Source organism: Oncorhynchus mykiss, chromosome 30 (genome assembly GCF_013265735.2).
Source record: "Oncorhynchus mykiss isolate Arlee chromosome 30, USDA_OmykA_1.1, whole genome shotgun sequence".
In the NCBI taxonomy this organism is placed as follows: domain Eukaryota; kingdom Metazoa; phylum Chordata; class Actinopteri; order Salmoniformes; family Salmonidae; genus Oncorhynchus; species Oncorhynchus mykiss.
Genome location: NC_050570.1, coordinates 5,998,057 through 6,115,798, shown reverse-complemented (window position 1 = coordinate 6,115,798; position 117,742 = coordinate 5,998,057). Strand labels below are relative to the sequence as shown.

The window sequence follows — 117,742 nt, the reverse complement described above, 5'->3', positions numbered from 1 at the left end:
CTATGTGCAGTGGTGCTCAATGACACCCTACTTCATAAATAGTGCACTACTTTTGATCAGGGTCCATAGGGCTCTGGTCAAAAGTAGTGCCCTATATAGGGAGTAGGGTGTCATTTGGGACTCCTTCAGTGGCTTGGTTCTCTCTGCCATACTCATATCCTATCCCCTGGGCCTTGGCTCAACTACAGAGGGACCTACTTGGCTGAAGAAATGTAAAGTGACTCAGGAAATTAAAGTCAAACCACTAATTGGGTTTAGATTCAAAGCTCAATGAAAGAAAGACAAAATGTCCTTACGTTGATTACTTTTTGCAAATCTAATCAGTTTTCCACATTGATTCAACGTCATCACATAGATTTTTGGGGGTTGAAATGACGTGGAAACAACATTGATTCAACGTCATCACATAGATTTTTGGGGGTTGAAATGACGTGGAAACAACATTGATTCAACGTCGTCACATTGATTTTTGGGGGTTGAAATGACGTGGAAACAACATTGATTCAACCAGTTTTTGCCTAGTGGGAACTGATTACCCTTAGAAAGTGAACTGAAGCTAATGGTTAAGTTGTTATTGTAATTTGATCCCACTTTTCCTCTTTTCTTTCTGTCTTTTAGATCAAGTTCCTGTTGGATCTACAGAATGTAACAGAACAAAATGAATTGGGTCCAGTTGGATCAACAGAATGTAACAGAACAAAATGAATTGGGTCCAGTTGGATCAACAGAATGTAACAGAACAAACGGAATTGGGTCCAGTTGGATCTACAGTATGTAACAGAACAAAATGAATTGGGTCCAGTTGGATCAACAGAATGTAACAGAACAAAATGAATTGGGTCCTGTTGGATCTACAGAATGTAACAGAACAAAATGAATTGGGTCCAGTTGGATCTACAGAATGTAACAGAACAAAATGAATTGGGTCCTGTTGGATCCACAGAATGTAACAGAACACAATGAATTGGGTCCTGTTGGATCTACAGAATGTAACAGAACAAAAGGATTTGGGTCCAGTTGGATCTACAGAATGTAACAGAACACAATGAATTGGGTCCTGTTGGATCTACAGAATGTAACAGAACAAAAGGATTTGGGTCCAGTTGGATCTACAGAATGTAACAGAACAAAAGTAAGTGGGTCCTGTTGGATCTACAGAATGTAACAGAACAAAAGTTTATTTCTCATTGGACAGTTGGTGTTAAAAAATAAAAATATTCAAATCGCCCCAGAAATATGTTTCCCTATTTTCATCAGATACCTTATCCAACATTTCACAAATTCCATAAAAATATTTAACATCAGCACTAGGTGGCCTATAGCAGAAACCAACTAGTATTGGTTTCGAATGTGGTCAATGCACCTATACCCATAGTGCCTCTAATCCATTAAACATTGAGTCCTTACATTGTTTAGCTGGAGTATGATGCTGGATGTAAACTGCAACTCCACCCCCCATATCTATTTCTGTCCCTCCTGAACAAATTGTATCCATGTATAGAGATCTCGGTATCTTCAAAAGTAGAGTCCAAGCGAGTCTCTGATATTGCCAATACATGAATATTGTTTGACTGCCCTAGACAGCATATGTCTTGTATTTTGTTCCTTAAACTGCATATATTCAAGTGAGTAATGAACACACCTTTCTTTGGTAAATATAAGTATTTATATATCCAAACATGAATCGGCAGTTGTAATCTGAGAGAGACAAACTCAGGCTGTGTGTGTGTGTGTGGGGGGGGGGGGGGGGGGGGGGGCTGGAATGACTTGTGTCTGTCGCTCCTCCTAACTCCTTGGGAGGGACAGTGAACAATCAATTTGTCATATCTCAGATATACAATGTCACCTCGTTCTCTTGTAGCCTTCGTGGCTGGTATTAGTTCCTTTCTTCTTTGACGGACTGAATCAGAGAAATCCTCATTGATGAAGATGAAAGACCCTTTTAAGGCGATTGGATTTTTCAAGGACTGCAAGCTTATCCTTGAACCTGAAGAATTTCACTACAATTGGCCCGGGTCTGGTTCCATTGGCACCACTATTGGCACCACTAGTGCCCCCTGGTTTCCCAGACCGGTGAGAACATTCCAGCTCAACCTGTCGATCCAATTGTAGCTCCTCAGAAAACAGCTTTCGAACTTTGTCCTCTGATTCAGCACGTCTCACTATTGGCTCTCCTGGATACCATCTATTACAAGATAATTTCTCATTGATTCTCCATCCAGGTAATCAGTCTTCCCAGACATGTTCTGTAGGCCCTCCCTGACTGTGGTGACCTAGTTCTGTAGGCCCTCCCTGACTGTGGTGACCTAGTTCTGTAGGCCCTCCCTGACTGTGGTGACCTAATTCTGTAGGCCCTCCCTGACTGTGGTGACCTTGTTCAGTAGGCCCTCCCTGACTGTGGTGACCTTGTTCTAGAGGCCCTCCCTGACTGTGCTGACCTAGTTCTGTAGGCCCTCCCTGACTGTGGTGACCTAGTTCAGTAGGCCCTCCCTGACTGTGGGGACCTAGTTCTGTAGGCCCTCCCTGACTGTGTTGACCTAGTTCTGTAGGCCCTCCCTGACTGTGGGGACCTAGTTCTGTAGGCCCTCCCTGACTGTGGTGACCTAGTTCTGTAGGCCCTCCCTGACTGTGGTGACCTAGTTCTGTAGGCCCTCCCTGACTGTGGCGACCTTGTTCTGTAGGCCCTCCCTAACTGTGGTGACCTTGTTCAGTAGTCCCTCCCTGACTGCCCTTAACCAACACAAAAACATCCTATGGCGTTCTGCATTAGCATCGAACAGCCCCCGTGATATGCAGCTTTTCAGGGAAGCTATAAACCATTATACACAGGCAGTTAGAAAAGCCAAGGCTAGCTTTTTCAAGCAGAAATTTGCTTCCTGCAACACCAACTCAAAAAAGTTCTGGGACACTGTAAAGTCCATGGAGAATAAGAAAACCTCCTCCCAGCTGCCCACTGCACTGAAGAAACACTGTCACCACTGATAAATCATCATTGAGCCAGTCAACGCTGCCCCCTGAATTACAAACTTGGTCATCGCAACCAAAAAGTCTGGTGGAATCCGGACCTGTGTGGATCTCTGTGCCGTGAACAAGGCTGTTGTCCCAGATAAGTCACCCTTGCCTACAGCCGAGGAGCTGACCTCACAATTTCATGGCTCCACAGTCTCCACCAAGCTCGACCTGCGTCAGGGTTATCTTCAGGTGCCCCTCCACCCAGCCAGCAGAGACCTCACAGCCTTTGTCAAACATGCTGGTGTGTTCAGATACACACGCATCCCTTTTGGACTTAGCTCCGCCCCCAGCTGCTTCCAGAAGGTGATGAGCACCATCCTCGCTGGAATACCCGGGGTGGGTATTAAAAATCCTACAATGTGATTTTCTGTCTGTCATAGTTGAAGTGTACCTATGATGAACATTTACAGGCCTCTCTCATCTTTTTAAGTGGGAGAACTTGCACAATTGGTGGCTGACTAAATACTTTTTTGCACCACTGTATATCACTATATCTCCCCTCCCCCCAAAAAATAAAATCTAAATTAAGATTTACCAAAGGTACCTGAAAAGTGTTCAGCCATCCAAATATGGTAATCATTCACCTGGACTGCATCTTGCATCCAAACACCCAAATGTAGTTTCCATTTTAGTTACATTTCTAGAGCATGTTATGTTATGTTACCTTGTTCTGTAGTCCCTCCCTGACTGTGGTGACCTAGTTCTGTAGGCCCTCCCTGACTGTGGTGACCTTGTTCTGTAGGCCCTCCCTGACTGTGGTGACCTTGTTCTAGAGGCCCTCCCTGACTGTGGTGACCTTGTTCAGTAGGCCCTCCCTGACTGTGGTGACCTTGTTCAGTAGGCCCTCCCTGACTGTGGTGACCTAGTTCTGTAGGCCCTCCCTGACTGTGGTGACCTTGTTCAGTAGGCCCTCCCTGACTGTGGTGACCTAGTTCTGTAGGCCCTCCCTGACTGTGGTGACCTTGTTCTAGAGGCCCTCCCTGACTGTGGTGACCTTGTTCAGTAGGCCCTCCCTGACTGTGGTGACCTTGTTCAGTAGGCCATCCCTGACTGTGGTGACCTAGTTCTGTAGGCCCTCCCTGACTGTGGTGACCTTGTTCTAGAGGCCCTCCCTGACTGTGGTGACCTTGTTCAGTAGGCCCTCCCTGACTGTGGTGACCTTGTTCTGTAGGCCCTCCCTGACTGTGGTGACCTTGTTCAGTAGGCCCTCCCTGACTGTGGTGACCTAGTTCTGTAGGCCCTCCCTGACTGTGGTGACCTTGTTCAGTAGGCCCTCCCTGACTGTGGTGACCTAATTCTGTAGGCCCTCCCTGACTGTGGTGACCTTGTTCAGTAGGCCCTCCCTGACTGTGGTGACCTAGTTCAGTAGGCCCTCCCTGACTGTGGTGACCTAGTTCAGTAGGCCCTCCCTGACTGTGGTGACCTAGTTCTGTAGGCCCTCCCTGACTGTGGTGACCTAGTTCTGTAGGCCCTCCTTGACTGTGGTGACCTTGTTCTGACTGTGGTGACCCTGTTCTGTAGGCCCTCCCTGACTGCACTAGTTTGTGTTTACCTTGAAACTTTTGCTCACGAGCACCCCCCCCCCCCCAGCAGAAAATATTGAAGTGTATATTTAAAGGTGTTTCATGCCATTTCAAACATTGCATCTAAATTGTAGTTCTATTCTATCCATATTTTCATTTCATACCCATAGAATGCATTATCAAAAACATAACATGCTCTAGAAATGTAACTAAAATGGAAACTACATTTGGGTGTTTGGATGCAAGATGCAGTCCAGGTGAATGATTACCATATTTGGATGGCTGAACACTTTTCAGGTACCTTTGGTAAATCTTAATTTAGATTTTATTTTTTGGGGGGAGGGGAGATATAGTGATATACAGTGGTGCAAAAAAGTATTTAGTCAGCCACCAATTGTGCAAGTTCTCCCACTTAAAAAGATGAGAGAGGCCTGTAATTTTCATCATAGGTACACTTCAACTATGACAGACAGAAAATCACATTGTAGGATTTTTAATACCCACCCCGGGTATTCCAGCGAGGATGGTGCTCATCACCTTCTGGAAGCAGCTGTGGGCGGAGCTAAGTCCAAAAGGGATGCGTGTGTATCTGAACACACCAGCATGTTTGACAAAGGCTGTGAGGTCTCTGCTGGCTGGGTGGAGGGGCACCTGAAGATAACCCTGACGCAGGTCGAGCTTGGAGCCATGAAATTGTGAGGTCAGCTCCTCGGCTGTAGGCAAGGGTGACTTATCTGGGACAACAGCCTTGTTCACGGCACAGAGATCCACACAGGTCCGGATTCCACCAGACTTTTTGGTTGCGATGACCAAGTTTGTAATTCAGGGGGCAGTGTTGACTGGCTCAATGATGATTTATCAGTGGTGACAGTGTTTCTTCAGTGCAGTGGGCAGCTGGGAGGAGGTTTTCTTATTCTCCATGGACTTTACAGTGTCCCAGAACTTTTTTGACTTAGTGTTGCAGGAAGCAAATTTCTGCTTGAAAAAGCTAGCCTTGGCTTTTCTAACTGTCTGTGTATAATGGTTTCTAGCTTCCCTGAAAAGCTGCATATCACGGGGGCTGTTCGATGCTAATGCAGAACGCCATAGGATGTTTTTGTGTTGGTTAAGGGCAGTCAGGTCTGGGGAGAACCAAGGGCTATATATGTTCCTGGTTCTACATTTCTTGAATGAGGCATGCTTATTTAAGATGGTTAGGAAGGCATTTAAAAAAAATAACCAGGCATCCTCTACTGACGGGATGAGATCAATATCCTTCCAGGATACCCCGGCCAGGTCGATTAGAAAGGCCTGCTCGCTGAAGTGTTTCAGGGAGCGTTTGACAGTGATGAGTGGAGGTCGTTTGACCGCTGACCCATTATGGATGCAAGCAATGAGGCAGTGATCGCTGAGATCTTGGTTGAAGACAGCAGAGGTGTAATGAGAAATGTCACCATAAGCATGTTTCATGCAGACAGAGTACTACAATCCCTTTAGGCTCAGCTGATAGTGTGCACCACAACAGCACAGTAGTCTTCCACATTTATTTCCTCTACAATTCAGAATAGAACGCACTACATACAGTACATTATAGAAGAGAGTAGGCCTAGAATGTGACGGTCCCGTCCTGAAACTGGTTTAGTAAGTTAATAATCACCTTCACGGTAGATGGCAGCAGATGACCCTATGTGACGAAATGACCTCAAACCAATCCAAGGGAATAATCATTTTACACTTCCCCTCGACTTGGATTTATCTGACGCAGACAGACAACAACACTGTTCTGAAATTCGTAATAACACAGGGGGGGGTTGCTGGCCTCGGTCTTGCAATTTGCCTGACCTACTAACATCAAACGTTATATCACACAGGGCCAGTCGTCCAACCTGTATCGGGACGGGGGGTAATATCGGTCCGAGTTGAAGAGGGTTACACATGCTATCTGGACAGTGACATTGGTATGACACCGTTGACCTGCGACCATACACAGTTACAGTGTCAACGGAATTGTACTCCGGAAGAAACTGTCAAGACTTGTTTTGGTTCCATCGTGCTCTTTTACGAGTCGACAGGTAACGTTAGCTGGTTAGCAAATCATATATATTTTTTAAATTGTCAAGACACATTTTTTTGCGTCTTAAACATGTCACATAGTTTGCCAGTTTAACGGTTTAGTTCTCTTTGACCTGCTAACTATACCTCTCTTCCGGAATGCTCACTTGTTTTTCTATCGCTAGCCCGTTTGCTAAGTTGCTAGCTGCCCCACTCCAATCCAAATCAGACATTGCCAGGCCTACCAGCTCTAGGGGGTGTTCATTTTGTTTAAAAAATAGCTAGTTAGCACGTATCTACGTCAGCTACCTGTTGACAGGTGAACTTGAATGGCTAGCTAACTGTATTGTAAGTAAGGAGTTTAGTTTGTCAGATTTGTTTAACTTTGCTAGGTACTGTAGCTGTGGCCTGTGAAATCTAGCAGCTGTCCGAGATGATCCATGCTAGCTAATCCTGCTTCATTGTTTTTATTTGCTAGACCTTGACTAAAGTATGTCTTGCCCATGCACATCGGCCGCGAGGATATTCTTGAATTCAGCACAGAGAGGTAAGAACAGATTGCAATCTTGAGAAATTGTAATAACTACAGCTACTTATTCGCATTACATTTTAAACGCTTCTGCTAGCTAGCTAGCTAACTTGCTAACCAGCAAATTACAGTGCCTTCGCAAAGTATTCACACCACTTGACTTTTTCCACAATCTGTTGTTACAATGTGAGATTAAAATGGATTGAATTGTCCGGTTTTTTTTGTCAACTATCTACACAAAATAGAAAGAACAATTCTAACTTGTTTTATTTAAAAAAAAAAATAAAACACTAACCTTGATTAGATTCAAGTATTCAACCCCCTTAGTCAATACGTGTTAGAATCACCTTTGACAGCGATTACAGCTGTGTCTTTCTGGGTAAGTCTCCAAGAGCTTTTCACACCTGGATTGTACAATATTTGTCCATTATTCTTTAAAAATATATTTAAGCTCTGTCAAGTAGTTTGTTGATTATCTCTAGACAGCCATTTTTATGTCTTGCCATAGATTTTAAAGACCATTTAAGTCTAAACTGTAACTAGGCCCCTCAGAAACATTCAATGTTGTGTTGGTAAGCAACTCCAGTGTATATTTGGCCTTGTGTTTTAGGTTATTGTCCTGCTGAAAGTTGAATTTGTCTCCCAGTGTCTGTTTGCCTGTGCTTAGCTCTATTCTGTTTCTTTTTATCCTAAAAAAAAAACTCCCTAGTCCTTGCCGATGACAAGCATACCCATAACATGATGCAGCTACCACCAGGCTTGAAAATATGAAGAGTGGATGTGTTGTGTTGGATTTGCCCCAAACATGATGCTTTGTATTCAGGACATAAAGTTAATTTCTTTGCTACATGTTTTTGCAGTTTTACCTTAATGTCTTTTTGCAAACATGATGCACTCTTTATTTTCACTCTGTCATTTATGTTAGTATTGTGCAGTAACTACAGTGTTTTTGTTACATCCTCAATTATCTCATATCACAGCCTTAAACTCTAACTGTTTTAAAATCACCATTGGCCTCTTGGTGAAATCCCTGAGTGGTTTCCTTCCTTTCTGGAAACTGTGTTAGGAAGGGCGTCTGTAACTTTGTAGTGACTGGGTATATTGATGCACCATCCAACGTATAGTTAATAACTTCACCATGCTCAAAGGGACATTCAATGTGTGCTATTTTGTTTTTGCGAACCATTGGAAAACCTCCCGGGTCTTTGTGGTTGAATCTGTGCTTGAAATTCACTGCTCGACTGAGGGACCTTACAGATAATTGTATGTGTGGGGTATAGAGATGGGGATGTCATTTAAAAATCACGTTAAACGCTATTATTGCACACAGAGTGGGCCCATGCAACTTATGTTACTTGTTAAGCACATTTTTACGCCTGAACTTATTTAGGTTTATCATAACAAAGGGGTTGAAAAGTACTTATTGACTCAAGACATTTCAGCTTTTCATTTTTTAAATATTTAAAAAAATGTCTAAACTTAATTCCACCCTGACATTGTGGGGTATTGAGTGTATATCAGTGACACAAAATATCAATGTAATCGATTTTTAAATTCATGCTGTAACAACAATGTGGGAAAAAGTTATGGCGTGAAGGCACTGTAGCTAGCTCTATTTCAGTGGATAAGCTAAAGTTATGTGACGTTGACCTCGTGAACTATGCCGTGTTCATGTGATAGTCGGGAACTCGTGAACTGAATTCTCCCGACTTGATAACTGGTTGAATGCGGCACGTTGCATAACTACAACCAGTTAGCAAGTCGGAAATGTCAGACTTTCCTAGTTCCGACTAGCACGTGGACGCAGCACAAGTTTTGAAAACGGGTCACCTGTTGCATCCATTTATGATACATGTGGTGTGAGAAAATGTAGTACGATGTCACAAATGCAGCGTTCATGAGGTGGCAGCTAGCTAGCTATATTTCCATAATACCAATGGTTGATGTTGACATTTTGGGGCGGGTTTGTTTTTTGAAATGTCAAAGTGAATGGATTATAACACTGGCCAAAACATTTGGTTGCCTGGTGTTTTTGTTGTACAGGGCTGTCTTGTTCTCGGGTTCAGCTCTATGCTTTGAGCAGACCTGGTTGGGGTTTTCGTGAAGCTCCTCTACCTCGCATAGTCCGAGTGAGATCCTTCCATGAAACTGCAGTATGTTTTGCCTCTAAAGATGGAACGACTAAGGATGGATCTGGCGATGGGGGAAAGGTAAACCTGATTCCACTGGATTGTGACATGTCTGTTTGACACCTTTTTCTTTCTTTCTGGTGACTAGCTTGGACCCAGATCAGTTTGTGCTGTCTTTCATTGCCAAACATGGCATAACAACGTGGAAGGACGGCATAAACAGATCTGGGAACAAGCTAAGTGATGACAGCCATAATTTTAATGACTGAACTGAAATGGAATTAAACCCTAAACCCTGACGACACAAGAATAGACTTTCTAATAAATCTAAATGTGCCGAATACAACAACTGTAGACTTTACCGTGAAATGCTTATTTCGGAGCCTTTTCCCAACAATGCAGGTTTTAAAAGTAAGAAAATTAGCAAAATAAAAAAGGAAATAGGAACACAACAACAATAACAAGGTAATATACAAGGAGTACCAGTACCGAGTCAATGGGTAGGGACACGACAACAATAACAAGGTAATATACAAGGAGTACCAGTACCGAGTCAATGGGCAGGGACACAACAACAATAACAAGGTAATATACAAGGAGTACCAGTACCGAGTCAATGGGCAGGGACACAAAGTGATTGCAGTAATATGTAAAGTCAGAGTAATGTAGAGTCAGTGTAATACATGCTATAACCCCAGTGGTTTCAATAAGTGATAGCTACTGTCCATAGAAACAAGTTTCCTCTGTGTCTAAATTATGTTTTTCTGCTGTGTTGCATTCATGATACAATCTCTCTCTCCCTCTCTCCCTCTCTCTCTCCCTCCCCCCCCCCCCCCCCCCCCCCCCCCCCCCCCCTTTGTGTCCATCATATATGCAGAAGAGCATCAGTGAAGGAAAGAGATTGGCGGGCTCTTCTGGTGGATCAGGGAAGGGGGGTAACCAGCTGCACTGTCCCAAATGTGGAGACCCATGTACACATGTGGAGACCTTTGTATGTGAGGACCTAAAAAATACTCCATTCACATGGGCTGTGTTTTCTAAAGACTCCAGTTGCAGAAAAAGCAGCCGTATAAAATGATCGACTTGTCACACAGTCACTACTGTTTTTATTAAATCAGAAACGCGATAAAGAAACATTTCAATATTCTCACTTTTGTTTGTTTCTCTTCAGCGTCGACACGTTTTGTGAAGTGTGAGAAATGCCATCACTTCTTCGTGGTTCTCTCTGAGACGGACTCTAAGAAGGGTCTGAATAAAGAAGCAGAGTCGCCCGCCGAGGCTGTCAAAATGGCCTTCGCACAGAAACCTCCCCCGCCACCCAAAAAGGTACGAGCACAGAAACCTCCCCCTGCCACACAGAAACCTCCCCCCGCCACACAGAAACCTCCCCCGCCACCCAAAAAGGTACGAGCACAGAAACCTCCCCCCGCCACACAGAAACCTCCTCCCGCCACACAGAAAACCTCCCCCCGCCACCCAAAAAGGTACGAGCACAGAAACCTCCCCCCGCCACACAGAAAACCTCCCCCCGCCACCCAAAAAGGTACGAGCACAGAAACCTCCCCCCGCCACACAGAAAACCTCCCCCCGCCACCCAAAAAGGTACGAGCACAGAAACCTCCTCCCGCCACACAGAAAACCTCCCCCCACCACCCAAAAAGGTACGAGCACAGAAACCTCCCCCCGCCACACAGAAACCTCCTCCCGCCACACAGAAACCTCCCCGCCACCCAAAAAGGTACGAGCACAGAAACCTCCCCCCGCCACACAGAAAACCTCCCCCCGCCACCCAAAAAGGTACGAGCACAGAAACCTCCCCCCGCCACACAGAAACCTCCCCCCGCCACTCAAAAAGGTACGAGCACCAACGACAACAAACAACAACTGGTTCTAGTTTCTATGATGTAATGATTATCCTTAAACAGAAACTACTATGGTAATGCTGCAGGTATACCTGGTGCTGTCATTAAGCAATAAGTTCCGAGTAGGTGTGGTGTATGGCCAATATACCACGGCTAAGGGCTGTTCTTAGGCACGACAACGCAAAGTGGAGTACATTGGCTATATACCACAAACCCCCGAGGTGCCTTATTGCTTTTATTAACTGGTTACCAACTTAATTAGAGTGGTATACGGTCTGATATACCACAGCAGTCAGCCAATCAGCATTCAGTGCTCGAACCACCCAGTTTATAATGCATTATGATACAGTTCATGTATTGTTAGACTTGTCATGAAGAGCAAGTATGACTACGTAATATTGTCTTATAGTCGATGAACCTGCCTTTCAGATCTATGCCTACCTGGACAAGTACGTAGTGGGACAGTCCTATGCTAAGAAAGTGCTGGCAGTAGCTGTGTATAATCACTACAAGAGAATCTACAACAACATCCCTGCTGGGAGCAGACAGGTGGAGGTGGAGAAACAGGCCTCGCTCACTCCACGAGGTCAGTAGTACAGTCTACTGTTAGTTAGAAACAGGCCTCGTTCACCCCGAGGTCAGTAGTACAGTCTACTGTTAGTTAGAAACAGGCCTCGGTCACCCCGAGGTCAGTAGTACAGTCTACTGTTAGTTAGAAACAGGCCTTGTTCACCCGGAGGTCAGTAGTACAGTCTACTGTTAGTTAGAAACGGGCCTCGTTCACCCCGAGGTCAGTAGTACAGTCTACTGTTAGTTAGAAACGGGCCTTGTTCACCCCGAGGTCAGTAGTACAGTCTACTGTTAGTTAGAAACAGGCCTCGGTCACCCCGAGGTCAGTAGTACAGTCTACTGTTACTTAGAAACAGGCCTCGTTCACCCCGAGGTCAGTAGTACAGTCTACTGTTAGTTAGAAACAGGCCTCGTTCACCCCGAGGTCAGTAGTACAGTCTACTGTTAGTTAGAAACAGGCCTCGTTCACCCCGAGGTCATTAGTACAGTCTACTGTTAGTTAGAAACAGGCCTCGTTCACCCCGAGGTCAGTAGTACAGTCTACTGTTAGTTAGAAACAGGCCTCGTTCACCCCGAGGTCATTAGTACAGTCTACTGTTAGTTAGAAACAGGCCTCGTTCACCCCGAGGTCAGTAGTACAGTCTACTGTTACTTAGAAACAGGCCTCGTTCACCCCGAGGTCAGTAGTACAGTCTACTGTTAGTTAGAAACAGGCCTCGTTCACCCCGAGGTCAGTAGTACAGTCTACTGTTAGTTAGAAACAGGTCTCGTTCACCCCGAGGTCAGTAGTACAGTCTACTGTTAGTTAGAAACAGGCCTCACTCACCCGGAGGTCAGTAGTACAGTCTACTGTTAGTTAGAAACAGGCCTCGTTCACCCCGAGGTCAGTAGTACAGTCTACTGTTAGTTAGAAACAGGCCTCGTTCACCCGGAGGTCAGTAGTACAGTCTACTGTTAGTTAGAAACAGGCCTCGTTCACCCCGAGGTCAGTAGTACAGTCTACTGTTAGTTAGAAACAGGCCTCGTTCACCCCGAGGTCAGTAGTACAGTCTACTGTTAGTTAGAAACAGGCCTCGTTCACCCCGAGGTCAGTAGTACAGTCTACTGTTAGTTAGAAACAGGCCTCGTTCACCCCGAGGTCATTAGTACAGTCTACTGTTAGTTAGAAACAGGCCTCGTTCACCCCGAGGTCAGTAGTACAGTCTACTGTTAGTTAGAAACAGGCCTCGTTCACCCCGAGGTCATTAGTACAGTCTACTGTTAGTTAGAAACAGGCCTCGTTCACCCCGAGGTCAGTAGTACAGTCTACTGTTAGTTAGAAACAGGCCTCGTTCACCCCGAGGTCAGTAGTACAGTCTACTGTTAGTTAGAAACAGGCCTCGTTCACCCCGAGGTCAGTAGTACAGTCTACTGTTAGTTAGAAACAGGCCTCGTTCACCCGGAGGTCATTAGTACAGTCTACTGTTAGTTAGAAACAGGCCTCGTTCACCCCGAGGTCATTAGTACAGTCTACTGTTAGTTAGAAACAGGCCTCGTTCACCCGGAGGTCAGTAGTACAGTCTACTGTTAGTTAGAAACAGGCCTCGTTCACCCCGAGGTCATTAGTACAGTCTACTGTTAGTTAGAAACAGGCCTCGTTCACCCCGAGGTCAGTAGTACAGTCTACTGTTAGTTAGAAACAGGCCTCGTTCACCCCGAGGTCAGTAGTACAGTCTACTGTTAGTTAGAAACAGGCCTCGTTCACCCCGAGGTCAGTAGTACAGTCTACTGTTAGTTAGAAACAGGCCTCGTTCACCCCGAGGTCAGTAGTACAGTCTACTGTTAGTTAGAAACAGGCCTCGTTCACCCCGAGGTCAGTAGTACAGTCTACTGTTAGTTAGAAACAGGCCTCGTTCACCCCGAGGTCAGTAGTACAGTCTACTGTTAGTTAGAAACAGGCCTCGTTCACCCCGAGGTCAGTAGTACAGTCTACTGTTAGTTAGAAACAGGCCTCGTTCACCCCGAGGTCAGTAGTACAGTCTACTGTTAGTTAGAAACAGGCCTCGTTCACCCCGAGGTCAGTAGTACAGTCTACTGTTAGTTAGAAACAGGCCTCGTTCACCCCGAGGTCAGTAGTACAGTCTACTGTTAGTTAGAAACAGGCCTCGTTCACCCCGAGGTCAGTACAGTTAGTCATTTGATTGAACACTTTTTAATTTTTTTTAATTTTTAAAATTTAGCTTACTTCAGAATAGTAGAATTTCATTAGGCAACAGTGTTATACTTTCATTATTATGACCAAAATACTAACCACTGTTTTACTAGAATGTTCTGAAACTCCTGTTCAGATGTCAGTCACCTCCAAGGTGCTCTCGTCTGTATCATTTGGCATTTGCTCAATGATTTACTTTTACCCCCACGGTCAACATCTTAAATGGACGATGATAATGGATTTAAACAAGATGATAATGGATTTCAACAAGATGATAATGACAAGAATCCACAGTGGAATCTGATACTCTCTTACAAGGCTGCAGTGATAATAATAATGATGATGTCATCCTCTCTATAGAACTAGAGACGAGAAGACGGGAGGATGAGTACAGATTCACAAGTAAGTGATTTGATTGGTCCTCCTTGCCTGGCTTTCTCCGTATCATTGGCTATTTTAAACATGTCACTTTTTTTTAGATTTTCAAGAATTTGCTCAAATGCCAAAGTTTACAGACAGAACTCATAGTATCTTGTTGTCAATGACTTCGTCGTTTTGCGGGTGTGTTAGATTAATTATTTTAGAAATAATTTGCCATTTATGATTTTAAGTGTAATAAATAGTGGAGGTGGAAAAAATCGATAGTTACATATCAGGATATTATTTTGATGAAATATTATATCTTATCGTTTTTTTTTTTTTTTTTTACAAAATCACAATATTATTTTTGCACTAGTTGGCTGTACCTGCACCAACACTTCATAATTTGTTCTCCATCTTTTGAAATAGGGAGCCAATTAGATTTCCGCACTGTTATTTCCATGACTGATCAAAACTCGGTCTTCTCATGACTCTCTCTTGTCTCTCTGTAGCAGACATAATATGATGACCAATATGTTTGGAACATCGAATCACAGTATAATCACAGTGTCGAATCGAAATGCATATAGAATGGTGTGGTGATAATATGGTATGGTGATAATATGGTGTGGTGATAATATGGTATGGTGAGGTCCCTCAGTATGGTGATAATATGGTGTGGTGATAATATGGTATGGTGATAATATGGTATGGTGATAATATGGTATGGTGATAATATGGTATGGTGAGGTCCCTCAGTATGGTGATAATATGGTATGGTGATAATATGGTATGGTGATAATATGGTATGGTGAGGTCCCTCAGTATGGTGATACTATGGTATGGTGATAGTATGGTATGGTGATAATATGGTATGGTGAGGTCCCTCAGTATGGTGATAATATGGTATGGTGATAATATGGTATGGTGATAATATGGTATGGTGATAATATGGTATGGTGAGGTCCCTCAGTATGGTGATAATATGGTATGGTGATAATATGGTATGGTGATAATATGGTATGGTGAGGTCCCTCAGTATGGTGATAATATGGTATGGTGATAATATGGTATGGTGATAGTATGGTATGGTTATAATATGGTATGGTGATAGTATGGTATGGTGATAATATGGTATGGTGATAGTATGGTATGGTATGGTTATAATATGGTATGGTGATAATATGGTGTGGTGATAATATGGTATGGTGAGGTCCCTCAGTATGGTGATAATATGGTATGGTGATAATATGGTATGGTGATAATATGGTATGGTGATAATATGGTATGGTGATAATATGGTGTGGTGATAATATGGTATGGTGAGGTCCCTCAGTATGGTGATAATATGGTATGGTGATAATATGGTATGGTGATAGTATGGTATGGTATGGTTATAATATGGTATGGTGATAATATGGTATGGCGAGGTCCCTCAGTATGGTTATAATATGGTATGGTGATAGTATGGTATGGTATGGTATGGTTATAATATGGTATGGTGATAATATGGTATGGTGAGGTCCCTCAGTATGGTGATAATATGGTATGGTGATAATATGGTATGGTGAGGTCCCTAAGTATGGTGATAATATGGTATGGTGATAATATAGTATGGTGATAATATGGTATGGTGAGGTCCCTCAGTATGGTTATAATATGGTATGGTGATAGTATGGTATGGTGATAATATGGTATGGTGATAATATGGTGTGGTGATAATATGGTATGGTGAGGTCCCTCAGTATGGTGAGGTCTCTCAGTATGGTGATAATATGGTATGGTGATAATATGGTATGGTGAGGTCCCTCAGTATGGTGATAATATGGTATGGTGATAATATGGTGTGGTGATAATATGGTATGGTGATAATATAGTATGGTGATAATATGGTATGGTGAGGTCCCTCAGTATGGTGATAATATGGTATGGTGATAATATGGTGTGGTGATAATATGGTATGGTGATAATATGGTATGGTGAGGTCCCTCAGTATGGTGATAATATGGTATGGTGATAATATGGTATGGTGAGGTCCCTCAGTATGGTGATAATATAGTGTTGTGAGGTCCCTGGCAATTCCCAGCCCCAGTAATAAATAATCTGTGTGCACGTTGTGAACTCGATGTAGCTAGTCGCCATGCTGGACAGATAAGGTGTCCCAATGACCCAGAAAATACATTTGTAGTCAAATCAAATCAAATGTATTTATATAGCCCTTCGTACATCAGCTGATATCTCAAAGTGCTGTACAGAAACACAGCCTAAAACCCCAAACAGCAAGCAATGCAGGTGTAGAAGCACGGTGGCTAGTCTTGCTATCTATCCCAGCCTTCGGCCCTGCTCAGTGCAGGGTGCATGTATTTTTAGATTGAACTTGGACCTATTGCTGCAATGGCAGCAGGCAGCACCACAGATACCGATACTTCACATTAGAACTAGAGAGCCTAGATTATGCAATATCATGCCTGGAAAAAAACACACAAAAACCAAGACACAAACTTGTTATAAATATATAACACAATTCATTAATACATTACATACTTTTAATACAACTCAAGTTGCCAGATCACAGAGAGTAAGCCAACATTGCATAGCCTGTTTGGAAAAGTTACCTTTTATTGCCTGGTCATTGCTATGAGGGATGGGAAACATTGACCCAAAATGGATTCCCCTTAGCCTGGGTGCCAGTCTTTTTTTTTCTGCCCTCTCGCCAACTCCTTTATGGAATCGGTCATGTCGAAGAAGCTTGACAAGGATGGCAGTGGAGTTGACATTTGGCAAGGGATCAAACCGATCTGGGACCAGGCTAGAATTCACCACTGTCCTGCTGCCAAATCTGAACCCAAATATACAATACGACTGTTTTTTGTTTACGTTTGTCATCATAGAACTCCTTCAAATAGCAGGGATCAGTCCCCATGGCAACGCCCTGGGAGCCTCCATGCAGCAACAGGCCACTCAGCAGGCTCCTCAGGAGAGGAGGGGCGGAGACGTGTTAGACTCCACACACACCGACATCAAACTGGAGAAGAGCAACATCGTGCTGCTAGGCCCCACCGGATCAGGTTAGTAGACTACTCGTGACGTCATCAAACCGGTTCTGGCATCACTCGTGACGTCATCAAACCGGTTCTGGCATCACTCGTGACGTCATCAAACCGGTTCTGGCATCACTCGTGATGTCATCAAACCAGTTCTGGCATCACTCGTGACGTCATCAAACCGGTTCTGGCATCACTCGTGATGTCATCAAAGCAGTTCTGGCATCACTCGTGACGTCATCAAACCAGTTCTGGCATCACTCGTGACGTCATCAAACCAGTTCTGGCATCACTCGTGACGTCATCAAACCAGTTCTGGCATCAGTGTGAGACGAACTAAATGCGTTGTGGCTCGTACCTTCAATGTCCTGGGACAAAAAGCCAAGGCACTTCTAATTCATTTTTGGTGCCATTTTATTTTAGTTACAAACAGGGTACATTTCTATATACTGTACTCTATACCATCTACTGCATATTGTCTATGCCGTTCGGCTATCGCTCATCCATATATTTATATGTACATATTCTCATTCCCCCCTTTAGATGTGTGTGTATTAGGTAGTTGTTGGGGAATTGTTAGATTACTTGTTAGATATTACTGCACGGTCGGAACTAGAAGCACAAGCATTTCGCTACACTCGCGTTAACATCTGCTAACCATGTGTATGTGACCAATAACATTTGATTTTATTTGGGTAGTGTTCATCATTTTGAGGACCTTAAGCGAGATTTGGTTGGGGGGGGGGGGTCTGTCACAGACAAAGGCAGGACAGTTGAAACTGGATCAGCAGCGCGACCAGGTGAACTGGGGACAGCCATGGTCAGGCCAGGTAGTCCTGAGACATGGTCCTAGGGAGAGAGAAAGAATTAGAGGGAGCATACTTAAATTCACACAGGACACCAGATAAGACAGGAGAATTTCACCAGCTGTATCGGACTGACCTTAGCCCCCCGGCACATAGGCTATTGCAGCATAGATACTGGAGGCTGAGACAGGGGGAGTCAGGGGACAAAGTGGCCACGTCCAAAGATACCCCCGGACAGGGCCAACCAGGCAGGACGTTATATGTGTAATCTGCTTGAAACATTAAAGTGACTTACCTTACAAGGCAGCCATTTTCCACTCCATTCAAATGCAAATCATTTGATTCATGCACTGGGTTGTCTGGCTGTCGTGGTTTTATTTAAACTTGCCCTTCCCTCATCTACACTGATATTATTTCAGTAGAACTCGAGTATGATAAAAAAAATGATCTCCCATAGCTATCTATCTATCTATCTATCTATCTATCTATTTATTTACTAACAAACAAATAAACGGCAGTGAAATACATCCTTACTGTCCTTACACATTCTTTACTGTACTTTCCCAGGCAAGACATTGTTGGCCCAGACCCTGGCCAAGTGTCTAGATGTACCTTTTGCCATCTGTGATTGTACCACCCTGACCCAGGCTGGCTACGTGGGGGAGGATATCGAGTCTGTTATCGCCAAGCTGCTGCAGGATGCAAACTACTCTGTGGATAAAGCACAGCAAGGTGGGTGAATCACAAACTCTGTTTTCTGGGTTATTTTACGACTGTTTAAAGACATGCTCCGGTACTATGGCGACTAAGAAAATATTTGGCTTTTGGGGCTGGATGTGTCAATGTGCAGTTCATGGATAATCTATGAGGAGAATTACTGTTTTACCTCAATTAGCCACCAAATCAGTTAAAGTAACTGTATTCTTGGAGATGTGCCGTGCCATTTTCCCTACATTTCCCCCCCGCATGGGCCAGCCCCCTAACAATTCAAGTTCTAGCCAATGAGCTTCAGCCCTTCGAATTTGAGTGAGCAAGAGGCCTGCGTTATCCAATGACGTTGCACGGCGGGCCCAACAGCTCAGTGGACACAGCAGAGAGCGAGAGAGCGCAATGACGTGGTGCATTTTTCTGTACATGATGTGACGTAGGACACCATTTTGGGGGACCAAAATGTGCTCGTGAGCACTACTTTCAGAACTACTGGCTAAAAACTATACAAAGTACCGGAGAATCTCTTTAATAGTCCTGTTTTACAAGCCCCAGTATTATGAAAATAGAACTGCATTTGGACTGTGTTCTGCAATTTTATTCTGCAACTTCCTAATTACATAAGCCCCTTTGAACAATATATGGTTTTGTCCTTACCCCTCCGAAAGACACCCAGGTTGGAGAGTTTCTGGGTGCCCAGTTTCTGGGTTGGAGCAGTTGTTGTGGTGGGTGCCTTGCTCAATGGACACAATGGCAGGCAATGGCATCTATGAGTTGATACCAGCAACCCTTCGGTTGCCAGCTCACTTCCCGACAGATTTTTCAACTACTTGTTTACTGAGCTAACCTGCTCCAGCGTGCTGTTCCACAGCTGACCCTGTGCTGTTTCCTGCCTCTTGTACTCTCTCTGTGTCTCTGTCTCTGTGTGTCTGTCTCTGTGTGTGATGTATAGAGAGAGGTTGGGAATAACCTAGGACAGAAAAAAAAGACCCATTTCTGATTCCCATTAGACGATAAAGTTGTCATTTTTTTCTGTGGTTTCCCTGTACAATAGGCATAGTGTTTCTGGATGAGGTGGACAAGATCGGCAGTGTTCCTGGGATCCACCAGCTCAGAGATGTAGGAGGAGAGGGTGTACAACAGGTCAGTACTGTTCTACGCTGTCCACAAGTCTAGTAGATGCCTCTAGTGTGTAGAGGGAGGTATTAAACTCTATCTTTAACACTACACTACCTCTAATAATGATACTTTAGTTAATGTTCAAACACTCGCCCTGTCATCTACGTACCTCTAATAATGATCAAGGATGCAAACTAGTCACCTTTAGCAGAAATTTGACATTTTTAATACAAAATAGGTGACCTACCTGATTCGTGTAGAGCCGATGGAGGGGGGGTGCTTTGGATCACTACTGGCTGTAAGTGAACAAGTGATGCGTGTTTACCGCTATACTGTCTGTATCCAAGTCTCAGCCAATCGTCCACATAACAACAGAATGCAGCACGCTACTGAAGAGGGAAGAGACAACCAATTTGATAGTTACAGCATCAGCGTGCACCTTGGGAAGACAGCAGAGAGTAGAAAGGCAGTTTGACAGTTACAGCATCAGCGTGCACCCTGGGAAGACAGCAGAGAGTAGGAAGGCAGTTTGACAGTTACAGCATCAGCGTGCACCCTGGGAAGACAGCAGAGAGTAGGAAGGCAGTTTGACAGTTACAGCATCAGCGTGCACCCTGGGAAGACAGCAGAGAGTAGGAAGGCAGTTTGACAGTTACAGCATCAGCGTGCACCCTGGGAAGACAGCAGAGAGTAGGAAGGCAGTTTGACAGTTACAGCATCAGCGTGCACCCTGGGAAGACAGCAGAGAGTAGAAAGGCAGTTTGACAGTTACAGCATCAGCGTGCACCCTGGGAAGACAGCAGAGAGTAGAAAGGCAGTTTGACAGTTACAGCATCAGCGTGCACCCTGGGAAGACAGCAGAGAGTAGGAAGGCAGTTTGACAGTTACAGCATCAGCGTGCACCCTGGGAAGACAGCAGAGAGTAGAAAGGCAGTTTGACAGTTACAGCAGCGCGTCCCCTGGACGGTAACGAAGAGGTAGGTGAGAAGCCTGACCACGGAGATGGGGGTGAGAAGGTGAGGAAGCGTACTTCATGAGCTGTAACCGAAAAGAAAAGAAAAAAAAAACTGCCATTTGGAAAGTTTGAGGTGAGGGAGAAAGTGTGGTGGGACAAGTATTGTTAGCATTTTTAATTAAGTAACGTTATCTTGTTAGCTGGGTCGAATTCTCCATTAGCTAGCCAGAGAAATGTTGAGCAACATCTGATCAAATAATTTAGTTTATAGTGTGAAAATGAACTGGCTAATAAAGTCACAGCTAGCGTTAGCTAGCTATCGTTACGACACCAGATAAGCTAACATTAATAACCTAACCAATTCACTATAGTATTAACTGGTATACGACTCCTTGCCCTTCCAAGTTATAACGCGTTAGTTGCTTACTGGACCCTGGCAATCTGTGTGAAATGTTGACTAGATAACTAGCTAACAAACTAACTACTATCTATGAACCAGTGTTTTCCCTCTACAGTGTGTGGTTAATTTTCAGAATGAGAGAATTAGGGTGAAAATGAGGCGTTGCTTGTTAAACAAGTGGATTCAGGGATGAAGTGTAGCTGGAGCTGGGCCTGGTTTAAACTGGTTGCCACTGTAGAGGTGAAAAGAACACCACACACTTTCCCTCTTTCTCACTTCTTCAATACAGTGGATACAAATGGGTATGTCAGGTGTTACTCTCTGCCTGAAAGAGATCAATTATGCCACAAAAGGGTATCATGCTCTGCTGGCACGTTGTAGAACAGATGTCCACAGGCAGAAAGTGTACAGTGTAATAATGTGCAGTGTGTAGCCCTATGATATTGCTTTAGTTGTGTTGAACATGACAGTAACACTTGTCTGTGAGTGAGGGGGAACTATTACATTTTTAACTCGGTGAATGTTATTTTTGCACACATGTAGCCTTGTGCACTTGATCGATGTCTACTATAGTGGCCAAATATTTTGAGTTAAAAATAGAATGCCTGTTTGTTTTATTCTATTTCTACTTTAAGATGAGTCGTCTTCGTCCCCCCCCCCCCCCCCCCAGTGCAAAATTTAGATGGGTGTGGCCACAAGCCTTCTATTGTAAAGGCTGTCATGGCTAACTGCAATATTAGTGTATTGTTTGGCTAACTGCAATATGAGTGTATTGTTTGGCTAACTGCAAAATGAGTGTATTGTTTGATTTGAGTGTCGTTTGCAGTAAAGTCTTGGCAACAAATAACATTGGATTGCTTTCTTTAAAAAAGTCCGATCATCATTCTGTGTTGTTTAAATAGTTAAAGCTCACATTTCCCCCTAGCAGGGATTTTTTTTTGCGTGTTTTGATGCAACAAAAACGTTTTTAGGCCCTCACCATTTTGCATCCCTGTATGACACTTTATTTAATGTTCAAACAGACGGCAGGTCTGATACATACCTCAAATGATTTTGGGGCGGCAGGTAGCCTAGTGGTTAGAGGGTAGGGGCGGCAGGTAGCCTAGTGGTTAGAGGGTAGAGGCGGCAGGTAGCCTAGTGGTTAGAGTGTAGAGGTGGCAGGTAGCCTAGTGGTTAGAGGGTAGGGGCGGCAGGTAGCCTAGTGGTTAGAGGGTAGGGGCGGCAGGTAGCCTAGTGGTTAGAGGGTAGAGGCGGCAGGTAGCCTAGTGGTTAGAGTGTAGAGGTGGCAGGTAGCCTAGTGGTTAGAGTGTAGAGGTGGCAGGTAGCCTAGTGGTTAGAGGGTAGGGGCGGCAGGTAGCCTAGTGGTTAGAGTGTAGGGGCGGCAGGTAGCCTAGTGGTTAGAGTGTAGGGGCGGCAGGTAGCCTAGTGGTTAGAGTGTAGAGGTGGCAGGTAGCCTAGTGGTTAGAGTGTAGAGGTGGCAGGTAGCCTAGTGGTTAGAGGGTAGGGGCGGCAGGTAGCCTAGTGGTTAGAGTGTAGGGGCGGCAGGTAGCCTAGTGGTTAGAGGGTAGGGGCGGCAGGTAGCCTAGTGGTTAGAGTGTAGGGGCGGCAGGTAGCCTAGTGGTTAGAGGGTAGGGGCGGCAGGGTAGCCTAGTGGTTAGAGGGTAGGGGCGGCAGGTAGCCTAGTGGTTAGAGGGTAGGGGCGGCAGGTAGCCTAGTGGTTAGAGGGTAGGGACGGCAGGTAGCCTAGTGGTTAGAGGGTAGGGGCGGCAGGTAGCCTAGTGGTTAGAGGGTAGGGGCGGCAGGTAGCCTAGTGGTTAGAGGGTAGGGGCGGCAGGTAGCCTAGTGGTTAGAGGGTAGGGGCGGCAGGTAGCCTAGTGGTTAGAGGGTAGGGGCGGCAGGTAGCCTAGTGGTTAGAGGGTAGGGGCGGCAGGGTAGCCTAGTGGTTAGAGGGTAGGGGCGGCAGGTAGCCTAGTGGTTAGAGGGTAGGGGCGGCAGGTAGCCTAGTGGTTAGAGGGTAGGGGCGGCAGGTAGCCTAGTGGTTAGAGTGTAGAGGAGGCAGGCAGCCTAGTGGTTAGAGTGTAGAGGTGGCAGGTAGCCTAGTGGTTAGAGTGTAGAGGTGGCAGGTAGCCTAGTGGTTAGAGTGTAGAGGTGGCAGGTAGCCTAGTGGTTAGAGGGTAGGGGCGGCAGGGTAGCCTAGTGGTTAGAGGGTAGGGGCGGCAGGTAGCCTAGTGGTTAGAGGGTAGGGGCGGCAGGTAGCCTAGTGGTTAGAGGGTAGGGGCGGCAGGTAGCCTAGTGGTTAGAGGGTAGGGGCGGCAGGTAGCCTAGTGGTTAGAGGGTAGGGGCGGCAGGTAGCCTAGTGGTTAGAGGGTAGGGGCGGCAGGTAGCCTAGTGGTTAGAGTGTAGAGGTGGCAGGTAGCCTAGTGGTTAGAGTGTAGAGGTGGCAGGTAGCCTAGTGGTTAGAGTGTAGAGGTGGCAGGGTAGCCTAGTGGTTAGAGTGTAGAGGTGGCAGGTAGCCTAGTGGTTAGAGTGTAGAGGTGGCAGGTAGCCTAGTGGTTAGAGTGTAGAGGTGGCAGGTAACCTAGTGGTTAGAGTGTAGAGGTGGCAGGTAGCCTAGTGGTTAGAGGGTAGGGGCGGCAGGTAGCCTAGTGGTTAGAGGGTAGGGGCGGCAGGTAGCCTAGTGGTTAGAGGGTAGGGGCGGCAGGGTAGACTAGTGGTTAGAGTGTAGGGGCGGCAGGTAGCCTAGTGGTTAGAGGGTAGGGGCGGCAGGTAGCCTAGTGGTTAGAGGGTAGGGGCGGCAGGTAGCCTAGTGGTTAGAGGGTAGGGGCGGCAGGTAGACTAGTGGTTAGAGGGTAGGGGCGGCAGGTAGCCTAGTGGTTAGAGGGTAGGGGCGGCAGGTAGCCTAGTGGTTAGAGGGTAGGGGCGGCAGGTAGCCTAGTGGTTAGAGGGTAGGGGCGGCAGGTAGCCTAGTGGTTAGAGGGTAGGGGCGGCAGGTAGCCTAGTGGTTAGAGTGTAGAGGTGGCAGGTAGCCTAGTGGTTAGAGGGTAGGGGCGGCAGGTAGCCTAGTGGTTAGAGTGTAGAGGCGGCAGGGTAGCCTAGTGGTTAGAGTGTAGAGGTGGCAGGGTAGCCTAGTGGTTAGAGTGTAGAGGTGGCAGGTAGCCTAGTGGTTAGAGTGTAGAGGTGGCAGGTAGCCTAGTGGTTAGAGGGTAGGGGCGGCAGGTAGCCTAGTGGTTAGAGGGTAGGGGCGGCAGGTAGCCTAGTGGTTAGAGGGTAGGGGCGGCAGGGTAGACTAGTGGTTAGAGTGTAGGGGCGGCAGGTAGCCTAGTGGTTAGAGGGTAGGGGCGGCAGGTAGCCTAGTGGTTAGAGGGTAGGGGCGGCAGGTAGCCTAGTGGTTAGAGGGTAGGGGCGGCAGGTAGACTAGTGGTTAGAGGGTAGGGGCGGCAGGTAGCCTAGTGGTTAGAGGGTAGGGGCGGCAGGTAGCCTAGTGGTTAGAGGGTAGGGGCGGCAGGTAGCCTAGTGGTTAGAGGGTAGGGGCGGCAGGTAGACTAGTGGTTAGAGGGTAGGGGCGGCAGGTAGCCTAGTGGTTAGAGGGTAGGGGCGGCAGGTAGCCTAGTGGTTAGAGGGTAGGGGCGGCAGGTAGCCTAGTGGTTAGAGGGTAGGGGCGGCAGGGTAGCCTAGTGGTTAGAGGGTAGGGGCGGCAGGTAGCCTAGTGGTTAGAGGGTAGGGGCGGCAGGTAGCCTAGTGGTTAGAGGGTAGGGGCGGCAGGTAGCCTAGTGGTTAGAGGGTAGGGGCGGCAGGGTAGCCTAGTGGTTAGAGGGTAGGGGCCGCAGGGTAGACTAGTGGTTAGAGTGTAGGGGCGGCAGGTAGCCTAGTGGTTAGAGGGTAGGGGCGGCAGGTAGCCTAGTGGTTAGAGTGTAGAGGTGGCAGGGTAGCCTAGTGGTTAGAGTGTAGAGGTGGCAGGTAGCCTAGTGGTTAGAGGGTAGGGGCGGCAGGTAGCCTAGTGGTTAGAGGGTAGGGGCGGCAGGTAGCCTAGTGGTTAGAGGGTAGGGGCGGCAGGTAGCCTAGTGGTTAGAGGGTAGGGGCGGCAGGTAGCCTAGTGGTTAGAGGGTAGGGGCGGCAGGTAGCCTAGTGGTTAGAGGGTAGGGGCGGCAGGTAGCCTAGTGGTTAGAGGGTAGGGGCGGCAGGTAGCCTAGTGGTTAGAGGGTTTGGGGCGGCAGGGTAGCCTAGTGGTTAGAGTGTAGAGGTGGCAGGGTAGCCTAGTGGTTAGAGGGTAGGGGCGGCAGGGTAGCCTAGTGGTTAGAGTGTAGAGGTGGCAGGTAGCCTAGTGGTTAGAGGGTAGGGGCGGCAGGTAGCCTAGTGGTTAGAGGGTAGGGGCGGCAGGTAGCCTAGTGGCTGGAGGGTTGGACTTGGAACCGAAAGGTTGCAAGATCGTATCGCCCGAGCTGACAAGGCACAAATCTGTCATTCTGCCCCCTGAACAAGGCAGTTAACCCACTGTTCCCCGGTAGGCCGTCATTGAAAATAATAATTTGTTCTTAACTGACTTGCCTAGTTAAATAAAGGTCAAATAAACAAGGATACTTTAGTTAATGTTTAAACACTGCCGTCCTCTACATACCTCTGATAATGATGCTTTATTTGTGTCCATTAGGAAAGTTTTTCTGTGTCTCTCCCTAACTCCCTCTGTCTCAGCTGTAATCGCTGCCAAAGGTGATTCTAACATGTATTAAATACTTACCTTATCAAGATATGAGTTTTTTTTATTTTCCATTCATTAAAAAAAAAATAATAATAATAATTATATATAATTTTGTTGATACTTGACAAAAAGTCAAGAGGTGTGAAATGCTTTCTGAATGCATTGTGTATGGTATGGGAGGCGTTAAGTGTTAGACAAGCGTTTTGTTTTGTAGGGTCTGCTCAAACTCCTGGAGGGCACGATAGTGAACGTTCCAGAGAAGAACTCCAGGAAGTTGAGGGGAGAGACGGTGCAGGTGGACACCACTAACATCCTGTTCGTAGCGTCAGGGGCCTTCAACGGACTCGACAGAATCGTCAGCAGACGGAAGAATGAAAAGGTGAGTAAGAAATATAATTATTATTTTCCCTCTGTGTATCCACCCAGACCTGTAAACGGGCTGTAGTCCTCTGTGTATCCACCCAGACCTGTAAACGCGCTGTAGTCCTCTGTGTATCCACCCAGACCTGTAATAATGCTGTAGTCCTCTGTGTATCCACCCTGACCTGTAATAAGGCTGTAGTCCTCTGTGTATCCACCCAGACCTGTAATAAGGCTGTAGTCCTCTGTGTATCCACCCAGACCTGTAATAAGGCTGTAGTCCTCTGTGTATCCACCCTGACCTGTAATAAGGCTGTAGTCCTCTGTGTATCCACCCAGACCTGTAAAAGGCTGTAGTCCTCTGTGTATCCACCCAGACCAGTAATAATGCTGTAGTCATCTGTGTCTCCACCCAGACCTGTAATAAGGCTGTAGTCCTCTGTGTATCCACCCAGACCTGTAAAAGGGCTGTAGTCCTCTGTGTATCCACCCAGACCTGTAAAAGGGCTGTAGTCCTCTGTGTATCCACCCTGACCTGTAAACGGGCTGTAGTCCTCTGTGTCTCCACCCAGACCTGTAATAAGGCTGTAGTCCTCTGTGTATCCACCCAGACCTGTAAAAGGGCTGTAGTCCTCTGTGTATCCACCCAGACCTGTAAACGGGCTGTAGACCTCTGTGTATCCACCCAGACCTGTAAACGGGCTGTAGTCCTCTGTGTATCCACCCAGACCAGTAATAAGGCTGTAGTCCTCTGTGTATCCACCCAGACCAGTAATAAGGCTGTAGTCCTCTGTGTATCCACCCAGACCTGTAAACGGGCTGTAGTCCTCTGTGTATCCACCCAGACCAGTAATAAGGCTGTAGTCCTCTGTGTATCCACCCAGACCTGTAAACGGGCTGTAGTCCTCTGTGTATCCACCCAGACCTGTAAACGGGCTGTAGTCCTCTGTGTATCCACCCAGACCTGTAAAGGGCTGTAGTCCTCTGTGTATCCACCCAGACCTGTAATAAGGCTGTAGTCCTCTGTGTATCCACCCAGACCTGTAATAAGGCTGTAGTCCTCTGTGTATCCACCCAGACCAGTAATAAGGCTGTAGTCCTCTGTGTATTCACCCAGACCTGTAAACGGGCTGTAGTCCTCTGTGTATCCACCCAGACCAGTAATAAGGCTGTAGTCCTCTGTGTATCCACCCAGACCTGTAAACGGGCTGTAGACCTCTGTGTATCCACCCAGACCTGTAAACGGGCTGTAGTCCTCTGTGTATCCACCCAGACCAGTAATAAGGCTGTAGTCCTCTGTGTATCCACCCAGACCAGTAATAAGGCTGTAGTCCTCTGTGTATCCACCCAGACCTGTAAACGGGCTGTAGTCCTCTGTGTATCCACCCAGACCAGTAATAAGGCTGTAGTCCTCTGTGTATCCACCCAGACCTGTAAACGGGCTGTAGTCCTCTGTGTATCCACCCAGACCTGTAAACGGGCTGTAGTCCTCTGTGTATCCACCCAGACCTGTAAAGGGCTGTAGTCCTCTGTGTATCCACCCAGACCTGTAATAAGGCTGTAGTCCTCTGTGTATCCACCCAGACCTGTAATAAGGCTGTAGTCCTCTGTGTATCCACCCAGACCAGTAATAAGGCTGTAGTCCTCTGTGTATCCACCCAGACCTGTAATAAGGCTGTAGTCCTCTGTGAATCCACCCAGACCTGTAATAAGGCTGTAGTCCTCTGTGTATCCACCCAGACCTGTAATAAGGCTGTAGTCCTCTGTGTATCCACCCAGACCTGTAAACGGGCTGTAGTCCTCTGTGTATCCACCCAGACCTGTAAAGGGCTGTAGTCCTCTGTGTATCCACCCAGACCAGTAATAAGGCTGTAGTCCTCTGTGTATCCACCCAGACCTGTAATAAGGCTGTAGTCCTCTGTGTATCCACCCTGACCAGTAATAAGGCTGTAGTCCTCTGTGTATCCACCCAGACCTGTAATAAGGCTGTAGTCCTCTGTGTAACCACCCAGACCTGTAAAAGGCTGTAGTCCTCTGTGTATCCACCCAGACCTGTAAAGGGCTGTAGTCCTCTGTTTATCCACCCAGACCTGTAAAGGGCTGTAGTCCTCTGTGTATCCACCCAGACCTGTAAAAGGCTGTAGTCCTCTGTGTATCCACCCAGACCTGTAAAGGGCTGTAGTCCTCTGTGTATCCACCCAGACCTGTAAAGGGCTGTAGTCCTCTGTGTATCCACCCTGACCTGTAAAGGGCTGTAGTCCTCTGTGTATCCACCCAGACCTGTAAAGGGCTGTAGTCCTCTGTGTATCCACCCTGACCTGTAAAGGGCTGTAGTCCTCTGTGTATCCACCCAGACCTGTAAAGGGCTGTAGTCCTCTGTGTATCCACCCAGACCTGTAAAAGGCTGTAGTCCTCTGTGTATCCACCCAGACCTGTAAAAAGTCTGTAGTCCTCTGTGTATCCACCCAGACCTGTAATAAGGCTGTAGTCCTCTGTGTATCCACCCAGACCTGTAATAAGGCTGTAGTCCTCTGTGTATCCACCCAGACCAGTAATAAGGCTGTAGTCCTCTGTGTATCCACCCAGACCAGTAATAAGGCTGTAGTCCTCTGTGTATCCACCCAGACCTGTAAAAGGCTGTAGTCCTCTGTGTATCCACCCAGACCTGTAAAGGGCTGTAGTCCTCTGTGTATCCACCCAGACCTGTAATAAGGTTGTAGTCCTCTGTGTATCCACCCAGACCTGTAAAAGGGCTGTAGTCCTCTGTGTATCCACCCAGACCTGTAATAAGGCTGTAGTCCTCTGTGTATCCACCCAGACCTGTAAACGGGCTGTAGTCCTCTGTGTATCCACCCAGACCTGTAAAAGGCTGTAGTCCTTTGATTATTTCCTCTCTAAAATACTTGGTCAACAAAGAGTGTCTCTTATCTGAGCAGTTTAGTTATTTGTCCCTTTTTAATGTATTATTTTCAGGAATGTAACATGAATGTCTAGACCTGGCGATCTTCCCCAGAAGTCTAATTTCTTCAGTGTTTTAGTGTTATCACTTTCTGTAGTTTTTGTCTAGTAGCTGGACTTCAACACACCCGCTAATCTTCTTCTCCTTTATAGTACCTGGGCTTTGGCACGCCCTCCAACATGGGTAAGGGCCGTCGTGCGGCGGCGGCAGCCGACCTGGCTAACAGTAGTGAACAGACCGACATGGTGGCAGAGATGGAGGAGAAGGACCGGCTGCTGAAGCTCGTGGAGGCCCGGGACCTCATTGAGTTTGGGATGATCCCGGAGTTTGTCGGGCGTCTGCCTGTGGTGGTGCCTCTACACAGTCTGGATGAAGAGACGCTGGTCCGCATCCTGACAGAACCACGCAACGCCGTCATACCCCAGTACCAGGCCCTGTTCAGCATGGACAAGGTAATTATTAGTAGAACCACTCAACACTGTCATACCACAGTACCAGGCCCAGTTCAGTACGGACAAGGTAATTATTAGTAGAACCACCCAACACTGTCATACCACAGTACCAGGCCCGGTTCAACATGGACAAGGTAATTATTAGTAGAACCACCCAACACTGTCATACCACAGTACCAGGCCCGGTTCAGCATGGACAAGGTAATTATTAGTAGAACCACCCAACACTGTCATACCACAGTACCAGGCCCGGTTCAGCATGGACAAGGTCATTAGTAGTAGAACCACCCAACACTGTCATACCACAGTACCAGGCCCGGTTCAGCATGGACAAGGTAATTATTAGTAGAACCACCCAACACTGTCATACCACAGTACCAGGCCCGGTTCAACATGGACAAGGTAATTATTAGTAGAACCACCCAACACTGTCATACCACAGTACCAGGCCCAGTTCAGCATGGACAAGGTAATTATTAGTAGAACCACCCAACACTGTCATACCACAGTACCAGGCCCGGTTCAGCATGGACAAGGTAATTATTAGTAGAACCACCCAACACTGTCATACCACAGTACCAGGCCCCGTTCAACATGGACAAGGTAATTATTAGTAGAACCACCCAACACTGTCATACCACAGTACCAGGCCCGGTTCAGCATGGACAAGGTAATTATTAGAAGAACCACCCAACACTGTCATACCACAGTACCAGGCCCGGTTCAGCATGGACAAGGTAATTAGTAGTAGAACCACCCAACACTGTCATACCACAGTACCAGGCCCAGTTCAGTACGGACAAGGTAATTAGGAGTAGAACCACCCAACACTGTCATACCCCAATACCAGGCCCAGTTCAGTACGGACAAGGTAATTAGTAGTAGAACCACCCAACACTGTCATACCCCAATACCAGGCCCAGTTCAGTACGGACAAGGTAATTAGTAGTAGAACCACCCAACACTGTCATACCCCAATACCAGGCCCAGTTCAGTACGGACAAGGTAATTAGTAGTAGAACCACCCAACACTGTCATACCCCAATACCAGGCCCAGTTCAGTACGGACAAGGTAATTAGTAGTAGAACCACCCAACACTGTCATACCCCAATACCAGGCCCGGTTCAGCATGGACAAGGTAATTAGTAGTACTTAGGGCTGGCACAATTAACGTATAACTGTGTAACCCATGATTAGGGATGAAGACTGTCATGAAACTAAAATAACTGTCATAACCGTAAAAAAATATATACACAAATGTATCTGGACACCCCTTCAAATGAGTGGATTCGGCTATTTCAGGTCTCGAGCACATACAGCCATGCAATGTCCGTAAACACTGGCAGTAAAATGGCCCTACTGAAGAGCTCAGTGACTTTCAACGTGCCACCGTCACCAACAAGTCAGTTTGTCAAATTTCTGCCCTGTTAGAGCTGCCCTGGTCAGCTGTAAGTGCTGTCATTGTAAAGTGGAAACGTCTAGGAGCAACAACGGCTCAGCCGCGAAGTGGTAGGCCACACAAGCTCACAGAAAGGGACCGCCGAGTGCTGAAGCACGTAGCGCGCCGAAATCATCTGTCCTCGGTTGCAACACTCCCTACCGAGTTCCAAACTGTCTCTGGAAGCAACGTCAGCACAACAACTGTTCGTCGGGAGCTTCCACACAGAAGCCTAAGATCACCATGCGCAATGCCAAGTGTCAGTGAAAGTGGTGTAAAGCTCACCGCTATTGGACTCTGGAGCAGTGGAAATCTGTTCTCTGGAGTGATGAATCACGCTTCACCATCTGGCAGTCCGACAGACTGGGTTTGGCGGATGCCAAGAGAACGCTACCTGCCCCAATGCATAGTGCAAAATGTAAAGTTTGGTGGAGGTCTGGGGCTGTTTTTTTTTCATAGTTTGGGCTTGTGTAAAAGCTTTGCTTCCGTCCCTCTCCTCGCCCCTACCTGGGCTCGAACCAGGGACCCTCTGCACACATCAACAACAGTCACCCTCGAAGCACCGTTTACCCATCGCTCCACAAAAGCCGCGGCCCTTGTACAGCAAGGGGAACTACTACACTATCGTTCAAAAGTTTGGGGTCACTTAGAAATCTCCTAGAAATAACATAAAATAGATCAGAAATACAGTGTAGAGATTGTTAATGTTGTAAATGACTATTGTAGCTGGAAACGGCAGATTTTTAAAAATGGAATATCTACATAGGCATACAGAGAGAGGCCCATTATCAGCAGCCATCACTCCTGTGTTCTAATGGCACATTGTGTTAGCTAATCCAAGTTTATAATTTTAAAGGGCTAATTGATCATTAGAAAACCCTTTTTTTTTTCAATTATGTTAGCACAGCTAAAAACTGATTTTAAAGAAGCATTAAAACTGGCCTTCTTTAGACTAGTTGAGTATCTGGAGCGTCAGTATTTGTGTGTGTCCGTGTTCTTTTGGAAGGGGGAAAAAGTATAATAATTCTTAACCCTGCATTATAATTATATAAAAGCCCCTTAGATATTCTGTTTTTATTTACAGTAGTGATGGACAGCTGGAGGCATTTTGTTAAATAAAGGTTATATTTACGTTTTTTTTTTGTTAAACTCATCCAGCGAGGGTATCGTTTTCTTAGCAAGGGAGGAGAATTCCCCACGTGGGCGGACTGGGAAAGGCTCACGTTCAAACGCTATGATATCCTTGGGCAGACATGCTGTAGTCTTCCAATCTGGTGGAGAAGATGTCCCTCAGCTGCTTGATGAAATGTTCCATCAGCTCTGTGACGAGGCTGTGGCCTGGTCCCTCTGCCTGTCGTTTCTTCAGTGTTCTGAAGTCTTCCATCAGCTCTGTGACGATGCTGCGGCCTGGTCCCTCTGCCTGTCGTTTCTTCAGTGTGCTGAAGTCTTCCATCAGCTCTGTGACTATGCTGCGGCCTGGTCCCTCTGCCTGTCGTTTCTTCAGTGTGTTGAAGTCTTCCATCAGCTCTGTGACGATGCTGCGGCCTGGTCCCTCTGCCTGTCGTTTCTTCAGTGTGCTGAAGTCTTCCATCAGCTCTGTGACTATGCTGCGGCCTGGTCCCTCTGCCTGTCGTTTCTTCAGTGTGTTGAAGTCTTCCATCAGCTCTGTGACGATGCTGCGGCCTGGTCCCTCTGCCTGTCGTTTCTTCAGTGTGCTGAAGTCTTCCATCAGCTCTGTGACGATGCTGCGGCCTGGTCCCTCTGCCTGTCGTTTCTTCAGTGTGCTGAAGTCTTCCATCAGCTCTGTGACGATGCTGCGGCCTGGCCCCTCTGCCTGTCGTTTCTTCAGTGTGCTGAAGTCTTCCATCAGCTCTGTGACGATGCTGCGGCCTGGTCCCTCTGCCTGTCGTTTCTTCAGTGTGCTGAAGTCTTCCATCAGCTCTGTGACGATGCTGCGGCCTGGTCCCTCCGCCTGTCGTTTCTTCAGTGTGCTGAAGTGCAGTAACCTTCCAGAGGACAAGTCCAAATCCAACAACTCAAGCTTCCTAGTAAAGGCCTTTGCACCATGTCCACGACTGTTTTCCCTCTCCCTTGTAAACTGCAGATTTAACCCGTTTTAAGTTACGGAATATGTCCGCAAAAAAAAAGTGGTGTGTGCAGCTCTCAATTACCAATTCAATGTTTCTGCGTCGGGCCTCTATATGGGGCGGGAAGGCCACTGAAAGTTTCTGCGTCGGGCCTCTAAATGGGGCGGGAAGGCCACTGAAAGTTCTATGCTTCGATTCCTAATTAGTTTGAGATTGGAATTGTTTGCAAACAGCGATATTTTCATTGCTAATAAGACGCACTGGCTTGGCATTGGGAAAGATGAAGAGATGAACGCATATCTCTCTCTATACAGTCTTCTCTGAAACTTCGGTTTTCATTATCCGCCTTTCTTCTTGATACTTTTTGAGAGCGACATGATCTCTTGCCATCAAGCTAATTGTTCTGAACGAATGTTTACATTAAAAAAAGTAGTGGACTACAGTAGGCTATGTAGACGTGTTTATCCCCACCAATTAACGCACCGAGAAATAAACAACAAATTATAATAATTTGATAGAGACAGTGGTTTTATGAGCGTAATCAGATAAATTCGGTGACAATAAGATAATTTATTATGTACCAATCATATGTGTTAAATCAATGAGATGTGTTATTTTCACTGAATCTTCATTTGGGTATTGGTTAGCCTACAATTGGAGTTTGGAAACAGTCACGTTGTACAGCGCCATATTTTCCTAACAGAAACCCTGAGGGTTTTGTTTTTCTAGAATCACCATAATATTAATCAAATTAATTAAGCTACATTTCTTAATCAATCCCATATACTATGTTCTTACTAAAAAAGGTTTTAAATTCTCTAGTACAGCCAATATTACAAAAAGTCAAATGCTTCTCAAAGATGCCCTCTGGTGGTCAAACTAGCACTAACGGCAACAATGGCTGACAATTAAATAACGTGCAATAGAATTCTGCGGCAGCCCGCAAGGTGTGCTGTAGTATGACGCAACTTTTACAGGAAGAATCACTGTAGTAGTAACACAAGGTAATAGCAGCAGCAGGCCCTGTTCAGCATGAACAAGGTGAGGAAGGAAAGGCCTTCTTTCTCGGGACTGGAACCACATCTCCCCTGCTGAGAATCTACTGGCTACCTACAGCTCACATACAAGTACTGCTGGCTACTACTTAGCAAACACACAGATAATATTGTCAATAATCAAGGATGTGTTTTTGTCATGTTTAGTCTAGTGTAGCAGGTATCCTAGTGGTTAGAGCATTGGACCAGTAACTGAAAGGTCGCTGGTTCGAATACCCAAGGTGACAAGGGGAAAAATCAGCCGATGCACCGTTGAGCAAGGCACTTAACCCTAATTTGCTCCAGGGGTGCCGTACTACTATGGCTGACGCTGTAAAACAACACATTTCACTGCACCTGTCCAGTGTATGTGACAATGAAACATAATCTTTTTTTTTTTTTTTGTCTTTTAGATGTGCGTATCACATTCACTCTTCCTGTGTCTCGGTTCCTGTTTTAACCCTCCAGTGTATTCCTCTCTCTGTCATTGTGTTCCAGTGTGAACTGAACGTAACCACAGATGCTCTGAGGGCCATCGCCAGACTGGCTCTGGAGAGAAAGACTGGAGCCCGAGGCCTGAGGTCCATCATGGTCAGTCAGTACAGAAAATGATGCACGATGACAATATGCTCAATACCTATAAGTTGGGTATTTGAGTATTTTATCAGCTGTCACAATATACACACAATGGCTTCAATTGATGACGATAAATATGAGTGATATTTCTATTATGGTGAGTGATTTCTGTGACCATGAAGGTTCATTTTAATTCATTAATATCCATGTCCTGTTTCAGTTTGCTGTGTGAAATGTCTCTCTTTTAAAAAAATTTAAAAAAAAATATTACAGGAGAAGCTTCTTCTGGAGCCCATGTTCGAGGTGCCATGTTCAGACATCATGTCTGTGGAGTTAACCAAGGACGTCGTCTTGGGCAAATCAGAACCACAATACGTCAGGTTAGTCAGCACCTGTTTGGTTCTAATTCTCACTTCTCAAATCATATTATACCATGGCAAGTGATTTATTTGTGGTAGGCTGAAAAAAAGAAGAGAGAAACACACTTTACACTAAAGAACGTAGGGGAAAAAAACAGGCCGTCATTGGAAATAACAATGATTCGCTGACTCGCCTGGTGGAAGAAGTATACAACAACCCCATCAGGCATGCAGGTCCTACCTGTTGGTTTCATCATGTCAGAACAGAACCCTGACCTGAAGTTCCCGTGTTATGGTCCCATGTGATGTGCCAAAGTGAAAACGCATCTCATCAAACCCTACCTCGGCTCCCCTACCACTAACTAGCAGTTATCCAGAGCGACTCACAGTAGTGAGTTCATACATTTTCATACTGGTCCCCCCTGTGGGAATCAAACCCACAACCCTGGCGTTGCAAGCACCATGCTCTACCAACTGAGCCACACAGGACCAAATAACTAACCCTGCCACTAATCCTGACCCTGACCATAATCCTGACCCTGACTATAATCCTGACCCTGCCACTAATCCTGACCCTGCCACTAATCCTGACCCTGCCACTAATCCTGACCATAATCCTGACCCTGCCACTAATCCTGACCCTGCCACTAATCCTGACCCTGCCACTAATCCTGACCCTGCCACTAATCCTGACCATAATCCTGACCCTGCCACTAATCCTGACCCTGCCACTAATCCTGACCCTGCCACTAATCCTGACCATAATCCTGACCCTGCCACTAATCCTGACCCTGCCACTAATCCTGACCATAATCCTGACCCTGCCACTAATCCTGACCCTGCCACTAATCCTGACCATAATCCTGACCCTGCCACTAATCCTGACCCTAATCCTGACCCTGCCACTAATCCTGACCCTGCCACTAATCCTGACCATAATCCTGACCCTGCCACTAATCCTGACCCTGCCACTAATCCTGACCCTGCCACTAATCCTGACCATAATCCTGACCCTGCCACTAATCCTGACCATAATCCTGACCCTGCCACTAATCCTGACCCTGCCACTAATCCTGACCCTGCCACTAATCCTGACCATAATCCTGACCCTGCCACTAATCCTGACCCTGCCACTAATCCTGACCATAATCCTGACCCTGCCACTAATCCTGACCCTGCCACTAATCCTGACCCTGCCACTAATCCTGACCCTGCCACTAATACTGACCCTGCCACTAATACTGACCCTGCCACTAATAGTGACCCTCCTACTAATATTGACCCTCTCTCTCTCTCTCTCTGCATAACTGACCCTGCCACTAATCCTGACTCTGCCACTAATACTGACCCTCCTACTAATACTGACCCTCTCTCTCTCTGCATAACTGACCCTGCCACTAATTTTGACCCTGCCACTAATTTTGACCCTGCCACTAATTTTGACCCTGCCACTAATACTGACCCTGCCACTAATACTGACCCTCTCTCTCTCTCTGCATAACTGACCCTGCCACTAATACTGACCCTGCCACTAATACTGACCCTCTCTCTCTCTCTCTCTCTGCATAACTGACCCTGCCACTAATACTGACCCTGCCACTAATACTGACCCTGCCACTAATACTGACCCTCTTTCTCTCTCTGCATAACTAACCCTACCTCTCTCTCGCTCTCGCTCTCAGTTTTAGTTATGCGCAGAGAATCTCCTAAATGACTCAATTGTGATGTAAATATATTTCCAGGGCTCCAGCAGAGGAGGACTACGACTCTGGTATTGAAGAGGAGAACTGGCCCAGACAGGTGGATGCGGCAGCTAACAACTGATCGGATATCCCTCCCCCTGTCCAGTCATTCATTTCAACAACTGTCACATCTACAATCATTTAGAACACATTCTAGAACATTTGGAAGCCAACTGTAGGTTCCTGGAATTCCAGCCCCTGAGCCATCTAAACAGACCTCCGTCAGGCTCTGTAGACCACTACTAAAACCACACGATAAAACCCTTTCTCTGAGGAAGTGTTTTCATAATGAACAACACGGATTTGAGCTCTAGAAGTACCTTCTTTTTTTTTTTGGTCCTGTGAATTGGACAGTAGGCTAATTCTTTAAGTTGTTAGAAAATGAAAATGGACCTGCTATAGTGTATATATTTAAAAATGGTTGGGGTAGGTAGTGTAATTTGTCTGTTCTCTCTCCTCTTGTGTTGTGGCGATTACAGATTGAAATGACAATGGAAACAAATTTAACATGACTGGGATCATATTTTACACTTGAAGACTTAACCAGGGCTAGGAATGTTCTGTTTTACTATCAAATCAAAGTTTATTTGTCACGTGCGCTGAATACAACACAATACAGTGAAATGCTTACTTACAGGCTCTAACCAATAGTGCAGAAAAAGGTATTAGGTGAACAATAGGTTAGTAAAGAAATAAAACAACAGTAAAAAGACAGGCTATATACAGTAAGTAGCGAGGCTACATACAGACACCGGTTAGTCAGGCTGATTGAGGTAGTATGTACATGTAGATATGGTTATCGTCAATGTTACATAACAATATACAACTAATGCCCTGACTGTCACCAGCAGACCGGGGTTCAAATACTATTTGAAATTGTTCACATACATACATACATGCTTTGGAGTGTTTTCTCTGGCCTGCTTAAGAGTACCAGGTGGGTGAGATTTGTAATATGCTGTTAGTTCCATTGCAACAGTGAAGTTCAATTGAGCCCAGCTAAAGTATTTGATATGATTTCAAGTAGTATTTGAACCCAGCTCTCTAGATGTATGATATTCCATAATGAGCACGTCATCATTGTGATGTTTTTTTTTCTATGGAGTTAAATTGGTGCCAAAAGTTTTCTGTCAGTAATTTAACTCCGTATTTCGTCCTATCCGCTATTTTAACGGAATTTATAATGAACATAACTGGCCTGTACATTGTCGGTATTAAAGCTTCAGTTTAGAATCCGTTTGTATCACAGCAACACACCTGTCGTTAGGGGAAACATCATAACAGCGTACTACACACTACTCCAGCACACTAAACAGAGTGGAGATGCGTTCAAAATGGCACCCTATTCGACCAGGACCTCTGGTTAAAAATAGGGCACTATATAAGGAATAGGCAAGCTTTTTCAGACGCTGACCGTTTGACTTTTTAGTGACTAGTGACTCTTTCTTTTTTTACGTTGAGAATGTTTATTTCTGCAGTGTTGTATCCTCCCCACCCCCCACCCCCTTCTAGAAACCCGCTCTCTAGGGAGTGTACCTGTCAGCTCTCTTTAACCTCACAGGGTTACCTACTGTTAGATCGTTATCAAGCGAGGCAAGGGCTTGATATTCAAAAAGGTTTCCGAGTTGCTGACCTAGGATCAGGTGCTCCCGGTCCATACAATAGTATTCATTCTGATCTAAAAAGGATAAACTGATCCTAGATTATTACTCTGATATTCTTTCTGAATGTTTTACTTTGCTCTGTCTGGGTCAAGCTTCACACCCGCCACCCCCACCCCCACCCCCACCCCCACCACCACCCCACCTGTAGTAATGCTCCAGTATGTCGTGTTACTAAAATGGTCCCTCAATCACTAGGCACTTCTTCTGCAATTAAGCCTTTTTAACTATTTCTCTCCACACTGAACCATGGCTGTTCCATGTCGTGTAATGCTGGTATGTGCTATTATAATACAATCATCATCACCATAATAATACAATTGTTTGTGTTCCTTTTCAGTTCCTTTTATGCTTCTCTTCTCAACGGGCAATCATAATAACATGTAAAATCTAAATTTATTGATGTGATTGTTTAAATATTATAAATAAAATGTATATCTCTGTACAGAATGATTTGTTGTCTTACATGTTTATAACACTCTCAATGTAGATTGTGTCAAAGCTTCTTCGCATTGTTTTGTTCAAACTCCATTTTGCAATGCAATGTGATACCACTGAGGGGCACCATGACTACCATTGCTATGGCACCATGACTACCATCGTTTACCTCCATGTTAGAGAGCAGAACGGGCCATGTAGTACCATGACTACCATCGCTATGGCACCACTGAGGGGCACCATGACTACCATCGCTATGGCACCACTGAGGGGCACCATGACTACCATTGTTTACCGCCACGTTAGAGAGCAGAACTGGCCATGTAGCTCATAAGCAGCTCATGTGTAATCTCTGTGTTGAAAGTGTGTTGTACAACATGTTCCTGTTTCTCAACACATCAGCATTTCTCTAATCCTCTCCTTCCCTCGGACTCCCTGTTACTTTCCAGGAAGACATTGCCAAGAACTGGAGGTTGGGTAAATCGATGGGGTTGGTTTCCCAGACTTGCCTTTTCGTTCTAGACTAAACAGCATGTTAAATGGAGATTACAGGAAGTTTTGCTGAGAACGAATTCAAAATCCCTTTTTAAACTATGTTGATAAATCTCTCAAATGGTCACATAATGCATACATACTGTTACCAGGCTGGTTAAATAAGAATAGTTAAAGAGATCCTATATACCCCCCCCCCCCCCCCTCCCCCCCAGGCCAACGTCATGACACCCCTCCCTGGAAAATAAACCATCATAGATATATACATCCTGGGTTCCATCCCAAAACGATCTGAATACTTATGTAAATATGATTATAGATATATATTTTTTTAGAAATTAGCAATTAAAAAAAATCTAAACCTGTTTTTGCTTTGTCATAATGGGGTATTGTGATGTCATAATGGGGTATTGTGATGTCACTATGGGGTATTGTGTGTAGATTGATGAGGGGAAAAAACAATTTAATCCATTTTAGAATAAGGCTGTAACATAACAAAATGTGTAAAAAGGGAAGGAGTCTGACTACTTTCCGAATGCACTGTACATCATTAAGACACATTTCAGTTGAATACGTTCAGGTTTACAACTGACCAGGTATCCTCATTTCCCTTCGTGGTTTCCACTCCATCCAAGGGTAGTTCTCAGTAATGAGGGTGTCAACAACGGCACATCTGATGATGTCAGACAGGACAGGGGCTTATAAGTGATCAAGAGAATTAGCTCGTGTGTTGATACTTAGGCTATTTATCCAGATATAAGTCATTCAGCGTACACCTGTCCTGTCAACACTTTACACACACACGGTGGACTGGCCAGACAACACTTTTCAAAAGGGGAGGTGAGTGAGTACTGCCTGTGAAAAATGTGTGTGATCAATAATTTAAGATAACTGCCATCGATTACTATTGATTGCTGCCTTCACTGGCATCATAACATTCACCTGACAGAATTTGCTATTTCAATTAATTTCACCAAGGAATTGAGTACTACTCTAGCTTTGCCCTACGCTGTGTGTGTGTGTGTGCGCGCATCTTTGTGTGCGTGCGTGCCTGTGACTGTGTGTGTTGTTTTATTTAAATGTGTGTTTGTGTGTTGTATATTTAAATGTGTGTGTTGTATATTTAAATGTGTGTGTGTGTGTGCCTTCATGTTGTTCCCTGAGTTTTCTGTGTAAATGTCTGTGTGTGTGGGGGGGTTTTCTTGTTCTGGGTATACAGACAGGATGACCAGTCTAGAGGAGGTTCCCTTTAAGAGCCCTCTGGGGCCACTACAGGAGCTGGGGCCCCTGGGAGGAGAGATAGAGCTGGTTACGGCCCCAGAGTTCACCATACCAGACCACCTCCAAATACTACAAGACACTGAGGTTAGTTATATGGCTATGGCGGGCTATGTGATATTGTTTTGTGATAATGCTGGCAGGTACCCTAGATATTGGGGCTTGGGGCTCCCCAATGGCGCAGCGGTCTAAGGCACTGCATCTCAGTGCTAGAGGCGTCATTACAGATTTCAGGCTGTATCACAACCGGCCGAAATTGGGAGTCCCATAAGGTGGCTCACAATTTGCCCAGTGTCGTCCGGGTTAGGGTTTTGCCGGGGTAGGCTGTCATTGTAAATAAGAATTTGTTCTTACCTGAGTTGCCAAGTTAAATAAAGCAATAAAAAATATTATAGTTAGGCCAGCAACTGAAGCGCAGGGTTCGATTGCCGAGTCCAACAAAAACATATTTGGTGGGATTCTAGGTGGCCTATTTTAAAAATGTCCTGCCATTGTACCTTTCGAGCAAGACACTTAAACTGACAACAATGGACAAAAAAAGTGTTCTTCTTCAGTATGAGTTCACCTTAGAGAACTGGGTGATGTCTGCGCTCCATGGAGGATGCTGCCGACCCTGGGATGCCCCGCCCCCATCCTGTCCTCCGTACTGGCTCATGTTCTCTAGTCCCCAGGAGAGGCGCTCGGCCAGCAGGTGTTTTTGTGTTCTTCTTATATCTATTTTTCTTGTCTAAAATAATTAAAAGTATGTTTAATCACACGAATTTAGCCTGGGTCCCAGATTTGTTTGTGCTGTCTTAATTTCTATCGTTTTACTGTAAAGTGTGTTGTCATTTTAAATGCACTGTAAATAAAGTTTTATTTTATTTAAGGTGGAACAGTGATCTGCGGGGCTCTGCTCTCCGACCAAGGAGCCACAGCCTAAGCTCTGTGGACACACGTCACCTTAACCACCACCCTCAACCCCACCCCCACCACCGCTGCCAGCATAGCCACCGAAAAATCAAGTTAATGGTCTCCGACTCGGAAGACGAAGCTGGCTACTCAGAAGATGACGAGGGCTCCTCCACTGAAGATAACGCCTCAGACTCAAAGACACACCGTGGAGCCTATCACGGTGGTGAACGGCCTCGGTCGCAAAGCTCTGCACCAAAACACCCATTATCCAGAGTCAAAGACCACCATCTTGGATCTTCAGGATCTTCCTCGGCTCATCACCACTCTAACCAGCCTTCCACTGGTGGTGAACGACCACGGTCGCAAAGCTCTGCACCAAAACACCCATTATCCAGAGTCAAAGACCACCATCTTGGATCTTCAGGCTCTTCCTTGGCTCATCACCACTCTAACCAGCCTTCCACTGGAGGTCGAGGCTACCAGGGTCGCAACAGGAGGGCCAACTCTTCCTCCGTCCTGGACTGCAGGAGGCAAGGGTCATTCACCGGGCTCAAACAGGAGCAGGGGCGTACCATCAGCCCACTTTGCCATGGTCAGGACAGCAGTCCCCAGTGCCATGGCGATCAGAGGCCCTGCAGGAAGGATTTCAGAAGCCAGCAGCAGGTGTCATCGTCCTCTGGCCTGGAAGAGTCTTTTGTGCGGGCCGGTAGCCCTCAGTGCCATGGTCAGGCCAGCAGTCCCCAGTGCCATGGTCAGGCCAGCAGTCCCCAGTGCCATGGTCAGGCTAGCAGTCCCCAGTGTCATGGTCAGGCTAGCAGTCCCCAGTGCCATGGTCAGGCCAGCAGTCCCCAGTGCCATGGTCAGGCTAGCAGTCCCCAGTGCCATGGCGATCAGAGGCACTATAGCAGAAAGAGGCAGCGTTCTTTGTGGTCAACGGGAAGGAAAAACTCCGTGACCCCACAGCAGCCACAACGACCCGCTTCAGCTGGCCCTGAAATCAAGAACAACAGGCAGACTGTAAGTATAGCCTATTCCCAGGTCTGTGTGGCTAGTGTTGTTGTTAGGTCAAAACATGACATCCCTCTGCTCTGTGATAGACAGACACAGACACCTTATACGGTTGTATTAGGGGATAGGATTCCATTCCAATTCCATTTCAATTACACCTTGGGCTACATTTGACATTTTGGCAGACGTTCTTATCCAGATGGTTATCAACATACATGTAACATATCACACTTATAGTAAGTACTTTTTCCCTCAATAAAATAGTTAACATCAGTCAGTGCTATTATGGAAAGACAAGTATGAGTGGTTTTTTTTTTTGTTGGTCAATTCAGGAAGTAAACTAAAACCCCACCCGGGCTACTTAACCTTACTCTAGCCTGTCACTCTTCTTCCTTTTAGACTCTGCGTCCGCGTACCTCACACGGCATTGGCTGTGACTCATCTGCAGAGTTGCTGACGGCCCTAAGTCAGGAAGAGAGAGAGCTACTGGAGGCCATCACTGAGCAGGGCTACCCTCTACACACTGCCATCCTGGCTTTGCAGAAGACTGGCCACCGCAACCCACAACAGGTAGTTTTACTTACCCATGCTGTGACATGACAACAACCCTAGTGGTCTTGGAGGGAGGGGGGGGGGGGGGGGGGGGGGTCAGTCTTGAGGTCAGAGAGTAATCAGATGGTTGAATTCCAGGGCTGACAGGAAAAATCTTGGCGGTGCCGCCTACCTACCCACCCACCCACCCACCTACCTACCTATTGCCCTATTGCGGTCCTACCTACCCACCTACCTACCTATTGCCCTATTGCGGTCCTACCTACCTACCTATTGCCCTATTGCGGTCCTACCTACCCACCCACCCACCCACCTACCTACCTATTGCCCTATTGCGGTCCTACCTACCCACCTACCTACCTATTGCCCTATTGCGGTCCTACCTACCTACCTATTGCCCTATTGCGGTCCTACCTACCTACCTACTGCCCTATTGCGGTGCCACCTACCTACCTACCTACCTACCTACTGCCCTATTGCGGTGCCACCTACCTACCTACCTACTTACCTACCTACCTACCTGCCTGCCTACCCACCCACCCACCTACCTACCTACCTACCTACCTACCTACCTATTGCCCTATTGCGGTCCTACCTACCTACCTACCTACTGCCCTATTGCGGTGCCACCTACCTACCTACCTACCTACCTGCCTACCCACCCACCTACCTACCTACCTACCTATTGCGGTGCCACCTACCCATCCACCTACCTACCTACCTACCTACCTGCCCACCCACCCACCCACCTACCCACCCACCCACCCATCTACCCACCCACCTACCCATCTACCCACCTACCTACCCATCTACCTACCTACCTATTGCCCTATTGCGGTGCCATCTACCTACCCACTTACCCACCCACCTACCTACCTGCCCACCTACCTATTGCCCTACTGTGGTGCCACCTACCTACCTATTGCCCTATTGCGGTGCTACCTACCTAACTACCTGTTGCGGTGCTACCTACCTAACTACCTGTTGCGGTGCCACCTACCTATTGCCCTATTGCGGTGCCACCTACCTATTGCCCTATTGCGGTGCTACCTACCTATTGCCCTATTGCGGTGCCACCTACCTATTGCCCTATTGCGGTGCCACCTACCTACCTACCTACCTTTTGCCCTATTGCCCTACTGCGGTGCCACCTACCTACCTATTGCCCTGTTGCGGTGCCACCTACCTATTGCCCTATTGCGGTGCCACCTACCTATTGCCCTACTGCGGTGCCACCTACCTACCTGTTGCGGTGCCACCTACCTACCTATTGCCCTATTGCGGTGCCACCTACCTACCTATTGCCCTATTGCGGTGCCACCTACCTACCTATTGCCCTATTGCGGTGCCACCTACCTACCTATTGCCCTATTGCGGTGCCACCTACCTACCTATTGCATTTAACCCAGAGATAGATTTAAGAAGACCATGTTTTTATATTGTACTTGTTCACCCCTTCTGTCATATTCACCTCTAAGGTCCTGTTTTCCTTCACAGATCCTGAGTTACCTGGTTGCCAGTGACCGTCTGTGTGCGCTGGGCTACGAAGAGGCTCAGGTGGAGGAGGCCATGGAGATGTTCCAGAACTGTGAGAGCAAGGTGAGCTTGTCAATACATAGAACAAGGTGAGCTTGTCAATACATAGAACAAGGTGAGCTTGTCAATACATAGAGCAAGGTGAGCTTGTCAATACGTAGAACAAGGTGAGCTTGTCAATACATAGAACAAGGTGAGCTTGTCAATACATAGAACAAGGTGAGCTTGTCAATACATAGAACAAGGTGAGCTTGTCAATACATAGAACAAGGTGAGCATCTCAATACATATTCTAAAGGATTCTACACATTCTAAATTATTGAATTTGAATTCCATTTCTGTTGCTGCTAATATCACTCCATAATATCAAAGCAACTGCAATTTCTTGCTGTGAAAGTATTGGGCCAGGTTTGCCTGACACAGATGAAGGGCTCTATTTATTATTATTTATGTTTTTACCTTTATTTAACTAGGCAGGTCAGTTAAGAATCAATTCTTATTTTCAATGATGGCCTAGGAAAAGTGGGTTAACTGCCTTGTTCAGGGGGAGAACGACAGATTTTTACCTTGTCAGCTGGGGGGGATTCGATCTTGCAGCCTTTCGGTTACTTGTCCAACGCTCTAACCACTAGGCTACTTGCCGCCCCTATTCAAGCTGAAGCATTACAGATTCCATGATATAAATGTAAAGGTAGTTTTCCGATTGCGCGCCGACATAAGCAGCGTTTACCTTGAATGCAGTCTCCGCTAAAGCGGGAACACTGCCTTTACATTTCCAACACGCCGTAGAGCTGAACGTCTGCGATGTGGATTGAATAGGGCTTGATTCAATCAAATCAAATTGTATTTTGTCACATGCTCTGAATACCATGAAATGCTTACTTTACAAGCCCTTAACCAACAATGCTTAAAAGAGTTTTAAGAAAAAAAGAAGTGTTAAGTACAACATTTGAAATAAAAGTAACAAATAATTAAACAGCAGTAGTACAATAACAATAGTGAGGCTATATAGAGTCGTGGCCAAAAGTTTTGAGAATGACACAAATATTAATTTTCACAAAGTTTGCTGCTTCAAGTGTCTTTAGATATTTTTTGTCAGATGTTACTATGGAATACGGAAGTATAATTACAAGCATTTCATAAGTGTCAATAGACAATTACATGAAGTTGATGCAAAGAGTCAATATTTGCAGTGTTTTCAAGACCTCTGCAATCCGCACTGGCATGCTGTCAATTAACTTCTGGGCCACATCCTGACTGATGGCAGCCCATTCTTGCATAATCCATGCTTGGAGTTTTTCAGAGTTTGTGGGTTTTTGTTTGTCCACCCGCCTCCTGAAGATTGACCACAAGTTCTCAATGGGATTAAGGTCTGGGGAGTTTCCTGGCCATGGACCCAAAATATCGATGTTTTGCTCCCAGAGCCACTTAGTTATCACTTTTGCCTTATGGCAAGGTGCTCCATCATGCCACAAAAGGCATTGTTCGTTCTTTAAGAGGAGCCTCTTAAAGAAGAAGTTACAGGTCTGTGAGAGCCAGAAATCTTGCTTGTTTGTAGGTGACCAAATACTTATTTTCCACCATAATTTGCTAATAAATTCATTAAAAATCCTACAATGTGATTTTCTGGATTTTTTTTCTAATTTTGTCTGTCATAGTTGAAGTGTACCTATGATGAAAATTACAGGCCTCTATCATCTTTTTAAGTGGGAGAACTTGCACAATTGGTGGCTGACTAAATACTTTTTTTGCACCAATGTACATAGGTAGGTAGAGATAGGTAGAGATATTAAAGTAACTTTTGCATAGATAATAACAGAGAGTAGCAGCAGCGTAAAGTGGGAGGGGGGGGGGGGGCAATGCAAATAGTCTGGGTAGTCATTTGATTAGATGTACAGGAGTCTTATGGCTTGTGGGTAGAAGCTGTTTAGAAGCCTCTTGGACCTGGACGTGGCACTCTGGTACAGCTTGCCGTGCGGTAGCAGAGAGAACAGTCTATGACTAGGGTGGCTGGAGTCTTTGACAATTTTTAGGGCCTTCCTCTGACACCGCCTGGTATAGAGGTCCAAGACAGCAGGAAGCTTGGCCCCAGTGATGTACTGGGCCGTTCGCACTACCCTCTGTAGTGCCTTGGTGCAGCTGTAGAACCTTTTGAGGATCTGAGGACCCATGCCAAATCTTCTCCTGAGGAGGAATAGGTTTTGTTGTGCCCTCTTCACGACTGTCTTTGTGTGCTTGGACTATGTTAGTTTGTTGGTGATGTGGACACCAAGGAACTTGAAGCTCTCAACCTGCTCTACTACAGCCCTGTCGATAAAAATGGGGATGTGCTCTGTCCTCCTTTTCCTGTAGTCCACAATTATCTCCTTAGTCTTGATCACGTTGAGGGAGAGGTTGTTGTCCTGGCACCACATGGCCAGGTCTCTGACCTCCTCATTTAATGCTGTCTCGTCGTTGTTGGTGATCAGGCCTACCACTATTGTGTCATCGGCAAACTTAATGATAGTGTTGGAGTCTAGCCATACCTGGCCGTGCATTCATGAGTGAACAGGGAGTACAGGAGGGGACTGAGCATGCCCCCCAGAGGGGACCCCATGTTGAGGATCAGCGTGGCAGATGTTTTGTTACCTACCCTAACCACCTGGGGGCGGCCTGTCAGGAAGTCCAGGATCCAGTTGCAGAGGGAGGTGTTTCATCCCAGGGTCCTTAGCTTAGTTATAAGCTTTGAGGGCACTAGGGTGTTGAACGCTAAGCTGTAGTCAATGAATAGCATTTCTCACATAGGTGTTCCTTTTTGTCCATGTGTGAAAGGGCAGTGTGGAGTGCAATATAGATTGCATCATCTGTGGATCTGTTGGAGCGGTATGCAAATTGGAGTGGGTCTAGGGTTTATGGGATAATGGTGTTGATGTTAGCCACGACCAGCCTTTCTAAGCACTTCATGGCTACAGATGTGAGTGATACGGGTCGGTAGTCATTTAGGCAGGTTACCTTAGTGTTCTTGGGCACAGGGACTATGGTGGTCTGCTTGAAACATGTTGGTAGTCAGTGTAGTGAGTCAAAACTTTTGGTTCTTGTCAAGATTCTAGCCGCCGTACTTAGCACCAACTGAAGTTTATTTAGTGCTTTATCCAGGTAGCCCAGAGAGTATAGCATTGTAGTAGTCTAATCTAAAAGTGATAATAGCATTGATTAGCTTTTCTGCATCAAAACGTTTCAGGTTTTTGCAATGTTACGAAGATGGAAAAAAACTGCCCTTGAAATATTATTGATATGTTCGTTAAAATATAGATCAGGGTCCAGGGTAATGCTGAGGTCCTTCAAAGTTTTATTTGAAACGACTGCATAACCATCAAGATGAATTGTTAGGTCAAACAGCAGATCTCTTTGTTTCTTGGAACCTAGAACTAACATCTCTGTTTTGTCCCGAGTTTAAAAGTAAAACATTTGCCACCATCCACTTCCTTATGTCTGAAACACAGGCTTCCAGGGCAGGCAATTTTGGGGCTTCACCATGTTTCATCGAAATGCACAGCTGTGTGTCGTCCGAATAGCTGTAAAAGTTGTCATTGTGTTTCCGAATGACATCACAAAGAGGTAGAATGTATAGTGAAGACAATAGTGTTCCTAAAACGGAACTTTGTCAGAAGACAAACCATTCACAGAGACAAACTGATATCTTTCCGACAGATAAGATCTAAACCGGGCCCAGAACTTGTCCGTGTAGACCAATTTGGGTTTCCAATCTCTCCAAAAGAATGTGGTGATTGATGGTATCAAAAGCAGCACTAAGGTCTAAGCACGAGGACAGATACAGATCCTTGGTCTGATGCCATTAAAAGGTAATTTACCACCTTCACGAGTGTGGTCTCAGTACTATGATGAGGTCTAAAACCAGACTGGAGAGTTTCGTATACATTAGTTGTCTTCAGGAAGGCAGTGAGTTGCTGTGCAACAGATTTTTCTAAACATTTTTAGAGGAATGGGAGATCCGATATAGGCCAATAGTTTGAAAAAAAGATCTGGGTCAAGGTTTGGCTTTTTCAGGAGAGGCTTTTATTACTTCCACTTTTAGTGAGTTTGGTACACATCCAGAGGATAGGGAGCCATTTATTATGTTCAACATATGAGGGCCAAGCACAGGAAGCAGCTCTTTCAGTAGTTTAGTTGGAATAGGGTTCAGTAGGCAACTGGAAGGTTTAAAGGCCATGATTATTTTTGTGAATGTGTCGAGAGATACAGGATAAAAAAACGTGAGTGTCTCCATTGCAGACTCAGGTCAACTGAGTTTTTGAGAAATATTTCAATTCAAAGAGGAGTCCATAATTTGCATTCTAATGATGATGATCTTTCTGTCGAAGAAGTTCATGAATATATCACTGCTGAATTGAAAGCTATTCTCTCTTGGGGAATGCTGCTTTTTAGTTACAGTGCCTTGCGAAAGTATTCGGGCCCCCTTGAACTTTGCGACCTTTTGCCACATTTCAGGCTTCAAACATAAAGATATAAAACTGTATTTTTTTGTGAAGAATCAACAACAAGTGGGACACAATCATGAAGTGGAACGACATTTATTGGAAATTTGTTCCCGTTCCTCCTTGCAAAACAGCTCGAGCTCAGTGAGGTTGGATGGAGAGCATTTGTGAACAGCAGTTTTCGGTTCTTTCCACAGATTCTCGATTGGATTCAGGTCTGGACTTTGACTTGGCCAATCTAACACCTGGATATGTTTATTTTTGAACCATTCCATTGTAGATTTTGCTTTATGTTTTGGATCATTGTCTTGTTGGAAGACAAATCTCCGTCCCAGTCTCAGGTCTTTTGCAGACTCCATCAGGTTTTCTTCCAGAATGGTCCTGTATTTGGCTCCATCCATCTTCCCATCAATTTTAACCATCTTCCCTGTCCCTGCTGAAGAAAAGCAGGCCCAAACCATGATGCTGCCACCACCATGTTTGACAGTGGGGATGGTGTGTTCAGCTGTGTTGCTTTTACGCCAAACATAACGTTTTGCATTGTTGCCAAAAAGTTCAATTTTGGTTTCATCTGACCAGAGCACCTTCTTCCACATGTTTGGTGTGTCTCCCAGGTGGCTTGTGGCAAACTTTAAACAACACCTTTTATGGATATCTTTAAGAAATGGCTTTCTTCTTGCCACTCTTCCATAAAGGCCAGATTTGTGCAATATACGACTGATTGTTGTCCTATGGACAGAGTCTCCCACCTCAGCTGTAGATCTCTGCAGTTCATCCAGAGTGACCATGGGCCTCTTGGCTGCATCTCTGATCAGTCTTCTTCTTGTATGAGCTGAAAGTTTAGAGGGACGGCCAGGTCTTGGTAGATTTGCAGTGGTCTGATACTCCTTCCATTTCAATATTATCACTTGCACAGTGCTCCTTGGGATGTTTAAAGCTTGGGAAATATTTTTGTATCCAAATCCGGCTTTAAACTTCTTCACAACAGTATCTCGGACCTGCCTGGTGTGTTCCTTGTTCTTCATGATGCTCTCTGCGCTTTTAACGGACCTCTGAGACTATCACAGTGCAGGTGCATTTATACGGAGACTTGATTACACACAGGTGGATTGTATTTATCATCATTAGTCATTTAGGTCAACATTGGATCATTCAGAGATCCTCACTGAACTTCTGGAGAGAGTTTGCTGCACTGAAAGTAAAGGGGCTGAATAATTTTGCACGCCCAATTCTTCAGTTTTTGATTTGTTAAAAAAGTTTGAAATATCCAATAAATGTCGTTCCACTTCATGATTGTGTCCCACTTGTTGTTGATTCTTCACAAAAAAATACAGTTTTATATCTTTATGTTTGAAGCCTGAAATGTGGCAAAAGGTCGCAAAGTTCAAGGGGGCCGAATACTTTCGCAAGGCACTGTAGCTTTGAGACAGTATCAAAAAATACATGTTGGATTGTTTTTATCCTCCATCAGGTTGGAAAAGTAGGCTGATCGAGCAGCAGTGAGGGCTCTTCGATATTGCACGGAACTGTCTTTCCAAGCTAGTCAGAAGACTTCCATTTTGGTGGAGCGCAATTTCCAGTCCAAGTTTTTGGAAGCTTGCTTCAGTGCTCGGGTATTTTCTGTATAGGATTTCTGTATTTCTTTTGACAAATGTTTTTTTGTTTTTAGAAGTGCGACTGCATCTAGGGTATTATGCAAGGTTGAATTTAGATACTCTGTTAGGTGATTAACAGATTGTTGTACTCCGATGTCCTTGGGTAGGTGGTGGAAGTCTGGAACGGAATCTCGGGAATCTTAGTGTTGTCTGAGAATTTATAGCTCAGCTTTTGATAATCCCTGGTTGGGGTCTGAGCAGATTATTTGTTGCTGCGATTGCAAACATAAGAAGATGGTGGTCCAGGATTATGAGGAAAAACATTTACATCGACATTATTTCATCCACCTCTCAAAACTAGATCCAGCGTTATGACTGTGTTAATGCGTAGGTCCGGAGACATGTTGGACAAAACCCACTGAGTCAGTGGTGACGCCGAAAGCCATTTGGAGTGGGTCTGTGGAATTTTCCATGTGAAAATTGAAGTCACCAAAAATGTTAATATTATCTCATATTTACTACTAGATCCAATCGGAATTCAAAGTGATTGATTATGCTAAATAGATTTCATGACTAGAAGCTTAAAATATTAAAGTATTTTTTTTGTCAATTGAAATTTTCTTTCAGAAATATTAGCTACACCTCCGACTGTGGGATGCATAGGGGATATGATCACTAGTGTAACCAGGAGGAGAGGCCTCATTAAACACAGTAAATTCATCAGGCTTAAGCCATGTTTCAGTCAGGCCAATCACATCAAGGTTATGGTCAGTGATTATGACTGACTATAACGACCTTGGCAGTGAGTGATCTAACGTTAAGTAGAAGTCAGGGATCAAACATTCATTTGTCCTATTTTGAAATGTGAGTTATTATCACAATCTCTTTCAATAATGACAGGAAATGAAGGAGGTCTTTATTCCAGTGAGATTTCTAAGGTGAACACCGCCATGTTCGCCATGGTCGCAATTGTAAATGAGAACTTGTTCTCAACTTGCCTACCTGGTTAAATAAAGGTGAAATAAAAAATAAAATTTAAAAAAAAAAAATATGTTAAGTTAATGGGGATAGCTGAGCTGACTACACTGACTGTGCTAGTGGTAGACTCCACTAAGCTGACAGGCTGGCTAACAGCCTGCTGCCTGGCCTGCACCCTACCTCATTGTGGAACTATAGGAGTTAGAGTCCTGTCTATGTTAATAAATGAGATGAGAACGCCTCTCGAGCTTGGATGGAGTCCGTCAGTCCTGAGCAGGCCAGACTTGGTCCTGTTTGTGGGGGAATCCCAGAAAGAGGGCCAGTAAATCTACACATTCTATCTATTGGGAGGATCAGAAAAACGTTTTCAACCAGCGATGGAGTTGTGAGACTCTGCTGTAGAGCTCATCACTCCCCCTAAATGGGAAGGGGCCAGAGACTCTGCTGTAGAGCTCATCACTCCCCCTAAATGGGAAGGGGCCAGAGACTCTGCTGTAGAGCTCATCACTCCCCCTAAATGGGAAGGGGCCAGAGACTCTGCTGTAGAGCTCATCACTCCCCCTAAATGGGAGGGGGCCAGAGACTCTGCTGTAGAGCTCATCACTCCCCCTAAATGGGAGGGGGCCAGAGACTCTGCTGTAGAGCTCATCACTCCCCCTAAATGGGAGGGGGCCAGAGACTCTGCTGTAGAGCTCATCACTCCCCCTAAATGGGAAGGGGCCAGAGACTCTGCTGTAGAGCTCATCACTCCCCCTAAATGGGAGAGGGCCAGAGACTCTGCTGTAGAGCTCATCACTCCCCCTAAATGGGAAGGGGCCAGAGACTCTGCTGTAGAGCTCATCACTCCCCCTAAATGGGAAGGGGCCAGAGACTCTGCTGTAGAGCTCATCACTCCCCCTAAATGGGAGAGGGCCAGAGACTCTGCTGTAGAGCTCATCACTCCCCCTAAATGGGAAGGGGCCAGAGACTCTGCTGTAGAGCTCATCACTCCCCCTAAATGGGAGGGGGCCAGAGACTCTGCTGTAGAGCTCATCACTCCCCCTAAATGGGAGGGGGCCAGAGACTCTGCTGTAGAGCTCATCACTCCCCCTAAATGGGAAGGGGCCAGAGACTCTGCTGTAGAGCTCATCACTCCCCCTAAATGGGAGAGGGCCAGAGACTCTGCTGTAGAGCTCATCACTCCCCCTAAATGGGAGGGGGCCAGAGACTCTGCTGTAGAGCTCATCACTCCCCCTAAATGGGAGAGGGCCAGAGACTCTGCTGTAGAGCTCATCACTCCCCCTAAATGGGAGGGGGCCAGAGACTCTGCTGTAGAGCTCATCACTCCCCCTAAATGGGAGAGGGCCAGAGACTCTGCTGTAGAGCTCATCACTCCCCCTAAATGGGAGGGGGCCAGAGACTCTGCTGTAGAGCTCATCACTCCCCCTAAATGGGAAGGGGCCAGAGACTCTGCTGTAGAGCTCATCACTCCCCCTAAATGGGAAGGGGCCAGAGACTCTGCTGTAGAGCTCATCACTCCCCCTAAATGGGAGGGGGCCAGAGACTCTGCTGTAGAGCTCATCACTCCCCCTAAATGGGAAGGGGCCAGAGACTCTGCTGTAGAGCTCATCACTCCCCCTAAATGGGAAGGGGCCAGAGACTCTGCTGTAGAGCTCATCACTCCCCCTAAATGGGAGGGGGCCAGAGACTCTGCTGTAGAGCTCATCACTCCCCCTAAATGGGAGGGGGCCAGAGACTCTGCTGTAGAGCTCATCACTCCCCCTAAATGGGAGGGGGCCAGAGACTCTGCTGTAGAGCTCATCACTCCCCCTAAATGGGAGGGGGCCAGAGACTCTGCTGTAGAGCTCATCACTCCCCCTAAATGGGAGGGGGCCAGAGACTCTGCTGTAGAGCTCATCACTCCCCCTAAATGGGAGGGGGCCAGAGACTCTGCTGTAGAGCTCATCACTCCCCCTAAATGGGAGGGGGCCAGAGACTCTGCTGTAGAGCTCATCACTCCCCCTAAATGGGAGGGGGCCAGAGACTCTGCTGTAGAGCTCATCACTCCCCCTAAATGGGAGGGGGCCAGAGACTCTGCTGTAGAGCTCATCACTCCCCCTAAATGGGAGGGGGCCAGAGACTCTGCTGTAGAGCTCATCACTCCCCCTAAATGGGAGAGGGCCAGAGACTCTGCTGTAGAGCTCATCACTCCCCCTAAATGGGAGGGGGCCAGAGACTCTGCTGTAGAGCTCATCACTCCCCCTAAATGGGAAGGGGCCAGAGACTCTGCTGTAGAGCTCATCACTCCCCCTAAATGGGAAGGGGCCAGAGACTCTGCTGTAGAGCTCATCACTCCCCCTAAATGGGAGGGGGCCAGAGACTCTGCTGTAGAGCTCATCACTCCCCCTAAATGGGAAGGGGCCAGAGACTCTGCTGTAGAGCTCATCACTCCCCCTAAATGGGAGGGGGCCAGAGACTCTGCTGTAGAGCTCATCACTCCCCCTAAATGGGAAGGGGCCAGAGACTCTGCTGTAGAGCTCATCACTCCCCCTAAATGGGAAGGGGCCAGAGACTCTGCTGTAGAGCTCATCACTCCCCCTAAATGGGAAGGGGCCAGAGACTCTGCTGTAGAGCTCATCACTCCCCCTAAATGGGAAGGGGCCAGAGACTCTGCTGTAGAGCTCATCACTCCCCCTAAATGGGAGAGGGCCAGAGACTCTGCTGTAGAGCTCATCACTCCCCCTAAATGGGAAGGGGCCAGAGACTCTGCTGTAGAGCTCATCACTCCCCCTAAATGGGAGAGGGCCAGAGACTCTGCTGTAGAGCTCATCACTCCCCCTAAATGGGAAGGGGCCAGAGACTCTGCTGTAGAGCTCATCACTCCCCCTAAATGGGAAGGGGCCAGAGACTCTGCTGTAGAGCTCATCACTCCCCCTAAATGGGAAGGGGCCAGAGACTCTGCTGTAGAGCTCATCACTCCCCCTAAATGGGAGGGGGCCAGAGACAATGACTTGATGCCAACACATCTTTCTAGCTAAGTTACACTCTGAAGTTATGTGGCGCTTGGTGACCTCTGACTGTTTCATCCAAACAGCGTTGGCGTTGACGCGGATAACAATATCCCTGTACCATCAACACCGCCAGTTTTAGCCTCAGCCAACACCATCTTCAGATTAGCCTTTACGTTGGTAGCCTTGCCCCCTGGTAAACAATGTATGATATTTTTGTATTGTCATATTGCGGGCAATGGAGTTGTCAATGACTAGTGTTTTCAATTAGTCAGAGCTAGTGGTGGGAGGCTTCGGAGGCTCAGACCCCGTAGCCGGTGGAGTAGAGACCTCAGAGAGCTAGGGAGAAGGTATAATGTGACTTAGCTTTTTCTTATTTTAGGGGAGGAGGTCCTGCCAGGGTTGCCAGGTCTAGCTAAAATTTCTCACCTAATGACCGCTCAAACCCCGCCCAAAAGGCTTGAAAAGTAGCCCCATTTTTTTTTTCACAGCAAGAGAGTTGCCAAATTTAGACGACAAAGCCTTTTTCCATAACATTATTGAGCCAATTATAGAAGGAATACCGTAGTAACTCGTAACGGCGTTAGAAGCAAAATGAGGTTATCCTCAAAATAATAATTCTTGCGAGTTATGACATGAGAAAAGATCATTTGCCCTTATTAAACTCGCCAGATCATTTTCCATCAATGGAGGGCGATTTAACTCACTTGACTGCTATGATTAAGCAATAAGGCACACAGGGGTATGGTATATGGCCAATATACCACAGACTTTGTAAATACATTTGATTGATTGATCCAGGCACTTTGCTAGGGGCTGTTCTTATGCATGACACAACACGGAGTGCCTGGATACAGCCGTTAGCCGTGGTATATTGGCCATATACCACAACCCCCTGGGGTGCCTTATCGCTATTATAAACTGGTTACCAATGTAATTAGAACAGTAAGAAGTCATTTTTTGTCATACCCCTGGTATATGGTCTCATATACCACGGCCTTCAACCAATCAGCATTCAGGGCTCGAACCAGGTTTATAATTGTAAATAAATCCCCTTCGCGCATGTGCATAACTATATATATATATAAACCTGGTTCGAGCCCTGAATGCTGATTGCTATATATATAAACCTGGTTCGAGCCCTGAATGCTGATTGCTATATATATATATATATATATATATATATATATAAACCTGGTTCGAGCCCTGAATGCTGATTGCTATATATATATATATATATATATATATATAAATAAACCTGGTTCGAGCCCTGAATGCTGATTGGTATATATATATATATAAACCTGGTTCGAGCCCTGAATGCTGATTGGTATATATATATATATATAAACCTGGTTCGAGCCCTGAATGCTGATTGGTATATATATATATATAAACCTGGTTCGAGCCCTGAATGCTGATTGGTATATATATATATATACACCTGGTTCGAGCCCTGAATGCTGATTGGTATATATATATATATACATCCAACAGAGTTTGAGTGATAAAAGTTGGACAGAGAAATTCAAAATCTCTGAAATGTTTTGCTATTTTCTGGCAATTGTGTTGTTATTATGTTTCAGATGTTAAGTTTGTAAACCGTTATAAAAGGCCCATTTGCAAGATGGACTTCTTATTTCAATAGGCTACAGATAAAAAAATCTGGGTTTATGATTGTAATTCAATTTTGCCATGGTTTGCTTAGATAAAGGCAGGGAACCTATAGCCCCTGATAGGCCTCTACATCTAATTGCAGATGGCCTGCAGTGGTCTAGAAAAGATTTAGGCTAGATGTGAACTGAAAAGATTTAGCAGCTTGCTTAGTTCAAATGAACATACTCATTTATTCAACATGAATAGCGATTGAAGTGCTTGTGTTTCCCAATAGCCTGCTGGAATAGGCTACTGAGGATGGGGTCATAATTTCAATCACTGAATAAAATATTAATTATATGTATTTGAACTGAATATGCTTGTCAACAACAGCCAGTGTTTAAAAAAAAAAAAAAAAAAAACGTTTTTACCTGTAGCCTAATCTGACTACTGTTACCTTCGATCTAATGCGTTCTAACAACTGATCGGCAAATGTGATTAAGATTGGATAACTTCCCATGTAATTAACTAAACATGCCATTAATTATTGCATAATAACACAAGGCTACAACAACAAACTGAAGTTATAGGCTATTTATTCAAGTGTTTTGCCAACTCAAGGTAGGCTACACAAATTGATTTGCAATGACTCCAGTGATATCTTCATTTCAACATATGTATTGTATCAAATGGTAGCCTACGATGGCATATAAATGAATAAGCTACTTGATGGCCAACGGAGGCAAATGTGTCATTCTCCACATTTAATGTCAGTTTCATTCAGCACTTTTCCCCATAAAAAGAACCACGCGTGGGAGTTCCATAACTTCTATTTAAAAAATTCCACTCGGAAAGCCCCCAAAACCCAAGAACGGAGCATGCATAAAACACTTCGCTTGATACCGTTTTCTTTAAGCAAAGTCAACATTAGAATCCACCTCAGAGGGAATTTATGTAATGCGCCTAGTCGTTTTCCAGCGCTCTGTCTCCATAATTTCTTGATGCACATCAGTTCTAGCGTATTAATATGTTTTATGGAAAAAGGGTTGGAAATAGGAGTTTCCATAATGCCAATCTAAATAGCCTAATTACCTACAACTGGTAAACAGTTGTCACGACGTGCTTCTCCCTCTCCTCTCGCTCAAATGACTCAGCCAAAAGCTGTAGTGCTCTCTCAACACACACACACACACACACACACATTCACCCCAACACTCACGCACTCTGCAAGAGCCTGCCTCACCGCCTGACAGTCAGCAGCAGGTGACAGTGAATTATATATATTTTTAAAGAGAAATGACATGGCGGCCGCGGTGCAACTTAGAAATAACCCCAAAACCCGCAACCCTCGACCAATACATTTTCACCCGCGACTTCGTTTTCTAAATAGCCCAAACTCCAGGAAAACCACACTGGGTCCTGCAAAAGTCTAGATAATGTGTTCGGGGTGAAACAGTTTAATAATTTTTTAAAAAAAAGTGGCGTGTGAGGACAAAACTAAGACCTTGGTCAACTTGTTAAATACAGAGTTTAATTAAATAGTTAAGAGTAAAAAAGCATAGCGAATGTTTCGGCGGGATCGGAATTGTCAAATCCATACCGAAAGCAGACATTGGCTGCCATGAGTCGCATTAACAGAAATCCCATGCAGCCTTGTTTACACGTTTGAACACTGGAATGTGAGATGTGATCCATGACTCGATTATGATGATATAAATCCTCATGATTTAATTTCACGATTTTTCAATTTGAGAATATTTATATAGCCAACACTGGGGCGGGCGGGTGTGTGGCTTCGTGACAATGACATAATAGCAGCTGCTCGCCGATTTGATAGTTCCGCATCCTACGTCACAACATTCATTATGCAGGTGTCTGCTATCGCTTGATCCGATTAAATGTAGAAGCCTAAACCTGGTCTTGGACAAAAAGCACTTTCAATAGAAAAGGCTACTCTCCTCCATGTTATCTTCACAAATAATCCTGATAGGTATCAATCAGTCTGGTGTTTTCATGTAATGACCTTAGTGATCACTGTTTTACAGCCTGTGTTCTAACGGCTGCTCAGTGAAACGACCTGTCCTGATTTGTCATAGACACTTGCTAAACAACTTTAATGAGCAAGCCTTCCTTCATGAACTGGTCTCTCTGTAAACTGGTATAGAATCAGCTTGATCCCCTCTGTCGAAGACCCTTGGACCTTATTTTTTTATATTTTCAGTGGTATTGTTACCAAACACACCCCCATGAAGAAAATGAGAGTTAAAAACAGGTTCAGCCCCTGGTTCGACCGTGATCTGGCAGAGTTACTCCACCTCAAGAATGACAGTTGGCGAAAGGCTCGGCACACATATACTCAGGCTGACTGGTTCCCGTTCAGGCAAATGAGAAATAAGTGCACTCAGGCTATCCGGAAGGCCAAAGATGGTTACTTTAAGGAGCAGTTCTCTCTCTGTGGGTCTAACCCCAAGAGGTTCTGGAAAACGGTTAAAGACCTGGAGAATAAACCCTCCTCCTCACAGCTGCCCATGTCCCTTAATGTTGATGATGTGGTTGTTACTGACAAGAAGCACATGGCTGAGCTCTTTAATCATCACTTCATTAAGTCAGGATTCCTACATGACTCAGCCATGCCTCCTTGCCCGTCCAACATTTTCTCATCTCCACATCCCTTCTAATGCGACTATCCCCGATGCTTCTCCCTCTTTTCCCCCGCTACAAAGTTTCTCCCTGCAGGAGGTCACTGAGACCGAGGGGCTAAAGGAGCTCCTCAAACTTGACCCCAAAAAACATCTTCTTTACGGTTGCTGCCCCTATCGTCGCCAAGTCTATCACCAACCTTTTAACCTGTCTCTCCTCTCTGGGGAGGTTCCCATTGCTTGGAAGGCAGCCACAATTCATCCTTTATTTAAAGAGGGAGATCAAGCTGATCCTCACTGTTATAGGCCTATTTCTATTTTGCCCTGTTTATCAAAAGTGTTGGAAAAACTTGTCAATAATCAACTGACTGGCTTTCTTGATGTCTATAGTATTCTCGCTGGTATACAATCTGGTTTCCGCTCAGGTTATGGATGTGTCACTGCAACCTTAAAGGTCCTCAGTCATGTCACCATGATTTTATTTATTTTTATTTTTTATTTGACCTTTATTTAACCAGGTAGGCAAGTTGAGAACAAGTTCTCATTTACAATTGCGACCTGGCCAAGATAAAGCAAAGCAGTTCGACAGATACAACAACACAGAGTTACACATGGAGTAAAACAAACATACAGTCAATAATAAAGTATAAACAAGTCTATATACAATGTGAGCAAATGAGGTGAGAAGGGAGGTAAAGGCAAAAAAAGGCCTTGGTGGCAAGGTAAATACAATATAGCAAGTAAAACACTGGAATGGTAGTTTTGCAATGGAAGAATGTGCAAAGTAGAAATAAAAATAATGGGGTGCAAAGGAGCAAAATAAATAAATAAATTAAATACAGTTGGGAAAGAGGTAGTTGATAGGGCTAAATTATAGGTGGGCTATGTACAGGTGCAGTAATCTGTGAGCTGCTCTGACAGTTGGTGCTTAAAGCTAGTGAGGGAGATAAGTGTTTCCAGTTTCAGAGATTTTTGTAGTTCGTTCCAGTCATTGGCAGCAGAGAACTGGAAAGAGAGACGGCCAAAGAAAGAATTGGTTTTGGGGGTGACCAGAGAGATATACCTGCTGGAGCGTGTGCTACAGGTGGGAGATGCTATGGTGACCAGCGAGCTGAGATAAGGGGGGACTTTACCTAGCAGGGTCTTGTAGATGACATGGAGCCAGTGGGTTTGGCGACGAGTATGAAGCGAGGGCCAGCCAACGAGAGCGTACAGGTCGCAATGGTGGGTAGTATATGGGGCTTTGGTGACAAAACGGATTGCACTGTGATAGATTCTAATCGATGTTGTGCTGATATTTTTATTGACTTGGCCAAAGCTTTTAATAGTGTCTCTGAGGGGTCTTTGGCTGGTTTGCTAACTACCTCTCTCAAAGAGCGCAGTGTATAAAGTCAGAAAATCTGCTGTCTCAGCCACTGCCTGTCACCAAGGGAGTACCCCAAGAATCGATCCTAGACCCCACGCTCTTCTCAATTTACATCAACAACATAGCTCAGGCAGTAGGAAGCTCTCTCATCCATTGATATGCAGATGATAGAGTATTCTACTCAGTTGGCCCCTCCCTGGATTTTGTGTTAAATGCTGTACAACATCTCCTGCCATGTCACTGATGCGTCCTGAAACAGTGTTGTTTGATGCAGGCATTGTCTGTATAGTTTTTTGGGGCCTTTTCCCCCAGCATCGTCCCAGCCATATCCGCGGTAGCAGGAAGAATTAGGTCTTCGACAGTAGTATGGGGCTTGCCTGTCCTAGCCACTCGGTAGCTCACCATATAAAACGCTTCTAGCCCCTTCTTATTAATGGTATCTGTTGGTTTTATACAGGTCTTACTACTCGGGAACTCGTCTTAATTCTCACTCAAACAACTCCCGTGGCTTATTTTCAAATTGGCATGTTTTCTTTCTAAATGTCTGGTTTCATTGAGTTGTAGAGATAGTACTTTTGCACATATAACACACTGTGGCTGAGGAAAGACACTGTCCCCAATATAAGTGAACCCCAAAAAAATGTAGTTCTCATCATATTTGCGCCTCTTCGACGATGGTCCAACATACCTGTCTGTTGTTCGGTGCTTTCCCGGGTAAAGGGGCAGTATAGCTCTTCGGCTGCATCAGATTCACAACTGTCAGTGTCCATGCTAGCTGGGCTAACAACAAATGTACAATTAATGATGCTAGCATCGGATGTTCTCGTGGAAGCAGAACAACTTGTGTCGTTGACAGGTGCAGGTGTAGTACTTGTAGCAGTGCTACCAGTAGAGCTGTTATGTGTCTCTATGGACGCGGGCCTTACCTTTTCATCAATTTTCGAGTACACGGAACGAGCAGTAGCTATGTTTGGCAACACACGGACCATTAGTGAAATTCCCGCGAGAGAGTAACGGTTAATGTGATTGGATGTTAATTATTTGACAATACTAGTTGGTTTTCATTTTATTTTTGGCAGTGAAACGAGGCTACTCAGGCGAGGGGGAAAAAAAACTCACCCAAACGTATAGCCTGACTGTATGGACTGTTTGAAAATGTAAAAAAAAATATATATATATGTATTATTTTTACACATTTTTATTTGGTGTACCCCCGACGACATTGTGAAACCCCAGTTTGAGAATACCTGCTCTATTGTAATCGCTCCTCTTTCACCCCAGCTGCCAAACTAACCCTGATTCAGATTACCATCCTACCCATGCTAGATTACGGAGACGTAATTTATAGATCGTCAGGTAATGGTGCTCTCGAGCGGCTAGATGTTCTTTACAATTCGGCCATCAGATTTGCCACCAATGCTTCTTATAGGACACATCACTGCACTCTATACTCCTCTGTAAACTGGTCATCTCTGTATACCCGTCGCAAGACCCACTGGTTGATGCTTATCTATAAAAAAAAACCTTAGGCCTCACTCTCCCCTATCTGAGATATCTACTGCAGATCTCCTCCTCCACATACAACACCCGTTCTGCCAGTCACATTCTGTTAAAGGTCCCCAAAGCACACACGTCCCTGGCTCGCTCCTCCAAACACTCAAACTGGACAGTTTCATCTCCATCTCTTCATTCAAAGACTCAATCATGGACACTCTTATTGACAGTTGTGGCTGCTTTGCGTGAAGTATTGTCTCCTCTACCTTCTTGCCCTTTGTTCTGTTGTCTGTGCCCAATAATGTTTGTCCAATGTAGTGTGTTTGGTCCTATATTTATTTATTTTTAATCCCAGCCCCCGAAGGAGGCCCTTTGCCTTTTGGTAGACCGTCATTGTGAATAAGAATTTGTTCTTAATAATTGACTTGCCTAGTTAAAGGTTAAATAATCGTTTTTCCATTGAGGATCTTTATTGCAAGACTAGGCATAAACTGGGTAGGGGAAACCAGCCCATAAATGCAAAATCTTGCAAACGTTAATTACATTTTGTTTAATGCCACTCCATAATGAATTCTTATTCCAGGCTGGTGAGTTCCTGCAGCTCCTGGCTCAGTTCAATGAGATGGGCTTCCAGCAGAGTGCCATCAAAGAGGTTCTACTGGTCCACGAGAACCACAGGGAGAGGGCCCTGGAGGATCTAATGACACAGCACAACTAATGGCTGTTATACAAGAGATTCTACTGGTCCACGAGAACCACAGGGAGAAGGCGCTGGAGGATCTCATGGCTGATATGAGAGGTTCTACTGGTCCCCGAGAACCACAGGGAGAGGGCCCTGGGGGATCTCATGACACAGCACAACTAATGGCTGTTATACAAGAGGTTCTACTGGTCCACGAGAACCACAGGGAGAGGGCCCTGGAGGATCTCATGGCTGATATACGAGAGGTTCTACTGGTCCACGAGAACCACACGGAGAGGGCCCTGGGGGATCTCATGGCTGATATACAAGAGGTTCTACTGGTCCACGAGAACCACGGGGAGAGGGCCCTGGAGGATCTCATGGCTGATATACAAGAGGTTCTACTGGTCCATGAGAACCACAGGGAGAGGGTCCTGGGGGATCTCATGACACAGCACAACTAATGGCTCTACTGGTCCACGAGAACCACAGGAAGAAGGCCCTGGAGGATCTCATGACACAACGGAGGGCTCTATTTATTCCGTAATCGCAGAAATTCAAATTGAGGGCAATGTTCCCACATTCACGGTAAATGCTGCAGATTGTCGGCTTAATCGGAAAATACCGTGAAATAATGCTTCAGTGATACAGATTAAATAGAGCCCATTACACCGCTGATAAATGTGCAGCAATATAGTAACCTTTTAAATGGGTCATGTTCACTAGGGCACACTGTAGCAGAACATTTTGAAACACAAAACAAAAGTGTGTGGCAGTCCTTTTTATGAACACAGCCATGGGGTTTTACTCCATCAGAATATAGATGTGATGGATTATTGATTTGCGAGTAAACATTTATTTTCACCCCAACTGCCTTGACTTTTTTTCCCACTTGCATTCACAATACTGTAAAAACATTAAGACAACAGAAATGGATGCTCATTTGGAAATATTTAATTGCGGTTTGTAAATCACCAACAGTCAAGGAGTATACCTTTGCGATGTCACAGTGGTACCCCCCCCCCCCCCCCCCAAAATGGAAAAGGTGACTGAAAATATAGTGTAAAGCCAATGTTTATATGGCAGAATGATCATCATTTGCTACAAGCCCCCCATAAGAAGTACACAAATGTACTCTACTACCAACATGGATGATTAAAAAAATAATAAATTGGAGTGTTATATAGAGGATGTTAAAAGTTGAATGAAAACTGTTTTTCCATAGGTCTAGCAAGTCCTCCCAACGTTTCATTCAGTTCAGAGAAGCTTAAAAATCGAGAAGAATGAATATAATACAAATCTTCGGACAAATGAGTAGAGTTCAGTACATTCAGTAGGTGTTGACATCTCCATGTAGAAATGGGACGCAGACAATATAAACTGGGAGGACCTGAGGCCAGAAAGTATAGTTCAGAGCCCTCAGAGAGATGGAGGATCACGGTAGTCGTTCAGAGCCCTCAGAGAGATGGAGGATTCAGGATCACGGTAGTAGTTCAGAGCCCTCAGATGGAGGATTCAGGATCACGGTAGTAGTTCAGACATGGAGGATTCAGGATCACGGTAGTCGTTCAGAGATGGAGGATTCAGGATCACGGTAGTCATTCAGAGTCCTCAGTGAGATGGAGGATTCAGGATCACGGCAGTAGTTCAGAGCCCTCAGAGAGATGGAGGATTCAGGATCACGGCAGTAGTTCAGAGCCCTCAGAGATGGAGGATTCAGGATCACGGCAGTAGTTCAGAGATGGAGGATTCAGGATCACGGTAGTCGTTCAGAGCCCTCAGAGATGACGACAAGTGAAACCTCAGCAGTGTTAGAAGAACATTTGAGCTGAGAGACTCCGAGAGAGGGATGCAAGTTCCTGTTCTCATTGCAGTTACATTCAGTAGGTGTTAACAGATTCCCTTCATCTGGACATGCAGAAATGGACCCGGACAGAAACCTGGAAATTCAGTCAGATGATTCAGGGTCAGGTGTGGTTCTGTCTGATCCTTCAGCTCAGAGACGAGTGCCAGTAGAGTTCAGATGTCCTGTCTTGACATTAGATTTGGAAGCTTTTGAGAGATCTCGCTGGAGGAGGAGGAGAATAAAAAGTTACTAATACAAAAACATACATGCGGTACATACTGGTCCTGTACGTTACATGAGGACAAAACACAGGAAGGAAAATCTGTCTTGGAGAAGGTGAGTGGAACATCCCTTTAACTTCCTGTGCAGTGTGCAAAAAAAACAAACCCAGAAGGTTATTATAAATGTGAAGAGGGATAGAAGACACAGAATAACATGGCTAGGTGACAATAGTTTAACTAAAAACCTTGTGATAAAAGTCCATATGAAAACCCAGCAACACAGCCCAGTTCAACAGTGTACGTTTGATCTTCAATGTGAATATTGTTCCTCACAAGATGGTTAGGCCAACCGAACCGGACCAGGCTCTCGGTTGCACTCCGTTAGTCAAAGCTGAAAAGTAGGCATAACTTCAGCATGCAACCTTGGTTAGCAACTTAGCATGGTGAGCCTCACTGATTGTTACGGTGTCAAGTAAATGTCCAATCATACAGACCTGGTAATGGCGGTGGATTCAATGTTGACAAAATCCTTCTAAAATAGAATGTAGAGTTAGACGGTCAGAGGAAACCTATTCATGACAGCTTGCTTTCACTTAAAGGAAAAATTCACCTAAAAACCACATATTCCTCTAATTTAGTGTCAAATGTTTATTTATCTAGGCAAGTCAGTTAAGAACCAAATTCTTATTTACAATGACGGCCTACCCCGCAACGCTGGGCCAATTGTGCGGCCGCCCTATGGGACTCTCAATCACGGCCGAATGTGATACAGCCTGGATTCGAACCAGGGACTGTAGTGACACCTCTGAGATGCAGTACATTAGACAGCTGCACCACTCGGGAGCACGATTAAAGAATATAGCAAAAAAAAAAATGATTGTCTTATTGGAGAGAAGACATCTTCCCGAGTTATGACATCAGCCAGTATTGAAATCTGACATGTATGATAGACGTTTTAATGATCTAAGCGTTGTATTCCTATTAACTTCCTGTGTAGAGAGAGACTTCCTATTAACTTCCTGTGTAGAGAGAGAGACTTCCTATTAACTTCCAGTGTAGTGAGAGACTTCCTATTAACTTCCTGTGTAGAGAGAGAGACTTCCTATTAACTTCCCGTGTAGAGAGAGAGACTCCCTATTAACTTCCTGTGTAGTGAGAGACTATCACTGTGGTACGTTAATACAGGATGGATTTCTACCTGCTTGAACGCCAATAACTCAGATACACATGAAATGACCCAGGTAATCGATAGAACATCAACTCTGAGATGCACAAAAACAATATGACATCGAAAAATGGGTGAATCTTTCCTTTAAGTGTATAAGACTGGTGCAATTCTCTCACTGTACAGACATGCATAGCCACGTATCTCTGACTGGATTGTGTGTTGCTGGGTAGGTGATGACCTATAGGGAAATTACCGAAAATTCCGAATAGGTGCTGGCCACAGAGTTAACGGTGATGTTACAGCGCGAGGCAGGGGTTCTCAGCGCCGTACCGTTCAGGTGGGAGACGTTCTCCTTGTTGCGTTCCACTGTGTGGGGGGTTCTTCCAACACGACCAGGGGTCCTCAGAGGAATCTGGGAGGGAGGGAGGGGGGGGGGGGGGGGGGGGGGTGTTAGTGTTCTCTAACACTTCATGTGAAGCAGACGGGTATAATAGGGTCTGTTACTCGTTTTAAGCATGCCATGAGTCTCATGTTGTTACCATGTTTCCCCTCTTCAACTGACTCAACATGGCTGTTATTGAGACTGGATCCTTATGAGATGACAAGGACAAACAAATACTGTCGGTGATGATCATAAGGGGATCCGACCATGCTGACAGTCTGTGGTCTGAGGACCGGGGACTCTGTACTAACCATGCTGACAGTCTGTGGTCTGAGGACCGGGGACTCTGTGTACTAACCATGCTGACAGTCTGTGGTCTGAGGACCGGGGACTCTGTACTAACCATGCTGACAGTCTGGTCTGAGGACCGGGGACTCTGTGTACTAACCATGCTGACAGTCTGGTCTGAGGACCGGGGACACTGTGTACTAACCATGCTGACAGTCTGGTCTGAGGACCGGGGACTCTCTGTACTAACCATGCTGACAGTCTGTGGTCCGGGGACTCTGTACTAACTATGCTGACAGTCTGTGGTCTGAGGACCGGGGACTCTGTGTACTAACCATGCTGACAGTCTGGTCTGAGGACCGGGGACTCTGTGTACTAACCATGCTGACAGTCTGGTCTGAGGACCGGGGACTCTCTGTACTAACCATGCTGACAGTCTGTGGTCCGGGGACTCTGTGTACTAACCATGCTGACAGTCTGTGGTCTGAGGACCGGGGACTCTGTGTACTAACCATGCTGACAGTCTGGTCTGAGGACCGGGGACTCTGTGTACTAACCATGCTGACAGTCGTAGGTGGTCTGAGGACCGGGGACTGTGTGTGTGTGTGTGTGTGTGTGTGTGTGTGTGTGTGTGTGTGTGTGTGTGTGCGTGCGTGCGTGCGTGCGTGCGTGCGTGCGTGTGTGCGTGCGTGTGTGTGTACTAACCTTGCTGGCAGACATAGGTGGTCTGAGGACGGGCGACTGGCACATGGTTCCGCCGAAGGCAGAGCGGAAGGTGCTGTTAGGAGTAGAACTGGAGATACTGCTAGTTGCATTCAGCTGGGGAAAGGAGAAAACGACAATTCACACATTGCTCCGTTTTTTAACCCAGACTAGACATTCCGGATCGTGTTTTTTAACCCAGACTAGACATTCCGGGTCGCGGTTTTTAACCCAGACTAGACATTATGGTTGTTGAGGAGGAACTGCCCCTCACTACCGTTAGGCTCTGCTCAAACCCAACATCCCAAGCCAATCAATGGTCTCTTTGCCCTCCCACCCATCCCTACGTGAGGCCAGTCAGCCCAGTCCAAGCGCTTCTCTGTCTTGTCACCCCAATAGTGTAACCAGCTTCCCCCTGAAGCTAGGACAGCAGTCTCTTCCCATCTTCCAAAAACATCTGAAACCCTACCTCTTCAAAAATGATCTTGAATAATCCCACAGCACCCCCCCCCCCCCCCAAACTAGCTTTAATTTGATCACAAAAACAACCCCATTGGTGTCAAATCAACTGGTTTACCTTTCTTGCTTTGCCAGGCGTGGGGGTCTCTGCAAGACGTCTTTTGGAGGGGGTTCGTTGAGCAGTACCGTACAGCATGTCTTGTTCTATCTGCTGGTTCTTCTTCAGTTGCTGTTTGTTTCACAGATCACAGTCAGTATTTCTCATGGGAACCAGATTCACTCTATACTAGAAAAAACACTGGAAATAGTCCGTGTTTGAATCGCAACCTCCCCCCCCCCCCCCCTCCCCTTCCTAGAATAAATCACTGATCTGATTATGACATGGTTGGGGAAAGCTGTGTCGAGGAGACAGACATTGATGAGGTTGAAGTCAATCTAATCAAGTGAGATCAGTGATTGCCTCAAAGGGAGGAAGGAAGCACATTAAAAGCGCCCAAACAGGGCCGTTTGGCTCATCTAAAATCATTAAAACAGGGCCGTTTTGTCTCATCTAAAACAGGGCCGTTTGGCTCATCTAAAACCATTGAAACAGGGCCGTTTGGCTCATCTAAAACCATTGAAACGGGGCCGTTTGTCTCATCTAACATCATTGAAACAGGGCCGTTTGTCTCATCTAAAACCATTGAAATAGGGCCGTTTGTCTCATCTAAAACCATTGAAACGGGGCCGTTTGTCTCATCTAACATCATTGAAACAGGGCCGTTTGTCTCATCTAAAACCATTGAAACAGGGCCGTTTGGCTCATCTAAAACCATTGAAACGGGGCCGTTTGTCTCATCTAACATCATTGAAACAGGGCCGTTTGTCTCATCTAAAATCATTGAAATAGGGCCGTTTGTCTCATCTAACATCAGTGAAACAGGGCCGTTTGTCTCATCTAACATCAGTGAAACAGGGCCGTTTGTCTCATCTAACATCATTGAAACAGGGCCGTTTGTCTCATCTAAAACCATTGAAACAGGGCCGTTTTGTCTCATCTAAAACAGGGCCGTTTGTCTCATCTAACATCATTGAAACAGGGCCGTTTGTCTCATCTAAAACAGGGCCGTTTGTCTCATCTAACATCATTGAAACAGGGCCGTTTGTCTCATCTAAAACCATTGAAACAGGGCCGTTTGTCTCATCTAACATCAGTGAAACAGGGCCGTTTTGTCTCATCTAAAATCATTGAAATAGGGCCGTTTGTCTCATCTAACATCAGTGAAACAGGGCCGTTTGTCTCATCTAACATCAGTGAAACAGGGCCGTTTGTCTCATCTAAAACCATTGAAATAGGGCCGTTTGTCTCATCTAAAATCATTGAAACAGGGCCGTTTGTCTCATCTAACATCATTGAAACAGGGCCGTTTGTCTCATCTAAAACCATTGAAACAGGGCCGTTTGTCTCATCTAACATCATTAAAACAGGGCCGTTTTGTCTCATCTAAAATCATTGAAATAGGGCCGTTTGTCTCATCTAACATCAGTGAAACAGGGCCGTTTGTCTCATCTAACATCAGTGAAACAGGGCCGTTTGTCTCATCTAAAACCATTGAAACAGGGCCGTTTTGTCTCATCTAAAACAGGGCCGTTTGTCTCATCTAACATCATTGAAACAGGGCCGTTTGTCTCATCTAAAACAGGGCCGTTTGTCTCATCTAAAGGCATTGAAACAGGGCCGTTTGTCTCATCTAAAGGCATTGAAACAGGGCCGTTTGTCTCATCTAAAATCATTGAAACAGGGCCGTTTGTCTCATCTAAAATCATTGAAACAGGGCCGTTTTGTCTCATCTTACTCTCTCATTCTTCTCTCTCTCCTTCTCCAGCCGCAGTAGTTCCCACTGTTCCTGTACATACTGGAGGAACCGTTGTCCGTTAACCAGGAACTCTCTGTACTGCTCCTCCTCCCATAGGTCTATCTGGGTCTTCAGGCTCTTCTCCAACTGGAACACACGAGAGAACATGTTTCAAGTTAACGTGCCTCTCTTTAATGGCCCCTGAGGTGTCACAATAAAAAATAAAAACACAGGCCAGCTATTCAGGTCAGAGAGCCTTGTGGGTAGAGAAATAACCAATTAACATGACAATCTGAAGAACACTACTTAGCCTCACCTTCGGCAGGCTTTTCTGCAGCTCGGCCCTCTGCTTCTCCTCTTTAAGAAGGTTCCCTCCTCGGTTGTTAAATCTAGAAGGATCCGTTGCCTTTTTCTGTGGAGAATTCAACCATGATCTTGACAAATACAGTCACTTGAGAAACACACCCGAAACTCGTGCGTCAGTGGAAAAGTGAAGGGTGGGGTTCAGCGTGATGACAGATGGAAGGTGATGTCACGGACACAACATACTCAAAACAGACTGAGATTAAAGATTTGTAATCATATTCCTCACTAAAAAAAGTGCTCACCTCCAGTTGTAGGAACAGAGTCCAGCTGTCTTGCCACCTGGTTACTCCTTCAAACAGCTCCCTGTGGTCCTCGTAGTGCTTCTTCAGACTCCGGAGCTCCTCCTGGTGTAGGTTCAGCATCTCCTCAGTGTAGTCGTCTGAGGGAATAAAGTACCAGTGTGTTATTTATCAATCTCAGTCGGACAACCAGGGTTGTGTTCATTGGTCACCAAAATGGAAGACAACTGACAAACAAGGCGGGGACGACCTGGACTATTGTCTAATAAGAAACACCATATTAATTTGCAAAACGTTTCTCTGTGATGTACCAAATGAACACCACCCGGGACATTAGAGTCATAACAGGGACCAGGTTTCATGAGAAACCCAGTAGTACATTCCAATCAAAATACGTAACTACGATACTGTATTTACAAACAACAACTGACCACCATAGTAGGGTGTGAAGGCTTGTCTCTGCTCCAGGCTGTAGAAACACCTCTCCCAGAGCAGAGCCACCTCGGCCCTGATGGCTTCTACCACATTGCTCATGTTCTTGATCTTCAGCTGCTCCAGACGCCGGCACTCAGCTTGTAACTGGGGAGCGGGGTAGCGGGGTGGGGATACAAAACCTACTGATTCATTCAATTCAGAAAAGGCAGTCCTTGCAAATGCAAAATGTAAAAAAATAAAAAAAATTGTAATAAGGGTCTGGATAGGTATAGCATAGTGCTGGAGGTTCCTCCACTTTGTTTCCACTTTACAGGACCCACCAAACAAGAATTATGTAGTGTTGCAAAATTCCAGTAACTTCCCCATAATTCCCTAGTTTCCCAGAAATCCTGGTGAGAAGATTCCTGGAATCAGGAGGGAATAAGCAGGAATCCCCCCCAACCAAAATTTAGAATTTTCAGAACACACGGTCCAGTCCAGGAATTCAACCTTAAAATGTATGTCAGAACACATTGGTCCAGTCCAGTAATTCAACCTTAAATGTTAAACTCACAGCATCCATGTTCTTCGTCCTGGACTGGGCCATGTGTTCTGACATGCCATCTCTCTCCTCCTGGGGCACCTGCAGCCTCTCCCACAGCTCCTGGATCTTAGCGCGGTAGGAGCTACACACTAGCTCGTTCTCCGTCTTGCGATCCTCCAGCTGACAATAACACAACAATAAGTATGGTCAGGGGCGGCAGGGTAGCCTAGTGGTTAGAGCGTTGGACTAGTAACCGGAAGGTTGCAAGTTCAAATCCCCGAGCAGACAAGGTACAAATCTGTCGTTCTGCCACCTGAACAGGCGGTTAACCCACTGTTCCTCGGCTGTCATTGAAAATAAGAATTTGTTCTTAACTGACTTGTCTAGTTAAATAAAGGTAAAAAATGTAAAGTGTTGTTTTGATGGACAAATGGGCTTCTGTGTTACATTTGTAAACATTTATCTGATCGTTATGTAGCTGTATCAAATACCACCCAACAAGAGTGAAACCATCCCAAGAGAAAGTTTAAACTAAAACGCAAGCCTAAAAACAGTCAGAAAATTGCTCTTACAATATCAAATTTATCGAATTTGTAAAAGTGTAGACCTTACAGTGAAATGCTTACTTACGAGTCCCTAAACAACAATGCAGTTTAAAAAAATATGGATAAGAATAAGAAATAAAAGTAACAAGTAATTAAAAAGCATCAGTAAAATAACAATAGCGAGACTATATACAGGGGGGTACCGGTACAGAGTCAATATGCACCGGTTAGTTGAGGTAATATGTACATGAAGGTAGAGTTATTAAAGTGACTATGCATAGATGATAACAGAGAGTAGCAGCGGTGTAAAAGAGGAGGGGGGCAATGAAAATAGTCTGGGTAGCCATTTGATTAGATGTTCAGGAGTCTTATGGCTTGGGGTTAGAAGCTGTTTTAGAAGCCTCTTGGCGATCCGGTACCACTTGCCATGTTGTAGCAGAGAGAAAAGTCTATGAGTAGGGCGGCTGGAGTCGGACAATTTTTAGGTCCTTCCTCTGACACCACCTGGTATAGAGGTCCTGGATGGCAGGAAGCTTGGCCCCAGTGATGTACTGGGCCGTTCTCACTACCCTCTGTAGTAGAGGTCGACCGATTAATCGGAATGGCCGATTAATTAGGGCCGATTTCAAGTTTTCATAACAATCGGAATCTGTATATTTGGACGCCGATTTGGGCGTTTTTATTTTTTTATTTACACCTTTATTTAACTTGACAAGTCAGTTAAGAACACATTCTTATTTTCAATGACGGCCTAGGAACGGTGGGTTAACTGCCTGTTCAGGGGCAGAACGACAGATGTTTGTCAGCTCTGGGATTCAATCTTGCAACCTTACGGTTAACTAGTCCAACACTAACCACCTGCCTCACGAGGAGCCTGCCTGTTACGCGAATGCAGTAAGAAGCCAAGGTAAGTTGCTAGCTAGCATTAAACTTATCGTATAAAAAACAATCAATCATAAATCACTAGTTATAACTACACATGGTTGATGATATTACTAGTTTATCTAGCGTGTCCTGCGTTGCATATAATCGATGCGGTGCGCATTCGCGAAAAAGGACTGTCGTTGCTCCAACGTGTACCTAACCATAAACATCAAAGCCTTTCTTAAAATCAATACACAGAAGTATATATATTTTTAAACCTGCATATTTAGCTAAAAGAAATCCAGGTTAGCAGGCAATATTAACCAGGTGAAATTGTGTCACTTCTCTTGCGTTCATTGCATGCAGAGTCAGGGTATATGCAACAGTCTGGGCCGCCTGGCTCTTTACGAACTAATTTGCCAGCATTTTACGTAATTATGACATAACATTGAAGGTTGTGCAATGTAACAGGAATATTTAGACTCATGGCTGCCACCCGTTAGATAAAATACGGAACGGTTCCGTATTTCACTGAAAGAAAAAACACGTTTTCGAGATGATAGTTTCTGGATTCAACCACATTAATGACCTAAGGCTCGTGTTTCTGTGTGTTATTATGTTATAACTAAGTCTATGATTTGATAGAGCGATGGTAGGCACCAGCAGGCTTGTAAGCATTCATTCAAACAGCACTTTCGTGCGTTTTGCCAGCAGCTCTTTGCAATGCTTCAAGCATTGAGCTGTTTATAACTTCAAGCCTATCAACTCCCGAGATTAGGCTGGTGTAACCGATGTGAAATGGCTAGCTAGTTAGCGGGGTGCGCGCTGATAGCGTTTCAAACATCACTCGCTCTGGGACTTGGAGTAGTTGTTCCCCTTGCTCTGCATGGGTAACGCTGCTTTGAGGGTGGCTGTTGTCGATGTGTTCCTGGTTCGAGCCCAGGTAGGAGCGAGGAGGGGGATGGAAGCTATACTGTTACACCGGCAATACTAAAGTGCCTATAAGAACATCCAATAGTCAAAGGTATATGAAATACAAATGGTATAGAGAGAAATAGTCCTATAATAACTACCAACCTAAAACTTCTTACCTGGGAATATTGAAGTCTCATGTTAAAAGGAACCACCAACTTTCATATGTTCTGAGCAAGGAACTTAAAAGTTAGCTTTCTTACATGGCACATATTGCACTTTTACTTTCTTCTCCAACACTTTGTTTTTGCATTATTTCAACCAAATTTCATTATTTATTTGAGGCTAAATTGATTTTATTGATGTATTATATTAAGTTAAAATAAGTGTTAATTCAGTATTGTTGTAATTGTCATTATTACAAATATATAAAAATAAATCGTCTGATTAATCGGTATTGGCTTTTTTTTGGTCTGTCCAGACATGAGTGAACAGGGAATACAGGAGGGGACTGAGAACGCACCCGAGGGGCCCGTGTTGAGGTTCCCCTCGTCTTACCAGACGCCGCTGTTCTATCCTGCCGGTACAGCGTATAACCAGCCGGCTGTATGTTGATAGTGTCGTCATTCAGGCACGACTCCGTGAAGCATAAGATATTACAGTTTTGAATGTCCAGTTGGTAGTTTAATCTTCCTCGTAGTTCATTGATTTTACTCTCCAAACATTGCATGTTTGCTAGCAGAATGGAAGGAAGTGGGGGTTTATTCGATCGCCTACAAATTCTCCAAAGGCAGCCCGCCCTCTGGCCCCCTTTTCTCCGCCTCCTCTTCACGCAAATCACGGGGATTTGGGCCTGTTCCCGAGAAAGCAGTATATCGTTCACGTCAGACTCGTTAAAGGAAAAAAAAGGATTTTGCCAGTGATGAGTAAATCGCAGTCCTGATGTCCAGAAGTTATTTTTGGTCATAAGAAACAGTAGCGGCAACATTATGCACAAAATAAGTTATTAACAACGCAAAAAAAAAAAAAAAAAAAACACAATAGGTTGGGGACACGTGGAACATCAGCCTCTTCTCCTGCGCCATTGTAATCAATATGGCACATCTTTAAATAAATGAAGCATTCTGACAGAAAATAACAGAAAATTGTGAATGTACATGAAAAGGGCTGTATGCCCAGGTCTCACCTGTCCCAGCAGCAGTTGGAGAGCTGTGATGTTGTCGCTGGACAGACAGAAGGCCTCCTCGTCCTCACACACCACGTCCCTCTCAAAGCTGGTGTCTGGCAGCTGGTCCAGCTCCTCCATACACATAATGATCTGACGCTTGATACCCACAAACTCACCGTGGCGACGATCCTGGAACATACAGTGAAGAGCATAAATCTCAACTTACACAAAGATTGTCAGAAAGAACATATAAAATGCAACATTCAAAGTGTTGGTCACGTGTTTCAAGAGCTGAAAATAAAAGATCACAGAAATGTTCCAAACACACAAAAAGCTTATTTCTCTAATGTTGTGCGCAAATGTATTTACATTCCTGTTAGTGAGCATTTCTCCTTTGCCAAGATAATCCATCCACCTGACAGGTGTGGCAAATCAAGAAGCTGATTAAAACAGCATGATCATTACACAGGTGCACCTTGTGCTGGGGGACAATAAAAGGCCACTTGTAACATGTTCGGTTTTGTCACACAACACAATGCCACAGATATCTAAAGTTTTGAGGGAGCGTGCAATTGGCATGCTGACTGCAGGAATGTCCACCCGAGCTGTTGCCAGAGAATGTAATGTTAATTTCTCTACCATAAGCCTCCTCCAAAGTCGTTTTAGAGAATTTGGCAGTACGTCCAACCGGCCTCACAACCGCAGACCATTTGTAACCATGCCAAACCAGAAAAACTAAGCTCATAGAAAAAAATATAACGAAATGGAATTAGAATAATTTAACCTATGTCAGTCAATTTGTTGTTTAAAACTTCTTAGGGCTGAGATCCCGCTAACGGGATCGATATGACAACAGCCAGTGAAAGTGCAGGGCGCCAAAATCAAAAACAGAAATCCCATAATTAAAATTCCTCAAACATAGAAGTATTTCACATCATTTTAAAAGATACCCTTCTTGTTAATCCCACCACAGTGTCCGATTTCAAATCGTCTTTACGACGAAAGCACCAAACGATTATGTTAGGTCAGAGCCAAGTCACAGAAAAACACAGCCATTTTTCCAGCCAAAGAGAAGAGTCACAAAAATCAGAAATATAGAGAGAATTAATCACTAACCTTTGATGATCTTCATCAGATGACACTCATAGGACTTCATGTTACACAATACATGTATGTTTTGTTCAATAAAGTTCATATTTATATTTAAAAAAATCTCGGTATACATTGGCGCGTTATGTTCAGTAGTTCCAAAAACATCCGGTGATTTTGCAGAGAGCCACATCAATTTACAGAAATTCTCACAATAAATGTTGATGAAAATACAAGTGTTATGCATGGAACTTTAGATACACTTCTCCTTAATGCAACCTAAACCGAATAATCTGAGTACGGCGCTCAGAGACCCAACAAGCCAAAAATATATCCGTCATATTGTGCAGTCAACAGAAGTCAGAAATAACATTATAAATATTCACTTACCTTTGATGATTATCATCAGAATGCACTCCCAGGAATCCCAGTTCCACAATAAATGTTTGTTTTGTTCAACAATGTCCATCATTTATGTCCAAATAGCTACTTTTGTTAGCACGTTTTGTAAACAAATCTAACCTCACGAAGCGCATTCACTAGGAGCACACGAAATGTCAAAAAGTTCCGTTACAGTCCGTAGAAACATGTCAAACGATGTATAGAATCAATCTTTAGGATGTTTTTAACGTAAATCTTCAATAATGTTCCAACCGGAGAATTCCTTTGTCTGTAGAAAAACAATGGAACGCGAGCTACCTCTCACGTGAACGAGCGTCACGAGCTTGTGGCACTCTGCCAGACCACTGACTCAAAGAGCCCGTATGAGCCCCTCCTTTACAGTAGAAGCCTCAAACAAGTTTCTAAAGACTGTTGACATCTAGTTATTAGCCTTAGGAAGTGCAACATGACCAATATCCCACTGTATCTCCAATAGGGAATGAGTTGAAAAACAACTAACCTCAGATTTCACACTTCCTGGTAGGATTTTTTTCTCAGGTTTTTGCCTGCCATATGAGTTCTGTTATACTCACAGACATCATTCAAACAGTTTTAGAAACTTGAGTGTTTTCTATCCAAATATACTAATAATATGCATATATTAGCAACTGGGACTGAGTAGCAGGCAGTTTACTCTGGGCACCTTATTCATCCAAGCTACTCAATACTGCCCCCAGCCATAAGAAGTTAAAAACCAAAAAATTGACAGAAATGTTGGTTAATCGCTCAGCACTATTAAATATGCATCGGAATTGTATCACTTCATGCCTCTTCAAACATACAGCGCTGCAATTCTCAAATTAATCTAAAAGAAATCTGTGTATATTGGGTTTGCTGTGCTTAAGTGACAGGCCCTCTTTCCTATGTCTATTGTACATCATACTATTCTTAGGGCCATAAATAGTTCATTTTACTTTTATATTTTAGTCATTTAGCAAACGTTCTTATCCAGAGCGAGTTACATGAGCAATTATGGTTAAGTGCCTTGCTCAAGGACACAGACAGATTTTTAACCTAGTCAGCTCGGTGATTCAAAACATTGACCGATCGGCTACTGGCCCAACGCCATTAACCACAAACTGACCAAGAAAAAAAGGCCCCGCCCCCAAATGGACATGTATGAATACCATGAAGGATGATGCAGACGTACCTTCTCTTTAGTGAGATCATTCAGGTAGGAGTGGTAGCTGTCCAGCTGTTCCAGGGATGGGACAGAGTCCATGTCGATACAGAAGGGAACTGAACACATGATGTCACACAGCTCCCGGTCCTGCTTGTACAGAGTCTTCAGGTCTTTAACCCTCTGACTCTTCTGTTTCATCATCACCTCCAGCCGTGACCGGATGTCCTTCTCCAGCTGCAGCATCGTCTTCCCCTCGTCCTCCTATAGGGACATCGAGACGGGTTGAAAGGAACATTAACAAGCTGAAACATTAGGATAATGAAGTAACACACGGCTCTACGCTGACCTTTTTCTACGAGGAGCACATGAGCCTAATTTGGAAGATGTAGGCACACACAAAAAAAAAAAATCAGGAGCACAATGAAAAATATTTGAGGTAATAAAGCTAGAATCCTTCATTTCTATAGTTTAAAAAAAATCCAGGTCTCATAGCAAAATATACAAGTAAAATATATTTACTGTAACAATATTGCGTGTACCAATTTGGATTCTAAAGACAGAAAAATGCATATTTTTCACGAGTTTGTTACCTCAAAATACAAAAATCTGGAGATGCACTCCGTAGGCTCATTGCCCCACTAGTAGCTAGAAGGAATAAGCTTAAGTCAAGAGAGAAGTGGACCTCAAAGGGGGATAGTTGAAGCTCCGTGCACAGAACATCCAGCTCTTTGCGACAGGACTCTATGCTGCTCATCAATCTCTTCCTTAAACTGTCCTCCTCTGCGATCATCATGTCCAGCAAGCCCTAGTAGAATAGAACACACACAGGTCAAAATACATCCCATTGGTTAATAAGTGACTTTACCGTCCTGGCTCCAGCTCATTTTGTACTGTCTTGCCATTTGTCAACTACTATGGTCATTGTCACAACAATGCATGGCAATGACCAAGGGAGTTTAGTAAGCCACAAGGCAGCACAAACAGATCTTGTAGCAGGCTAGCAAACTACCGTAATCATCTTTTGGAAAGAACCCAAACTCACTTTGATGTGTTTCTTGACTACATCAGTCCTCTGTAGTCGCTGGTCCTCTGGAATGCCTATTTCTTCCCAGATGTCCTTCAACTGGTTCAGGGCTCGATTCAGACATGCCACAGATTCTGCAGCATGGACTTCACTGTAGAGGAACATTTTAAGCAGGTGAAAGAAAGCATGTCACATAAATGTGTTTTGAATGCTGCAGCCTGCAACTATAGGAAAGAGTACAGATTAGGTTCACACTCTCCATGTATTATTTTGTGTGCATTGCAGTGCTTGTTGTTGATCATCAGAGTAACTGAGCAGGTCCTCGACGGTGTCAGGTGACACGTAGCTACTGTAGCCAAGTTGTCATGGACATTTTGTCTGATCGGTAGCTGGTTGATTGACATTCCTCTTGGCAGGCTAAACAGGTTAGTCAACTAGGTTAATTGAGTTGCCAAAACAGTCCATCTAGTTAAACTATCCATTGTATTTAAAAACATATGTTTAGCTAACGTTAGCTCATCTTTACATACTTTACAGTAACGTTAGCTAGGTAGTTATGGTAGCTTATCATTTTAATATCAAGTTAAGGCGATTCCCAAACGGTTAGTTAGCCGTGTAGCCCAATTTAGCTAGCCAGATAAAGTTAACCAGTTAGGTACTACAGTAGTAACGGTAGCGTAACTAATGTTTGTTATTACCGATGTGATAACGCTAGCTACTGAAGCACTGTGTGCCAACATTCATTTATTTAACGTTGTTTAGCATGCTATGCTAGCTCTCATTATTAGTTAGCTAGCTAACGTTAACAACAGTCAAGGACACCATCCAAACACAGCAACCCACACACACACAATTTTGGGGGACTAACCTTCTCCTCATGGTTACGTTCCACCGGGGATTTTTTTTTTTTTTTAAACGTGTTACCTTAACTAAATACGTCTCTTTTAACACAATACAACAAATGAAAGGTCTGTGTCCAAGCGTCGTTTTGCCGTCTGCGACTCTATTCAAATTCTGCACCGAAACGTGGCCTCGCTTTCTATTGGCCGATATGGAGAATACGTCAATAAACTGCTTTCTGTGGGCGTGGCCACAGCGTTTGACGACTTGAAGAGCTCACCTTTGATTTTTATTATTGAGGGGACAGCAATCATAGCTGAATATCTTATTACCTGAAAATAACATATATTAGCTGCTATAGTTATAATATGAATAGTCATTTTTATTTGAATATATGTCTATAAGCCTGTGCATTACTGTTGAGGCACTAACTAACTACTGTAATTTACACTCTAAATGAAACTAAAAGGGATTAAGACCTGCCATACCCTTTGTTTCAGAACTGTTTCCAAACCAGTATAGGCATACGCCCCAAAACTGACCTGAGATTGGTTCCCTTTTTATCATCTATTGAAGTGATCAGACCGAGGAGGAGGTTGAAGGTAGAGCATGATAACAGAGGAAAAATAATGATTGCTGCCACTCTTCTGCTCCTTCTTTACTCATGATAGACTACTGTTTCCATTGTCTTTACTCATGATAGACTAGTGTTTCCATTCTTTACTCATGATAGACTACTTTTTCCATTGTCTTTACTCATGATAGACTAGTGTTTCCATTCTTTACTCATGATAGACTAGTGTTTCCATTCTTTACTCATGATAGACTAGTGTTTCCATTGTCTATACTCATGATAGACTAGTGTTTCCATTGTCTTTACTCATGATAGACTACTGTTTCCATTCTTTACTCATGATAGACTAGTGTTTCCATTGTCTATACTCATGATAGACTAGTGTTTCCATTGTCTTTACTCATGATAGACTAGTGTTTCCGTTGTCTTTACTCATGATAGACTAGTGTTTCCATTGTCTTTACTCATGATAGACTAGTGTTTCCATTGTCTATACTCATGATAGACTAGTGTTTCCATTGTCTATACTCATGATAGACTAGTGTTTCCATTGTCTATACTCATGATAGACTAGTGTTTCCATTGTCTATACTCATGATAGACTAGTGTTTCCATTGTCTTTACTCATGATAGACTAGTGTTTCCATTGTCTATACTTATGATAGACTAGTGTTTCCATTGTCTTTACTCATGATAGACTAGTGTTTCCATTGTCTATACTCATGATAGACTAGTGTTTCCATTGTCTTTACTTATGATAGACTAGTGTTTCCATTGTCTTTACTCATGATAGACTAGTGTTTCCATTGTCTATACTTATGATAGACTAGTGTTTCCATTGTCTTTACTCATGATAGACTAGTGTTTCCATTGTCTATACTCATGATAGACTAGTGTTTCCATTGTCTATACTTATGATAGACTAGTGTTTCCATTGTCTTTACTCATGATAGACTAGTGTTTCCATTGTCTATACTCATGATAGACTAGTGTTTCCATTGTCTATACTTATGATAGACTAGTGTTTCCATTGTCTTTACTCATGATAGACTAGTGTTTCCATTGTCTATACTTATGATAGACTAGTGTTTCCATTCTTTACTCATGACAGACTAGTGTTTCCATTGTCTTTACTCATGATAGACTAGTGTTTCCATTCTTTACTCATGATAGACTAGTGTTTCCATTCTTTACTCATGATAGACTAGTGTTTCCATTGTCTTTACTCATGATAGACTAGTGTTTCCATTCTTTACTCATGATAGACTAGTGTTTCCATTCTTTACTCATGATAGACTAGTGTTCCATTCTTTACTCATGATAGACTAGTGTTTCCATTGTCTTTACTCATGATAGACTAGTGTTTCCATTCTTTACTCATGATAGACTAGTGTTCCATTCTTTACTCATGATAGACTAGTGTTTCCATTGTCTATACTCATGATAGACTAGTGTTTCCATTCTTTACTCATGATAGACTAGTGTTTCCATTCTTTACTCATGATAGACTAGTGTTTCAATTGTCTTTACTCATGATAGACTAGTGTTTCCATTGTCTATACTCATGATAGACTACTGTTTCCATTGTCTTTACTCATGATAGACTACTGTTTCCATTGTCTTTACTCATGATAGACTAGTGTTTCCATTGTCTATACTCATGATAGACTAGTGTTTCCATTGTCTTTACTCATGATAGACTAGTGTTTCCATTGTCTTTACTCATGATAGACTACTGTTTCCATTCTTTACTCATGATAGACTAGTGTTTCCATTGTCTATACTCATGATAGACTAGTGTTTCCATTGTCTTTACTCATGATAGACTAGTGTTTCCATTCTTTACTCATGATAGACTAGTGTTTCCATTGTCTTTACTCATGATAGACTAGTGTTTCCATTGTCTATACTCATGATAGACTAGTGTTTCCATTGTCTATACTCATGATAGACTAGTGTTTCCATTGTCTTTACTCATGATAGACTGGTGTTTCCATTCTTTACTCATGATAGACTAGTGTTTCCATTGTCTTTACTCATGATAGACTAGTGTTTCCGTTGTCTTTACTCATGATAGACTAGTGTTTCCATTGTCTTTACTCATGATAGACTAGTGTTTCCATTGTCTATACTCATGATAGACTAGTGTTTCCATTGTCTTTACTCATGATAGACTAGTGTTTCCATTGTCTATACTCATGATAGACTAGTGTTTCCATTGTCTTTACTCATGATAGACTAGTGTTTCCATTGTCTATACTCATGATAGACTAGTGTTTCCATTGTCTATACTCATGATATACTAGTGTTTCCATTCTTTACTCATGATAGACTAGTGTTTCCATTCTTTACTCATGATAGACTAGTGTTTCCATTGTCTATACTCATGATAGACTAGTGTTTCCATTGTCTATACTCATGATAGACTAGTGTTTCCATTCTTTACTCATGATAGACTAGTGTTTCCATTGTCTTTACTCATGATAGACTAGTGTTTCCATTGTCTATACTCATGATATACTAGTGTTTCCATTCTTTACTCATGATAGACTAGTGTTTCCATTGTCTTTACTCATGATAGACTAGTGTTTCCATTCTTTACTCATGATAGACTAGTGTTTCCATTGTTTGGGGTTAAGATCCATCTTCCATTCCACTCACTGATTTTCTAAGAAGTGCAGCATTTGCAAAGCATATAGTTGATTGCTTTTTTTCCTTCACAGCACCAAAGATAGAGAGTCAGGAGCAAGATGATGCAACGCAGAATGTGACGACGACATGTTCAATTAAGTCGAAACATAAACACGTTTAAGGCTACCTGATTTTCTCTAGAGTATCATTTTAATTGTGATGACATAGAACTACAGTAGACAGTCAAATCAAATCAAACTTTATTTGCCACATGCGTCAAAATACAACAAGTGTAGACTTTACCGTGAAATGCTTTACTTTACAAGCCCTTAACCAACAGTGCAGTTCAAGAAGAAGAAAATATTTACCAAGTAGACTAAAATAAAAAGTAACACAATAGGAATAACAATAACGCAGCTATATACAGGGGCACCGGTCCCGAGTCGGGGGTGGGGGGTGTCAATGTAAATTGTCCGGTGGCGATTTAAAAAAATTGTTCAGCAGTCTAATGGCTTGGGGGTAGAAGTTGTTGAGTAGACTTTTAGTCCTAGACTTGGTGCTCCGGTACTGCTTGCCGTGCAGTAGCAGAGAAAACAGTCCATAACTTGGGGGACTGGACTCTCTGACAATTGTATGGGCTTTCCTCTGACACCGCCTATTATATAGGTCTTGGATGGCAGGAAGCTTGGCCACAGTGATGTACTGGGCCGTTCGCACTACCCTCTGTAGCGCCTTACGGTCAGATGCCGAGCAGTTGCCATACCAGGCGGTGATGCAACCGGTCAGGATGCTCTCGATGGTGCAGCTGTAGAACCTTTTGAGGATCTGGGGGCCCATGCCAAATCTTTTCGGTCTCCTGAGGGGGAAAAGGTTTTGTCCTGCCCTCTTCACGACTGTCTTGGTGTGTTTGGACCATGAGAGTTCGTTGGTGATGTGAACACCAAGGAACTTGAAGCTCTCAACCCGCTCCACTACAGCCCCGTCGATGTTAATGGGGGCCTGTTCGGCCCGCCTTTTCCTGTAGTCCACGATCAGCTCCTTTGTCTTGCTCACATTGAGGGAGAGGTTGTTGTCCTGGCACAACACTGCCAGTTCTCTGACCTCCTCCCTATAGGCCGTCTCATCGTTGTCACTGTTGTGTCGTCAGAAAACTTAATGATGGTGTTGGAGTCGTGTTTGCCCACGCAGTCGTGGGTGAACAGGGAAAAGTCATTATAACTTTTAGGTTTGTGTGTATTTTTGTGTATCGTTAGATACTACTGCACTGTTGGAGCTAAGAACACAAGCATTTAGCTACACCCGCAATAACATCTGTTAAACATGTTTATGTGACCAATCAAATTAGATTTTTGATTTGATTGTCCTATTTGCAATGCATATCAGTGAGGGTAGACCTAAACCCAAAGCCTGTATAAAGAGGCATTACATAAACAATCTCTGGTATCCTTAGTGAGGGAAGTGCCTCCTCTCTGTAGTTGAGACTTTCCTCAGTACCTCTGAACTGAACTGGTAGGTCAGTTTCTTCTTGACTTTTTTGATTTCTCCCGTCTTGCCGTAGTTCCGCAGGGCCCTGGCCATCTTCTGGTAGGTCATCTTCTTCCTGTTTCCTTTTTGCATGCCCCATCGATTGGCCAGAGTCTCCTTGTGTTTAGAAGAGAACTGGAAGATACCTTTCTCTCTTTCCACCCACCACACGCTATCTTTCATGTCTCCTTTCTTCAGCAGATCCAGGAGGAACTGGTACAGCCGGATCTTCCTCTTGCTACCTGGATAGGGAGATATCGTTGGGATATTGGAGATAAGGAATTCATATGGGATTCCATTTTCTTATAATTTCTCCATTTTCAACTAAGGGTACCTGCACCCTGGAGTAGTGGGCGTGTGGAAAGGAGTGAGTGTGTCAAAAGCGCTCTGCTATAGGTTAGAGGTTTTGACTAGATGGTATACAGTTTATGTCAGAATTGGCTTTTCGTAGCTGGTTAGGAGAACTTCCGAAGCAGGTTAGGATAATTAACGTAGCAGGTCAGGATAATTAGGGTAAGGTTAGGAAAAGTTTTAGGGTTAGCTAAAAGGCAGATTGGTTAAGCAGAGCAGTAATATCTGACCAATTAGCTGCTTGCTTTTGAAACGCCCACTCCTTTCGACACACCCACTCGTTTCCACATGCCCATACTCCGGTTAAAATGTATTGTTGGTTATTTTTGGATTATAATTATTATAGTAAATCTTCTGCATTGACAGTGATCCCTGTACGGAATAGGACACTACCCAGACAACAACACTATTATGGCCCAAATCCAGCCCACATCTACCAGGTATTATGGCCCAGTTAGAATTATGGTCCAGAAGTGGGCCAGATTAGCCATATCAGTCAATCAGTCAGTCAATCAATCAGTCAGACAATTAGTCAGTCCATCAGTCAGTCAGCCAGATCAGTCAATCAGTCAGTCAGACAATGAGTCAGTCAATCAATCAGTCAGACAATTAGTCAGTCCATCAGTCAGTCAGCCAGATCAGTCAATCAGTCAGTCAGACAATGAGTCAGTCAATCAGTCAGACAATTAGTCAGTCAATCAGTCAGTCAGACAATTAGTCAGTCAGCCAGATCAGTCAGTCAGACAATTAGTCAGTCAATCAGTCAGTCAATCAGTCAGTCAGACAATTAGTCAGTCCATCAGTCAGTCAGCCAGATCAGTCAATCAATCAGTCAATCAGTCAGTCAATCAGTCAGACAGACAATTAGTCAGTCAGCCAGATCAGTCAATCAGTCAGTCAGACAATTAGTCAGTCAATCAGTCAGTCAGCCAGATCAGTCAATCAGTCAGTCAGACAATTAGTCAGTCAATCAGTCAGTCAATCAGTCAGACAATTAGTCAGTCAATCAGTCAGTCAGACAATTAGTTAGTCAGTCAGTCAGCCAATCAGTCAGTCAATCAGTCAGTCAGACAATTAGTCAGTCAATCCGTCAGTCAGTCAGTCAGACAATTAGTCAGTCAGTCAGACAATCAGTCAGTCAATCAGTCAGATCAGTCAGTCAACCAGACAGTCAGCCAGATCAGTCAGTCAATCAGTCAGTCACTCCGTCAATCAGTCAGACAGTCAATCAGTCAGTCAGTTAGTCAGGATTTACTGGAGTCTCCCCCAGAGGGGATATGGTCTCCGTAGTCCTCCTCTCCCTCAGACACCTCCAGGGTGGGGCTGTGGCCCCCAGGTCCCTCTTCCTCTGAGCAGTAGCGGCTAGGGGACACGGGAGCCTGCTGATGGTAATACACTGTACGGCTGCAATAAGGCATCTGTGGAGAAGAATGGACAGATCATTTGACGGATGGTTGTACTGTATGTTTTATTTAGCATCTATATGACATATAACACATTGGGGAGCCATTTTGAGCACAAGTTCTGGATGAAAGGTCGGAAACCCTCTTTATCTAGGCAGGCCCACTGAAATAGAAATATTTCAAATAAAATTGTATTTGTCACATGCGCCGAACACAACGGATGTAGACTTAACCGTGAAATGCTTGCTTACGTGCCCAACAATGCAGAGTTAAAAATAAAAAAACAAGACCTTGATTCTGTTAGGCTTAGTATTGTGTTTGCTTTTATTACTCTGTGATTTGGTGATCAACTACACACCTCCTGTATAAATAACCGTTGCTTTAGTAGACTGGCCTGAGAGACTGTTGGATTGTGTTACTTTGAAAATGACAAAATGGGCCGGCATCTCACTGAAAGAGGAAGTAGTGGAAGGTCAACTAAATATAATCTAAAAGCAATTGTCAAAAGCACAATGGACAGACAGTCGTAACTGAAAAATACCCTTAAAAGTCCAGGCCAAATGCTTTAGAGACTGATGTTTTTTACGTCATTCTGTGGGGATTCACTTCTTATCACAAATGCAAAGCCATTATCCTATAGCCCCCAAAGCCATTCTCCTATAGCCCCCAAAGCCATTCTCCTATAGCCCCCAAAACCATTCTCCTATAGCCCCCAAAGCCATTCTCCTATAGCCCCCAAAAGCCATTCTCCTATAGCCCCCAAAGCCATTCTCCTATAGCCTCCAAAGCCATTCTCCTATAGCCCCCAAAGCCATTCTCCTATAGCCTCCAAAGCCATTCTTCTATAGCCCCCAAAGCCATTCTTCTATAGCCCCCAAAGCCATTCTCCTATAGCCTCCAAAGCCATTCTCCTATAGCCCCCAAAGCCATTCTCCTATAGCCCCCAAAGCCATTCTCCTATAGCCTCCAAAGCCATTCTCCTATAGCCCCCAAAGCCATTCTCCTATAGCCTCCAAAGCCATTCTTCTATAGCCCCCAAAGCCATTCTCCTATAGCCCCCAAAGCATTCTTCTATAGCCTCCAAAGCCATTCTCCTATAGCCCCCAAAGCCATTCTCCTATAGCCCCCAAAGCCATTCTCCTATAGCCTCCAAAGCCATTCTTCTATAGCCCCCAAAGCCATTCTTCTATAGCCCCCAAACCATTCTCCTATAGCCCCCAAAGCCATTCTCCTATAGCCTCCAAAGCCATTCTTCTATAGCCCCCAAAGCCATTCTCCTATAGCCCCCAAACCATTCTCCTATAGCCTCCAAAGCCATTCTCCTATAGCCCCCAAAACATTCTTCTATAGCCTCCAAAGCCATTCTCCTATAGCCTCCAAAGCCATTCTCCTATAGCCTCCAAAGCCATTCTCCTATAGCCCCCAAAGCATTCTTCTATAGCCTCCAAAGCCATTCTCCTATAGCCCCCAAAGCATTCTTCTATAGCCCCCAAAGCCATTCTCCTATAGCCCCCAAAGCCATTCTCCTATAGCCTCCAAAGCCATTCTCCTATAGCCCCCAAAGCCATTCTCCTATAGCCCCCAAAGCCATTCTTCTATAGCCTCCAACGCCATTCTCCTATAGCCCCCAAAGCCATTATCCTATAGCCTCCAAAGCCATTCTTCTATAGCTCCCAAAGCCATTCTTCTATAGCCTCCAAAGCCATTCTCCAGGTTTTCCTCCCCCACTCATTGCAGTGCCTCAGATGATGTCTCAATAAGGAGGTTGAGTAACTGAGGTGTAGCCTAGACTATCCACAGCCCAGCGGTTGGTGAGTGTGCACTATTCTGCTGCTCTTTCCCCTGCTAGGCTAGTGGTCGTGGCTAAACGTACCCTCGCTCAGAAAAAAAGCGCATCTTTGAGCAACCCACTGTCAGCACAGACAACTGTGTAGACATAACATCACATAACATCCAGTCCCCTTTCTGTACTCCCTCTCAAATACAGAGAGTATTATCTCTAGATATTGTACATTGTTGATAGTAATCATGTATACCACTATACTGACCTCTCTAGATATTGTACATTGTTGATAGTAATCATGTATACTACTATACTAACCTCTCTAGATATTGTACATTGTGGATAGTAATCATGTATACCACTATACTAACTTCTCTAGATATTGTACATTGTTGATAGTAATCATGTATACCACTATACTAACCTCTCTAGATATTGTACATTGTTGATAGTAATCATGTATACCACTATACCATAAAAGGCCTTGGAATCTTTCATCATGGGCTGCATGTTAGGTCATCTGTCAGAGTTACTTTATGCCAATACATATTTTATATTTTTCACAACTTTGACACTGTTCTCCTCTGAAATGCTAATTTTATTATACATACAGCATAAGTTGCCAAGACAATCAGAGACAGAGTAGGACTAACCTGTGGGGAGATGGGTAAGGGTCCCATTCCTGGGTCTACTAGACTTGGACTAACCTGTGGGGTTAGGGGTCCCATTCCTGGGTCTACTAGAGTTGGACTAACCTGTGGGGTTAGGGGTCCCATTCCTGGGTCTACTAGAGTTGGACTAACCTGTGGGGTTTGGGGTCCCAGTCCTGGGTCTACTAGAGTTGAACTAACCTGTGGGGTTAGGGGTTCCAGTCCTGGGTCTACTAGAGTTTAACTAACCTGTGGGGTTAGGGGTTCCAGTCCTGGGTCTACTAGACTTGGACTAACCTGTGGGGTTAGGGGTCCCATTCCTGGGTCTACTAGAGTTGGACTAACCTGTGGGGTTTGGGGTCCCAGTCCTGGGTCTACTAGAGTTGGACTAACCTGTGGGGTTAGGCGTCCCAGTCCTGGGTCTACTAGAGTTTAACTAACCTGTGGGGTTAGGGGTTCCAGTCCTGGGTTTACTAGAGTTGAACTAACCTGTGGGGTTAGGGGTCCCAGTCCTGGGTCTACTAGAGTTGGACTAACCTGTGGGGAGATGGGTAAGGGTCCCATTCCTGGGTCTACTAGACTTGGACTAACCTGTGGGGTTAGGCTTCCCAGTCCTGGGTCTACTAGAGTTGAACTAACCTGTGGGGTTAGGGGTTCCAGTCCTGGGTTTACTAGAGTTGAACTAACCTGTGGGGTTAGGGGTCCCAGTCCTGGGTCTACTAGAGTTGGACTAACCTGTGGGGTTTGGGGTCCCAGTCCTGGGTCTACTAGAGTTGAACTAACCTGTGGGGTTAGGCGTCCCAGTCCTGGGTCTACTAGAGTTGGACTAACCTGTGGGGTTAGGGGTCCCAGTCCTGGGTCTACTAGACTTGGACTAACCTGTGGGGAGATGGGTAAGGGTCCCAGTCCTGGGTCTACTAGAGTTGGACTAACCTGTGGGGAGATGGGTAAGGGTCCCAGTCCTGGGTCTACTAGAGTTGGACTAACCTTTGGGGAGATGGGTAAGGGTCCCAGTCCTGGGTCTACTAGAGTTGAACTAACCTGTGAGGTTAGGGTTAGGGGTCCCAGTCCAGGGTCTACTAGTGGCAGATGGAGGGTGTCGGTATCGGGGTAGCGATAGGGGTGGAGGAGTTGTTGGGAATGGACACTCTGGAGCTCTGTCAGGTGACTCTCTTGTGAGGAAGTTTCCAACAAGTCACTCTGGTGCATGCCTCTGTCAGAGTGGTAGTCCCAACCGTTTTCTAAACCATAAGAGAGACATAACATATTATAAGCATTGATATGAGACATTATAAAGGCTCATACATGCTTACAACTAGTTAAAAAGCATTTTACTGTCAGGCTTTAAGTAACCTGTTACCGTCACTTCTTTTCAATGAGGACAATTGGAATTTCAATTGTTTACTTGCTAAACTGACTGAATTGAATTGATCGCAACCTTATCGGACAGCTATTCAGTATTTAACGAGTGAATCTTTATCACCATGTTCATAGTGTGTTTTTGCCACCCACCGTCGTGAAGTTCTCCAACATTGGTGAGATACGAGTATATCTCTACTGGTGATCTATAATTCTCGGGTTCATATGAGATTATTTCTTCGGATGCCTTTGGGAAAGAAAGATCTCATACATGTCAAAAATTAAGGTAGATTGCAAAAGATTGTGTTTCAAAGAATGGGTAATTCTATATACTGTAGGCTGAGTACATATCTTACTAGTGAGATATATACTGTATATATACACTACCGCCACTTAGAAATGTCCTTGTTTTTGAAAAAATTAATTAATTTTCTGTCCATTAAAATAACATCAAACGGATCAGAAATACAGTGTAGACATTGTTAATGTTGTAAATGACTATTGTAGCTGGAAACGGCTGATTTTTTAATGGAATATCTATATAGGCATACAGAGGCCCATTATCAGCAGCCATCACTCCTGTGTTCCAATGGTACGTTGTGTTAGCTAATCCAAGTTTATCATTTTAAAAGGCTAATTGATCATTAGAAAACCGTTTTGCAATTATGTTAGCACAGCTGAAAACTGTTGTACTGATTAAAGAAGCAATAAAACTGGACTAGTTGAGTATCTGGAGCATCGGCAGTTGTGGGTTCGATTACAGGAAACAAAGAACTTTCTTCTGAAACTCGTCAGTCTATTCTTGTTCTGAGAAATGAAGGCTATTCCATGCGAGAAATTGCCAAGAAACTGAAGATCTCGTACAATACTGTGCACTACTCCCTTCACAGAACAGCGCAAACTGCCTCAAACCAGAATAGAAAGAGGAGTGGGAGGCCCCTGTGCACAACTGAGCAAGAGGACAAGTGCATTGGAGTGTCTAATTTGAGAAACAGACACCTCACAAGTCCTCAACTGGCAGCTTCATTAAATAGTACCCGCAAAACACCAGTCTCAACGTCAACCGTGAAGAGGCAACTCCGGGATGCTGTCCTTCTAGGCAGAGTTCCTCTGTCCAGTCTCAACGTCAACAGTGAAGAGGCGACTCCGGGATGCTGGCCTTCTAGGCAGAGTTCCTCTGTCCAGTCTCAACGTCAACAGTGAAGAGGCGACTCCGGGATGCTGGCCTTCTAGGCAGAGTTCCTCTGTCCAGTCTCAACGTCAACAGTGAAGAGGCAACTCCGGGATGCTGTCCTTCTAGGCAGAGTTCCTCTGTCCAGTGTCAACGTCAACAGTGAAGAGGCGACTCCGGGATGCTGGCCTTCTAGGCAGAGTTCCTCTGTCCAGTCTCAACGTCAACAGTGAAGAGGTGACTCCGGGATGCTGGTCTTCTAGGCAGAGTTCCTCTGTCCAGTGTCAACGTCAACAGTGAAGAGGTGACTCCTGGATGCTGTCCTTCTAGGCAGAGTTCCTCTGTCCAGTCTCAACGTCAACAGTGAAGAGGTGACTCCGGGATGCTGTCCTTCAAGGCAGAGTTCCTCTGTCCAGTCTCAACGTCAACAGTGAAGAGGTGACTCCGGGATGCTGGCCTTCTAGGCAGAGTTCCTCTGTCCAGTGTCAACGTCAACAGTGAAGAGGTGACTCCGGGATGCTGTCCTTCAAGGCAGAGTTCCTCTGTCCAGTCTCAACGTCAACAGTGAAGAGGCGACTCCGGGATGCTGTCCTTCTAGGCAGAGTTCCTCTGTCCAGTCTCAACGTCAACAGTGGAGAGGCGACTCCGGGATGCTGGCCTTCAAGGCAGAGTTCCTCTGTCCAGTGTCAACGTCAACAGTGAAGAGGTGACTCCGGGATGCTGGCCTTCAAGGCAGAGTTCCTCTGTCCAGTGTCAACGTCAACAGTGAAGAGGTGACTCTGGGATGCTGTCCTTCAAGGCAGAGTTCCTCTGTCCAGTCTCAACATCAACAGTGAAGAGGTGACTCCGGGATGCTGGCCTTCTAGGCAGAGTTCCTCTGTCCAGTGTCTGTTCTTTTGCCATCTTAATCTTTTCTTCTTATTGGCCAGTTCGAAATATGGCTTTTTCTTTGCTACTCTGACTAGAAGGCCAGCATCCCAGAGTCACCTCTTCACTGTTGATGTTGAGACTGGGCAGAGGAACTCTGCCTTGAAGGCCAACATCCCGGAGTCGCCTCTTCACTGTTGACGTTGAGACTGGTGTTTTGCGGGTCTGTTTCTCAAGTTGTGCTAACATAATTGCAAAAGGGTTTTCTAATGATAAATTTGCCTTTTAAAACGATAAACTTAGATTAGCTAACACAGTGTGCCATTGGAACACAGGAGCGATGGTTGCTGATAATCGGCCTCTGTACTCCTATGTAGATATTCCATTTAAAAAATCAGCCGTTTCCAGCTACAATAGTCATTTACAACATTAACAATGTCTACACTGTATTACTGATAAATTTGATGTTATTTTAATGGACAGAAAATTATTACATTTTTTCAAAAACAAGAAAATTTCTAAGTGGCGGTAGTGTATATATACAGTATATATCTCACTAGTAAGACATGTACTCCGCCTACAGTATATAGAATTACCCATTCTTTGAAACACAATCTTTTGCAATCTGTGTTTCTGATCAATTTGATGTTATTTTTAGTGGACGGAAAATGTGCTCTTCTTTCAAAGACTAGGACATTTCTAAGTGATCCCAAACTTTTGAACGGTAGTGTGTGTATATAATATATATATATATATATATAATTTATTTATTTAAACTTTATTTAACTAGGCAAGTCAGTTAAGAATAAATTCATATTTACAATGACGGCCAAACAGGGGCGACGCTGGGCCAATTGTACAATGTAATACACATCTCATTGGATATAAATACAAAGTTTATTATATATTTAACAAAAATCATAAAGAACAGCTTGTAAATTGACAATTTACCCACATTTTGGCATATTTCACATGTACTTTTAACACATTTCTCAGCCACATTTGCAACAAACAAAATGCACACAAAATACTTACAGATGATATGATGTAGCTTTCCATCATATGCATGGAGATGACTTTAGAAGAGCCTTGTGAGTTTAGCGCTTTTAAAAAACACACAGTTACGATTACATGAACTAACTGAGAAATATCCTTTAGATTTAATTCCCTTGAATTTCTGATTGAAATTCTGATTGAAATCCTTTTTTTAAAAGTTTGTATACAAATGTTGACAGTTGACCACTGTCAGATCAAACAGAGCTGAAAAACAATGCTGAGAGCATTAAAACCGACACCATTACTCTACTTCCACTTCTATCACCTTTATCCAATTCCTGATAGTTGCTGATTTGTCAGAGGGTTGAACCAATCATATTCACATTCATGGGTTTGGTCTCACTGCTTTTCTGACAAGATTTTAAACAATGACTCAACCTATCTTTCAGGATTTTAACTATTATATCTGGTAAATGCACTAAAATAACTGAACATAAAAAAACATGTTTTTTACTCGTGGGAGAGTTATAGCTAGCTACTGTATATAACAGTGATATTGTTTATAATGGTATTGTCAGTAAATACGTCAAAACATTGACTTAGATAAGAGGTTATTGTTGAAGAGTTTTGAGAGAAGTCTGAACCAAAAGTGAAGTTGGGAAAAGCGCTTGTTCCCTTTTTTTAAATTAAAGGTCCTGTCCTATATAATACATTGGAGGAAGTGACACAGTGACACATAGAGCTACAGATAAATAGATTGAATGAACACAGTGAATAAATAAATATAAATAGTCATTTACAACATTAACAATATCTACACTGTATTTCTAAACAATATTATGTTATTTTAATGGACAGAAAATGTGCTTTTCTTTCAAAAACAAGGAGATTTTCTAAGTGACCCTAAACTTTTGAATGGTAGCGTACATACACACACACACATAAATACATACACACACATTTACACACAAACACACATTTACACACACACACACACACACACACACACACACACACACACACACACACACACACACACACACACACACACACACACACACACACACACACACTCCTAAATGAGGAACTGTGATTGAACTAACAGATTCAATTCCTTATTAGATACATGAGTCATGACAATGAGAAAAACAACTGCAAGCCACCACAACCCAAAGATGCCTGGGAACCAAGGTGCATGGATTGAATTGTATAGTTACGTACGTGATGGTACAGAAAGACATCATTATTCTCATGATTGGTGGAAACACAGTTTTTGTTTTGGACAGTTGCATCATATTGCTGGCCTCAGACCTGTTGTTACATTGGTTGTTTTTGGAACCCAGATTATTTGTATTTATTTTTTTAAACTATATTTTTTTGTCTAAATCTGCTTTATTAAACAAGAGGCTAGTATCATCAGTAACTGAACCTCCTATTAATGCCAATGTGTGAAGATTCTTGTGTTTTTTTTTCTTCCCGACATGTTAGAGTGTATATTCTTGTCCCTGCAGGAAGGTTGTTAGATCTGCAGAAAACACCCGTCTCTCTCTTACACAACTCTCAAAGCATCTCCACAGCAACTGTCTCTCAGTACTCAATGGCACCCTATTCCCTATACAGTGCACTACTTTAGACCAGAGCCCTATGGAACCCTATTCCCTATGTAGTGCACTACTTTAGACCAGAGCCCTATGGAACCCTATTCCCTATGTAGTGCACTACTTTAGATCAGAGCCCTATAGAACCCTATTCCCTATGTAGTGCACTACTTTAGACCAGAACCCATAGGCACTCTTAGAGGGCTACGTTTGACCAGGGCCCTGTCTCAGTCCCCAATGGCAACCGTTTCCCTGTACAGATGTAGGATCTTAATTTGGTCACGTTGCAGGAGAACCTTCCTGCAATGCAGGACATTTTAAAACTTGTCGTGTATTTGAGGTTTAAAAAAGCTTCTGAAATGTGGGAATTTCCACTTTAAAATTTCAGACTTTAATTTTCCTTACAAAAAAGTGTATCAACCCCTACAAATATGTCCAATAATTATAATTCACATTTCCTGTTGCTGCAGGATTATTATCCTTTTGTAGCAAACTGGCTCAAATTAAGATCCTACGTCTGTATAATGCACTACTTTTGACCACGAGCAATTGGTCAAAAGTAGTACATTATATAGAGAATAGGGTGCCATTTTGGATGAATAATTTGTCTCAGCTAAACTAATCTTAAATTATGGAAAAACACCTGATGAGGTCAGTTAGAGAAAACCCCTATATGTCTCTCTCTTTCTCTCATGACTCAAAGACACAAGGGTTGCAGCAGCCATTCCAACCAGACTCACCAACCACCAAACAAACTCAACACAGCTCATCTCCAGCCGGCCCCACAGAAACAAACATGGCTACCTGAAGGGTGGAGAGAAACAAACATGGCTACCTGAAGGGTGGAGAGAAACAAACATGGCTACCTGAAGGGTGGAGAGAAACAAACATGGCTACCTGAAGGGTGGAGAGAAACAAACATGGCTACCTGAAGGGTGGAGAGAGACAAACATGGCTACCTGAAGGGTAGAGAGAAACAAACATGGCTACCTGAAGGGTGGAGAGAGACAAACATGGCTACCTGAAGGGTAGAGAGAAACAAACATGGCTGCCTGAAGGGTACAGAGAAACAAACATGGCTGCCTGAAGGTTGGAGAGAAACAAACATAGCTACGTGAAGGGTGGAGAGAAACAAACATGGCTACCTGAAGGGTGGAGAGAAACAAACATGGCTACCTGAAGGGTAGAGAGAAACAAACATAGCTATCTGAAGGGTGGCAATGTGCTGAGTTGTTTGGGTATCAGTCCTAACACTATTCTGTTAAATGTACTGTAAACTCTATCTCGTACTTTATTTATTTGACTATATGAACAGTGAACATACAATTATATTGTGTTGGCCCATGCATTATCAAATGTTTGCTCTGTCTCCATCTGCTGGCATCGACTAGTGGACTCGCTAATAAATCCCTCGAGCAATATTGGACAGACCCACAGCAAGAGAGAAATGAACCAAAATACAGGCCCGTCCTGATATAAATCACCGAATGCTTTAAAAAAAATAATAATAATTTAATACAACGTAATGTTGGTATTTGGTCGTGCTGGGACAATTAACGATAGTATTTGTGATCCGTTGTCAATAATGGCCTAGGATTATATCGTTATATGGTCATCACAGTATTATAATCTTGATGCTGCGGCAGAGAGCGACGACATCCCCCCTCACGAACCATTGATTGCTGTCCAGTGGAAGGAATTATCCAGGCGGCTGGAACCCTCCGGGCGTAGAACAGGAGGCATCTCTTCTAAACCGCGCGCCGTGGAACATCATGTCTGCTATGAGGACATTGACGGTGGCGGGACTGTTTTTGTCTTTTTGCGCTCTGGGGCTCATAGCAGTCGCAATATGTACTGACAATTGGTACGAGACGGATGCGAGGAGGCACAAGGAACGTTGTAAGAATTATTCCAACAAAAGAAACGACCCTGGATTCATCTATATCTCCAACCAGAATCTCCCACTACGTATGTTACCGAAGGAGAATAACGTGGAGAGGAAGGGGTCGAGTGGGGGAGTTCTCCTGCGGGCTAAGCGGCACTTTTTGCCCCCTGCCCCGGCCATGGAGTCTCTCTGCAGTCGGCAGTACAACTCCACCATCTCCGGGCTGTGGAGGAAATGCCATCGAGAGGGATTCGACCTGGAGACAGAGGATCTTATCTTTAAAGGTGTCATCATTTGATCACGTCACACACAATATATTGTTTATATATAATGTCAGTGGCATTGTAGTCTGTTTACAAGGCGTATTCATGCTCATTGATGTGGTGAATAGAGCGAATCACCATCGGAATTTGAGCTCTGCATGAGGTGCTATCCGAGGTGCTGAGTGCTGATCTAGCGGTTAGCGGTCCGCCCACATTCAAGGCCTACGCAGCAACAACAACAGCACGGCATTTCATAAAACAGTGACTTTAATTTATTTTTAACAAGGCAAGTCAGTTAAGTATATTATTATTTACAATGACGGCCTACCGGGGAACAGTGTTGTAACTGCCTTGTTCAGAACGACAGATTTTTACCTTGTCAGCTCGGGGATTCGAACCAGCAACCAACCTCTCGGTTACATGGACCAACGTTCTAACCACTAGGCTACCTGCCGCCCCCAAACACACCAATGTGACACAAATGTTGACGTTTGATTTATTTGTGTCATCTCAACATTGTGTCAGTGTGTTCATGGGGTCATGTTGTACTAGAATAGGCCCCACTTGTCTGTTTGGTATTTATGGATTAAAACCTATAGGCTACAGAGCTGAAACTAAGACCATAGGCCAATGTAAAAACACTGCATACTAACACTGACACTGTATGTGAGTATATGTGGTGAAGCTATGGTTCATGCTGCTAGTCCTTAAAAAATAAAAAATAAATCTAGGTAGGCTACATATGCAAAAAGATGTGTCATTTCAATATGGCCTCTCCATTTTTTTTATTTAACCTTTATTTAAACAGGGAGTCACATTGAGATTTTCAAAAAAAAAAAAATATTTTCCAAGAGAGCCCCTGTACACATTGAAACTAACTACGTGTTGTTGTTTTTGTTCCTTCTCTGCAGGTTTGGTTCAACGCTGCACACCGATAAAATACTACTACTCTTCTTTAGCCCTCCCCAGACACCTGAGCGTCAATATAACCAAGACTATTGGTCAGGATGAGTGGCACGCACTCCGTAAGTTACCATCGTAAACCCCTCTTTCAATCTAGGTCTGGGGGAATTAGAAAGAGCCTACAAAATGGCGCCTGGTCGGTTGGAAACACAGTGGGGTTAAAGGGTGTCTGGGAAACCCCCAGAACACACCTGGGTCACACTTTATTTACAGAGTTTGTTGATAGCCCGGATAGCCATACTATCTGTTTATAAGCAACTGCTAACTAAGGTTAGGGTTGGGTTAAGAATATGGGTAAGGGTTCGGGTTAGTAGATAGCCATACTATCTGTTTATAAGCAACTGCTTACTAAGGTTAGGGTTGGGTTTAGAATATGGGTAAGGGTTAGGGTTAGAAGATAGTTATTTGAAATTTTACTGCTGTTCTGTAGAGCATCTACAGATGGACTAAATCAAATCAAATCAAATCAAATTTATTTATATAGCCCTTCGTACATCAGCTGATATCTCAAAGTGTTGTACAGAAACCCAGCCTAAAACCCCAAACAGCAAGCAATGCAGGTGTAGAAGCACGGACTATCCAAATAATGTTATCCAAATCAGCCCTTCCCCCATCCATTAGAATTGAAATATCAATGTGGGCCCTCCCACAATTGTCAAAGATTATTGACATAAATTACTCCCAAGAGACATTGCGTACCCTCAACAGTCAATGTGTAATTCCAACCCTTCAGTCTTAACTAAATTGCCACCACCACAGCAAAATAAATGATTTTAATACTATGTCGACGTCTTGATTTCTTCATCCCAAATTCCTCTCTCCCCTCGCGTAGACCTGCAGAGAATGACAGCCAGCTTCATCGGCATGGCGGTGTCCATCATCCTGTTCGGCTGGGTGATCGGAGCTCTGGGCTGCTGTCAGCAGCATGACCTGATGCAGTACGTAGCTGGACTCCTGTTTCTCATGGGAGGTAGGTTCTGAGAGAACACACGCACACTATGGACTGCTCTTCCTCATAGGAGGTGAATGACAAATTATGTTTTCAGAATACATAGCAATACCATAAAGTACCACTGGGGGGGGTACAGTGTTTGTTATGGAGAGTGAGGCATCGTCCTACTGGGCAGACATATTCTGAATCTACCTCTGTTCTAGCCCCTATACTCACATCAGATAGGTGCAGTGAAATGTGTTGTTTTACAGCACGGCACCCCTGGAGCAAATTAGGGTTAAGTGCCTTGCTCAAGGGCACATCGACAGACTTTTCACGTTGTCTGCTCAGGTATTTGAACTAGCAACATTTTGGTTACTTGCCCAGCACTCTAAATGCTAGGATAGGCTAGGCTACCTGCCCTGCCCTCTAATTGGCTTGGTGGGAATGTCACCATAGTGCTTCCACCTATCAAATCCTCTCAGATCTGCAAGAGTGGTTAGGGAGTAGGGACTAGGGTTCGATTTGGAATTCAGAAGTCACTCTAATATCAAATCAAATTTATTTCTATAGCCTTTCTTACATCAGCTGATATCTCAAAGTGCTGTACAGAAACCCCAAACAGCAAGCAATGCAGGTGTAGAAGCACGATGGCTAGGAAAAACTCCCTAGAAAGGCCAAAACCTAGGAAGAAACCTAGAGAGGAACCAGGCTATGAGGGGTGGCCATTCCTCTTCTGGCTGTGCCGGGTGGAGATTATAACAGAACATGGCCAAGATGTTCAAATGTTCATAAATGACCAGCATGATCAAATAATAATAATCACAGTAGTTGTCGAGGGTGCAGCAAGTCAGCACCCCAGGAGTAAATGTCAGTTGGCTTTTCATAGCCGATCATTAAGAATATCTCTACCGCTCCTGCCGTATCTAGAGAGTTGAAAACAGCAGGTCTGGGACAGGTAGCACGTCCAGTGAACAGGTCAGGATTCAATAGCCGCAGGCAGAACAGTTGAAACTGGAGCAGCAGCACGGCCAGGTGGACTGGGGACAGCAAGGAGTCATCATGTCAGGTAGTCCTGAGGCATGGTCCCAGGGCTCAGGTCCCCCGAGAGAGAGAAAGAAAGAGAGAATTAGAGAGAGCATACTTAAATTCACACAGGACACCGGATAGGACAGGAGAAGTACTCCAGATATAACAACTTGACCCTAGCCCCCCGACACATAAACTACTGCAGCATAAATACTGGAGGCTGAGACAGGAGGGGTCAGGAGACACTGTGGCCCCATCTGATGATACCCCCAGACAGGGCCAAACAGGAAGGATATAACCCCACCCACTTTGCCAAAGCACAGCCCCCACACCACTAGAGGGATATCTTCAACCACCAACTTACCATCCTGAGACAAGGCCGAGTATAGCCCACAAAGATCTCCGCCACGGCACAACCCAAGGGGGGGCGCCAACCCAGACAGGAAGATCACGTCAGTGACTTAACCCTCTCAAGTGACTTAACCCTCTCAAGTGACGCACCCCTCCTAGGGACGGTATGAAAGAGCCCTAGTAAGTCAGTGACTCAGCCCCTGTAATAGGGTTCGAGGCAGAGAATCCCAGTGGAGAGAGGGGAACCGGCCAGGCAGAGACAGCAAGGGCGGTTCGTTGCTCCAGAGCCTTTCTGTTCACCTTCACACTCCTGGGCCAGACTACACTCAATCATATAACCCACTGAAGAGATGAGTCTTCAGTAAAGACTTAAAGGTTGAGACCGAGTTTACGTCTCTCACATGGGTAGGCAGACCATTCCATAAAAATGGAGCTCTATAGGAGAAAGCCCTGCCTCCAGCTGTTTGCTTAGAAATTCTAGGGACAGTTAGGAGGCCTGCGTCTTGTGACCGTAGCATAAGTGTAGGTATGTACGGCAGGACCAAATCGGAAAGATAGGTAGGAACAAGCCCATGTAATGCTTTGTAGGTTAGCAGTAAAAACCTTGAAACGGTCTTGTAATACCATCAATAAATGCATGAAACAGTCTTGTATATACTCTCTCCCTCCCTCTCTGTCTCTCTCTCTCCCTCTCTCTGTCTCTCTTCCTCTCTCTCACTCTCTCTCTGTCTCTCTCTCACCCTCTCTCTGTCTCTCTCTCCCTCTCTCTGTCTCTCTTCCTCTCTCTCACCCTCTCTCCCTCTCTCTCTCTCTCACCCTCTCTCTGTCTCTCTCTCCCTCTCTCTGTCTCTCTTCCTCTCTCTCACCCTCTCTCTGTCTCTCTTCCTCTCTCTCACCCTCTCTCTGTCTCTCTCTCTCACCCTCTCTCTGTCTCTCTCTCCCTCTCTCTGTCTCTCTTCCTCTCTCTCACCCTCTCTCCCTCTCTCTCTCTCCCTCTCCCTGTCTCTCTTCCTCTCTCACCCTCTCTCTGTCTCTCTCTCTCTCTCACCCTCTCTCTGTCTCTCTCACCCTCTCTCCCTCTCTCTGTCTCTCTTCCTCTCTCTCACCCTCTCTCTGTCTCTCCTCATCTCTCTCACCCCTCTCTGTCTCTCCTCCTCTCTCTCACCCTCTCTCTGTCTCTCCTCCGCTCTCTGTCTCTCTCACCCTCTCTCTGACCCTCTCTCTCTCACTCTCTCTGTCTCTCTCCCTCTCTGTCTCTCTCACCCTCTCTCTGTCTCTCCTCCTCTCTCTCACCCTCTCTCTGTCTCTCTTCCTCTCGCTGTCTCTCTCACCCTCTCTCTGACCCTCTCTCTCTCACTCTCTCTGTCTCTCTCTCTCTCTCCCTCTCTCTTTCTCTCTCACCCTCTCTGTCTCTCTCACCCTCTCTGTCTCTCTCACCCTCTCTCTGTCTCTCTCTCTGTCTCTGTCTCTGTCTCTCTCACCCTCTTCTCTCTCTGTCCCATCAGGAACGTGCTGTATCATCTCTCTGTGTACATGTGTATCAGGGATCAACTTCCAACTGTCCCGTTATCCTCGCTACATGTATGGGATACCAGAGGACATCAGTCACGGATACGGTTGGTCCATGTTCTGCGCATGGGGGGGCCTAGGTCTCACCCTATTGGCCGGCTTCCTGTGCACCCTGGCTCCTTCCCTATACCCCCCTGTCCCTCACACCATGGTAGAGAGGCCGCAACGCAAGCCCCGACACGAGAACGGCTGTGTGTGACCCCATAGAAATCAACTACTATTTGAGTTGAATACAGGAGTTTGTGACATTCAGTGTCTGCCAGAATCTCCAGTGACAGGACTCTCATCCCTCCTAAGTCTTGTTTCTTCTATGAAAAAGAGATGTTTTTTTGTTCTGACTGGACAGGAGACGTTCCCCAGGGACTAAGAACTAAGATCTGTCAGTGCTGTGTGTCTGACTGCACAAAGAAAGAAACAGACAGAAAGACATTGGCTCTGGTTCTCCAGCTGGAGGGGGTCGGATGGTGACTGTTTACTGTGGAGGAATTCAGTTCTTCTTGTCTTCGGTCCTCCTCTTCCTCCTTCTTCCTCCAAAATGTCAACAGTTACAGAATGATCTTTTTTTGTCCCAATAATGAATTGTTCGGTGTTATTGCTTGCTATTAAAAGAGGAGAGAAGTTACTCTCCTAAAATATCTTCTTGTACCTTTGACCTTTTGATGCTGGTTCTAAAAAAAAAATAAAAGAACACAGAAGAACAATAATAGCCAAACTTTAAGGGATGAATTCTAACTTCTACTTAAGTCTATCTTTCACTGACTCTCCCATTGACGTCAATGCATGGCCAAGTGAAAGTTCGACACGAGTCCCAAAGTTAGGATATACCCCAAGCTAAGTTGTAATACATTAAAATAACAAGGATGTGTATTCTCACATTTTCAAAGGGCAATCGTGTAGTAGTTTTACTGTTTGTACCCATTGAAAACAAAATAATATGTAAATGTCGATTTAGAAAATGTATGTATGTATGCAGGTTTGCTTTTGTGTGTATTAAAAAAACAACATGAGCATTAAGATACAAGATTGTATTTGATGGGAAATGTTTTGATGTTCTTGAAGTTTACTGATCATGATAGTACCATCAAGATATTTTTGAAAAATAAAATGATGATACAAACCGTTGCTCTTGTGGTTGTGGAATGTAACGATTATACAATACAAGATAGCCGGTCCATTCAGACTCTGACCCTCTGTGAGAGGAGACAGTGATACTGGCCGTGGCAGATCTATGCATCGTATACATCTGGGCTCCCGAGTGGTTCAGCGGTCTAAAACACTGCATCTCAGTGCTAGAGGCGTCACTACAGACCCTGGTTCAGCGGTCTAAAACACTGCATCTCAGTGCTAGAGGCGTCACTACAGACCCTGGTTCAGCGGTCTAAAACACTGCATCTCAGTGCTAGAGGCGTCACTACAGACACCCTGGTTCAGCGGTCTATAACACTGCATCTCAGTGCTAGAGGCGTCACTACAGACCCTGGTTCAGCGGTCTAAAACACTGCATCTCAGTGCTAGAGGCGTCACTACAGACTCCCTGGTTTGAATCCAGGCTGTATCACAACCAGCTGTGATTTGGAGTTCCATAGGGCGGAGCACAATTGGCCCATCGTCGTTAGGGTTGGCCGGTGTTGTCACACCCTAATCTGTTTCACCTGTCTTTGTGATTGTCTCCAACCCCCTCCAGGTGTCACCCATCTTCCCCATTATCCCCTGTGTATTTATACCTGTGTTGTCTGTTGCCAGTTCGTTATGTTTGTCAGACCTACCAGTGGGTTTTTTCCCCTTTGCCTCTGGCTTTGCTATAGTTCCTGTTTTCTAGTTCCCCGGTTTTGACCATTCCTGTTTGTCTTGAGCCTGCCTGCCATCCTGTACCTTTGCCCCACAACCTTCCGGTTACTAGTCCAACGCTCTAACCACTAGGCTACCCTGCAGGGTCTGTAGTGACGCCTCTAGCACTGAGATGCAGCGTTTTGGGTTAAACCACCATTTCAGCATCACTGTCTTTTTCAGGGTGATGTCATGAATGCTTGAACCAGGTTATGTAGACAAACAATGCAATTAGTTGCAACCAATGACAATAGAGGGGTGTGTCATAGTAATTAGGGTTGTAATTAGGCTGATGAGGATGACCAAGTGAAACTGTAAAAAAAGACAATAGTTTACAGCATGTTGAATTTCTTAGGCTATTGTTTTCAATATCATATTGCTACATATTGTACATAGTATTAAACTCAACATACAGTATTTTTTTCATTTAATATACAGTATTTCATAGTTTCCATTTCACTTAATCTTTGTAACACATAATCATTTGGTTCAAACATAATGCATAACCTTTAGCATCATCAACGAAGGGAACATCTTGGGAGCACACTGATAAGCTGTGGAAATAATATGTTAATTTGGAAGACTAAGCTGTGGAAATAATATGTTAATTTGGAAGACTAAGCTGTGGAAATAATATGTTAATTTGGAAGACTAAGCTGTGGAAATAATATGTTAATTTGGAAGACTAAGCTGTGGAAATAATATGTTAATTTAGAAGACTAAGCTGTGGAAATAATATGTTAATTTAGAAGACTAAGCTGTGGAAATAATATGTTAATTTGGAAGACTAAGCTGTGGAAATAATATGTTAATTTGGAAGACTAAGCTGTGGAAATAATATGTTAATTTAGAAGACTAAGCTGTGGAAATAATATGTTAATTTAGAAGACTAAGCTGTGGAAATAATATGTTAATTTAGAAGACTAAGCTGTGGAAATATGTTAATTTGGAAGACTAAGCTGTGGAAATAATATGTTAATTTAGAAATGTATAAAAAGAGCAGGAGATCAAAGTCAATTATCAGACCACTAGGGGTCAGTGTTTTTAGATGAGATGTGTTGTCTAGTATGATACACTAAATGCACAAAACATTTGGAACACCTTCCTAATTTTGAGTTGCACACCCCTTTTTCTGCCCAGTGAACAGCCTCAATTTGTCAGGGCTTGGGACTCTACAAGGTGTCGAAAGCGTTCCACAGGGATGCTGGCCCTTGTTGACTCCAGTGCTTCCCACAGTTGTGTCAAGTTGGCTGAATGTCCTTTGGGTGGTTTGACCATTCTTGATACACAGGAAACTATTGAGCATGAAATACCCAGGAGAGTTTCAGTTCTTAACTCAAACCGGTGCTCCTAGCACCTACTACCATACCCTGTTCAAAGGCACTTAAATATTTTGTCTTGCCTATTCACCCTCTGAATGGCACACATACACAATCCATGTCTCAAGGCTAATAAATCTTTCTTTAACCCGTCTCCTCCCCCTTCATCTACACTGATTGAAGTGGATTGAACAGGTGACATCAATAAGGGATCATATCTTTCACCTGGAGTCACCTGGATTCACCTGGTCAGTCTGTTGTGGAATGTTCCTAATATTTTGTCCACTCATTGTATCTCGTTGGTCTGCAGTGCAGCACAGCCACCTTGGGAGAGACATTCATCGACAGGATGAGATCAGAGATAGCAGGATCATTGGCTGCCGTCTGATAACAGGGAAAGTGGTCTAAACCTCTGAGTTATGACACACTGTGGTTCCAGTACTCCCTAACCCCGTTTAAACCTGGTTCTATGTCCACATTCTGATTGTGCCCACCTTTATAGACAGGTGTAGATGATGAAAAGACGCCGATCCGATTTCAATCAGATCTTATAAGTGTAAACGGACAGGATCAGGAGGAATGACACGGCGTGTTGGTGGCAGGTATAAACAGGGCATTTGTGTCATCACATTCCCTGTCTAGTTATAGTCCAAAAAATGGGCGGCAGGGTAGCCTAGTGGTTAGAGTGTTGGACTAGTAACCGGAAGGTTGCAAGTTCAAATCCCTGAGCTGACAAGGTACAAATCTGTCGTTCTGCCCCTGAACAGGCAGTTAACCCACTCTTCCTAGGCCGTCAATGAAAATAACAATTTGTTTTTAACTGACTTGCCTAGTAAAATAAATAGTCCAACACATATGGATGGATGGATTCAACTAGAACTGCCATTTAATATACTAGGCAATGCATGTGGTACTTTACAATCACACAAAGGCCATTTAGACAACCATTGATTATATGTACAGCTTCAGTTATTAACACCGTTAATAATTAACTCATTATTGAAAGACCTGGGAAGGAAAGTCTGCTTGGCAGTCAGTATATCCAGCCCGGTCTCATAGACTAGAACTAACACATGTCTCCTACTCACCACCAGTCTAGTTCACTCTATTAAAACAAAGATGATTAGTGACTACATGATAAAAGCAGTAACTTCTGTCTTCTACTCACCACCAGTCTAGTTCACTCTATTAAAACAAAGATGATTAATGACTACATGATAAGAGCAGTGACTTCTGTCTTCTACTCACCACCAGATGGTTATTTAATGCAAAAATGAATATAGGGTGGCTAGTCGTGGTGGATGGGTAGGCAGATAATGCCAGCATCTAGCAAACCAAAAGTTGTGAGTTTGAACCTCATCACAGACAACATTTGAACAGCTTGCTACTTTGCAACTACATAGCATGCTAGCTAACCCTTCTCCTAACATTAACCCTTCTCATAACCCTAGCCCTGTTAGCTAACCCTTCTCCTAATCTTATTAAAACAAAGATGATTAGTGACTACATGATAAGAGCAAACTTCTTTCTTCTGCTCACCACCAGTCTAGTTCACTCTATTAAAACAAAGATGATTAGTGACTACATGATAAGAGCAGTGACTTCTGTCTTCTACTCACCACCAGTCTAGTTCACTCTATTAAAACAAAGATGATTAGTGACTACATGATAAGAGCAGTGACTTCTGTCTTCTACTCACCACCAGTCTAGTTTACTCTATTAAAACAAAGATGATTAGTGACTACATGATAAGAGCAGTAACTTCTGTCTTCTACTCACCACCAGTCTAGTTTACTCTATTAAAACAAAGATGATTAGTGACTACATGATAAGAGCAGTAATTCTCGTCTCCTACTCACCACCAGTCTAGTTCACTCTATTAAAACAAAGATGATTAGTGACTACATGATAAAAGCAGTAACTTCCGTCTCCTACTCACCACCATTCTAGTTCACTCTATTAAAACAAAGATGATTAGTGACTACATGATAAGAGCAGTAACTCTCGTCTCCTACTCACCACCAGTCTAGTTCACTCTATTAAAACAAAGATGATTAGTGACTACATGATAAAAGCAGTAACTTCTGTCTTCTACTCACCACCAGTCTAGTTCACTCTATTAAAACAAAGATGATTAATGACTACATGATAAGAGCAGTGACTTCTGTCTTCTACTCACCACCAGATGGTTATTTAATGCAAAAATGAATATAGGGTGGCTAGTCGTGGTGGATGGTTAGGCAGATAATGCCAGCATCTAGCAAACCAAAAGTTGTGAGTTTGAACCTCATCACAGACAACATTTGAACAGCTTGCTACTTTGCAACTACATAGCATGCTAGCTAACCCTTCTCCTAACATTAACCCTTCTCATAACCCTAGCCCTGTTAGCTAACCCTTCTCCTAATCTTATTAAAACAAAGATGATTAGTGACTACATGATAAGAGCAAACTTCTTTCTTCTGCTCACCACCAGTCTAGTTCACTCTATTAAAACAAAGATGATTAGTGACTACGTGATAAGAGCAGTAACTCTCGTCTCCTACTCACCACCAGTCTAGTTAACTCTATTAAAACAAAGATGATTAGTGACTACGTGATAAGAGCAGTAACTCTCGTCTCCTACTCACCACCAGTCTAGTTTACTCTATTAAAACAAAGATGATTAGTGACTACATGATAAGAGCAGTAACTCTCGTCTCCTACTCACCACCAGTCTAGTTTACTCTATTAAAACAAAGATGATTAGTGACTACATGATAAGAGCAGTAACTCTCGTCTCCTACTCACCACCAGTCTAGTTTACTCTATTAAAACAAAGATGATTAGTGACTACGTGATAAGAGCAGTGACTTCTGTCTTCTACTCACCACCAGTCTAGTTCACTCTATTAAAACAAAGATGATTAGTGACAACATGATAAGAGCAGTAACTTCTGTCTTCTACTCACCACCAGTCTAGTTCACTCTATTAAAACAAAGATGATTAGTGACAACATGATAAGAGCAGTAACTTCCGTCTCCTACTCACCACCAGTCTAGTTCACTCTATTAAAACAAAGATGATTAGTGACAACATGATAAGAGCAGTAACTTCTGTCTTCTACTCACCACCAGTCTAGTTCACTCTATTAAAACAAAGACGATTAGTGACTACGTGATAACGTCTCCTACTCGCCACCAGTCTAGTTCACTCTATTAAAACAAAGATGATTAGTGACTACATGATAAGAGCAGTAACTTCTGTCTTCTACTCACCACCAGTCTAGTTTACTCTATTAAAACAAAGATGATTAGTGACAACATGATAAGAGCAGTAACTTCCGTCTCCTACTCACCACCAGTCTAGTTCACTCTATTAAAACAAAGATGATTAGTGACTACATGATAAGAGCAGTAACTTCCGTCTCCTACTCACCACCAGTCTAGTTCACTCTATTAAAACAAAGATGATTAGTGACTACGTGATAAGAGTGTTACGGTGCGTGAATGAGGACCCAAAAGCGAATTAACTAAAACAGAGCTTCTTTAATTACCAAACATAGGTAGGCTCAGACGGACCGGCAGATTCCGACAGGACAAGACAAGGTTACAGCAAACATGACGACAGTCTGGTTCAGGCATGAAACACAACAAACAAGAATCCGACAAGGACAGGAACAAAAACAGAGAGAGATATAGGGGACTAATCAGAGGGAAAAGGGGAACAGGTGGGAGAAGGGGTGACGAGGTAGTCAAGAGGAGACAAGGAACAGCTGGGGGAAAGCGGGGGAGAAAAGGTAACCTAACAACGACCAGCAGAGGGAGACAGGGTGAAGGGAAAGGACAGAGACAAGACACAACATGACAGTACATGACAGTACCCCCCCACTCACCGAGCGCCTCCTGGCGCACTCGAGGAGGAAACCTGGCGGCAACGGAGGAAATCCTCGATCAGCGCACGGTCCAGCACGTCCCGAGAGGGAACCCAACTCCTCTCCTCAGGACCGTACCCCTCCCAATCTACGAGGTACTGGTGACCACGGCCCCGAGGACGCATGTCCAAAATTCTACGGACCCTGTAGATGGGTGCGCCCTCGACAAGGATGGGGGGGGGGGGGGGGAAGACGAGCGGGGGCGCGAAGGACGGGCTTGATGCAGGAGACATGGAAGACCGGGTGGACGCGACGAAGGTATCGCGGAAGAAGAAGTCGAACTGCGACAGGATTAATGACCCGAGAAATACGGAACGGACCAATGAACCGCGGGGTCAACTTGCGAGAAGCCGTCTTAAGGGGAAGGTTCTGAGTGGAGAGCCAAACTCTCTGACCGCGACAATATCTAGGACTCTTAGTTCTACGCTTATTAGCAGCCCTCACAGTCTGCGTCCTATAACGGCAAAGTGCAGACCTGACCCTTTTCCAGGTGCGCTCGCAACGTTGGACAAAAGCCTGAGCGGAGGGGACGCTGGACTCGGCGAACTGAGATGAGAACAGCGGAGGCTGGTACCCGAGGCTACTCTGAAAAGGAGATAGCCCGGTCGCAGACGAAGGAAGCGAGTTGTGGGCGTATTCTGCCCAGGGGAGCTGTTCTGACCAAGACGCAGGGTTGCGAAAAGAAAGACTGCGTAAGATGCGACCAATAGTCTGATTGGCCCGTTCTGCTTGACCGTTAGACTGGGGGTGAAAGCCGGAAGAGAGACTGACGGAAGCCCCAATCAAACGGCAAAACTCCCTCCAAAATTGAGACGTGAATTGCGGACCTCTGTCCGAAACGACGTCTGACGGAAGGCCATGAATTCTGAAAACATTCTCGATGATGATTTGTGCCGTCTCTTTAGCAGAAGGAAGCTTAGCAAGGGGAATGAAATGAGCCGCCTTAGAGAACCTATCGACAACCGTAAGAATAACAGTCTTCCCCGCTGACGAAGGCAGTCCGGTGACAAAATCTAAGGCGATGTGAGACCACGGTCGAGAGGGAATAGGAAGCGGCCTGAGACGGCCGGCAGGAGGAGAGTTACCGGACTTAGTCTGCGCGCAGACCGAACAAGCAGCCACGAAACGACGCGTGTCATGCTCCCGGGTGGGCCACCAAAAACGCTGGCGAATGGAAGCAAGCGTACCCCGAACGCCAGGGTGGCCGGCTAACTTGGCAGAGTGAGCCCACTGAAGAACGGCCAGACGAGTAGGAACGGGAACGAAAAGAAGGTTCCTAGGACAAGCGCGCGGCGACGGAGTGTGAGTGAGCGCTTGTTTTACCTGCCTCTCAATTCCCCAGACAGTCAACCCGACAACACGCCCCTCAGGGAGAATCCCCTCGGGGTCAGTGGAGGCTACTGAAGAACTGAAGAGACGAGACAAAGCATCAGGCTTGGTGTTCTTAGAGCCCGGACGATAAGAAATCACGAACTCGAAACGAGCGAAAAACAGCGCCCAACGCGCCTGACGCGCATTAAGTCGTTTGGCAGAACGGATGTACTCAAGGTTCCTATGGTCAGTCCAAACGACAAAAGGAACGGTCGCCCCCTCCAACCACTGTCGCCATTCGCCTAGGGCTAACCGGATGGCGAGCAGTTCGCGGTTACCCACATCATAGTTACGTTCCGACGGCGACAGGCGATGAGAAAAATACGCGCATGGGTGGACCTTGTCGTCAGAGAGGGAGCGCTGAGAAAGAATGGCTCCCACGCCCACCTCTGACGCGTCAACCTCGACAACGAACTGTCTAGAGACGTCAGGTGTAACAAGGATAGGAGCGGATGTAAAACGATTCTTGAGGAGATCAAAAGCTCCCTGGGCGGAAACGGACCACTTAAAGCACGTCTTGACAGAAGTAAGGGCTGTGAGAGGGGCTGCCACCTGACCGAAATTACGGATGAAACGACGATAGAAGTTCGCGAAGCCGAGAAAGCGCTGCAGCTCGACGCGTGACTTAGGGACGGGCCAATCAATGACAGCTTGGACCTTAGCGGGATCCATCTTAATGCCTTCAGCGGAAATAACAGAACCGAGAAATGTGACGGAGGAGGCATGAAAAGTGCACTTCTCAGCCTTCACAAAAAGACAATTCTCTAAAAGGCGCTGGAGGACACGTCGAACGTGCTGAACATGAATCTGGAGTGACGGTGAAAAAATCAGGATATCGTCAAGGTAAACGAAAACAAAGATGTTCAGCATGTCTCTCAGGACATCATTGACTAATGCCTGAAAGACAGCTGGAGCGTTAGCGAGGCCGAAAGGAAGAACCCGGTATTCAAAGTGCCCTAACGGAGTGTTAAACGCCGTCTTCCACTCGTCCCCCTCCCTGATGCGCACGAGATGGTAAGCGTTACGAAGGTCCAACTTAGTGAAAAACCTGGCTCCCTGCAGGATCTCGAAGGCTGAAGACATAAGAGGAAGCGGATAACGATTCTTCACTGTTATGTCATTCAGCCCTCGATAATCTATGCAGGGGCGCAGAGACCCGTCCTTCTTCTTGACAAAAAAAACCCCCGCTCCGGCGGGAGAGGAGGAGGGGACTATGGTACCGGCGTCAAGAGCTACAGACAAATAATCCTCGAGAGCCTTACGGGGGGGGGTGGTTCCCGGAAGGAGATCAATACTACAATCATACGACCGGTGTGGAGGAAGAGAGGTGGCCCTGGACCGACTGAACACCGTGCGCAGATCGTGATATTCCTCCGGCACCCCTGTCAAATCACCAGGCTCCTCCTGTGAAGAAGAGACAGAGGAAACAGGAGGGATAGCAGACATTAAACATTTCACATGACAAGAGACGTTCCAGGAGAGGATAGAATTACTAGACCAATTAATGGAAGGATTATGACAAACTAGCCAGGGATGGCCCAAAACAACAGGTGTAAAAGGTGAACGAAAAATTAAAAAAGAAATGGTTTCACTATGATTACCAGAAACAGTGAGGGTTAAAGGTAGCGTCTCACGCTGAATCCTGGGGAGAGGACTACCATCCAGGGCGAACAAGGCCGTGGGCTCCTTTAACTGTCTGAGAGGAATGTCATGTTCCCGAGCCCAGGTCTCGTCCATAAAACAGCCCTCCGCCCCAGAGTCTATTAAGGCACTGCAGGAAGCTGACGAACCGGTCCAGCGTAGATGGACCGACAAGGTAGTGCAGGATCTTGAAGGAGAGACAGGAGTAGTAGCGCTCACCAGTAGCCCTCCGCTTACTGACGAGCTCTGGCCTTTTACTGGACATGAAGTGACAAAATGACCAGCGGAACCGCAATAGAGACAGAGGCGGTTGGTGATTCTCCGTTCCCTCTCCTTAGTCGAGATGCGGATACCTCCCAGCTGCATGGGCTCAGCACCCGAGCCGGCAGAGGAAGATGGTAGTGATGCGGAGAGGGGGGCGACGGAGAGTGCGAGCTCCTTTCCACGAGCTCGGTGACGAAGATCAACCCGTCGCTCAATGCGAATAGCGAGTTCAATCAAGGAATCCACGCTGGAAGGAACCTCCCGGGAGAGAATCTCATCCTTTACCTCTGCGCGGAGACCCTCCAGAAGACGAGCGAGCAAGGCTGGCTCGTTCCAGCCACTGGAGACAGCAAGAGTGCGAAACTCAATAGAGTAGTCTGTTATGGATCGATTGCCTTGACATAGGGAAGACAGGGCCCTGGAAGCCTCCTCCCCAAAAACAGATCGATCAAAAACCCGTATCATCTCCTCCTTAAAGTCCTGATACTGGTTAGTACACTCAGCCCTTGCCTCCCAGATTGCCGTGCCCCACTCACGAGCCCGTCCAATAAGGAGAGATATGACGTAGGCGACACGAGCAGTGCTCCTGGAGTAAGTGTTGGGCTGGAGAGAAAACACAATATCACACTGGGTGAGGAACGAGCGGCATTCAGTGGGCTCCCCAGAGTAACACGGCGGGTTATTGATTCTGGGCTCCGGAGATTCGAAAGCCCTGGAAGTGGCCGGTGGATCGAGGCGGAGATGGTGAACCTGTTCTGTGAGGTTGGAGACTTGGGTGGCCAGGGTCTCAACGGCATGTCGAGCAGCAGACACTTCCTGCTCGTGTCTGCCTAGCATCGCTCCCTGGATCCCGACGGCTGAGTGGAGAGGATCCGAAGTCGCTGGGTCCATTCTTGGTCGGATTCTTCTGTTACGGTGCGTGAATGAGGACCCAAAAGCGAATTAACTAAAACAGAGCTTCTTTAATTACCAAACATAGGTAGGCTCAGACGGACCGGCAGATTCCGACAGGACAAGACAAGGTTACAGCAAACATGACGACAGTCTGGTTCAGGCATGAAACACAACAAACAAGAATCCGACAAGGACAGGAACAAAAACAGAGAGAGATATAGGGGACTAATCAGAGGGAAAAGGGGAACAGGTGGGAGAAGGGGTGACGAGGTAGTCAAGAGGAGACAAGGAACAGCTGGGGGAAAGCGGGGGAGAAAAGGTAACCTAACAACGACCAGCAGAGGGAGACAGGGTGAAGGGAAAGGACAGAGACAAGACACAACATGACAGTACATGACAAAGAGCAGTAACTTCCGTCTCCTACTCACCACCAGTCTTGTTCACTCTATTAAAACAAAGATGATTAGTGACAACATGATAAGAGCAGTGACTTCTGTCTTCTACTCACCACCAGTCTAGTTCACTCTATTAAAACAAAGACGATTAGTGACAACATGATAAGAGCAGTAACTTCCGTCTCCTACTCACCACCAGTCTAGTTCACTCTATTAAAACAAAGATGATTAGTGACTACGTGATAAGAGCAGTAACTTCCGTCTCCTACTCACCACCAGTCTAGTTCACTCTATTAAAACAAAGATGATTAGTGACAACATGATAAGAGCAGTAACTTCCGTCTCCTACTCACCACCAGTCTAGTTCACTCTATTAAAACAAAGATGATTAGTGACTACGTGATAAGAGCAGTAACTCTCGTCTCCTACTCACCACCAGTCTAGTTCACTCTATTAAAACAAAGATGATTAGTGACTACGTGATAAGAGCAGTAACTCTCGTCTCCTCGTCTCCTAGAGCCAATTATTTTCCTTTGCTTCGTAGACTTTGTACTCCAAGCACCTAGAGTGCAAAATGAGGTGTGTGAATATGAAGTAACACATAGTAACATCCCGAGAAGCAGTTGATTTAAAAGAGCCATGATTTATTACAGGAAAAGGGTGATATCCACATCTGGTTATGTTACATCACACGATCATTTTCTTTGTACATCTTCTGGTATGCTTTTGCATAGGGGCGAGGTGATAACAGTGTGCAGTATTGACATACCTCATGTTAGAAAAACGGATGACATCGTGTAGATAGTAAATCTATGGTCTACTGTGCTTCCTCATCAAACACCTTTAGGGTCCGTTTCAGGGTTTAAGACTAAAACAGATTAAGACTAATCCTAATCCATAGTTTTATGGAGATTCTCCATTGATCTTGGTATTTAATCCAGGACTAGTCTTAATAATCTGTGTCCTGGAAACCGTCCCCCTGAAGGTGCAAAAATATTTTTTTTTATGTGCTTTCCATGTGACCCACCAGATTATTTGATCTTTGTATTTATATATTTTTATTAATATATTTTTTTAACCAGGTGATTTCTCAAATAATATCAACAAAAACAATACTTCCACCCAGATTCCAATTGACAGTTTTAGGGCGTTGTTTAATCCGCATCGTGGAAATTCATCTCAAATTCAGCTTTACAGCGGCACCTCCGAAACATCGGCTATGCGGGTGTTGGCTATCGGCCGTTAACTCTTGGTCTGATTGGATCTAGGCCTGAAGCTTCAACCAAGGAAGGTTTCGTTGCGTCCGTCCCAGAAACACTAATAAGCATTATGAAAACACAAAATACATCAATCAGGGTATTATACAATCAATCAACAATCCATTATCTTGACTGACAAACATCATGTACGATCAATCCTGATGAAATAAGAAACTCTTTTTTTTGATAGGACAGAATAGTGACATGTTTTTCCAAGACACTAATCAGTGATTTATAGACTTAACACAAGTAAGCTCTATTTAATGCAGACTCAGCACTAAAAAAAAACACGAATAATTAATATCTCCTTTGGACACTGTTCAAGATGGATGCTGTAGTCATGATTACGACATGCATAGATTTCAAATGACCAACCACATCGAAGGGTAGGTGTTTTTCAGTCCAATCACATCAAAGAGAAAATGTTTGACCATTCCTCAGCCAATCAGTGCCAAAACAAAACAATCCTCAAAATATGTAAATGTATGATGAGACTGTGTCTTGTACTTACAGAGTCTTCAGCAAGTACTGACAACGTGAAAACATGTTTTCTAGACACTTTTCACAAATGTATTGAAAATGAAATACAGAAATATCTCATTTACATATGTATTCACACCCCCCGAGTCAATACATGTTAGAACCACCTTTGGCAGAGATTACAGCTGTGAGTCTTTCTGGGTAAGTCTCTAAGAGATTTGCACAGCTGGATAGTACAATTTTGCACATTATTCTTTTTTTTAAATGCTTAAATTATTCGAGCTCTTTCAAGTTGGTTGTTAATCATTGCTATGCAGCCATTTTCAAGTGTTGCCATTGATATTAAGGCAGATTTAAGTCAAAATTATAACTGGGCCACACAGGAACATTCAATGTCGTCTCGGTAAGCAACTCCAGTGTATATTTGGCTTTGTGTTTTAGGTTATTGTCCTGCTTAAAGGTGAATTTGTCTCCACTGTCTTGTTGGAAAGCAGACTGAACCAGGTTTTCCTCTAGGATTTTGCCTCTGCTTAGCTCTATTCTGCCTCTTTTTATCCTAAAACACTCTCTAGACCTTAACGATCACAAGCATACCCATAACATGATGCAGCCACCACCATGCTTGAAAATATGGAGAGTGTTACTCAGTGATGTGTTGTGTTGGATTTGCCTCAAACATAACACTTTGTATTCAGGACATAAAGTTCATTTATTTGCCACATCTTTTGCAGTTTTAATTTAGTGCCTTATTGCAAATGTTTTGGAATATTTTGATTCTGTACAGGCTTCCTTATTTTCACTCTGTCATTTAGGTTCGTAGTGTGGAGTAACTACAATGTTGTTGATCCGTCCTCAGTTTTCTCCTATCACAGCCATTAATCTCTGTAACTGTTTTAAAATCACCATTGGCCTCATGGTGAAATCTCTGAGCGGTTTCCTTATTGCAAACAATGATCAGTGGAGGTTGCTGAGAGGAGGACGGCTCATTATAATGGCTGGAACGAAACAAATGGAATGGCATCAAACCATGTGTTTGATGTATTCGATGCCATTCCACCAATTCCGCTCCAGCCATTACCACGAGACTGTCCTCCTCAATTAAGGTGCCACCAATTCCGCTCCAGCCATTACCACGAGACTGTCCTCCTCAATTAAGGTGCCACCAATTCCGCTCCAGCCATTACCACGAGACTGTCCTCCTCAATTAAGGTGCCACCAATTCCGCTCCAGCCATTACCACGAGACTGTCCTCCTCAATTAAGGTGCCACCAACCTCCAGAAAACAGGATGTTTTGTCATATTTTTGATTCTGTACAGGCCTCCTTCTTTTCACTCAGTCCTTTAGGTCAGTATTGTGGAGTTAACTACAATGTTGTTGATCCATCTTCAGTTTTCTCTTATCCACATCCTTTAAACTCTGTAACTGTTTTAAAATCACCATTGGCCTCATGGTGAAATCGCTGAGCAGTTTTCCTTCCTCTCCAGGTAACTGAAGGAAGCGTGGATATTTGTAGAGACTGGGGTGTATTGATACACCATCCAAAGTGTAATTAATAAGTTCACCGTGCTCAAAGGGATGTTCAATGCCTGCTTTTATAGTTTGACCCATCGACCAATAGGAGCCCTTCTTTGCGAGGAATTGGAAAACCTCCCTGGTCTTTGTGGTTGAATCTATGTTTGAAATTCTTTGCTGGACTGAGGGAAATTAGAGATAATTATATGTGTGGGGTACAGAGATGAGGTAGTCTTTCATAAATCATGTTAAACACTATTATTGCACACAGGGTGAGTCCATGCAACTCATGTTACTTGTTAAGCAAATGTTTACTCCTGAACTTATTTAGGTTTATCATAACAAAGGGGTTGAATACTTATTGACTCAAGACATTTCAGCTTTTCATTTTTAATTAATTTGTAAAAAAAGAATAATCTAAAAACATAATTCCACTTTGAATATTATGGGGTATTGAGTGTAGATCAGTAACACAACATCTAAATTTGATCCATGTTTAATTCATGCTGTAACACAACAGAATGTGGGAAAAAGTCCATTGCTTTCAGAATGCTTTCAGAAGGCACTGTATTAATTAATATTGAGCAAATAATGTTTTTAACTGACATGTTGGACAGTTTATTCTGACAATAGCAACAGTGATATGTATAAAAAAATACAAAATAAAAATATGTATGTAGTGACTGATTGGGGTTATTTTCGGATGATTATAATAATATCAACTCTGTTCATTTGATACAATAAATTAACAGCTTCTTTACTTTAATTTATAAAGCAACTGACTTATAAATGTTGATGCATCATAGTCATGCAAATGCAGGAGTGCAAAAATATATATTTTTTTAAATAGCAGATGAATGTCTTATTTGATAGCAGCTAAGAAAATATGATACTTAGTTAAATCACCTGCCAAACATTCAGAGGACAGCTGAGGAAAAAGTGGATTTTTTTCTTCTCTTTAACATTCATAGATATATGATTTCTAGATTTCGGGGACAAAGCCCATTAGAACAAGGGAGAATGAACAGGAATACTGTTCTTGTAATTATATTTCTATGGTTACATTGCCTCGATTGCAGGGTACAGAGAGGTGAACGTCATGCTGGTCGATTGCATTCAGAATTGCTAAAAAAAAATATTATACACAATCATAGATAATAATAATAATAATACATCTGAAAAGAACATACGTTGCAAAGTAAACTGGGAAAAAATAAGACATTTATAGAAAGTAAACAGTATATACAATACATAGAAAAGTACGTTGGAAAATGATAACGGTTTAACATTAAAGTAATTTACAATAAATTCTAATTTAAATAATTAACAATAAAAGTTAGTTAAATCATTTACGATAAAGTACAATTTAATTAATAAAAGTAAGATTTTAATCATTTACAATAAAAATTAAAAGTTAAATAATTTACAATAAAAGTTAGTTAAATCATTTACGATAAAGTACAATTTAATTAATAAAAGTAAGATTTTAATAATTTACAATAAAAATGTAAAGTTAAATAATTTACAATAATAGTAACAGTGACTCTAAGTTCTCTAAGTTCAACTTTTGTTTATAATGAAATAGGGCTAGGTCAACTCTAAACAGAGGTTGTTTATAATGAAATAGGGCTAGGTCAACTCTAAACAGAGGTTGTTTATAATGAAATAGGGCTAGGTCACCTCTAGACAGAGGTTGTTTATAATGAAATAGGGCTAGGTCACCTCTAAACAGAGGTTGTTTATAATGAAATAGGGCTAGGTCAACTCTAAACAGAGGTTGTTTATAATGAAATAGGGCTAGGTCACCTCTAGACAGAGGTTGTTTATAATGGAATAGGGCTAGGTCACCTCTAGACAGAGGTTGTTTTTAATGAAATATGGCTA

General features: G+C 44.5%; 5 protein-coding genes and 1 non-coding gene across 17 annotated transcripts; 3 read left to right on the top strand and 3 right to left on the bottom strand.

The window, feature by feature from the left end:
* The first annotated feature begins 6,242 nt into the window (after window positions 1-6,242).
* On the top strand, window positions 6,243-39,054 carry LOC110521200 (ATP-dependent Clp protease ATP-binding subunit clpX-like, mitochondrial). 3 transcript variants are annotated; one of them, XM_036968453.1, is made up of 15 exons: window positions 6,243-6,599; window positions 7,045-7,113; window positions 9,139-9,305; window positions 10,102-10,219; window positions 10,396-10,550; window positions 11,516-11,672; window positions 14,208-14,249; window positions 17,099-17,275; window positions 18,625-18,789; window positions 19,820-19,908; window positions 26,150-26,314; window positions 29,407-29,706; window positions 34,765-34,857; window positions 35,116-35,222; window positions 36,944-39,054. In XM_036968453.1, the coding sequence occupies exons 2-15, from the start codon at window positions 7,059-7,061 to the stop codon at window positions 37,023-37,025; spliced, it is 1,872 nt and encodes a 623-aa protein (XP_036824348.1). In that variant the 5' UTR covers window positions 6,243-6,599; window positions 7,045-7,058; the 3' UTR covers window positions 37,026-39,054. The 3 variants fall into 3 exon arrangements, with proteins under 3 accessions (XP_036824348.1, XP_036824346.1, XP_036824347.1); XM_036968451.1 differs by having other exon boundaries at window positions 6,244-6,586; XM_036968452.1 differs by lacking the exon at window positions 6,243-6,599 and adding an exon at window positions 6,647-6,914.
* trnaa-ugc lies at window positions 35,615-35,692 on the bottom strand. The gene has a single exon. It is a non-coding gene; the product is annotated as a tRNA-Ala (tRNA).
* Window positions 39,055-40,634: 1,580 nt separating the features above from the next.
* Window positions 40,635-62,676, top strand: LOC110522705 (filaggrin-2-like). The gene is made up of 6 exons (XM_036968710.1): window positions 40,635-40,899; window positions 41,367-41,503; window positions 41,682-42,723; window positions 43,114-43,284; window positions 44,764-44,865; window positions 62,516-62,676. The coding sequence occupies exons 1-6, from the start codon at window positions 40,711-40,713 to the stop codon at window positions 62,648-62,650; spliced, it is 1,776 nt and encodes a 591-aa protein (XP_036824605.1). The 5' UTR covers window positions 40,635-40,710; the 3' UTR covers window positions 62,651-62,676.
* Window positions 62,677-63,552: 876 nt separating this feature from the next.
* Window positions 63,553-79,273, bottom strand: LOC110521199 (protein regulator of cytokinesis 1). Of its 10 annotated transcripts, none has more exons than XR_005040870.1 (16): window positions 79,113-79,123; window positions 78,263-78,395; window positions 77,903-78,025; window positions 77,248-77,481; window positions 74,586-74,756; window positions 71,109-71,258; window positions 70,552-70,699; window positions 70,124-70,260; window positions 69,832-69,927; window positions 69,516-69,662; window positions 67,799-67,909; window positions 67,225-67,338; window positions 66,180-66,261; window positions 65,176-65,213; window positions 65,015-65,072; window positions 63,553-64,682 (listed from the first exon to the last, which is right to left on the bottom strand). XR_005040870.1 is itself a non-coding variant. In XM_036968705.1 (16 exons), the coding sequence occupies exons 1-15, from the start codon at window positions 79,121-79,123 to the stop codon at window positions 65,063-65,065; spliced, it is 1,782 nt and encodes a 593-aa protein (XP_036824600.1). In that variant the 3' UTR covers window positions 63,553-64,682; window positions 65,015-65,062. The 10 variants fall into 10 exon arrangements, 8 of the variants coding, with proteins under 8 accessions (XP_036824600.1, XP_036824597.1, XP_036824599.1 ...); XM_036968705.1 differs by having other exon boundaries at window positions 66,103-66,261; XR_005040869.1 differs by having other exon boundaries at window positions 64,927-65,213; window positions 66,103-66,261.
* Window positions 79,274-83,387: 4,114 nt separating this feature from the next.
* On the bottom strand, window positions 83,388-92,987 carry LOC110521197 (transcription factor PU.1). Its single transcript, XM_036968700.1, has 5 exons — window positions 92,433-92,987; window positions 89,513-89,606; window positions 89,042-89,241; window positions 85,420-85,582; window positions 83,388-84,055 (listed from the first exon to the last, which is right to left on the bottom strand). The coding sequence occupies exons 1-5, from the start codon at window positions 92,463-92,465 to the stop codon at window positions 83,736-83,738; spliced, it is 810 nt and encodes a 269-aa protein (XP_036824595.1). The 5' UTR covers window positions 92,466-92,987; the 3' UTR covers window positions 83,388-83,735.
* Window positions 92,988-95,404: 2,417 nt separating this feature from the next.
* On the top strand, window positions 95,405-102,104 carry LOC110521191 (transmembrane protein 178B). The gene is made up of 4 exons (XM_021598631.2): window positions 95,405-96,160; window positions 97,051-97,164; window positions 97,935-98,072; window positions 100,919-102,104. The coding sequence occupies exons 1-4, from the start codon at window positions 95,764-95,766 to the stop codon at window positions 101,179-101,181; spliced, it is 912 nt and encodes a 303-aa protein (XP_021454306.1). The 5' UTR covers window positions 95,405-95,763; the 3' UTR covers window positions 101,182-102,104.
* Window positions 102,105-117,742: the final 15,638 nt, after the last annotated feature.

Bases quoted from the DNA above. Each gene is read 5' to 3' on its own strand.
- LOC110522705 (XM_036968710.1), top strand. From the start codon at position 40,711: ATGTCTGTGTGTGTGGGGGGGTTTTCTTGTTCTGGGTATACAGACAGG. The intron at 40,900-41,366 runs GTTAGTTATATG...GTTCTTCTTCAG, and splicing joins AAATACTACAAGACACTGAG to TATGAGTTCACCTTAGAGAA. The intron at 41,504-41,681 runs GTGTTTTTGTGT...ATTTTATTTAAG, and splicing joins GAGAGGCGCTCGGCCAGCAG to GTGGAACAGTGATCTGCGGG.
- LOC110521197 (XM_036968700.1), bottom strand. From the start codon at position 92,465: ATGCATATGATGGAAAGCTACATCATATCATCT. The intron at 89,607-92,432 runs GTAAGTATTTTG...TCTTTCCCAAAG, and splicing joins AAAGCTACATCATATCATCT to GCATCCGAAGAAATAATCTC. The intron at 84,056-85,419 runs GTAAATCCTGAC...CTCCCTATCCAG, and splicing joins CCCCTCTGGGGGAGACTCCA to GTAGCAAGAGGAAGATCCGG.
- LOC110521199 (XM_036968702.1), bottom strand. The intron at 78,026-78,262 runs GTGAGTTTGGGT...CTATTCTACTAG, and splicing joins TAGTCAAGAAACACATCAAA to GGCTTGCTGGACATGATGAT. The intron at 71,259-74,585 runs GTGAGACCTGGG...TGTTATTGTCAG, and splicing joins TCCAACTGCTGCTGGGACAG to CTGGAGGATCGCAAGACGGA.
- LOC110521200 (XM_036968453.1), top strand. From the start codon at position 7,059: ATGTCTTGCCCATGCACATCGGCCGCGAGGATATTCTTGAATTCAGCA. The intron at 29,707-34,764 runs GTAATTATTAGT...ATTGTGTTCCAG, and splicing joins CCCTGTTCAGCATGGACAAG to TGTGAACTGAACGTAACCAC. The intron at 35,223-36,943 runs GTTAGTCAGCAC...ATATATTTCCAG, and splicing joins TCAGAACCACAATACGTCAG to GGCTCCAGCAGAGGAGGACT.
- LOC110521191 (XM_021598631.2), top strand. From the start codon at position 95,764: ATGTCTGCTATGAGGACATTGACGGTGGCGGGACTGTTTTTGTCTTTT. The intron at 96,161-97,050 runs GTGTCATCATTT...CCTTCTCTGCAG, and splicing joins AGAGGATCTTATCTTTAAAG to GTTTGGTTCAACGCTGCACA. The intron at 97,165-97,934 runs GTAAGTTACCAT...CCCCTCGCGTAG, and splicing joins GGATGAGTGGCACGCACTCC to ACCTGCAGAGAATGACAGCC.